Source organism: Delphinapterus leucas, chromosome 8 (assembly GCF_059928025.1).
Source record: "Delphinapterus leucas isolate spDelLeu-1000000601 "Yukka" chromosome 8, BTC_Dleu_Yukka2, whole genome shotgun sequence".
Taxonomy (NCBI): domain Eukaryota; kingdom Metazoa; phylum Chordata; class Mammalia; order Artiodactyla; family Monodontidae; genus Delphinapterus; species Delphinapterus leucas.
The window spans coordinates 21,615,197-21,759,375 of NC_143136.1; the positions used below are offsets into that span (position 1 = coordinate 21,615,197).

General features: G+C 42.8%; 1 protein-coding gene across 1 annotated transcript; it reads left to right on the forward strand.

The window, feature by feature from the left end:
- The first annotated feature begins 12,533 nt into the window (after nucleotides 1-12,533).
- On the forward strand, nucleotides 12,534-79,858 carry MREG (melanoregulin). Its single transcript, XM_022567627.3, has 5 exons — nucleotides 12,534-13,028; nucleotides 36,566-36,722; nucleotides 75,854-75,944; nucleotides 77,131-77,294; nucleotides 77,856-79,858. The coding sequence occupies exons 1-5, from the start codon at nucleotides 12,931-12,933 to the stop codon at nucleotides 77,988-77,990; spliced, it is 645 nt and encodes a 214-aa protein (XP_022423335.1). The 5' UTR covers nucleotides 12,534-12,930; the 3' UTR covers nucleotides 77,991-79,858.
- Nucleotides 79,859-144,179: the final 64,321 nt, after the last annotated feature.

A 144,179-nucleotide genomic window follows, 5' to 3' on the forward strand; every position in this document is an offset into this window, starting at 1 on the left:
TGTTCCCTCCTAAGAGCAGAAGGATTTTGTGATAATGCCTGGAGGACTTAACATATTTTACCACAGTAAAATAAAGGAAGGAAAAACATAAAGATCAGCCTATCTTATTTTGAAGTAATCTGATAAAAGAATTCCTGGCATTTCCAGAGGAAGGAAATTCTGAGCTCGTGGAACAACCACAGGCATGGATTTAGGTCTAGGGGCTGCTGGGCAGTGGATGCTATGACGTGCCACGCAGATCCTCCCTCAGGAGGAAAGGAGTTACTGGGCTGGCTACTACCAGCAGACAGCCCTCATCCGTCAGCCCCCTGCTGGACAGCCTCAGCTGAAGAGAGCTGCCCTCGCCAAGGTCATGTTCCCTTCCCAGGTGGCCCTCATCCAGAGGTTGATTATCATGGGAGTAGAAAGGCTCAGCCCTCTCTTACCAACCCAAACAGCTCAGCCATGAAGTTCCCCTAGGGCTGGCTGAAGCCCAGCCCTGCTCCCTTTTCTTCCCTTCCCTTCCACAGGTGTTGATTCCATGAGTGCTTCCCCCTAGGCCTCCTGTAAGCCACGAGTGCTTCCTAGTAGGCTTCCTGCAAGCCGTAAGTGCTCCCCTGTAGACCTCCTATACCTGTGAGTACTCCCCACTAGGCCTCCTATAACCTGTGAGTACTCCCCACTAGGCCTCCTGTAAGCCACAAATAATTCCTGCTAACCTTCTGTAAGCTCACTCCATCTCAGAATCTGCTTCCTTGGAAACCCAATGCATGATTCCAGATTTCTTTTTTTTTCTTTTTTTTCTTTTTTTTGCGGTACGCGGGCCTCTCACCGTTGTGGCCTCTCCCGTTGCGGAGCACAGGCTTCGGACGCGCAGGCTCAGCGGCCATGACTCACGGGCCCAGCCGCTCCGCGGCATGTGGGATCTTCCCGGACCGGGCACGAACCCGCATCCCCTGCATCGGCAGGCGGACTCTCAACCACTGCGCCACCAGGGAAGCCCTGATTCCAGATTTCTTGCATGGTTACATGAGGTGTTGCAATGGAGGAATGAAGGCCTGCACCTCCTCTAAACTGAGAATCTTTGCTTTTCTCCTACTGGAGACTTACTATTGTACCAGAGGTCTTCTATCCAAGTTAAATTTTTTTTTTCCTCTCAAGGTCTTTAAAGCAACCTCTCTTCTGGGTATCGGGGGTGGGGAGCAATTAAGGATTTTGCCTTTATTTTCAAGTCTTACTTTTGCCCTGGAAATCATTCTCCCATCTGGCCAAGATGTGCATGTTCAAGGGTTCTTTCATCTTGTCAAGGACATCAGTGATGCCAGGAATCATGAAGGGGATATACTCAAATTTTGGGTTAAATTGTTATACCAGTTCTTCATGTTTATAATACATTTTCTAGAGGCAGGAAACCATCAATGTTTAGTATGAACCGGGCAAGGATGGGTCTGCCTTGGACTGAGGAGTCCTGTTGATCAAAGTAGCCTGTGGACAAAATATAGGACACCTCATCTTCTTATGGGGTGTACAGGAAAGATGTAAGAGATAAGGAGGGTGGCTCCATGTAAAATCCCTACCCAAAGTGACAAAGGCCTTTCTAGATTGGAAACAGCTCAGGCAGAGCTAATGCAGGGTTTAGCAAGGGAAGGGAGAGTGGAGTTCACAGACTTAAGTAGCAAACTTTACAGTCAGATGAAAGGACCCTCTTGGCATGTACTTAAAAGAGCCAGAACTTTGGCCAAGTAGGGCATTAAGCATCTATCGCTTTGTTGAGAGTTTGACTCTTTCCCAGTCTAAGCACTGGTATGTGGTGCTATTGCACGATGGAGGGGTGGAGGACCACCTTCCTTCAGGTACAGCTCACTGCCAGTGCTCTTCTGGTACCGGCCTCCCTCCTTCCTGCTGCATCTTCTCTGTTGCCGCTTCTCCCCATTCCCTGTTCCTCACACTCATACTTGGCCTCCATCGTTATGGAGAACAATGTAGTTCTCTTTTTTCCCCTCTTCTACCCCATTTATCAGAGGGAATCTTTACACAGTCCAGATGGCCTATCAACACCTTTCACCAAACTAAGTTCTTTCCCTGGGAAATTGCACGCCCACCTTCAAATTTATGTCATCCAGCTGTTTCCAAGATAGATTTATTTAAGTCGATAAAAAGCAAAATAAAATAATAAAGTGTAAAACCAAAAACGCTTCCTTTTTTTTTTTTTTTTTTTTTTTTGCGGTACGCGGGCCTCTCACTGTTGTGGCCTCTCCCGTTGCGGAGCACAGGCTCCGGATGCACAGGCTCAGCGGCCATGGTTCATGGGCCCAGCTGCTCCGCAGCATGTGGGATCCTCCCGGACCGGGGTATGAACCCGTGTCCCCTGCATCGGCAGGCGGACTCTCAACCACTGCGCCACCAGGGAAGCCCAAAACGCTTCCATTTTAATCATTATTTAAATTACTCCTTTTAGATAAGTCAGGAAATATATGTAATAGCCTCTGCTCTTTTCCATGGTTTTCAAGCTAATAAGTCAAGTAGCAACGCTTAATAAGATCAAATGAAAGAGTTAGTAATTGTGCAGTTTGGCCCATGGTAGTCAAGAGAAGGGAGGGCTTACTGCTCAATTTAGCAGCGCCCTGACAGGTTTAGAGTTTAGCCTCGAGCCTGTTTAAACCTCCAATTTGAGTATTGCAGTGGCCCTTTAAGATCACAACTTTCCCTGTGTTGAGTGAAAGAAAGCTTTCTAACCTATGTCAAATCCTTAGTCCCATCTCTGAAGAAACTGCAGTTCATTTACAATGGGAGCCCATGAGATGGCAGCATGGAGAATTACAGGAGGGTTTATAGGGGAAGATTTACCTGGTCCTTTTACATTTGTAGAACTCGCATGGAAAATTTCCAGGGTTTTGACCTGTTTCTGCATCCCTGTGAGTGTTATGGAGAAAGAAGTAATATAAATGAATGGGAAACTAAAAACCCATCGGCATAATTCTTGTTGTCTATTAACATTCATATTGGTAGGATCTGGGTGTAAGTTGGGACAAACCTTTAGGGGCCTTTCATAGCAAATATGAATGGTGGTAATGTTTTCTCCATTATTATAGTTTTTGATGCATGTCTTTTATTTTAAAACTTTGTGTCACCTTGTGTACAGCAGACGCTTAATAAATGTTTATGAAGGTGAGTTTAATTGAATTAGGAATAAATGTGGCATGATTAATGGGTCTGGGTTTATGTTTGATTTAGTTAGGTAGAATGTAGAGAGACTTTGGAGAATGCAGAATTCTTGGGATTGTAGAGGGAGGTGATTTTCCAGAGGTGGGAAAAGGTCCGATTCCATATCACATCTGCAGATGTGAGAATTGAGGCTGTTCTGGGCATCTGAAAAGTGTTTGTTGTAGCAGGATAGTTAGCTATGACAGTAGAGTTAGATAAACGTATAGTTAGATGCGGGAATATTGTCAGAGGGAGCAGTATAATTAGCTATGGGAGTATAGTCAGGCATGGCAGGATAGTTAGCTATGGGGGTATAGTTAGTAAAGGTATGACAGGATAGTTCGTTATGGGAGTATAGCTAACTCCCATAGGAGTTAGGCATGGCAGTATTGTTAAACATGGGAAAGTCAGGAGTGAGTTAAGGAAGGGCACGTTGCAGGAACCAAAATGATGGGTGCATTGCAGCACAGATGGACATTTCAGTTTCATAATTTTCCAGTTTTTACTCTTGGTAGCACTCTGAAGATGACTACTGCTCATTTTTCATCTTTGATTCCAGAAGAGGTTGAGCACAGTGCTATGTTTATAAAGTTGACACCCAATAAGTATTTGCTAAGTTGAATAATTTTAGGTGGTCACAATTGGCTGTGTAATGTGATGGGTTAGAAGCTGACTAAAGTACATATGTTTTATTAACAACAATGATTATAGCTAGCATTTACAGGGTGCTTGCTTCCCATTTTTCATGAAACTGTATGAAGTGCTTTATGTGATTATCTCACCTAATCATGACTGCAGCCACGGTGGGGGCAGTGTGATAGGAGAGCCCCTGCTCTCAACAGCCTTGCCACCGGTTCTCAAACATGGTATGTGTATTGGTTAGCTGGGGCTGCCATAACAAATACCATACTGGTGGCTTAAACAACAGAAATATATTTTCTCATAGTTCTGGAAGCTAGAAGTCCAAGATCAAGGTGTCAGCAGGGTTGATTTTATTCTGAGGTTGGCTCATAGATGGCTGTCTTCTCCCTTTGTCTTCATATGGTCTTCAGTCTGTGTCTGTGTCCTAATCTCCTATTCTTATAAGGAGACCAATCATGTTGGATAAATGCCCTCATTTAACCTTAATTACCTCTTTATAGGCCCTGTCTTCAAGTACAGCCACATTCTGAGGTACTAGAGGTTAGGACTTCAACAAAGGAATTTTGGAGCAGGCATAATTCAGTCTATAACAGTGTGCTTCAGAATTCCCAAGCCTTGGGAGCAGGGCCAGGACTAGGGTGAGGAAAGTGAGGGGCTAGGGTGGAACTCTTAAGGACCTGCTTGCTCTCAGGGTTGCACAGGTGCAGGGTCTGACCCCAGAGTGAGCACCCCCTTGACTGCTGCACCCCAAGCACCTCATTAGCTGCACCTTGGTCCCAGCCCTGCTTGGCAGCCTGATCAAATGGCAGATTCTGGGGCCCCAACCCCAGAGCTTCCAAGTCAGATGATCTCAACTAGGGTCTAGGAGTCTGGAGTTTCAGTAAGCACCCCTAGGGATTCTAATGCAGGGGTTTAAGATCACCCTTTGAGAAACTCTGCCTGTGCCACAGCCTCATGTGAGAGTTCCTCTACAGCCAGTAAAGTAATTTCTGTTTTTCTCTTTGGTTTTGGGAGTAGAACTGCTGAACTCATCCCTTACCCATCTGCATTTTCAGGGACTGCAGTGGGATACTGAAGTCCCTCTGGCAGACAGCTCCTGTGCTCTGAGTTTCTGTGCATTGGACCTGATGGAACCGTGGATTGGCTCTTCCTTGTGCGGCCCTTTCTGTCCATTCTGTGTGGCACACACAGCCGTGCTTGGACCGGCGCGTCAGCAGCTGCCACTGCTGAGTGTAGTTGGCACATGTTGTTTTTCCTTGCCAGCATCCATTCCCTCTTTTCGTTGCTCCATCTGATTTTCCTTAGGAAACTCTCCCACTCTTAGTACAATTGGCTTACTTTTTCTGTCTCCCCCGTTCCTCTTCACTTGAGCACTGCAGGAGTGTACATGAGACTCAGTAGGTGTATTTCTCCCTTTGAAAATTCAGGCCAATTAAAGTTGGGCCCAGGCCTGCTGATCAACTGGGAAGGAGCTGTTCTCTTTCTGCTGAGATTATCAGCAGAAAAGGTGGTGAAATCCAGGGCTACCAGGGGCCTGTGAGTGTCACCAACTCAGACCCAGAGAAGAAAAGAGTGTCTTAGTCTGTTTGGGCTACTGTAACGGACATTCTATAGACTGGGTGGCTTTTAAACAACAGAAATTTATTTCTCACAGTTCTAGAGGCTGGGAAGGCCAAGATCAAGGCACCAGTAGATTCAGTGTCTGGTGAGGGCCTGCTTCCTGGTTCATACACAGCTATCTTCTCACTGTGTCCTCACTTGGCAGAAGGGGTGAGGGAGCTCTCTGGGGCCTCTTTTATAAGGGCACTAATCATATTCATGCGGGCTCCATCCTCATGACCTAATCATCTCCCAAAGGCCTCACCTTCAAATTCCATCACACTGGGGATTAGGTTTCAACATATGAATCTGGGAGAGACACAAACATTCCATCTCTAGCAGAGACCAACCCTTATTGAGTGCCTGGATCCATTTATGTTTAAAGCTAGCATCACTTCCTGAATTTTCCAGATACTTGAGCCAGTAAATTTCCTTTTATACTTAAACTAGTCTGAGTGATGTTGTCATTCACAATTAGTTGCTGATTAATACCCAGAGGATTATCACAGAGGTCACAAAGATCTAGACAAAAAAGTATTACACAGAGTTGACACACAGCAGGGTTAGATTCCCTTCATGTTGGGACTATAAGAATCCAGTTTTCAGGAACTTCCCTGGTGGTCCAGTGGTAAAGAATCTGCCTTACAATGTAGGGGATGTGGGTTCCATCCCTGGTCAGGGAACTGGGATCCCACATGCTGCGAGGGGTAACTAAGCCCACACGCCACAACTACTGAGCTCACGCGCCTCAACTAGAGAGCCCGCGTGCTGCAAACCACAGAGCCCACGCACCCTGGAACCTGCGTGCCACAACTACAGAGCCAGGTGCTCTGAAGCCTGCGTGCCACAACTAGAGAGAAGCCCACGCGCCGCAGCAAAAGATCCTGAAAGATCTTGCATGCTTCAACGAAGATCCCACGTGCCGCAACTAAGACCTGATGCAGACAAAAATAAATAAAGTAAATAAATAAATAATAAATAAATCTTAAAAAAACAAGAATCCAGTTTTCTTGAAGAACCTCTCCATATGCTTTATACCTGTTCTAGCTTACTTTATGTGTTTTTATTCTCTCCAAGGGCATCCTTTTAAAAGGTTAGACATTCCTGAGTATGAAGTTATTTAGTAAATTTTGAGGACGCAAGATGTTTGTTGCTTAAAACTAAAGAAGGAACAGGAACTGATCATTAAGCTTTTCTCAGAGTATACATTTGGGAGGAGGGAAGGAAGTGAAATTGACCAGCAAACTATACCAAATAAAAATGGTTTGAAAATTTAGAAAGTATTTTGCATTATGAGAAACCACAGAGTGATAAAACTGAAGGATTTGCAGATGGCAGACAATATCTGTTTCTCTTAGGAAGAAGCCAAGTAGAGAAATAGAAATAAAAATCTCACCTGATTAAATCAAACTGGATTGTTGTGCTTGGCTTGAGAGAGAACTCTTCTTTCATAATTCTCTCTCCCTCTCTCTCTCTCTGTCTCTCTTTTTCCCTCTCTCTCTTTCTCTCTCCCTCCCTCCCTCTCTCTCTCTTTCTCTTTCCCTCTCTCTCTCTCTCTCTCTTTTTCCCTCTCTCTCTCTCTCCCTCCCTCCCTCTCTCTCTCTTTCTCTTTTCCTCTCTCTCTCCCTCCCTCTCTCTCTCCCTCTCTCTCCCCATCCCCCCCACCCCGTCACAAGTACCCTTTTCTTGCCTTGTAATCTCCCGCAGTGGGACTGTATGGGTTTAGTTCTGAAAGCAACAGAATCTGATTCTCGTTTACTCAAGCAAAAAAAGAAAAAAAAATGTATTGATCAACAAGTTATGGAGTAACCCACAGAATGACGGGAAAACTAAATAGCTAGACAAACTAGATTTTGGAAAATACAGGAACAGGAAAGCTCCAGGTATAAAAACGCCCATTGCTGTTGGACCTCCTCTTCAAGATGCTGTCCCCAGAATAACTCATATCTCAACTCAAGCTATTTTCCATTTTTGGTTCCTTGCCTTTAAGTTGCAAATTTCAGGAAGAGTATCTGGGCTGGCGCATCTTGGTCACCTGCCCATCCCTTGTTGGGGGTCAGGGGCTGAGGGATGGGGGGAGTGCCTTCATTGTCTGCCCAACTCGTGGAATTGGAGGGGGGTGTTCCTCAAAGGAAAACAAAGAGCTGTTACCAAAAGGAGGGCTGAGGCATACTACAGAGGCAGAAATAAGAGACCAACGGGGACTCTTGGCGGGCTTTTACATTGGTGACATCCAGTCCTGTCTCTGGACCTTTCTGGAGTCCCCTAAGAGGCATGTGGGCTGTCCATCTTGGGCCCCTTGGGGAGAGTGATAATGCTGGCCTTGGCTTGGGGTGCTGGCTTGTTTCAGAAGATGTCCTTTTTCTCTCAGGAAGACAATGGTTTTTAACTCTCTACTGGATTTGGGCAGCTCATTAATAGACTCTTCAGAAATTGGCATAATGCAAACTCTGCATTCACTAGCTCTTTCTGTTTTCATACACATATTTATTCAACACATTTATTAAGTGTCTACCATGTGCCTGCACTGTTCTAAAAGTTGTGATACAGGGTACCTTTCTATTTATTAAGTCTCTGTGATAGGTCTGTACTATTTTAGATGCTGGAATATTGCAAAGAACCAAGTCCCCGTCTTCATGAATGGAACCTACATTCTGGTTCACCATTGTATCCTAGTACTGGGCTCTGTAAATACATGTTGAATGAATAATTGAATGACACCAGCTTGTGCTGTGTTGCTGCAAGCATAGCTTTTCTGTGGAATGCACTAATGATGTGGTGTTGGAACTTAAGAATTTTGATTTTCTAGTTTTTCCCGTCTTGCGTATATGCCTTTTCCTCCAACGCTCAGAAGTCATCAGTAAGTTCTCAAAGAAAGAGGACTTCAAACTGTACTACTTGTTTTCAAAGCAAACTCTAGAGTTTTCCCTGCCACGGAGAAATCTGAAACTATAGGCTGGCAGCTCTGCCTTGTAAACAAACAGCTAATGGGTCTATGAGTCACCAGTTGCCTCAGGGGACTGCCCACTCCCCTGACATCGGGTGCCCAAGGGCTCTTGGTAAATGCCAGATGTTGCTGCCAGTGGTGGGTGGTGTTGGCGTCAACTCAGGCTGTAGGAACAATCTAGCATCACTCTAAAAAAAGGAAAGCTTGCTGCTCTCTTGCTAATGAAGTCTGAAACAGGAGATGGGGGTGCCAGAATATGGTCTCAGATATCTGCAAGCTAAAGCTGCGGGGTTTGGTAGCACTGTCGTTCCTTAAGTTTCCCAAAAACAGAAATCATGAAGGTATTTAACTTCTGGGAAGATGAATACTTTGAAAACACACATAATAATCCTTAGAAAACTAATAAATAGAATACTCACATCAGTTAAAAAGAATGAGGTAGTATTATGTGTACTAATAAGGCTAGATCTCCAAGACATATTATTAAGTGGAAAAAGCCTGCAGGTAGATGAATGCGTACCTTGTATATTAAAACCAGCCTCACTACCAAAAATGACAACGTAGGGATTCTCCTGGCAGTCCAGTGGTTAAGACTCCGTGCTTCCACTGCAGGGGGCACTGGTTCAATCCCTGGTCAGGGAAATAAGATCCTGCATGCCGTGCGGCGCAGCCAGAAAAAAAATGACAACATACACAATGATGCTATGTGTACATCACGGGGCACATATGTGTATGTGTGTCCAGAAGAAGGTTTGTAGCATACTGAAAAAGGTTTGTAGCATACGTTTGTAGCATACGGTTACCCTGAGGAGGCTAGAAAGGAGACAGGACTGTGGATTGTGATCAGAGGGAACCTTAATTGTAATATTTCAGTTTTTTAGAGGAATGTTTCATTTATAAGTTTTAACACTTAACATTAATTTTAAAAGAAAATATTCATAAGTTGTTAGAGCAGGCAAACACTACATGTGATCCTTAGTAAAGCAGAGCATTAACCTCCTGAGCAAGTTTGTTATATAGACATGGTTCTATGGCTTTCCAGAAATATCCTGTCTGAAACCCACCACATGAAAGATGCCCACACATGGCAGAGGTACACACGTGAAAAGAAATACTGTCATATGTAAGCGAAGTAGTACTGGAACTGACATTTGCTCAACAGGCCTATACTATTTGGATTTAGTCAACTGTGTTGACTTCTGCTATTTCTATAGTACTTTATGGCTTTCAAATGATCTCATTCGAGTCTCACAACTTTCTAGTCGGTAGGGCTCGACTCATCATCTCCATTTCACAAATTAGAAAACTGAGGTTCAGAAAAATTAAGTGACTTGTCTAAGATCAAGGTTAGTAAAGGGGCAGAGTACCTGTATTTTCCAGGAGCTGAATGCCTTCTCTAATTTCTCCGTTCTCAACAAATCCAACTCCAATAGTTAACAGAAGCCGTCAGACCCTAGCTTTCATCTTCTTGCTGGCAGCCCCCTTGGCCCACTTTCTACTTGAACCTAGGTAGGTGAACTCAAATCCAAAATCCAATTTCAGAGCATACTACATAGTACTCCATCCTGGCACAGTTGCAAGTGATAAATGACGCGGTGCTGGGCTTGATACCACAGCCCTGTGCTGCGTGGTGACAGCTGGTACTCTGTCATGTCCTCTCAACTTTTCATCATGGGTCCATATCCTGTCTCCCCAGCTAAGTCAGAGCCCTCGGGGACCTTCTCTTATCCTTCCTTAACTCTCAGTAGCCAGCCTCTCAATGAATATGTACTTGATAAGTTCCTTCAGCCTCATAATGTAGCCAGAACAGGATAAGCTTACGTGTTGTAACACACTTTTTTTTTTTTGCGGTACACGGGCCTCTCACTGTTGCGGCCTCTCCCGTTGCGGAGCACAGGCTCCGGACGTGCAGGCTCAGCGGCCATGGCTCACGGGACCAGCCGCTCCGCGGCATGTGGGATCCTCCCGGACTGGGGCACGAACCCGCGTCCCCTGCATCGGCAGGCGGACTCTCAAACACTGCGCCACCAGGGAAGCCCTGTAACACACTTTTAAATGAACACACTGCCCGTGAGAATTGACACTTCTGAAAATAAACTCTTGCTCTTCCTCCTCAGCCCTCCAAGCCTGCCTATCCCACGTCCTTTATCACAATCAATCAGTGACAGTTCGACTTTCACAGCGTGTAAGCCCCAAACCCTGGACTCCCTCCTCTCTTTCTTTTATACTTTACTTCCAATCTGTTATAAGTCTCATTGGCTCTGTCTTCAAATTCCATTCAGAGTCCAGCCATTTCTGCCCACCTCTAACTGCTTCCTCCCTGGTCCAAATCATGGTCATCTGGGTCATTAGAATGGCCTCCATTTGCCTCTCCCTAAAACAGCCCTTGACACCCAGTTTCTTCTCAAGACAACAACCAATGGATCCTGTGGCCATCTAGGTCGACCACTTCTCTCCCTCTACTCGAAAACCTCCAAAGGTTTGCTCAGCTCACATGGAACAAAATCCAGAGTCCCTGCCATGTCCCCAAAGGCCCCACATCTGTCATCTCCTATTACTCTTCCTCCTGGCCTATTCCTCTCTAGGGCCCCTGGAATCCCTGCTCTTTCTCAGGCACCCTACTGTTTATTCTCTCTTCTCTGGGGTTTTGCACACAGCTTTCACTCTCCCTGAAATGCTCTTCCCCTTGAAATCAGGACTAGCTTGCTCATCATGTTTTTTTTTTTTTTTTTTGCGGTACGCGGGCCTCTCACTGTTGTGGCCTCTCCCGTTGCGGAGCACAGGCTCCGGACGCGCAGGCTCAGCGGCCATGGCTCACGGGCCCAGCCGCTCCGCGGCATGTGGGATCTTCCCGGACCAGGGCACAAACCCGTGTCCCCTGCATCGGCAGGCGGACTCTCAACCACTGCGCTACCAGGGAAGCCCTGCTCATCATCTTCAAGTCTTTTCTTAAGTGTCACCATATAGGTCGGTCTTCCCTGATCACCCCATTTAAAACTGCAGCCACCACCCCTCTCCCCAGCACATACGCATACACACACACACACACACATACAACTTCCTGGCACTTCTTATCCCCTTCCCTGCCTTATTTTTCTCCATAGTACATACCACTTTCTAACGCACTCAATAATGTATTGTTTCGTTTGTGGAACTTCCCTACTAGGATGTTTGCTCCAAGAAAGTATGGATTTTTGTTTCTTTTGTTCATTGCTGTATTCCCAGAGCCTAGAACATGCCTGGCACATAACAGATGTTCAGTAAATATTTGTTGAATAAATAAGATTGACAAAGATGAAAATTCCATAGTATTGGTGGGGATTTAGGGAAACATCCTTTCATATGTTGCTGGTCAGAGTGGAATTGGAATTACCTCTTTGGAGGGCAATTTGGCAAGATCCATCAAAATTTAAAAAGGCATCTTACCTATGACCCAGAAAGTCAGCTGCCAAATATTTATTCAAGGGATACACATGTCCAAACACATAGTGAAAGGATATTCACTGCAGCATTATTTTAATATCAAAAGGCTGGAATGAACTTAAATGTGCATTCATAAGGATCTGGTTAAAATAACATAAGGGCATCAACTACATAAATGCAACTACATAAATGCGTAAATGCAAAGAACGATAGAGGAAGTTATACATGTAGTGGGTCGAACAGTCTCCATGGTAAACGGAGTGAAACAAGCCAGGGACAGAAATGTGTGGAGTATGCCACTGTTGGGGTAAAAAGGGAGAGGACTATGGGTGCCTATACTTACAAGTGCGCAGAAGGGTAAGTAAATATACACACACACACGCACACATAAATAGCTCTGGAAAGTCGCAAAATACTGATGATAGAGGTTGCCTTTTTTGAGGGAATTACTCAAGGACTGGGAGACTTGAAAACGGTTTTTAAAAGTTCGTTGTGAATATAGTACTTAAAAAAACTCACTTCTGTAATGCATCAACCCTATTCTTTCGCTAACTTTTACTCTTTGTGGGACTGACATGTTAAAAATTTGCCCTAACCTCCGCTTTGAAGGCAAGGGTGGGGCTGGGAAGGAGGACCTTTTATTTCCTCGGGGAGTGAAGACAATAAAACGTATAAATAGATCCAGCCCAACCTCGTGCTCAGTGACTCGAGGGCTTGCCCCTCCTTCCCTCAGCCCCGTCCCCCACGGTGCCCTCGGATTTTGCCGTCTGGCGGCTGGAGTCCCTGCTTCCTCCTTAGAGGGCAGCAGCGAAGCGTCTCGGGAACGCATGCGCCCCAATTTGCGCCCGGGGAATTAAAGCCAGAGAAGAAAAGCCCCAACAAAACCCGCGCCCTAAACAAAACCCAAGTGGAGGAAAGCGCGCGGCCCTGCAGCCCCGGGGCCGTGAAGGCGCCTCCCGCCTTGCCCGCGTCCCCGGCCGCAGCGTGATGCGCACGGACCGGCCCGCGACGCCCCGGCCGCCACTGTCCCCGCACCTGGACGCCGGTCCGGTGGCCGCGCCGCAGCCGCGCTCGCTCGCCGCCGCCGCCGCGGCTTCCTCGGAGTCGTCCGGCGCCGGCGGGACACCTCGCTCTCCATGGGGCTGAGGGCCTGGCTGAGGACCGTGTGCTGCTGCTGCTGCCCGTGCGGGTGCCTGGAGGAGCCCGCCGTGCCCGAGAAGGAGCCCCTGGTCAGGTGGGTGCGCGCCCCGGCCGCGATCTGGAGCTCCCTGGCCGTTGCCGGGCGCCGCGGAGTGCGGATACTCGTGTGCTCGTCAGAGCTGGGGACGTGCGCTTGCTTTAAGGTCACACTGAGGCGCAGACTAAGCCCCTGGGTTCCTTACAGGAGATCCTGCTCCTTGGGTTTGTTCCTCGGGTAAAATATTTGCCTGAAAGCACAGATCCTCGGAGGCACCTGAGACCCAAGTTGGAAGCCTGTGGAAAACGGCAAGAATTCGGGTGCAGTGACCCCGCAGAGAAGTAGGGGAGAGAAGTTTGCATAGGCGTCCGATTAAATACAACTGTGACTGCCTATTTCTGTTTCAGTGAAATGGGCAACTGTGAATTTCTGTTTCACCCAGGAAAAAAGTTGGATATGTTATCATTCAATTTTATTACTGAAAGAAGACGATCGCAGTGACTGAGTGCAAGGAAATACTTTTCACATTAAAAAAAAGTACATATTTTTCTCAAGGGACAGCTTATTCACTGGGACGTTGATTCATTACAGATTAAGCTATGAAGTGTGAGGACATATAATGCACATTAGCGATGTGCTAAGTGGCTTTGTGAAGGCACCATCCAACACAGCTTTGTTCAGGGCGGTGATTGTAAGCAATTATTTTATATCCTGACTCTGATGAAATTAAGGTTTCACTAGGGCATGACTTGGAGGTAGATATGACAGAAACAAAATATTTAAAATGAAATTAGGAAATAGTAGATGAGGCAGAACTCCAGAGTTGGGTAAGCAAACGTGGAAGCCAGTGTTTGTTATGAAGTATGTAACTAATATGATAAAGCTTTCACAACTTTTTTTTGGCTGTGTTGGGTCTTCAGGGCTTTCTTTAGTTGCCACGAGGCTGCTCTTCCTTGCGTTGCGCAGGCTTCTCATTGCGGTGGCTTCTCTTCTTGCAGAGCACGGGCTCCAGGCACACGGGCTCAGTAGTTGTGGCACACAGGCTTAGTTGCTCCTCGGCATGTGGGATCTTCCTGGACCAGGGCTTGAACCCGTGTCCCCTGCATTGGCAGGTGGATTCTTAATCACTGCGCCACCAGGGAAGTCCCTCACAACTTTTTTAAAAGCATGATTTACCTTTTCTTACTCTATCGAGTCCAAACATTTTACCTTGATTTTTGAGATCTTACATAACCCCTTCCCTCCTGTCCACTATTATTTTCTGGTACATTACACACTGTACACTCCTTGATTTAATCAGACAGGCATCCTTACTGCTCTAGGAACAATCCAACCTTCTTATTCCCTCCAAGCTTGCTTCAAGTAGTGACCTTTATTCTTTCTGCCCCTTCCTAACTCTAGTTCTCAAGGTCTCCTCAAGCAGTCTTCTTTGATTTTTTTTACCCTTATTCATCTTCCTCTCCAATAACATAGGGTTTAGAACTTGCCATCTGCCCCTCACTGTTTAGTGAGCACACATGTATGTAAACATGTCCTGTTTGTATTCTATGTATAAAGTCATACACACAATACCCAATGGTTTTGTTTGCTCTTGCAGTGGTGTTCCCACTTAGATTATTAGATTGTTGCGGGCAGGGAGAAACCCAGTAATCTACCATGAGTCTTAAAAGTAGTGGGTAACAATCTGGAATTTCATGCTTGGGTTTTACAGTCAACTTATCAATATTCATAGTAACATGAAATACAGCTCTCAGCTTGGTCTCATTCTCAGAGCCTTGGACCTTTCCAATATTCTTTCCAGAATTGCTATTTAAGATGATAGTTTTGGTTGTTTTATTTTTAAAAATATTTTTATTTTTTTGCGGTACGCGGGCCTCTCACTGTTGTGGCCTCTCCCGTTGCAGAGCACAGGCTCCGGACGCGCAGGCTCAGCGGCCATGGCTCACGGGCCCAGCCGCTCCGCGGCATGTGGGATCTTCCCGGACCGGGGCACGAACCCCGGTCGTGCATCGGCAGGCGGACTCTCAACCACTGCGCCACCAGGGAAACCCAGTTTTGGTTGTATTAAAACCTCAACCCTCCCCTGCCTTGGTTTACACTGTAAGTCAGTGAATTTTGCAAGTGATTTAAGAAGACAGAGTCAGTTGGGGCAGAATAACATAGTGCTCATGGATCAGATTGCCTGGGGTTAATTTCCAACTGGGTGACCTGGCACAAGTTATGAAACTTTTTTTGTGCCTTAATTTCCTCATCTGTAAGATGGGCATGGTAATACCTCAAAGGGATGAAGTGAGAAACAAAATGAGCTAATCCATGTGAAGTGCTCAGTATAGTGCCTGACACATAGTAAACAGCCAATGAATTTTAGTTATTATTAAGTATCATTGCTATTCTTCTGAGCATGTGCATATGGGTGGACTGGTCTTTTGTGGTTTAGTGTCATTCTGGCATCATTTCAGTGTAATATTTGGGAAGAGCAGCCTATTAATGGGTGTGTGGAGCAGTGACGTGTGTGTGTGTGTGTGTGTGTGTGTGTGTGTACCGGCATGTTCTTTCCTGCCCAAGTCATTGGAAGGTCTAGTTTGAAATTTTTTTTAAGTGTGAAGTTCAGTGCTTTTTAATACATTCACAAAGCTGTGCAATCGTAACCACTATCTAACTCAGAACGTTTTCATCAGTTCAAAGAGAAGCACTATATCCATTGGCAGTCACTCGCTGCCCTCCCCCCCGCCACTCACCCCCACCCCCCAACTCCCCACAGTCAACCACTAACCTACCTTCTGTTTTTAGAGATTTGACTATTCTGTACATTTTGTACAAATGGAATCATTCATTATGTGGCCTTTTGCATCTGACTTCTTTCACTTAGCGTAAGGTTTTCAAGTTTCATCCATGTTGTAGGGTGTATCCACATTTCATTCTTTTTTTGTCATTGGGTAATATTCCATTGTATGGATATATTACATTTTATTTATCAATTGACGGACATTTGGGTGGTTTCCACTTTTTGGCTTTTATAAATAATGCTGCTACAAACAGTGGTGTACAAGTTTTTGTGTGGACGTATGTTTTCTGTTCTCTTGGGTATATACCTAGAAGTGGAATTGCTGGGTCATATAGTAAATTCTACATTTAACTTTTTTTTTTAAAAATAAATTTATTTATTTACTTTTGGCTGTGTTGGGTCATTGTTTCTGTGTGAGGGCTTTCTCTAGTTGCGGCGAGCGGGGGCCACTCTTCATCGCAGTGCGTGGGCCTCTCACTATCGCGGCCTCTCTTGTTGCGGAGCACAGGCTCCAGACGCGCAGACTCAGTAGTTGGGGCTCACGGGCCCAGTTGCTCTGCGGCATGTGGGATCTTCCCAGACCAGGGCTCGAACCCGTGTCCCCTGCATTGGCAGGCGGATTCTCAGCCACTGCACCACCAGGGAAGCCCCTACATTTAACTTTATGAGGAGCTGCCAGGCTATTTTCCATAGTGGCTGGTTTGGAATCTTGATGTGGTGAAATGATACGGTCAGATGGTCTTAACTTTATTTTTTATTAAGAACTTCATTCTTCATGCCATTTTTTTTTATTTATAAAAAGGTTTTGTACAGATATCTACTCCCCCCAGCTAAATCCTTTATTCTATGGTAAAACAGTGGTTTTCAAGTTTTATTTCATACCCCAAGGCAATAGTGCCTGGAAGGGGTGTGGTCAGAGGGAAAACGTTTGTCATTTGTGTGCCTGATCACCTGTAGTCCTTTTCCAAAATGGACCAGGGACTCTTCGTTAGTTCAAGAAAACCAGTTTTTAATCTCAGCTCATTTGCCAATCTGACATTGCCACTTGTGTTTTTGACCTTTTTCCTTTTGCTTTTTCTGGAACCTTGTATGTGAAAGAGAATGGCGGTCGCTTGTCTGGTTTGCATCTGTATATTTCGATGTCCCACTAGTTCTTTCTTTGCCCTTTCTCTGGAAGTATGCTGGGGCCTCCCTTGACTAAAAATTCATCCTGATATTGCCATTTTCTTTAGCTGCCGTCCTTTGCAGCAGGTGCAAATGTCTCTAAAGCATAGTCAGCTGTACCCCTACCTCCTTCTTCACCTCCCACTCATCCTGAGATTTCGCTCCTTCCCCTGCATGATTACATGAAAACTGTTCTTTTGAAAGTTTCAAGAGAAAGAAATCTGCTCTTGTTTTCTCGCTGTACACGAGTACCCCTGTGCTGACCATCCTGGCCTTATTTCTCATTTCCTCTTTCCCTGGCCTCTGACTTCACACTCTCTAGTCTCTGTGCCCGTGATCTGTGTAATCATTCTGGTTTCCCTTCTGGTGCCTCTGTTAATGGCATAATTGTTAGCTAGACATCTTTTTGTTTTCTCTACTGCTGAAGATTCTACTCGGGTTTTAAGGCACATTTCAGTTGCCCCCTGTATGATGAAGTCTTAGAAGGTCTCTCCAAGCAGTTATGGTGTCTCTTTTCTTTCTTTTTACCCCTCAAGTCACTTACTGCCTTCTGCCTGGTACTATTACACTTATAAGGTGGGTGCTGCAACCCCTGCCAGACTGGAGGTTCTAATCTAGATTGGGGGGGCATGAATCTTTCCTTAGCATTCGCTATTGTGTTGCACAGTCCCCCACATGGAGTAAGAACTGAATAAATACTTTTGGGTTAATAGAAATTATAATAGCCATTAATTTATTAATTTCTTCCTATGTGTAAATTTTACGAAATGTATTTAAAACAAAATGTTATGAAGATAACAGCATAAGCACCCACATACCCAGCACCACACACCTTAAGAAAACATTGGGCTTCCCTGGTGGCACAGTGGTTAAGAATCCGCCTGCCAATGCAGGGGACATGGGTTCGAGCCCCAGTCTGGGAAGATCCCACATGCCGCGGAGCAGCTGGGCCCATGAGCCATGGCTGCTGAGCCTGCGTGTCCGGAGCCTGTGCTCCGCAAGGGGAGAGGCCACAACAGTGAGAGGCCTGCACACCGCGATGAAGAGTGGCCCCTGCTCGCTGCAACTAGAGAAAGCCCTCGCACAGAAACGAAGACCCAACCCAGCCAAAAATAAATAAATAAATAAATATTTTTAGAAAAACATTAACAGTAGAGTGGAAGCCCCCCATGTATCCCTTCGTGACTGCACGCTCCCCCCACCCCGTCCCCCGCATAGGTGAGCTCTAAATTGAATCTGTGTTTGACCTTCTTAACTTTATATAAATGGTGCGTACTGTATGTAGTTTTTAAAATTTTTTTACATACAATCTGTCATTTAATTGTCGCTATGACCAAATGAGATAGGTGTTATTTATCCCCATTTTATAGGTAAGGAACTCAGGGCTTGGTATTCAGATAATTAATTCAAAGTCACAACTGATAAGTCAGAGAGCCAGAATTTGAATCCATGTCTCTGTGACTTTAGAGTCCATGCCTTGCATTGCAGAAAATTCAGAAAACTACCAGTGTCCAACATTAACTGATAATATTTATATATTAGACACTGGTGGATATCACTAGCCTTAGCTCCTGCCCATTGTGGCCCCTTTCTCCTGCCCTTCTTCCATGTCCTTCATTAGTATAATTCTTCTACATAGTTGTAGGAGCAACCTGGCCCTGAGAGCCAAGCCCAGGGGGAGTTCGGAGACCTGAGTCCTCGTCCCACCTATTAACGGGCTGTGGGATTTTGGGGAACTCTCTTAACTTCCTTGAACTTTAATTTCTTCTGTCCAATGGAGAGATCCAACTTTAAGATACAGCCTTGAAGGGCCATTCCAGGCTTGATGCAGACTCTCATCTTTCTGTGGACTTATGTCAGCTGAAATTCTATTTGACATGGAATACAGGGGCAGTGAGGCTGTCTGTAGACGTAGGAAGCAGCCTGAAGGCCCAGGACGTGTGAATCGTGACTGTTTGTCAAACTGTTTAGCTGCCGAGGTTTGCTTCACCAGCAAATAGGTGAATAGTCATTTCTAATGCCAGGAAGCTTAGAACAAGTCTGGGCCTGGAGAAATGACCCATGGCCTGACATGGGCTTGATACCATGCTTTGGCCACAAAGAAAGCCAAAGGTTTCATTCGATCTCACCTTCACCCCAGTTTTAGGACTGAGTCCTATAACGTTCATCTTGTCCATCATCTTTGTAAGGTTTGAGGTTCTGAACGCCATTCTTCCCTGCACTGACTATATTCCTAAAGTAGAGTAAATAGTGATCAAAATGACAACAAAATATCATTATGCTCTGAGGACAGGCTAATAATGCATATGGATTGTTTTGGAATGTCTAGATTATTGTTTATTTGCCTGTAAAATAGTGAATGACCTTTTGGCTCAAGGTTTCATGTTACTAATTAAAAGAAACATTGAGGTATGTGTTATTAAGTTCTAGGGCTGCTGCAACAAATCACCACAAATTTGGTAGCTTAAAAACAACAGAAGTGTATTCTTTCAGTTCTGGAAGCAAGAAACCTGAAATCAAGGGATTGGCAGGGCCATGTTCCCTCCGAAGACTCTCGGGAGAATCCTTTCTTACTGATTCTAGCTTTGGGTGGCTCCTGGTGTCCTTGGCTTGTGGCAGCACAACTCCAGTCCTTACTTCCGTCGTCCTCCATGTTTCTGTCCTCCTCTTGGTCTCAAATCTCCTTTTCTTTTCTCTTGTAAGGATACCAGCCGTTGGATTTAGAGTCTACCCTAAACCCAGGATGATCTTGTATCAAGATGCTTAACTAACTATTGATACATCTGTAAAGCCTCTATTTCCAAATAAGGTCACATTCATAGGAACTGGGGATTAGGACTGAAAGATGTCTTTTGGGGGGACACTAGTCAACCACTGCAGGGTACTTTTGGGAAAATGTTTGAGCTCAAAGCATTGGTTTTTATTTCACTTTTATAGCAGAGCTTTCTTCCATCAGTGATGAAAGCATTCTCTTGCCTTGTAAAAATCCACACCTAAGAATGAGTTGTGCCCCTTGAATTTATGTGATTCTGGAGGCACAGCTGCAGTCACCTTTAAGCAGAGAGATGCCCAAATCCTCTGTCCACTAGAAAGTCTATCACCAGATGCCATCCAATATGGACACCAGAGGCCTGGAGAAGTCTAAAATGGAAAGAAGTGCAGTGTCAATGTCACTCGCTAAAGCATCTTCCGCGAGGCTTACTTGGAACTTTTCAGGGAAGTATAATTCTTACTCTCTGACTTATTGGCTATTAATAATTGATAAGCATCACGTGTCCAGTTGTTCAAAAGCGGAAGAAGAAAGGGAAAGAATGAGCAAACCATGGTTGAGTTTTTATTCGTGGCTCTCTCTTCAGCTGCCTAAGTGAACCTAAATCTTCCAAATCTGTTTTGATCCGTGCTCTTCTCAATGCCCACCTGCAGCTTCCATTCCTAATAACAGAATTTATGCACACATTTGTGGGCAGTGAACGGAGAACAGGTGTCAGTGTTTTATTTTTCTACAGTGCCTGGAATTCCCATTAGGGGAAAAGAAAATAAAACCTCAGTTTGCTTTTGATGGTTGTTTTATGCCCATAAAGAGGGGTTGTTCAGAGGAGGAACTGATCGGGGCCTGTGAGTGTCGGCAACAGAATTGAATTTTCCTGATGATAAAGAAATGGTTCAGTCGAGACCTCCCTGGCAGTCCACTGGTTAAGACTCCGTGCTTCCACTGCAGGGGGAGCGGGTTCCATCCCTAGACCCCTGGTCTGGAAACTAAGATCCCACATGCCGTGCCGTGCAGCCAAAAAAAAAAAAAGAAATGGTTCCGCGTGAGTCATACTGCGCCAGCATGTTGAAGAGGGCGAGAGATTGAAGTTGTGATGTGCGCCTTCCCATCAAGCTCTGCTGATCCTTTTATTTTTTTAACATCTTTATTGGAGTATAATTGCTTTACATTGTTGTGTTAGTTGCTGCTGTATAACAAAGTGAATCAGCTATTCGTATACATATATCCCCATATCCCCTCCCTCTTGTGTCTCCCTCCCACCTTCCCTATCCCACCCCTCTAGGTGGTCACAAAACACCAAGCAGATCTCCTTGTGCTATGCGGCTGCTTCCCATTATCTATTTTACATTTAGTAGTGTATATAAGTCCATGCCACTCTCTCACCTCGTCCCAGCTTACCCTTCCCCCTCCCTGTGCCCTCAAGTCCATTCTCTATGTCTGCATCTTTATTCCTGTCCTGCCCCTAGGTTCTTCAGAACCTTTTTTTTTAGATTCTATATATATGTGTTAGCATACGGTATTTGTTTTTCTCTTTCTGACTTACTTCACTCTGTATGACAGACTCTAGGTCCATCCACCTCACTACAAATAACTCAATTTCGTTTCTTTTTATGGCTGAGTAATATTCCATTGTATATATGTGCCACATCACCTTTATCCATTCATCTGTCAGTGGACACTTAGGTTGCTTCCACGTCCTGGCTATTGTAAATAGTGCTGCAATGAATATTGTGGTACATGACTCTTTTTGAATTATGGTTTTCTCAGGGTATATGCCCAGTAGCGGGATTGCTGGGTCATATGGTAGTTCTATTTTTAGTTTTTTAAGGAACCTCCATACTGTTCTCCACAGTGGCTGTATCAATTTACATTCCCACCAACAGTGCAGGAGGGTTCCCTTTTTTCCACACCGTGTGTGTGTGTTTATCTCTGGGATTTCTATCCTGTTCCATTCATCTATATTTCTGTTTTTGTGCCAGTACCATACTGTCTTGATTACTGTAGCTTTGTATTATAGTCTGAAGTCAGGGAGCCTGATTCCTCAGGCTCTGTTTTTCTTTCTCAAGATTGCTTTGGCTATTTGGGGTCTTTTGTGTTTCCATACAAATTGTGAAATTTTTTGTTCTAGTTCTGTGAAAAATGCCATTAGTACTTTGATAGGGATTGCATTGAATCTGTAGATTGCTTTGTGTAGTGTAGTCATTTTCATAATGTTAATTCTTCCTGTCCAAGAACATGGTATTTCTCTCCATCTGTTTCTGTATCATCTTTAATTTCTTTCATCAGTGTCTCATAGTTGTCTGCATACAGGTCTTTTGTCTCCTTAGGTAGGTTTATTCCTAGGTATTTTATACTTTTTGTTACAAAAATGGTAAATGGGAGTGTTTGCTTAATTTCTCTTTCAGATTTTTCATCATTAGTGTATAGGAATGCAAGAGATTTCTGTGCATTAATTTTGTATCCTACTACTTTACCAGATTCATTGATTAACTCTAGTAGTTTTCTGGTAGCATCTTTAGGATTCTTTATGTATAGTATCATGTCATCTGCAAACAATGACAGTTTTACTTTTCCGATTTGGATTCCTTTTATTTCTTTTTCGTCTCTGATTGCTGTGGCTAAAACTACCAAAGCTATGTTGAATATTAGTGGTGAGAGTGGGCAACCTTTTCTGATCTTAGTGGAAATGGTTTCAGTTTTTCACCACTGAGAACGATGTTGGCTGTGGGTTTGTCATATATGGCCTTTATTATGTTGAGGTAAGCTCCCTCTATGCCTACTCTCTGGAGAGTTTTTTATCATAAATCGGTGTTGAATCTTGTCAAAAGCTTTTTCTGCATCTGTTGAGATGATCATATGGTTTTTCTCCTTCTATTTGTTAATATGGTGTATCACATTGATTGATTTGCATATACTGAAGAATCCTTGTATTCCTGGGATAAACCCCACTTGATCATGGTATATGATCCTTTTAATGTGCTGTTGGATTCTGTTTGCTAGTATTTTGTTGAGGATTTTTGCATCTTCGTTCATCAGTGATATTGGTCTGTAGTTTTCTTTTTTGTGACATCTTTGTCTGGTTTTGGTATCAGGGTGATGGTGGCCTCGTAGAATGAGTTTGGGAGTGTTCCTCCCTCTGCTATATTTTGGAAGAGTTTGAGAAGGATAGGTGTTAGCTCTTCTCTAAATGTTTGATAGAATTCGCCTGTGAAGCCATTGGTCCTGGGCTTTTGTTTGTTGGAAGATTTTTAATCACAGTTTCAATTGCAGTGCTTGTGGTTGGTCTGTTTATATTTTCTATTTCTTCCTGGTTCAGTCTTGGAAGGTTGTGCTTTTCTAAGAATTTGTCTATTTCTTCCAGGTTGTCCATTTTATTGGCATATAGTTGCTTGTAGTAATCTCTCATGATCCCTTGTATTTCTGCAGTGTCAGTTATTACTTCTCCTTTTTCATTTCTAATTCTATTGATTTGAGTCTTCTCCCTTTTTTTCTTGATGAGTCTGGCTAATGGTTTATCAATTTTGTTTATCTTCTCAAAGAACCAGCTTTTAGTTTTATTGATCTTTGCTATCATTTCCTTCATTTTTTTTCATTTATTTCTGATCTGATCTTTATGATTTCTTTCCTTCTGCTTACTTTGGGTTTTTTTTTGTTCTTCTTTCTCTAAGTGCTTTAGGTGTAAGGTTAGGTTGTTTATTTGAGAAGTTTCTTGTTTCTTGAGGTAGGATTGTATTGCTGTAAACTTCCCTCTTAGAACTGCTTTTGCTGCATCCCATAGGTTTTGGACCATCATGTTTTCATTGTCATTTGTTTCTAGGTATTTTTTGATTTCCTCTTTGATTTCTTCAGTGATCTCCTGGTTATTTAGTAGTGTATTGTTTAGCCTCCATGTGTTTGTATTTTTTACAGTTTGTTTCCTGTAATTAATATCTAGTCTCATAGCATTGTGGTCAGAAAAGATACTTGATCCGATTTCAATTTTCTTAAATTTCCTTATTTATTTTCATTTTGGTTGATCTGTCCATTGGTGAAAGTGGGGTGTTAAAGCCCCCTAATATTATTGGGTTACTATTGATTTCCCCTTTTATGGCTATTAGCATTTGCCTTATGTATTGAGGTGCTCCTATGTTGGGTACATAAATATTTACAATTGTTATATCTTCCTCTTGGATTGATCCCTTGATCATTATGTAGTGTCCTTCTTTGTCTCTTGTAATAGTCTTTATTTTAAAGTCTATTTGTCTGATATGAGATTTGCTACTTCAGCTTTCTTTTGATTTCCATTTCCATAGAATATCTTTTTCCATTCCCTCACTTTCAGTCTTTATGTGTCCCTAGGTCTGAAGTGGGTCTCTTGTAGACAGCATATATGCAGGTCTTGTTTTTGTATCCATTCAGCCAGTCTGTGTCTTTTGGTTGGAGCATTTAATCCATTTACATTTAAGGTAATTATCAATATGTATGTTTCTATTACCATTTTCTTAATTGTTTTGGGGGTTTTTTTGTAGGTATTTTCCTTTTCTTGTGTTTCCTGCCTAGAGAAGTTCCTTTAGCATTTGTTTTAAAGCTGGTTTGGTTATGCTGAATTCTCTTAGCTTTTGCTTGTCTGTAAAGGTTTTAATTTCTATGTCAAATCTGAATGAGATCCTTGCTGGGTAGAGTAATATTGGTTGTAGGTTTTTCCCTTTCATCACTTTAAATAGGTCCTGCCACTCCCTTCTGACTTGCAGAGTTTCTGCTGAAAGATCAGCTTTTAACCTTATCGGGATTCCCTTGTATGTTATTTGTCACTTTTCCTTTGCTGCTTTTAATATTTTTTCTTTGTATTTAATTTTTGATAGTTTGATTAACGTGTGTCTTGGCATGTTTCTTCTTGGATTTATCCTGTATGGGACTCTCTGCTCTTCCTGGACTTGATTGACTATTTCCTTTCCTATATTAGGGAAGTTTACAACTATAATCTCTTCAAATATTTTGTCAGAGCCTTTCTATTTCTCTTCTGCTTCTGGGACCCCTATAATTTGAATGTTGGTGCGTTTAATGTTGTCCCAGAGGTCTCTGAGACTGTCCTCAATTCTTTTCATTTCTTTTTCTTTATTCTGCTCTGCAGTAGTTATTTCCACTATTTTATCTTCCAGGTCACTTATCCGTTCTTCTGCCTCAGTTATTCTGCATTGATTCCTTCTAGAGAATTTTTAATTTCATTTATTATGTTGCTCATCATTGTTTGTTTGCTCTTTAGTTTTTCTAGGTCCTTGTTAAATATTTCTTGTATTTTCTCCATTCTATTTCCAAGATTTGGGATATCTTTACTATCATTACTCTGAATTCTTTTTCAAGTAGACTGCCCATTTCCTCTTCATTTGTTTGGTCTGGTGGGTTTTTACCTTGCTCCTTCATCTGATGTGTATTTCTCTGTCTTCTCATTTTGCTTAACTTACTGTGTTTGGGGTCTCCTTTTTACAGGCTACAGGTTCGTAGTTCATGTTGTTTTTGGTGTCTGTCCTCAGTGGGTAAGGTTGGTTTAGTGGGTTGTGTAGGCTTCCTGGTGGAGGGGACTGGTGCCTGTGTTCTGGTGGATGAGGCTGGATCTTCTCTTTGTGGTGGGCAGGACCGTGTCTGGTGGTGTGTTTTGGGGTGTCTGTAAACTTGGTATGATTTTAGGCAGCCTCTCTGCTAATGGGTGAGGTTGTGTTCCTGTCTTGCTAGTTGTTTGGCATGGGGTGTCCAGCACTGGACCTTGCTGGTCGTTGAGTGGAGCTGGGTCTTAGCATTGAGATGGAGATTTCTGGGAGAGCTCTCGCCGATTGATATTATGTTGGGCCAGTAGGTCTCTGGTCCAATGTCCTGAACTCAGCTCTCCCACTCAGAGGCTCAGTCCTTACACCCGGCCAGAGCACAAGACCCTTATTAGCTGAAATGTCAAACAGAATGTCTTTATGGAAAAGTCTCTGCTGATCCTTTATAGGTTGTCTGTAGCACTTACACCATACCAGTCATTGTCATAAGTGCTTTATATCTATTAATTAAATCCTCGCCATAACCCTATGAGGTATGGTCAGTTCTTGTGAGTCATAATAGTTACATTCTATGGTCACTGCGAATACTGAAATAAAGAATCATGGCTCCAAGGGGAAAATCCAGGGTTAGGTCCCTGAGAGCCAGTTCATCAACTGGTCAGTATATAACCTTGTTTTATGTGTGTTTCCACTTAAAGACACCTTATTAAATATATATTGTTGATTCATTAACATTGAACTGACAGCCAGTAGCTCTATAATTCATGCCTCAATGAAGCTTATCTAACACATGTTGTTTTAGCACTTCAGCTCTATGCTTGGGAGCTAAATAGCGAAATCACCAACAAAAAGCACAAAAATGCAAAAAACATGGCACTAATAGACCACAAAAAGGACACTTGTTCCCAGTACAAGAGTGGAAGCATGAGAGCTTGTGCCTCGGATACTGCAAAAGCACCATGAGTATTAATTTGGGGATCACAGATACATTTTAGTGAGTGGGCCAGTTTGCAAATATGGAATCTGGGAATAGTGAGGCTGGATTGTAATTACATCTGTAATCCCTACTTGACAGCAGAAGAAACTGAGGCCCAAGAACTTCAGTAGCTTGCTCAGGGGCACTCACGGCCGAGCTGGAATTCAAGTCCTATTCTACTTCAGTTCCATAGAAAGAGTAGAGCCCTCCTAGGGTGCAGGGAGGTGTGTATCTAGCTGCTTATGTGGTGTGTTCTAGACATGGTGTTCGAAGTCTGAGACCTGCCCTGAATTGTTATAGCTTGGGGTCCAGAGACACTGGCTTATTTTTCTGTCTTAAGGCTGTGAAGCCAGGGGCCAGTGGGAAAGAAGGGTGGTGGCTTGAAGACATTTAAGAGGTGATCAGAATCAACTCTAGGACAATAATCTTTCACATGTCTAGAATCTTTCATTTCACCATGTGGACTCACATGACCTCCAAGCTGATCAAATTGTCTTCTACCTTTGGAAGGCTTTAAAAAATGTTGACTAATGTGCTAGTGTCAGTGGGATCTCTCAGACTGGGGCCCAGATGGCCTGACTCTTTTCCCGTAATCTGCTGTTGGGGTACCTGAGCTGATGCAACTAACTCAACCAGGTCTTTCTGCACTGCCCGCAGTTCCAAGGCCCGTAGCCCTGGGCCAGGCTGTGACTCTTAGGAAGTGACTGCAGAGGCACCAAGGATTCCTGTTGCAGGAAGGTGCTCCTGGCTAGAAGAATCCACTCCAAGAGTTGTACTTTAACTTTCTTGAAAGACAGAGGAGAGAGGGGGGAGGGTCCTGCATGCTGTTCCCAGAAACTGGGCCTCAGGTCAAGAAGTAGGAGGTACACGCTTTACCAAGAAGTCAGCCGCTCAGAATTCATCTGAGGATGACTTTTTTTTTTTTTTTTCTTTTTGGTACGCGAGCCTCTCACTGTTGTGGCCTCTCCCATTGTGGAGCACAGGCTCCGGACGCGCAGGCTCAGTGGTCATGGCTCACGGGCCCATCCGCTCCGCGGCATGTGGGATCTTCCCGGACTGGGGCACGAACCCGTGTCCCCTGCATCGGCAGGCGGACTCTCAACCACTGCGCTACCAGGGAAGCCCTGAGGATGACTTTTAAAGATTTGCTTCCCAGGCAACCCCCAGCATCCTTCTTCCCTTTTTGTGAGTTGTGTTGTGTTAGTCAGTCTTGGTGACATTGGAAGTTCCTGAGAAGATATTTCTTTCTCGTACATATCCTTTGATCTAGGTTTCCTGGAACTTTTTATTCTCTAGATATCTTGAAGTGATCTTGCCACTACACCTTTGTTTAAAAAGTGAATTCTGCTTAAATGTTGGGTAAAATAGCTTGTTATGTTGGCAGTGGAAGTCCTTTTCAGTCTGGTTAATACATGTTTGTTTTATACCAATAATATGCTGTGCACTCTATTCTTTGGTGTCTTTTTTAGGAAATAATTTTGGTGAGACAGTATGTATCTAAAGAACCCCTGTACTCCCTGGAAAGGAATAAGAGTTTACTGAATTGTCTCTCACTTATTTTTTTCCTTAACTTTTAAAGTTTTGTGTTTGTATATCAGAGACTGAAAACATACAAACATATGTACAGTGTAAAGAACAACTAGCAAGTGGGTATTCCTGTAACCACCGCCCAAGGCAAGAGATAGCTATCGGCGGCCCCACGTCTCTCACCCCTGATTGTATCTAGACTTTTGTGATAGTCATCTCCTTGCTTTTCTTGATAGCTTTACCACCTATGTATGCACCTTAAAAATGTTCTTTAGTTTTGCCTGCTTTTAAACTTTACATACATAGGATCAAACTGTGTATGTTCTCGCCATCCAAGTTGGCGCATGTCGTTGGTGGTTCTCACTGCTTTATAGTATGTTTCCTTTGGTTCACCCATTCTTCTGTTGGTGGACTTTTGGGTGGTTTCCAGTTTGGGGCTATTATGCATGGTTTCGATTTTAAAGTCAGCACATAAGGGGAAATTGTTCATCCTTTAGCCATACTGGCCTTCTCCAGGGCCTTCAAACACACCAAGCACACGCTGTCTCAGAGTCCTCCCTGCCTAGAACGTTCTTTCTCCACTTACCTGTCTGGGAAACTCCCTCACTTGATTCAGGTCTCTGCTCAAAGTCATTTTATCAGAAAATTCTTCCCTGACCATCCTCTTTAAAACAGTACTCTTCGCCCTCGCTCTGTCCCTTAGTCACCGTGTATTCCTTCAGAGCCCAGATCACCACCAGACGTAAACATATGTGCTTACTGTCTGCTTCCTCTGAGATTCTTAAGCCCCACCTTCATGAATTTAAGCAGCTCAAACATGTTAAGAACTTGTCTGGAGAGTCGATTCCAGCCTCATTTCTACCATTCAGAGCCCTGTGAAGTTGGGAAATTGCAGTTCATTCATTCAGCAAATTGAGCATCTACTAAGCGCCAGGTCCTATTCTAAGTACTCCAGATACATCACTGAGCAAAAGAGATACAGATCCTGTCTTCAGGGGGCTTTTATTGTAGTGTGTGTGTGTGTGTGTGTGTGTGTGTGTGTGTGCGCGCGCGCGCGCGTGCGCGTGGCGGGGGTTGTGGCACAATAAACAGTAAACATAATAAGTAAATTAGAGGCTAAATAAGTCCAGTTGTCCCTCAGTATCTGCAGGGGATTCATCCCCCCCACCTCCCCCAACCCAGGGATACAGAACTCATGGAAGTGGAGGTAGAGCAGGGGCAGGGGAGCATGCTTGCTATTTTAAATAGGTTGGTCTGAGTAGGCCTCATCGAGGAGGGGATGTTTAAAAAGCGATTTGAAGGAGGGGAGGGAGTGAGGCATACGGACTTCTGGGGGAAAATATTACAGGTAGAAGAAGCAGCCAGTGCAGGGGCCCCGAAACGGCAGTGTGACTGGTGGGTTCAGGGAACAGCGAAGAGGCCAGAGTGGCTGGTGTGTCACGAGGGGATTATAGACCATTGTATGACCTTGGTTTATATTCTAAGTCAAATGGGAGTCACTGGAGGGTTTTGAGGAAGGGGGTGACATGATCTGATTTACATATTAAAAGGATCCCTTTGATTGTGTTAAGAACTGCGAATTGGTGGAGGCAATGGCAGAAAGAGGTAGATCAGTGAAAAAAAAATGCAGGAATTCTTTTGCAAGACACAGGTGCCTTGGCTTGGGAAGGGGTAGTGGTAGAGGTGGGTATTTGTTTCATGTATTGTTAATAGGATTTTCTGTTGGATCAGATGTTGGGGATGAGAGAACCAAGGATGACTTGAAGGATTTTGGCCTGAGCTATCGGAAGGTTGGATTTCCCATCATCTGGGTGGGGAGGCTGCTGGTGGGGAGGTTTGGAGGGAAGGTCAGGGGCTTGGTCCACCATGTTGAGCTGGAGCTGTCTACTAGCCATCTATATGGAGATGGGAAGAAGCCAGGTAAATGCAGGAGTCTGGGACTTGGGGGCGAGGTCTGAACTGGGGCTACAGGTATGGGTTTGAGAATCTTCCTCGAGAGGATGGTATTTAAAACCATGAGACTGGTGTGACATGACTGGGAGTGAATATAAACAGGGAAGAGACCAAGGGCTGAATCTAATCTTCCTGAGCCCCCAGCGTTTCCTCAGCTGGGAGACATAAAAATCATGTTTCCCCTTCCTGCTTCACAGACTTCTTGTCAGGACCATCTTCAAGGCTTTAAAGCACTTAAAGCAATGAATGAAAGGCGTGATCACACGGTGCTCTGTTTCAGCCTTGGGATGAGAAGGCATGAAGGGTGGGAACATGTCAGGGAGAGGGGCCAGAAAAGTACCCAGAGTTTTTCTTCCTGTACTTTGAGAAGGTTGATGCCCCTGGTGTTGAAGGAGGTCATGATGAGCCTTGGTAGTTAACAATGAGAAAAGCTCCAGAATCTATGGAGGAGAGGGTAAGGACCTTCGCTTCTCCTGCCCCTTCACCAGGAAGTCACCACAGAAGGAGGAAGGGAAAAGTCTGGAAGCCAGGGGCAAAGAGGCAGGCCAGTTCCTAGTAGGGACCCAGACAGGAGGCCTTAGGTAGTCAAGGGGGGTGGCACTAAACAGCCTTTTGGGGTCTGTTTTTTGAGACCTTTGTTTGCTGTTTACTGGAGATGTTCTCTCTTCACTGTCAGAGCTTCAGTCTTGGACCAGTGAGGGCTGACGCCCAGCCTGTCTGTGGGGAGAGCAGTAAAGTCACTGGAACCACCGGCCTCAGCAGCCGGCCTGTGAGTGCGTGTTTTGTGGGGCTTTCCAGAAGCTTTCATACACGGCCCTTTGCTGGTAGTGAGGACTCACGGGAAACCCTTGTGAGCAGCTGTAATGCTGAGTGGCACTTAGCATGCAGTCCCCGGGCATGGAGTCCAGTGTTTGTAAGCCTGGAGTCTCCTTTTAGCCCTAGATGGTATTGAAAGAAAAGATTCCCAAGTGATTTGGTCCAGCGCCCTAGGTGGGATTGGGGGTGGAACCTGAGACTTTGCTTATCCTACCTTTTCGGAGTAAAAGCAGCCTCTGCTTTGCTTGTGTGTAACTTCAGAGCCACTTCTCAAATGCCCGAGGTTAATAAAATATATCTCATCAGCAGATGGTGGCCGGGGGCAAAACGGCCACTCTCACTTTGCTCAGAACCTTTTAGAGGTCATCATATGGGGGAGGGAGGGAAAGTGAAGCTCCGATTCAGTGCCCTCTTCCCCCGCCTCTGTCCTCCTGGGGCTTCGGGCTCAGACCCCGGGGCCTTTGCATGGAGCTTTCTTTACACAGGTCCCACAGTCCTTCACAGTTTCAGGAGCACAGAGGTTCCCAAGCTGCTTCTTTAGTTGTTTACTTTAGGCCTTTCTTTGCTCTGGTCTCTTCTTCATCCTAAAGGTTCAAAATAGAGACACACATGTAGAGAACAAACGTATGGACACCAAGGGGGGAAAGCGGGGTGGGGGGGGCAGTGGTGGTAGTGGGATGAATTGGGAGATTGGGATTGACATATATACACCAATATGTATAAAATAGATAACTAGTAAGAACCTGCTGTATAAAAATAAATAAATAAAATTAAATTTAAAAAAAAAAGAAAAAAAACCCAACAAAGTGGATGCTGCCTTGACTGGATGGTGGAGCAGGACGAAAGGAATGGGGACCAGGGATCCCAGGAGCCAGGCTGGTCTGACAGGTCCTTCCCTCATTCACTTTCACCTTGACCGGTGTTTTGGTGAAATTATTAATGATTTATTTAGCAGTGAACCCCACCATGTCTGTGCCCCCAAAGAAACCTGACTTGTTACTCTAACGGATGAGAAGAAGGTGGTGGGAGCGAGGTCCAGGTGAGGTAGGCAGCCAAGCGGAGTTGGGGCTGCACTGCAGAGGACAGCAGCCTAGACCCCAAGCTTGAGAGCATCACCCTGGGTGAGAGTCATTGCTCACCCGGGGCAAGAGCCCTTGGTTCTCTTCCCTGTTTTATATCGTCCCCTGGGGGTGGGCGGATTAGTGACTAGGCAGAGTCTGAGGCTCACGGGACTTCAGGGGAGCACTGCCCCTAATTAGGGGGAGCTGGGGAGGCACTACCTGTCTGGAGACATCCACATAGGCCCGACACTGACCTGCCTACAGCAATTGTAAGTTAAGGATGAGAAGCTACTGTTTAACATTGGCTGGAGACACACGTGTATGGGGGTGGTGGGGGGAGTAGAGAGAAAAAGAGAAGACAGAGAGATTGATTGATTGATTGATTGGTTGGTTGTGAGAGGGTAGGAGCAACTGACCAGGGAGGCAGCTGTCTTCTCAAAGCATGCAAAGAAACTGTGGGTTATCAAGCAGATAGGGACCAAGATAGCTTATTCTTGGTCAAATGTTGTCTATGGCTGATTATTCGGGTGGGTACCGGCCAACGTCTAAACCTCCTGGTCTAGGGAAGTTTTACTGAGCTATGTCTGGGGTTTCCTTTAGCACGTTGGGATCACAGCTCAGTTTGTTCCATTTAAGTACTGGATACTTAATACTTTTAAAGCAGCTACTCTGTGCCCACCCCCGCCAGGTGATGTGAGATGTGAAAGAAATACTGGGTACAATCCCTGCCCTAGAGGAACGTATCAACTCGATGAAGAGACAAGACTCATAGAAATGAAACAAACTCAGGGAAAAATAAAATACCGGTTTGGGAACGCACTCGAGGTTTAGGACCCAGGAGGGATGTGTGCTGTAGTGTCAGCAGCCAGTGGCTGCAGCTCCTGGTGAAAGCTGTGTCCCCGGGGTCTGGATGCCTTGAGGAGAAGCCCCAGGGGAATTTGCCGAGCCCATGCGTTTGTGGGTGTATCCCTGTCACAGCACTTGGATTCAGTCTCATGGCCGTGGCTGCTTGGAGACGCCCCATCGAGGACCTCGTGCTGGGTGGGGGCTGTCCACTGGCTGCCTCGGGAGAAGTCAAACAACTCGTTAGGCTTGTCCCTGCCTGCAAAGTGGGGTAGCGTTATCCATCCTTCTGACCTCAGATGGTTGTACAACAGGAGGGATGGAGCGTGGAGGCCCTTGGGTAGAGCACCATGTGGTTTATCACTGGCCGCAAAATCTATTTAGGCAAAAAGAAGTTGGAGTTAATACTCTTCACGCTCTGACACTGCAGTACTGCCTGCTCTTGGGAATGCCTCTTTGTCCCAGTGTTCTCTCTCTCTCTGGGCTCCCCTGGTCTCTCCAGTCTGCTTTCCACCCCTGCTCCTTTCGTCACTCCCTGCTTGTTCCCAGCCGCTTCCTCTGATCCCCTGGCTTCTGCAGTGATGGAGATGCACAGGCATTTCTCCCAAGTCTCCATCTCCCGCCCTGTCCTCACTCCTAAGCCCAGATCCTGATCGCGGTCTGCGCGTCCTGCAGGCGTGCAGGTCGGCCTTGGCTTCCTCCGAGCCGTCCCAGGTAAAGGCATCGCCCTCACACGGTCAGCACTGACTCCTCTCCTTCCACCTCTGTGCCGCACGTCACCAGTCACCAGGGCGGCCACGTCTGAGAGTCTCTGATGCTGCTGGAACCCATCCTCTCACAGCTATTCCCCCCTCTCGTTCTCGAGCCCACACCCTCCTTCACTCTCACCCCAACCAGTATTTCGAAACGTTTAGAATTAAACCTGTACTTATTTATCAATAGAACTCCACCTTTCCTATGCCCCAAAGAAATCTTCCTTGTAACTCCAACAAATGAGGTTTAAACAGAGCGGCTTCCTTCTCTCTCTGCCCGGGCAGCCCTGCCCATCTCCTGTCCCACTCCTCCCCAGCAGTGGTCCTGAGGCCCCCTGACACTAGGAACTCAAAGAACATGGCAGGAAAGCCACACCTACCCTCTTGTGACAGTTGATTGTGACAGCCTCCTAAGTTATCTCTCTGTTCCTTCTCTGTCCAGGGTTGTTTCTGTAAAACCCAGACCCGACAAGGCCCAAAACCACCTTGATAACTGGTCACCATTCACAGAACAAAGGCTGAACTCCAGCAGATCCTCAGTCTGACCCCAAATCACCTTTTCTTCCCTCCCTCTGGGCCTGTGTGGTTGGGCCTGCGTGAACACTTGGAATTCCCCAGCCCTGCAGGCACCTTAGGCCTCCATACACTGCTGGTGGTGTTCCCTCTGCCAGGAACACCTTTCCCCATGCTTCTCTTCCTGAGGAAAGACTGTGTACTCCTTAGGTCTGGGTTAGATGTCGTCGCCTCCACGAAACCTTTCTCGAACTTCCTTCTCATCAAACATAATGTGTCACTCCTTCCCTGTTCCTACAATTTCCTGTTTGCACTTAAAAAGAAAAAAATACTTACCTCCTTGCATTATAGTCACACCAGCAGCAGGGACAATGTGCTCTTTATTTTCGAGTCCGCAGAGCACCCAGCCCGGCACCAGTATACACTTGTTGAATAAACAAACAACTGAATGAATGAATGAATGAGTTTGACATGCTCGTTAAAGCCCATGTGGGCACCAAGGCCTCATTCACCTCCTCTTTCACTGGCTTATCATTCTTAAGAGGAGCAGGTCTCTCTGTACTTCAGCCTTTGCGGTGCCAGGCGGCTAAGGGAAAACCCGGCAGTTCTGAGAACACGGTGGCTGAGCTGTGTCTGGTTCCCTGTAAGTCACTCTTTCTCCATAACTCTGATCACTGCCCAGTCTCAGACCCTCCACTTCTGAACCTCAGCTAGAGGGATTTAAAAAGCGCTTTTCAGCATCCATTTAGGTAGCTGGCCTCCTGCCGGCCTTGGTTCCAAGATCCCATCCCCTCTTTTCCCCAGTTTTCACAAGTGGGCCGTGGTTCGCTCTCTCAAGCCTGACTTGTACCCCATCACTCAAGCGCAGGAGCCCTTCCCTTGATGGGAGGGTTCCTGTGCTGAGCCCCAATTTCGTGACCAGGACTTTGCTTTCCATGGCAAGATCTCCTTACTGCCAACTTCTGAGTATTTCATGTTTGTTTAAACCTTAACATTTACCTTCAGTCCAGCTGTCAGTTACTCTCATCCCCCCTTCCCAGGTGCTGTCTGCTTATCTGGTGTCCACTGTCTGTCCTCATTTGCTCTTCACTCATGTCACACCTGCAGATGTGGTTGCCACCCCTTGGCCGTGGGGCATCCTAGCTCTGCCTCAGACAAGGGCATCACTCACCACACAGGTGAAAAGCCAGAGGGCTTCTACCCTCTCCTGCTCCCAGATAATGCACTTTTCTGCAGCTGCACACTGTCATTCTGATCTTGATACCGATCCTATCTCACCCGAGTTACCTCAGCTGCATCTTAATGAATCCCCCAAGTCCACTCTTCACCCCTCTGTAGCATTCTCCACACTTTAGCCAGAAAGATCTTTCAAGATGTAATACTGTTCATGTCACATCACAGTCCTGCTTAAAACCCTTTCTCATCTTACCTCGTTCTTAGGAATAAAGACCACATTTCTGAAGAATGTTAGAAAACACGGCCTACAAAGCCAGGGCTATCTGACCCCAACGGCCTCCTCAGCTTCTTTTTCACTAACTAGCCAACATCCCCCTTCTTCTCATGCATACATCCTGCTTCCTCCCACCCCAGGGCCTTTGAACATGCCATTTCCTTTGTTTGGAACTCTGTTCTTGTCTTTCAGCTTAAAGCTCAAGCACCCCTTTTCCACAATGCCTACCTGTTGCTACCCTCGCTAGCTCTCACAGCTCCCTGAACTCCTCCTTTATAGAACTTATCACAGTTTTTAATTATATAGTCACGTGATCATTCATTACTGTGTTTCCCTCTAGTGAGGTCCAAGGATAGGGACCATGTCCGTGTTGCTCACAATTTTATTGAGCCCTGTGATTAACATGGGGTCAGTGCCTCATGCTTATTATTAGATGATGGGGATAACACCTGCATGATCCTACCTGACCAGTCCCACGGAAGTTTACCAGGTCTGTGTATAAGCATGTCCCAGGGATGATGCTCTGCCACTCAGCTCCTCATAAGCCCGAGCATGGATACTGCCTCATAGAGGGTAAACCATGAGACAAATATACAACATGGGGCTCCTGAAATCCTTACGCAACATCCCATATTGTTTATTGAAAGTATTTGGATGTGCATATTTATTACTTAGTTTTCTTGTTGTAGGAAATTTGACAGATACTCCATACCATTGCACTCTACATTAACTGCATTTCCTTGAATTCAGAGCCAGTAAAAAGTTCATCTCTTCATGTTAATTGTTTTCTTCTTTTAATCATGAGAATTCTGTTCCCCATTGGATTTCTTTTTTTCTTTTTTTTTTTCTTAGCTGCTGGGGTACTCTGTGCTAAATTTCATGCTTAACATAGTAAAATTACCTCTGCCCAGGTATCCTGTTGTATCTGTCCTCTGTTGTTTTTATTATTTATTTATTTATTTTTGGCTGCTTTGGGTCTTCATTGCTGTGCGTGGGCTTTCTCTAGTTGCGGCGAGCGGGGGCTACTCTTCATTGCGGTACATGGGCTTCTCACTGCGGTGGCTTCTCTTGTTGCAGAGCATGAGCTCTAGGTGCGTAGGCTTCAGGAGTTGTGGCACGCAGGCTCTAGAGCGCAGGCTGAGTAGTTGTGGCGCACGGGCTTAGTTGCTCCTCGGCATGTGGGATCTTCCTGGACCAGGGCTCGAACCTGTGTCCCCTGCATTGGCAGGCAGATTCTTAACCACTACGCCACCAGGGAAGTCCCTCTGTTGTTTTTAAAGTGATTTCTTTGTTGTTCTATTGTGTTATACTTAATTATTAAAGACAATTCAGATTCTTTTGTTAGGAATATATATATGTTATATTATATACATTTTTATTTATATTATATATTAGCTACATATGATGTATATATCATATTTAATATATATTACAAAGCCCTTATACCCCCTCTTTTATCCCATAGCGATAATCCATATTCTTCCTTTGGAGCCACGCTGGCGAGGGATGATGAAAAGAATCTGTGGAGTGTGCCTCACGATGTGTCCCACACAGAGGCAGACGATGACAGGATCCTCTACAATTTGATCGTTGTTCGTAATCAACAGGCCAAAGATTCAGAGGTAAGCACCTTTTGAGATCTTGCTGTGCACAGGTGATAATGTCCAGTGAAAAACAGCGATAACGGAGAAGACCAGCTTAGAATAGAGAAAAGAATGAAGGATGGGATGGGTGACATGTAGGGCAGGTCTTTCAGCAGCATCTAGTTGCTAATTTTAGCTGGTCTTGGTACACCTGTTTAATACACAGATAAGACTGATTTCTAATTGTTACTTTAATGACACAAATTACAGCAGTAGGGAAACAGCAAGGCAGTGCTGTTCAGATCATGAAAATACTTTATGGTCTTAATGGCTTAACCAGTCCATCTCTAATCTTTCCAACTGTTTAGCAAGCCACCATTAAAGATTCAGACTGAAGGTTGAGAGGTACTTTGCATCATCACTACTTCTGAATTAATGGGGCCTGAATTGTTTTTTTTTTTTCTGTTTGTATCTTCTTAAATTGTGCTTATGGATCAAACAGCGTATCTGCCATATTTGAGGTGATTTTTGTGATAAGGCTTGAAACCACTCTTAATGGACTTTTAATCAAAGTCATTGATATGACAACACCAGGATACTGAAAAGGAGACAACTTCATAAATGAAGAGAAAACAGCAAAAGGGACGATATTTTATTTTCTCCTTTATTCCAAACGTACTATTATAGTACTATCATAATACAATATAATATTATGTGTATCATTTTCCAAGTAATACAACCTACGTTTTCTAACTTCTGTGTTCATCTGTTAGTTCTGAGTAGATGCCTGTATTAGATATGACTTTATGTTTTCCTTTGTATCATATAGTAATTGAGAAGAACAGAGACATTTAAAATCTCAGGCTTAGGCTATGAAGAAAAGCACCAGAGTGTGTATGTATGGGAGCAGGGTTATTGCGGGGGAATTGTTAACTGTTTTTCCCCCGAAAACATGCGTTAGCAGGAGCTGATAACTTTAGAAGAGTCGTGTGTCCCGGTCCTTTTATTCTGGTGTGACTTGGGATGCCTTTGGGGGGTTGGAGGTGGGCTGAGAGGCGGGGAATGACAGTTGCCTCTGATTCTTGAGGCCTGGGGGAAGAGTAGGCTGGAGAGTCCCGCAGTGGCTTTGATGAGCATCCTTTCTTGGGTGTGGAGTGCTAGTAGGGACAACTCCTGCTAGATATCCATCACAGCGCTTAACTCAGAGGCATAGCATATTAGTGGCCATGCACTGCGCTACCCCTGGCTTCCCCCCTGCTATCCCCTCCTCCACTGGTAACATTTAAAGGACATCATAAAGGCTGCTCAGGCCAGAAATAGCCATCCTGGCTGCCCTTCCTGAGCATATGGACAGGGATTCTTGTATGACCTTGTTTTCCCTTTAATGGGAAGCGCTAATCCTTACCCTGCTGTATTGGGCTGACCAGTTAGGGTTTCTGCTGGTGAGAATGGAACTAGTTCTTCTCTTTTCTTCCTTTTCTTTCTCCACTCTGTGCAAAGCTGTGACAGCAATAGGGAAGTGATATACATATATATAGCACACGTTTCTCTGTCTCCGCAGGGCCTCAGGCCAGATGTGAAAGGGGCTTGAAGGGTGTTTGCCCTGAGCCTGGCAGCTGTCTCTGGAGGAGCTCCTGTCTCTCTGCCCTGTTTGTCTTTACTTTTGAAAAGGCAGTAGAGGAGGCAACGTGAGCTGCAAAGCGCTCTGAATAAGCATGGCTTCCAAAGCAGCCACCGTGTCATTTCTGTGCTGCTCTTGGACCTGTGTGAAGGGCCTTCCAGAAGGCTTTTTCTTTTTCTTTTTTTTTTTTTCTTATTAGCTGAAATTCAATCCTCTATTATTCTGGTACAGAAGAAATAAATAAGCATAGAAGCAATGTCTTTTCTCCTATGTTTTCCTCAATATGTTGGAAAAAACCTCTTCTTGATTTGAATACAAGTACACCACTACTTTGTCATCTAGGCCATTTAATGTTGTGTAACATGTATATATACAGCACCTCACGTTCATATTTAATGGAGTAGTGTACAGTGAGTGAGTTCCAGATGTAGAAATGTTCTGTACGCAGTTTGACTGGTAAACTTCTCAGCGGCACGGATCATGTCTCTGTCTTACGCTTTACCTCTACTTTAAATGGCTACAGGTCCCATTTGGGGGAGCTTTTTATAACAGTGATTCTCAAACTTGAGCGTATATAAGAATTACTTTGAAAATAAGTTTCCTGGACCCCATCCCCAGAGATTTTTTTTTTGAATTTTATTTTATTTTTTTGTACAGCAGGTTCTTAGTAGCTATCTATTTTATACATATTAGTGTATATATGTCAATCCCAATCTCCCAATTCATCCCACCCCGAAGGCTTTTTCTTCTCCTTGCCTAAGAAATGAAGTCAAGTTGAACTCTAGGGGAACTCTGCAACCAGGACAGGCCGTCAGGTCAATAACATGAAGATGTGGTGATGATGATTTTACATGACATGACGTGAGATGTCTCTGTTCATGGTGCTTCCTTTTTTTTTCAGGTGTAAAAAAAAAAACCCATATACATACACAAGGTATATATAAAATATATATTTTAAGGTATGTATGTATACATACATACATAATATATATACATGGTTAAAAAATGTTTCTTATATTTTCTTCCAAAAATTTGAAATGCATATAAAAGCATATATTAATATATTAATATATCTATTCATTTTCCCACAGGTTGGATCATACATTACATATCATTCTGTACCCTGCTTTTTTTCCACTTAATAATATACTTTGGACATATTTTCACTTCAACATGTGTAGATTTACCTTAGTGGTTTTGGGGGCTCTCTTGTATTCTCTTGCATGAATTCACTATCATTTATTCAGCCAGTCCCTATTCATATTTAGGTTGATTCAGGTTTTTTGCTATTAGGAGCAGAAGCAATGCTACAGTGGGTATCCATATATACTTGTATGCCCTGCCATTATTTTTTCAGGAGTAGAATTGCTGGATCAAAGAGTATGTGTGGGGCTTCCCTGGTGGCGCAGTGGTTGGGGGTCCTTCTGCCGATGCAGGGGACGCGGGTTCGTGCCCCAGCCCGGGAGGATCCCACATGCCGCAGAGCGGCTGGGCCCGTGAGCCATGGCCGCTGAGCCTGCGCATCCGGAGCCTGTGCTCCGCAACGGGAGAGGCCACAACAGTGAGAGGACCGCGTACCGGAAAAAAAAAAAAAAAAGAGTATGTGTGTATTTAAAATGTTGGAGTTGTCACAGTGCTTCGTTCTTGGGGGAACCTAGGAAAAACACTTCAGGGTGCAAAACTCACTAGCATTGGGAGTTCATCCAGTGTTTAAGAGGAGCAGCTGCTAAGCTCCAGATAGCTGTTTGCCACGCTGAGGATGGAATTGCCAGAACTTTGGATTTTTAAGAGAAGCTAAAAATCCAAACTTACATATAAAATGTCCAGATTTTTAAATGATAGCTCACATTAAAAAAGTGTGTCAGCTAAACAAAATACGTTTATGGGCTACTGATATATAAGGAACATTTACAATAAGGACTACTACTACTTAATATTATTGTTATTTTGTTCAGTATGATTGAAAAATGAACTCACCATTGATTTAAAAGGTAGAAGGGGGAAGCTGGGGTTGTTTTAAGTTTGAACATTCATATTGCTTATTTTCTTTTTCATGCAGGGTAAAATTGGTACAAATTTTAATAAAACGGAGGATTTTAGTTTTGAGGGAAAAACAAATTCCACCTACTAAGGAACAAGAAACCCTAGATATTTTTGCATGATACAATTTAGAAGCTCAAGCAAGGCGTTAAGGAAAACTGAACATTATGTTTTTTCTTGAGTAGCAATAGCGTGAAAGACCCAGGAACGTCCATATTTGGAATTCTATGAAAAATGAAGAGTAATTTCAAAACAGTGTGTGCACCGCCTACATTCCCTTTTTGAATCTGGAGCTGGTGGAGGAAGGGCTGCAAATATAGTTAAAGCTACATTCGCTGTGTTGTCCCAAATTGGAAAAAAAATCAGAAAAGAAGACATATAGGAGAGCAAATAATGAAGCAAAGGCATGAACTTAAAATTACTTGCAGTGTCAGAAAATAAAATGATAACATTATTTAATTCTAATATAATCCACTTTTATTTACACAAGCCTTCAAAAGCTTGAAGACTGTCAGCAGAATAACTGATGCATTTACAGATCTCCAAGTAGTGAAAAAATTTTGCTCTCGTCTTTGACTTTGTAAAATACTTTATGTTTAAGAAATAGTAAACATTGGGCTTCCCTGGTGGCGCAGTGGTTGAGAGTCCGCCTGCCGATGCAGCGGATGCGGGTTCGTGCCCCTGTCTGGGAAGATCCCACATGCCGCGGAGCGGCTGGGCCCGTGAGCCATGGCCGCTGAGCCTGCGCGTCCGGAGCCTGTGCTCCGCAACGGGAGAGGCCACAACAGTGAGAGTCCTGCGTACCGAAGAAATAGTAAACAACCTCAAAATCATGTCACTACATCATTATCCTTATGTTCATTTTCATCAACGTAGTTGTACTTCATATAACACTGTGTTCTAGGGAGCTTAATAATGGTTAATGAAATATCACTGTACCTTATTTACTTATTTTGTATAAATAATTCTAATCACACTGAACGATCTTGTCCTCCAAGATAATAGTGGAAACAGTGACAAGCACTGTTCAACCACTTGACATAGATTAATTAAGTCCTCTACACAACAGCTGTGAGGTGGGTGCTGTTATTATTTCTATTTGAAGCAACTTGTCCAAGGCCACACAGTTGAAGGTATGGAGTCAGGATTTGAATCTGGGCTTTATGAATCCAGAGACAAAATATATAATGAGCACCACGATTGAAATTGTTAGAGGGGACTAGATATTGTCTGTGATCCCATGTAGCTTTCAAAATGCATGAACAGAATCTGTCCAAAGCCTATTTCTGTGACTTTTTGAAACCAATGATATGAAAGGGACTCTCACATCAGTGGAGTAAGAACTATGTTTGGTTTGGGGATCGTGATTGCAGTTCAGGAAGTGGTCCCAGTCATAATACACTTTTCCCAAATTATGCATTTACACAGTGAGTACAGCTGGTTAAGGCTGCAACCCAGGGTTTCAGTTTTTTTGTTTTTTTTTTGCAGTACACGGGCCTCTCACTGTTGTGGCCGCTCCCGTTGCGGAGCACAGGCTCCGGACGCGCAGGCTCAGCGGCCATGGCTCACGGGCCCAGCCGCTCCGCGGCATGTGGGATCTTCCCGGACCGGGGCACGAATCCGCACCCCCCGCATCGGCAGGCGGACTCCCAACCGCTGCGCCACCAGGGAAGCCCCGTCCCTTCGTCTCTTTGTTCAGTGTTCTCTGACGTGTTATTTGGTGCCCCTTCTGAAGGTTCAGTAATAGTTCTTTTAGGAGTTCGTGCATGGCTTCAAGATTTTTACTCTGTTAAAGAAGGCTTTTACATTTGATTAAGAATGTAAGTGCTGGGCTTCCCTGGTGGCACAGTGGTTAAGAATTCACCTGCCAATGCAGGGGACACGGGTTCGAGCCCTGGTCCAGGGAGATCCCACTTGCCGCGGAGCAACTAAGCCCGTGAGCCACAACTACTGAGCCAGTGCTCTAGAGCCCACGAGCCACAACTACTGAAGCCCGCGTGCCTAGAGCCCGTGCTCTGCAACAGGAGAGGCCACAGCGATGAGAAGCCTGCGCACCGCAGCGAAGAGTAGCCCCCCCGCTGGCTGCAACTAGAGAAAGCCCGCCCGCAGAAATGAAGACCCAACTCAGCCAAAAATAAAAAGTAAATAAAATTAAGAATGTAAGTGCTGAAAATCGAATTGTTTTCATAAACACTTTTAAGGACTATGCTGGTTCAAAATAGGTGATGTTTGTTTGACATAATCGGTGATAGAAATTCTAGGCTTATTTTTAAAGCTATTACGTAATCGCATGCTCGGAAATGTTTGTCATTCTGATGATGAGCGCCTGTCACTGAGCAAAGCAGTATTTATACACTGGCAGGAACCATGTGAACACCAGATGCTTGTGTGGCTCAAGCCATCCTGTGAAAACCTGAAAACCTCCCTCTGCTGAACCCCTGGGAACAGCTACATGTTATTATTTTTTAAAACTATAGAGGCAAAAACATAAAATGTCCCTGGTTTACAATTTGTTTGCTCTTCCTGTGTGTCAGGACTCCCTCCTGGCGTAGTGTTGCCAGGCATTGTAAACAGTTCCTATACAATGTTTAAGATAGCAGCCGAAGTTCCCAGGGGTTTGTTTGCAATGTCTGGATTATAGGCTTAGCCTGTCATATCCCTGGTACTAAAAGAAAGGGTAAAACAGAGTTAACTGGAATGTTTGGTTGGAGGATGTGAGGTGGTGGGAGAGAGGGTGAGTACCAGCCACATCGCTCTGCAGCGCTTGGAGGTGGGATGTTCCGGTTGGGCTCTGCACGGCTCCGCCTTAGCAAGTCTCCACTCGCTGGACGAGGCTCACTCTGGTCAGGCCATCTGACTTCTCTATAAGTGGGTGAACACTGGCCATAGTTGGCGATAGAACTGCAAGTTTTACGCCAAGCGTGAAGGAGCAAAATAACAGTGGAAAATTGAAGCAATTCTCTAGATCATTCTGGGCTTCTCAAAAGGCCTTTTTGTTTGGGGTCCAGATGATCCGGATTGTTGAATGCAACCATTCTTTATTTGACTTTGCTAGTGACTGTTTGGGTTAGAGGGGGAGAGAATAAAAACACTCATTAGGATCTGAGAGTCACGCCGTCTTACCCTCTGTGTTCTAGGTAATAATACTTATGGAGGATTATGTTGGGTTCTAAGCAGTAGCATGCTGCTTAATGCGTGTGTTCCAGGCAAGAACTGAAGCCTCACAGTACCCCTGTGAAAGAGGGAGTTTGACACATAAGATCAGAGGCTTTTGGTCATTTGTCCAGGGTGTTGGAGTGGGGGAATTGGGATCGTAGTTCAGTCTGTATGACCTGGAAGCCTGTATGATGGGAAATGCTGCCCCCGTGTCTCTATTGAGCTTAGAAAGAGTCTCAGTGGAATCTTTTTGGTCAAAGACAAAGTTACCAAATGGGTGTTAACTTCCTGCCGAGCAGCCGCTCTGGTCTGTGTATTTGTCAACCATTACTCACCCTGCACCAACTGAATCACCGAGTGGACGACTTTAGTATCTATCTAGTATCAACCTGTATTGGGCAGTGCATGTAACATCCTCCAGGTGATGCTGCTTGGGAATTTTTAACGCCTTGGGCACCATTCTGGGTCCAAAAATCTATTGGACTCCACCGGAAGACATTGTTTGTCTGTCTGTGAGGTTCTTTTCTATTCTTTGCCCACCCCCAACTTTAAAAAAAAATCTAAGTATTTTTGGATATTAACATTAAGGTAATCCACGTTTCTTACCGAGTAGGTAGCACATCAAAGCTCTGTGTAAGCCAACAGAGTTGAGACAACAAATATTAGAAAATGATGCAGGCAAGGGGAAAATCATATTCAGTAGCATGTGAGGTGCTGAAAAACATGCCTTTTGGAATTAGACAGTTGGAGGTGAGAGTCATACCTCTGCCGTGTCCTAAGATGACACTGAATAGTCATTTAAACTCGGGGAGATCATACTATTTATTGTCCAGTTTGGGACACAGTCTTAACTAAGAAGAAAGGGGGGTGCTAATATGGAGTATGCCAGACCAAAGATATAAATTGGGGCTGCCCTAGACAAGCTGGGATATATGATCACCTTTTTTAAAAATCGTGGTAAAATATAAATAACATAAAATTTGGCATTTTAACCATGTTGTGGTGTCAGCTCAGTGGCATTAAGTACATTCACATTGTCGGGCAGTCATCACCACCATCCATCTCCAGGACTTTTCATCTTCCCAAACTAAAACTCCATACCCATTAAACGGTAACTCCCTATAACCCCTTCCCCCAGTCCCTGGAAACCACCTTTCTACTTTCTGTCTGTGAATTAGACTACTTTAGGTACTGCATATTAATGGAATCACACGATATTTGTCTTTTTTTTTTTTTTTTTTTTTTGCGATATGCGGGCCTCCCACTGCTGTGGCCTCTCCCGTTGCGGAGCACAGGCTCCGGACGCGCAGGCTCAGCGGCCATGGCTCACGGGCCCAGCCACTCCGTGTCATGTGGGATCTTCCCGGACCGGGGCACGAACCCGCGTCCCCTGCATCGGCAGGCGGACTCTCAACCACTGCGCCACCAGGGAAGCCCGATATTTGTCTTTTTGTGACTGGCTCACTTCACTTAGCAAAATGTCCTCAAGGTTCATCCATGTTGTAGCATGTGTTAGAATTTCCTTCCTTTTTAAAGCTGAATAATATTCTATTGTATGTATAAACCACATTTTGTTTATTCATTCTTCTGTCACCAGGCACTTGGGTTGCTTCCAACTTTTGGCCTATGTGAGCAATGCTGCTGTGAACGTGGGTGTACAAATATTTGTTTGAGTCCCTGATTTAAATTCTTTTGGGTATATATCCAGAAGTGGCATTGCTGGATCATATGGTAATTCTATGTTTAATTTTTTGAGGAACCACCACACTGTTTCCCACAATGTCTGCACTATTTTACATTCCCAGCATCAAGGCATGAGGGTTCTAATTTATACACATCCTCACCAGCACTTGTTATTAAGATCACCTTTCTTAACCTCTAAACTGATCGATAAAACAGCTGGTGACTTCATATTGATCAGTTTTCACATCTACGTAGAGTAGAGACAGTTGAAATTGTGGGCTAGTCACCACCACTGAATATCAGCGTTAGGGATGTAAACCCGGAAGAGGCTGATATCTCGACAGAGCCTCCCTCTGAGCTGCCTGTCCATGGAAGGGAAATAGGTCAGAAGACTGGGGGAGCTCTTTGTACCTGAATTCTATTCTGTTTTTTCCAAGCATCCATATACTAAAATGTAATGGCCAAGCCCTGGTTCTTTCACTGCTTTTTAGGTTCTGTCCTCATTGGCCCTCTTCCCCTGGAGGCCCAGAAAGATAGTAGATAGTACACCTTGGGAGTACTGACAGGTCAGTGACAGAGAGGGTGTACAACACATTGGGGACCTCCAGGAAGCTGCCGTGCCTGTAGGAGAAGGGCAGGGAGCTGGCCATCTCTTTCCATTACTAGAACGTCACTGTTGCAGTAACAGGTTGCTGAACCTCTGGGTTTTCTGAGTTATTGTGCTTGTGATGGTGGATTTCCTGAAGGCAGACCACATGTTTATTGGCGCGCATATGCAGGATAATTCACTGATAAGGAATTCTATCTCTCCATTAGTTTTGTTTTTGCAACTTGCATAAACCAATAGGGCCTGAGAAGAAACAGAAACCATAAAGCTGCCTCAAGAGTTGTATTTTTTTTAAGTTATGGTTGACTAGTTGTAAATTTGAAACACAGGGATTAATACCAAGTTAAGCCTCCAGTGACCTACCTCAGTGATGGCTCTGGCTTTTTCTAGAACAAGTGAGATCATCAGAAATGCCTGCCTGTCATAGAGTCAGGGTGCCTCCTCCATGCATTGCCTGGATTTCCACAGCAGTCTTTTGATGTCGATGAGTTATTTATTAAAAAGACAGTGAGAGAGAGACCCGAAGAGGTTTCTTCTTCTTGATAGTGTCCAGAAATGGGCTTCTGATTCAGGGTTCAATGCCTTCCCTTTGGGATGGAGAAGGAAAGCTAGAAGGATCTGAGGATTTAGGGCAGATAGCTGAATGATTTTCTTTGTCCTTTATTTTAAATGTGAGCAGGAATAATCATGTGGTAAAAGAACTCTATAGAAAAAAAAAAAGGCACTTTCCAACTTATTTCCTTCTTTAGAAAACAACAGTGTGTGATTGATTTTTCAAATGTATCGGTGCTATTTTATATACAGGATTTGTTTCAACAAAAGTTCAAATTCTGCCTGATGTGTCTATTTATTGGTTAATTTTATTAAAAACAATGTGTCTAATGTTCAGTTAGGCAGGCTTGGTTTGAAATGAGTGTTTTCAGTTCTCTGTATCCCTGAGAGTCTAATATTTTTTAGTCTTGATGTTAATTTAGGGTCAACAATGTAGAAAACGCTTTTCTGTTCTTCCTACATCCCCTGCCTCTCAACTCAATAGGAGGACGAACTGATTTCTATTGCCATTAAGTTAGAATTTCTGGTTTCATCAAAGTAAGGACCCACTTTCAGTTTCACAACTATCTTAGGTCAACACAATGGGCATGTGCGTGAGGGAGCCTGGTTGGTTGTTCATGCAAAGCTCACAGGCTTGTGATACTATGGGTGTGTCACTTCTGTCCCAGATCTAGTAATCGGCTTTACAGGTCTCTGAACTTGATTTTCTCAGGGCACATAGAGCTACTTGAACTTAGGGAGTGTATTAGAGAAATAGATCCAACAGGCTGGGCTGTGTGTGTGTATCTATCTCTATAGCTCTTTATCTCTATACTTATACCTATATCTATCTCTCTCTATTTCTCTATCTTATCTATCTCTATCATTCTGCCATCCCTATCTATCTATCTATCTATCTGTCACCTGTCTATTTACATTTTTTTAAAGGAATTGGCTTACATAATTGTGGAGGCTTGGTGAATTCAGAATCTGATGGGGGAGGCCAGCAGGGTGGAGACTTAGGGAATAGTTGCAATTCAAGTCCAAAGGCAGAATTCCTTCCTGCAGAGAGGAGGCCAATCTTTGTTTTATTAGAGCCTTCGAGTGATTAGGTAGGGCCCACCCACATTATAGAGAGTAATCTGCTTTACTTGGAGTGTACTAATTTAAATATTAATCTCATCCACAAAACACCTTCACAGAAACATCCAGAATAATGACTGACCAAATATCTGGGCACTGTGGCCCAGCCAAGTTGGAACATAAAATGAACCATCATAGTGGATTTTACTAATGCTAATCAAATTTGCAAGAGACTGCCGTATAAACCCAAATGCACATAACCATTTGATGGGCCATAAACCTGACCGGTCCGTCCAGCCTCTCCCCTATAATGAAATATGTAAAGGAAACTAGTGACCACACTAGAAGGTGACTGGGAAAGAGGGATCAGAGATCAATGGCAACTGCCATCTATGGAACACTTACTGTGTACCCGATGCTGCTCCAAGTATGTTACATATACAGTGTTAACTGCTATTGGCCTCCAGATGTGATAACCTGGTGCTTTCATCTCCAGTATAAAGCTATTCCTGTGATTTGGTTAGGACACCCTTCCCCTTGATGGTGGTAGATAGAGGTTTCTGAACATCACCCCCAGGTGAACTGTAGCTTCAGGAACTGGACACAGGCAGGGATTCGGGAGGGCGGGCAGCAGAATTATGGAATCAAGGGAAATCCAGAACCGTGTAATATTAGACGAATCTGCGACTGAGACCAAGGGAGATATTTCGAATAAAGGCTCAAATTGAAGGGGCTAGGCAGTTACCCACACAGAGCCAGCAGGTTAGCAGTGGAAGAGAGGGATCTCTAGACATTTCAGTCCGAGTGAAATAATCTGTGTAGATTACTGCAGTAGAATTTAACGCATTGCCAAGGCCCGGCAAGTCCTACTATCCCATTTTCTCCCTTGGAACCTCTTGACTATTTCCCCAATCCAATAATGACATCATCTCTGTTGCCCATGGACAGCTACACCTCTCCAGTTGAAGGCACATTCATTTTCTTGATTTAGTATTTAATATATAAAGCTGGACTGAAGGCATAGAAGCTGACGAGGCTATTGAGCTTTGAGGAATCTCTGCCCAGACTGTGGCAGCATTCAATACAGTTCTGCATTTTCCTCTTGGCTGAGACCCAAGAGAGCCCAGGGGAAGTGGTGGCCTCAGAGTGGTATCCCTTGTGATCAAAATAGCTCCTTTGCTTTCGCAACAGTTGTTTTGGCCCCATTCACTGGTTTGAAATTCTTTTAAGGTTGAGCAGCCCAAATATATATATTTAAAATATTTATTTATTTGGCTGTGCCGCATGTTAGTTGCGGCATGTGGCCTCTAGTTCCCTGATCAGGGATCAAACCCGGGCTCCCTGCATTGGGAGCGCGGAGTCTTAGCCACTGGACCACCAGGGAAGTCCCTGGAGTAGCTTAAATATTGAATCTAAGTTATATCAACTCATCCGGCAGTTCCAGTGTTTGCAGTCCATCCTATGGATATTCTCACACAGTTAAACAAAGATATGCGTTCTCTGCAGTAGTGTTTTGAAAAGTAAAAATCTGGAAATAAAAATATTTGATGAAGGTACTGGTTAAAAAGTAACAGGGTAGGATTTATAGATACTGGCTTGGAAAGATAGTTATGATCTATTGCTAAGTGGGCATGTATAATATTATCCCATTTGTGTAGAAAGAGATCCCATTTGTATAAAAGCATATGTATGCTAATATACAGCAATAAGATTTCTTCATAGGAAGGATACCTATGAACTTTTTTTAGCCTTGGTGACCACTGGGGAGTAGAAGTGGATGGAGAAAGGGATACTTTCACTTTCTTTTAACTTTATGGTCTTCTGTACTGTTTGAAAGCAATTTTAGACTATATGTGTGCATTGCTTCTGTATACATATACTTCGTATAAAATAATTATTTCACTGCACACTTTGTGGTGGCTGTTTCCTTAGGTTTTCTAATCTGTCTTGTTTTAGTGTGGGTATGTTGGAGAAAGGGGAAGGGGTGGGAAGAAGGAGGGAGGGAGGAAGAGAGAGAAAAAGAGAGTTAGTTTAGGAGGACTGGAGCACACTTTGAGGAATCCTGCCAAATGGACTGAATGGCAGAATGTGCATGAAGCAGTCAGTTGGTGTTTATCTTTTGAACATTATAAGATTCATCTAGTAGATCAGGCTCTTTCTCTGAAGCCTTCCCACCAGCTGCCTGTGAATTCACATGGTAATTAACAGAGACGTATTTGTTCCATTCTTCCCCACCCTCCCCACCACTCTGCCCCGCCTCTTCTTTTGATTGGTCTTTTGCTCATCTTAGAATAACTGAAAATGGCTCTTAATTGCACAGAGCCCGCTAGAGCCCTGGATACTGGCGCGCTGGGTCTCCACGGTGTGAATGTGCTCAGCTGGAGAATCTCTGAAGGATTACGAGGAGTCCTCCATAAGTACAGCTTTTTGGTTTTGAGTGGATGCTGAGGGGGAATGGCAGCACCTGCCCGGTTCTGATGGGGGCCCAGATCTGTGGCTTTTCAGTCCTTAAATCGCCGAAGTGTTCTGGAAGGAGACCGTATTTTTCTTGATATGAAACCACCCTTCCATTTAGGTACCCAGTTCCTGGGTGCCTGCTGCCACATGGTTATTACACCGTGCTGTTTACTGCCCTGGAGGGAGATGCGCCCTTTGATGGTTTTGCAATAGGAGAGACAGGTCAGGTGGCTTATGAATACAAACTGAGTCTACCCCCTTGACATAATCGTCCTGTTTAATTAGAAAAGAGGTGAGGTAAAGTCACATCCAAGCTTGTTTACCACGTTGCTGTTGTCATTGTTATTATTAAGTAATTTGGAGCCTGGACCCAGCGATTATCATACTAAGTGAAGTCAGTCAGGCAGAGAAAGACAAGTTATCATATGATATCACTTATGTGTGGAATCTAATTTAAAAAAAGATACAAATGAACTTATTTATAAAGCAGAAGCAGACTTATGGATATCGAAAACAAACTTATGGGTACCAAAGGGGAAATGTGGGGTGCGGGGAATAAATCAGGAGCTTGGGAGGAACACACACACACTGCTATATATAAGATAGATGACTGACGGGGACCTGTGTATAGCACAGGGAACTCTACCCAATATTCTGTGATAACCTATACGCGAAAAGAATCTAAAAACGAATGAATATATGTATATGTATAACTGAATCACTTTGATGTACACCTGAAACTAACACAACATTGTAAATCAATTATACTCCAATAAAATTAAAATATTAAAAAAAGTAAAGTAAGCATAGACAAAGCTTAAAAACATAAACAACTTGGAGCCAGGTTCAGTGGACCTGAGTCACCGTTCACCTCATTCCTTCTACACGGATGCAGTTTGCACTAGGAGGCCACACACAGGTGGGCAGTGTGTGTTTGCACCCCATGTTGTCAGTCCTGGCTGTGGCTCCAAGAACCGGAAGATCCACATGCTCGTGCTGCTTCCCCAGGCCCAGATGCTGGGCAGTCACCAGGGAGGGGCAAGCAGGAGGAAGTCCTCAGAGATACTTTTTGTTTCATTGTGCAGCCGAGTGTACTTGTCTCTTGGCACTGATTTTTATTCTTACTTTTTTTGCCAGCCTTGGCGAATTTACCAGGAAGTTTTGAAACCAGGTACAAGGGGTGGAGATAAACCCCCCCTGCCATTGAGTTTGTTGTTAAACACAGGACATGCTCAGGGACGTGGGCTTTTACCCGTTGGTCCCTGTCTCTTTGCCAGCACAGAAGGACTCCGAGGAAAGCTATGAGTGGAAATGGCAACAGCTCGTAAGAAGAGAGACCTTCTGACCAAGGACTGGTCAGGGTGCCTGCTCTTCCAGCCTGGCTTTGACAGTCGGCGAAAATACTTTTAAAAATGCCCTCTGTCGTCTTGTACTGCGTAGACTGTCATCTGTCTATCTGAAGTCAGCGAGGTTTCCGTATTTTTTTTACTGGGAAATGACTGTAGGCCATGCTTTTAAGCCATCATCCATTTGCTTCTCTAGGCAGACGTCTGGAGGGAAGGGGTGATGTGTCAGGATGCGGTGGACTGTCTGGTGTAGGACTGAGCTACCCAAGGATGTACTGTCACCCGCAAGATGGGCAGAAGGCTGCAGAACCCTCTCCCTGCCTTTCTGGGGCCCCCATTGACTTCTGGAGGGCCCCCCTCCCAGGGTTCTTCTCATGTTACCCTACGGCTATGTCCCCTTTGTTGGCGGCTCATCAGCCTGCCCCAGCCCTCTCCAAGTATCCCATCACTAACACTTTCTCTCCCATCTTTCCACCCAATTCAATGTCCATTTACTCTGTGTAGGCTCAGCTTAACTGGAACTTAGAAAGAAGCAGGTGTTAGTTCAAAACCAGAGGAATTCAGTGAAGAGTATGAATGATTTAAGGAGGCACTTGGGACCCCAAACTCATCATCATTGGTGAAATCTGAGGAAGCGGAGAGGCTTTCTGAGCAGAGAGGGCAGCTCAGCTCAGTGGTTTCCTGTGGGGCTTCCAGATGTATTCATGCCTGTCGTCACTGTGATTTTCGGTCTTTCCTGAATTGGGATTGGAGCAGCCTCATCACGTGGCAAACACTGCCAGAAACTTGCCATGTGAGATTTCCTGGGATAGGGACAGGGTCCTGCGTGAGGGCCCTGAGGGTGGAGGCCAAGGCACTGGATGAGCCAGACTGCTTCTGGTCCCAAAGGATTTTGCAGGGCCCAAGGCCTGAATTGTTGAAAGGGGTGGACCTTGGCATGAGCTGGCAGTCAGCATCAAGCACAAGAAGAACACCCTTGAGTTGCACACGAATGTGGACAACTAGCCGGGGGTGCCTGGATGGCTTAGCAATCTGAGGGCGGGTAAGGGGTGGCATTTGAGAAACAATCCCCCTTCGAGCTGGCAGAGCCTCTGCTGATGTTGAAACACTGGCTGCCGTTCTTACCACTCACTCTGCCTGTTCCTCTGCCCTAGTTTGGAAAGGTCTTTTCTTCCTCTCCTGTTTTGCCTGCTCCTGACTCGTCTTCCAGCCGAGGGCAGGGCTTTGTAAAGCACCCAGTTGGGGAAACAAGCCGAACCTGCTTTTTCATCCATCCTTTTCTTCACTTTGCTTGCTCTTATTTTCACCTCTGTCTGTGCTTGTCTTTATTTTTTATTTTTATTTTTTGACATAAATCGTAGTAATTATTTTTTTAACATCTTTATCGGAGTATAATTGCTTTACAATGGTGTGTTAGTTTCTGCTTTATGACAAAGTGAATCAGTTATACATAGACATATGTTCCCGTATCTCTTCCCTCTTGCGTCTCCCTCCCTCCCACTCTCCCTATCCCACCCCTCTAGGTGGTCACAAAGCACCGAGCTAGCTAGTGCTTGTCTTTAAAGGGAACGTCTCAGCCGATGCTGGGTAAGATTTAGTCATTGAGAGGAACTCACTCAGGTCCAAATGTATCTAGGCTTTTGATTGCTGAATGTTCAAAAACACAGCATTTCATTGATGCTTCAGTCCTCACCTTCATATTTTAATCCATGACATGGTATGTATCTTTTGCCTGCTTTAAAGTGATGTTTGGGGGATAGAAAGCACCTTTGACTATATAGCAAAAGGCACGTACTGAAATGTTTCAGAGTGATGGTTTTCTATTGTGTGGACTGCAGTTGGCACTATTGCTTTTTTAACCAATCATGGCAGCTGACACTGTGCTTCTGGCAAACATCCTCTTCTTAAAAGTTCACCAGTCATATTGGATTAGGGCTCACCCTAGTGATCATTACTAATGATTTTGGTTACTTCTTTAAAGACGCTGTCTCCCAATAAGGCCCCATCCTGAGGCACCGGACATCAGCATATACACTTTGGGGGGACACAAGTCAACCCGTTAATTGTAGGCACGCCATTGATAGGATTAAAAATACTTACTTGGTTTGGTGGTCAGATGTAGACCCTGTGGGTGTAGTGTGTTGAAAGAGTCTCCCCTCAGGGAGCTTACATTCTATTGAAGGGAGACAGACAACAGCTAACTATAATGTAGGTCGTGTAGGGGCAGAAAAATTTTCCCTTCCTTCTAGGTTCTTTGGCTGGTCTAATAATTAAATTGATATAAGGCAGATTAACAGGAGAAAAACAAACTTAATTATGTATATACAGGATTCCCATAAAGATGTGAAGACATAACTGAGGCTTCTGTAACATCGAGCTAAGAAAAGGGGTAGGCGTCCAGGGGTACCAAGGGGAGGAAAGCCATTCATGGGAAGGCAGAGGAGATGTTTGAAAAACAAAAGTTTCCCTGTTATGCAGATAAGTTTCCCAGATAAAAAATGATTATGGATACAGGCCCCCTTTCCAATATAAATTTAGGCAGTTGAGGGGGAGGTAAAGAGCTTTTCCTGAATCTGCTGGGTTTTGATTGCCTTTAGCTCAAAGTAGTCCTTATGCTGAAGATACGTATTTTGGGGTAACAAAACCTGCTCCCTTTTGGCTGTGATAAGCACTTTGAAGAAAAATAAGATAATATGAAGGGACAGAAAAGGACTTTGGGCTGGGGAGCAGAGACCTGAATGAGGTGGGAAATAAGCCTTATGAAGGGCATCCCAAGCAGAGGAAACAGCAAGTGTGGAGGCTCTGAGGCAGGAATGAGCGTGGTATGTGCCAGGGACAGCAAGGAGGCCAGTGTGGCTGCCGCAGAGAGAGCAATGGAAGGAGCTGTGCTGTGGTGTGACCCTGAGCAAACTGGCAAGGACCAGACCACGAAGGCCCGGTAGGCACAGTGAGGGTTTTGGAGTTTGTTCTAAGAGGGGTGGGGAGTTCTTTTGAACTAATCAAGTAGAAAATGCTTATTTGTCCCTTTGCAATATCTGTTCTTCTGCTCTGGCCCGGTTACTTCTAATCTGGGCAGCTCACATTCCCTGGGAGTCCTGAGCAGGCCTGGCCTTACACCATGCCTCCCCCTCCCTGTTGGGAGATACATCTCCAGGGGTCTCTTGGTCTCTGCATGCATTGTGAGCAGAGGCACTGTCTGCCCTTTGTCTGGACTGTCTTTTCAAGGGTGTTTTTATAGTGAGCAGCCTTGGGATGTATAGCTAGTTCTCCCTCTGGAGCAAAGGGCAGGCAGGCCTATCCCATTTTAAAAGGTCAGGTCCCCTGAGTTTAGGGATGCACGTGCAGGCATCATTTGGCCCTCTTCCCGTTACTGTGTGGGATCTGGCATGAAGAATGCTGATCTGGGGACTTCCCTGGTGGTATAGCGGTTAAGAATCCGCCTGCCAATGCAGGGGACACGGGTTTGAGCCCTGGTCTAGGAAGATTCCACATGCCGTGGAGCAACTAAGTCCATGCATCACAACTACCAAGCCTGTGCTCTAGAGCCTAGAGCCACAACTACTGAGCCTGTGCGCCACAACTAGTGAAGCCTGCGCGCCTAGAGCCCGTGCTCCGGAACAAGAGAAGCCACTGCAATGAGAAGCCTGCGCACCACAACAAAGAGTAGCCCCTGCTTGCCACAGCTAGAGAAAGCCTGCACGCAGCAACGAAGACCCAACGCCGTCAAAATGTAAATTAAAAAAAAAAAAAAAAAAAAAGAATGCTGATCTGCTATTGCCGAGTCCTTTGTCTCTGACCCTGGAGTCTCATGTCTTTTGCCAGCACCCATGAAACTGTGACAGGAGACCAGACCGTATTAGCTTGTTAGTCAAATCTTGTATGCTTCACAATTCTTGACACCCTTAAAATAGCTTTCATGTTGGCATCATGACTGAGAGCTTGACCTGGGTCCGTGCTTTGGTGTATGTGTGTGCTTTTTAAACTTTTTTCTGTTATTTTTGGAACTCTGACCCCACCCCGAATGAAATCTACCAGAAAACTGATCAAATTAAAGCTGCCTTGGTCTAAGTAAAGGCAAGAGCCTAGATTCCCCATCTCAGGACGTCCCCCAGGCATCTTTGGAAAAGCCACCCAACATAATTTCAAAAACACTGTGTTGACCTACTAACGGCCCCTTTGAAACTCAAATTTGATATCTGGTAGCAATAATACATTAATTCTTATCAGAGACAGATCAGTTATGTCTTAGCAAAAAATTAATTTCCCAAAAAATTAATTTCCCAGTCATAAATAGGTCAGCACAAATTCGTTTTTTTGAGGAATGAGTTCCAGGTATAATACGTTTCAGTTACAGGCTATGGAGGGGGAGGTTGGGAGAGGGGGGCACTGCAGTGGTGGGCCCTGGGCGTTTGGGCAGGGCTGTAAGGGAGAACGCTATAAACCAGAGGTACTGAGAAGTTGGTAGATGTTATATCACATCACATTTGAACTACTTGGTTTCCTTGATCCTTATCCCTTCGAGTTGCCTCAGAAGCTTTGAGTGGGGTCTGGCAGAGAGAGAGGGGCACCGTTCCTTTTCACATATCTTTTATGGTGGGATTCTGTGTGAGGTATCATTTGGAAAAATGACTCTCCCACAGAAACAAGTTTGAAAGCTCATCTTCTTTACTCTGTTCCCTGGAGCTCTGGCAGTGGGTATTCAACACAAAAGCAGATACTTATTTCATAGAGTCCAAGGAGGAATGGGGCACAGCAGAAAGGATTCCTGGGGTTCAGGCCCAGCTCTACTACTGTCTCCTAACTTTCCCGCTAATGTGCTGTGTGACCTTCGGCAGGCCACACAACTTCTCTGGGCCTGTTTTCTCATCTGACAGAGGGAGATGTGGAGGACATGGTCTTAAAAGTCTCTGTACTTAAAGGCTTGTGAACTATGGAGCAGTAATGTGGTTTTTAACCCAAGAAACATTGTGCTGTAGTCCTGGGTGTCTGCATTTTAAGGATCCAGACCTCATTCACGCCCTTTGAGTGAGATGCACTCAATATGGGAATGGGGATGGGGGCATTTCTGAGAGTAAATCAGGTGGCTTTGATTCCTCCACACCACATTTTCCTCCACAGTCTAGACAAGCTGTGGCCCAGGGGCCAAATCCAGGTTTATTGGAACACAGACACGCCCCCTTGTTTATGTGTATTTTCTGGATGCTTTGGTACTACAAGTGACAAAGTTGAGTAGTTGTGACAGAGACCTTATGTCTTGTAAACCCTAAAATATTTAGTATCTGGCTTGAGGCCATGCTTTGCCTTTGGTTTGGCACACAGTAGACTTGGCTCAAATGCTTGTGTGAATTTAATTTTTCATACAACAAGGATACACAACCAACCCCCTTAAGGGGGGCATCCCATAGCCACTGCTTTATGATACTCTGGAAGAAGACATCCTCTTTGGAAACTGAGAGACTCTTCTAGCCTTTTCATTTACGGGTGCAAAACATCTTCCAATTACTGATGATTTTTTTTCTTTTGAAAAATGCCTATACAATTATGTATCATGTGAGATTAGTCAGAATTTTAAAAAATAACTGCAGTTTCTAAGCTTATTAACTGTACCATGGACTGGTGCCACAGCACTGTTTTCCCTTCACGTTCGGGGATTTTAAGTGCAGAGGACTTGTTTTAGGGCCTTTGTTTGAATTAATTAAAGCCTGCCATGTTGATAAGGATAAAGGCAGATGACTGACAGGGTAAAGGTCTTGAAAACTGGAAATGGCTGCTGAATTTAGGATTCATGAGGCAGCTTCCTAATTGGCTTGGCAAAGGGTCATCCGTGTGTCTATAATAGCCAGTAAAGACTGGGGTAATTATAACCCATGTGTTAACCAGTGAGTTTCCAGGCAATTACAGGACTGCTTCCACTTAAGCAATTATTTTGCCTTGAGGCCGCGGCATTACATCATGCTTGAGGCTTTGTCAGCGTAACCTCCAAACACTTGAGTGGGGGAGGCGGAATCTGGGGGCTCCACTGAAGATTGTAGGGGATTAAAACGTGGACAGCAAATGAGAGGCTGAAATTGTAAGGAAAATGTTTTACAAGGCTTGAATCTAAATAATAACTTCCAACTATTACAGGAACCCTATTGTCATTGACAGGTGACAGAAAGAGTAAGCATTTTGTGCCTTTTAATTTTTGGCTGTGCTGGGTCTTTGTTGCTGCTCACAGGCTTTCTTTAGTTGTGGCGAGCGGGGGCTACCCTTTGTTGTGGAGCACGGGCTCTAGGCGCGCGGGCTTCAGGAGTTGCAGCACGTGGGCTCAGTAGTTGTGGCTCGCGGGCTCTAGAGCGCAGGCTCAGTAGTTGTGGCACACAGGCTTAGTTGCTCCGTGGCATGTGGGATCTTCTCGGACCAGAGCTCAGACCTGTGTCCCCTGCAGTGGCAGGCGGATTCTTAACCACTGCGCCACCAGGGAAGTCCCTTGTGCCTCTTTTGAAAGGGTCAGTGTGACTCTGGGTTGTGTTCGCAGGGGTATAATATGCTGGAGATGTGCTTGGAGTGATTAGGGAAGTGGTTTAGTTTCCAGGTACATGTCTTAAAAAGGATAGAGATAGTTTAGAGAAGGTCTGGAGTAGACAATGAAAATATCGAAAAATTAGAAAGTAGGAATCAAGTGATGGGGGAGAGGTGGAGTGAGCAGAACACAGACTGTCAAATCGGATGCACATGGGTCACAGATTATACCCAGTATCAAGCTTTACTAATACTTTCAAAGACACAGACGACCAAGAGGCTCAGGAGAAGCAGAGAGAGGTCTGGGACCTGAGAATGTCTCCCTAGGGCCCCTGTCCCCACAGGGCCTGCGCCTCTGACTCAGAACACTAGATGAGTCTCAATCAGGTCCGCTGGGTTACCTCACACAGTGCAAAGCATTCAAATTATGAAAGAGCTCTGTTGTATACTTCTCATTATTTTGTCGAATATGTGGCATTCTCCAGGGGCCCTGCCCCAAAGATGCTGGGTGTCTTGAGTCCCAAAGTCTCCTTTGGGCAGAGACATCCTGCTAAGGGCATTCTGTAGTCAAGACTTCTTTCTAACAAATATCGTTAGTCTAGTTACCTGGAGGTTCACTTGGTAAAGAAATTAGATAGGGTCACCTGCCTTCTTTCCTTTTTTTTTTGGTGGGGGGGCTTATCTACCCCTACCAAACACACACACACACCCGCACAGAGTCAGTAAATGGACCACAGGCCAGCTGTTTGAGTCCTTCCTACTAGGGGGGTGAAGGTGAAAAGGACCGGTCGGGGTCAGGCAGAAATAAACAGCTTGACAGCTTTCGAATAAAGGAAGAACAACTATAATTTGTTTCCCTGGTGATAAAGTAGGGAGGAAGGGTAATTACAAAAAGCGTTATCGCTATAATGAGAAGCATTTTGGTTAAAAAAATAGGAAACTTTCAGATTTGGGGGGTTGTTATTTTTAAAAGCAAATGATAACTTCCTACTTTCTTTCCTTCCTTCCTCTCTCCTGTGTCTCTGCTGAATATCGAGGGCATCACACCCCCTTCCTGGTCATCGTCTTGTCCTTGCTCTGTCTCCCGGGTCCTCCTCCTCTTTGAAGCTGGCAGAGCTCCTGAATACAGAGTAAATGCCTCACAGAAGCAACAGTGTTTGCAGCTAAATATTGCGACATACACAGGAACTTGGCAGATTTATTGACAGCCTTTTCAGTTTAACAGAATTCATTGAAATCAGATGAGCTAAGGTCTGTGCATTGCCATCCAGAACACAGTAAATACTTTAAAAAATAAATTCAATTTACAGTAATAGCCATAACTAGAGTTTTCTGTTATTGAGGTAATTAGATACTCAGTCAGGTTAACAAAGGAAGCCCTTAAAAATAATCCTTCTTGGGGATTTTAAAGTTTCTATTCTGATAAAAGAAGTATATGACCATTGTGGAAAATTTGGAAAGTATAGGAGAAAAAAAACCACTATTATACTGTTTTTTTTTTTTTTGTTGTTGTTGTTCTTTTTGCGGTACGCGGGCCTCTCACTGTTGTGGCCTCTCCCATTGCGGAGCACAGGCTCCGGACGCGCAGGCTCAGCGGCCATGGCTCACGGGCCCAGCTGCTCCGCGGCATGTGGGATCTTCCCGGACCGGGGCACGAACCCGCGCCCCCTGCATCGGCAGGCGGACTCTCAACCACTGCGCCACCAGGGAAGCCCCTATTATACTGTTTCATTGAATTTTTCTTCTGCTTTTTTTTGAGATGAAATATATATACATATGTATACTATACATATATTATGTATATACACTATTATATATTATATATATTATGTGTATGTATATGTGTATATTATGTATATATATATCATTGTGAATATACACACTATTTCAAAAAAAATATATGCTGTAATAAATATATATAGTGTGCTTTAATACTAATCACTAATATATCATTTAAGTCTTTTTCATCACCTTTTTGTGTTTATAATCAATGCTTTAAAGCACGTTATTTGCATTCACTGTTTTGCACTTGAGATTATTTCCTTAGGATAGATTCTTAGAACTGGAATTCATGGATTAAAGATTTTACCCATTTTTATATATTCTGATACATACCGCCAAATAGTTTTCACTATCTTTGAGGAAAAAAAGTAACATCAATTTTGTAACTCTCAGTCTTAATACAAAAGAGCCCCTTTCACCACACCCTTCCCAGCACTGGACGTTCTCATTTTCTTTTATTTTTAATAGATAATTTGGCTGGACAACAAGAAAATATTCATTGTTTCACTGAGAATTTTTTTTTAACATCTTTATTGGAGTATAATTGCTTTACAATGGTGTGTTAGTTTCTGCTTTATAACAAAGTGAATCAGTTATACATATGTCCCCATATCTCTTCCCTCTTGCATCTCCCTCCCTCCCACCCTCCCTATCCCACCCCTCTAGGTGGTCGCAAAGCACCGAGCTGATCTCCCTGTGCTATGTGGCTGCTTCCCATTAGCTATCTACCTTACGTTTGGTAGTGTATATATGTCCATACCACTCTCTCACTTTGTCCCAGCTTACCCTTCCCCCTCCCCATATCCTCAAGTCCATTCTCTAGTAGGTCTGCATCTTTATTCCCGTCTTGCCCCTAGGTTCTATATGACTTTTTTTTTTTTTTTTAGATTCCATATATATGTGATAGTGTACGGTATTTGTTTTTCTCTTTCTGACTTCACTCTGTATGACAGTCTCTAGGTCCATCCACCTCACTACAGATAACTCAGTTTTGTTCCTTTTTATGGCTGAGTAATATTCACTGGAATTCTTGAAGTGTGGGTATTATTTCTTAACTGATCCTTTTGTGAATTATCTCTTGATGGGTTCTGTTCTTTAATATGATTTTTCTTTCTGTATTCACCCCTTGCTGTATTTGTATCAAATATTTTTTCCAGTATTTTGCTTGCCTTTTTATTATTATTTTTTCTTCGTGACTAAAAGTTTCAGGTTTTTATTTTGTCAAATTATATATTTTTCTGTTGTCTTGGAGGTCTTTTAAAAGTAATACATTTATCTTGGTGTAGCTATCAGTTCAGTGAGATTATGGGTATGAAAGCATTTTAGACAGTGAAAGACACACTACCCATAATAAGAGCAGTGACTCCTCCCCGCTCCACTGTCACCTGGAAAGAACCTGTAGTCCTTAAGGACACACGCAAGAGTGTTTTCTGGTAGGTCTGGGTAAAGAGGCATCCGGTTGCAAACTTTGCCACAGTGTGTATTGACATTTGTACAGCACTTTTCGGTTTGGACGAGCCACACTTGAGCTGCTGACTTGCCATGTGTGGCCAGCAGCTGCCGTTTTGCACAGCCCAGGGCTGGATGCTGAGAGGTGGACAGACCTTTGAGATGTCCTCCAGACTCTGCATTCAGACAGTCCATTGTTACGTCCAAACTTGCCCTCCGTACTTTGAAGAAGCAGCCTTCCTTGACGGTACACGCTTAAAATAATTGGCTGTTTCTGTCTTGCCAGAAATTCAAGTCCCCCTTTCCTCTCCATGAACAGGAATTTAATCTTATTATCCTTTGCCTTTGGTGACAGCAACTAATTGTCTCTCTTGCCTGCAGTGACCTGAGCAGCAGAACCGGGAATGGGTTCCAGTGAGTTGATTAGGAATAACGATATCACAGGAAAACATCAAGGCCCAGTTCTTCCCACTGGCGGCGTTAGCCAAATCACATCCTGAGTTTGGCCCTTCTCCCATCGCTAAAGCCGTACGTGGGCTGGAACCCCCCAAATTCAGCAAAACTGACTTGAAATCTCCTTGCTTAACAGCCCCATTCTGTGGCTTTGCTGGCACAGTTCCCCAGCCGGAGCTGCGAGCTATCCCTTGGCTTTAATCTGGTTAAAACCAGATAAGAATTAGGTCAGGGGCCTCTGGCTGCAAAACAGGCTGTTTCCAGAACTCCAGCGGAGCCGTGGAATAAAAATAAGCAGGGAGAGTCGGAAAAGCATTACTTGGTATTTACATTTGAGTTGTTCTAGGTCAAACTTCTAGCTCTGGTTCTAGGTCAAAACACAGGAGCTCACAAAAGGCAGTGGGACTGCAGTAGCAACCAGGGGAGGATGTGCCTTTCCAAGGTGCCTCAAGCAGGAACTGCAGGATGATATTTGGGGTTTGAGGCTCTGCATGGTATGTTGAGTCAAACTGCCCAAACCGCTAGACTTTAGTCAAGTTTCACTTTATTATCTTTTAAGTATTAGAGCATCTGGGGTGGGGTTCTCAGAGCCTAGTGGTCAGTGAAGCAGGCTCACCCCACTAAGGCCCAGCTTTCCCTGGGATTCAGAGAAAAGGCAAGTGAATAGCTCTGGAAGGTCAGTAAGGAGGAGACCCAGATGCAAACATATAAGCCAGAGGCTTGTTCTTCTCTCACTGGATTGGTGGGTCTGAGAAGGCTGGGAGAGAGAACCACAGCAGAGTTTGACCTTCCCAACTGAAAATGCTCCTTTCCGTGGGCCCTAGTTACCAACAGACGGGCCTTTTGTAGTGCGAGTGTTCCAGAGTACTGAGATGTCCAGGCAGAAGCAATAATGAAACTACACACCTCAGATTGGGACTCGAGCCCAGTTACATCTCAGTTGGGACTCAAACCCACAATCTTCTAACCACACTCCTTTGTATGGGACTTGAATCCACAATCTCTGGTTTAGGCGGGGACTCGAACCCACAATCTTCTAACCACACTCCTTTGTATGGGACTTGAACCCACAATCTCTGGTTTAGGCGGGGACTCGAACCCACAATCTCCCAGCTGAAACCACACACCTGGTCACAGGACTTAATGGGGCTCAGGCTCTTTATGTCTCAGCAGAGAAGGAATTCAGCAAGAGGCAGAGTGACAGGCAAGAAGTAGATTTATTGATAGAGGACGCTCGTGATAGAGGACGCTCGTGAAGGATACACGCGGGCAGACAAGAGAGCTCTGCCCCGAGAACTAAGTGGGAAAGCGGGTTTATTTAGGGAGATACACTCTCCATAGACAGAGCATGAGCCGTCTCAGAAGGCTAGAGGCCCCGGGGTGTCGGGGGGTGGTTAGTTTTTATGGGCTGGGTGATTTCACAGGCTAACAAGTGGGTGCTTTAATTCCAACTATTTTGGAGAAGGGGTGGAGATTTCCAGGAATTGGGCCACCACCCGCTCTTTGGCCTTTTATGGTCCACCTCAGAACTGTCATGGCGCCGGTGGGTGTGTCACTTAGCATATGCCGACGTATTACAATGACCATATGATGAGGCTCCAGGTCTACTGGAAGTGGAATCTTCTACCATCTTGGGCCTAGTAGGTGCTAACCAGTTTGTGTTGTCTCCTCAACAGCTATGTCATTCTTTTAAAGGTCGTGCCCTGTCCCCTAACCTCCTGTCTCAATAAGGCCAAGCCATGTTGAGAGCGGTTGGAGGGTCCTCCAAATTCTGGAGCCCCCGAGGACCAAGTTGCAGACCCCCGGGCACTGGCTTCTCCTTGGCCTCCAGTCCCTACCACTTCCTCCTGCAAGGTTCATCTGGTCTGTGATTTATCCTCTAACATGTCAAGTTTCTCTTTCTGTCATCTGATCTGTGCCATTTGGGCCGAGGTGAGAGCAGAAGGCGAATGAGTGGGGCGGCTGGGTAGGAACAGTGAGATACCATCCCACCTTCCCTGCTCATACACCATGCGTGGAGGGCGGAGAGAATGGGCTTTTCTAGTCCAGACAGAGGATGCCTCTCCGGGGTGGGTGGCCTTGACAGACACTGTCCAGACCAGCTCTGAGCTTCCTCTGCACGATCTCCTCTCTCCTCCCTTCCCCGCCGGCCCCTCGCACTGGGATCTGGTTGCTGGGCAGTGACTGGTGTGTGGCCAGGGGCAGCTGGAGAGCAGGGCGGGCCTGTCCGTCCTTTGGACCCAAGTGGCTGTGCCAGAGCTGCTTTTGGGATGAAAGTCCCTGCACGTTGTGTTCCATTTCTTTCTTTGTGTCCCAGTTTCCACGTTGGTGACAGGGAAGGACAATGGAATGGGCTAAATTTGGGCCTAATTGGTGCAGCTTGGGGTGCTGGGAGGAGCACAGGTTATGGAGTCAGACAGACTTGAGTTTAAATTTTAGGTTCCCCACTTAATAGCTGTGAGGTTGCAGCTGAGTTGTTTAGCCTCCTGGGGTCTCACTTAACACGTCTCTAGAAAGGGATCCATAAACCCATCTCGTTCGATTTTTCTAATGAAGGGAAGGACACGTGTAGAGGGCCCGGGACGGTGCCTGCCTCACAGCGCAGCCTCCGTATCTATTATTATTTAAAGAGACCTGCAACACAGAGCAGGAGAGGTGAATGGATGATTTTGTTTTATTTCATCGTTCTTGAATTTATTCTGTTTCCCAAAAATATGGGGATCAAAATATCTTGATTATATAAACCTGCCTTGTTCAGAATACACATGGATTAGAAGCCACGTGGCTTTTCCTGATAAAATTTAGTGCTGCTTTCTAGATTCAAAGCAGGCACTCAGTCACCAGCAGAAGGTGGCCTTTCTGTGAATTGTCATATTCATTCGCATTTCAGCCAACCCATTGGGACGCCGGCTGTGTACAGAGGACTGTATACAACATGGAGGAATCCAGGTTCTTGTATCCATGGAGCCCACAGTCTAGCAGTAAAAGAGACATTACAAATGCCTATATAACTATCTCGACAGTAAATAACTCCACAGCAGTTCCCGTAAAGAAGCCGAGGAATTTCAAAAGAAGCGACAGTTACTTTCAACTGGTGAGAAAGGCGAAGGCTTCTCAAGGTGGTGGCATTTGAGCTGAGCCTGGAAGAGTGAGTAAGAGACGGCAGTGAAACGCGGGCGGGAGTGAACGTGGTCAGAGGCACACAGGGTCAAGATGGAGGGGCCTGTCCAGGATTGAAATTTTCAGTAAGTGGTGGGGCACCACTGGAGTTCTCTGGGAGGGAAATGACCCAGTTTGACCTTTGGGAAGATAGCTGGTTGGGAGGAGACTGGAGGAGTTAGCTTCTGGAAGCGGAGGGACCTTTATTGGAGCCGTTCAGTCCAATGAAGGCTGCGGCAGTGGGGAGAGAAAAGACGGGAATCTTGTGACAGAGGCCGAAGCAGCAGGATGCGGTGACTGATCTGGATGTGGAAGGTGGGGTGGAAGGGGGGTGAGTAGCAGATGACCACGTCGGGAGTGTCAGAGGGCGGGCACTGGCTTGGTGGAGGCCAGTGGGGAGTCAGATTGGGCTCTGTCGAGTGGCCTGGTCAGCCTCCCATCCACATGTGGAGGTGTCCGGCAGAAGGGGTGCATTGGAGACCTGGAGCTGAGGCTTGGGGTCAGGGCAACAGAAGGAGACTTGGGAGTCACCGGCAGGGAAGTAGTGACAACAGAAGCTAGGGAGTTAGGGGAAATTATCCAGGCAGGTGGAGATGAGAAGGTCCAAGACAGAGCCTTGGGAAGGGACTGCATGAAAAGAAGAGGCAGAGGAAGAAGAGGATCCTGCAAAGGGAAGAAGAAGGGTGAGGGAGATAAGCTGGAAGAGGCGTCTTAGAGGCAACGGTCCGAATCTCAGACCTCCTGCTGGCTGACTCCAGGGAAGCACCAGACCTTTCCTCCCAAGTATGGTGGGATTAACGTCCACCCAACTAAGTGTCCTGAGGGGTACTTAGTAGACGCTCATTCCTTTTCACCTCTCCCGCAGAAACCTGGGGAGGCACAGGAAGAAGGGGAGGCCATCAGCATTCAGTGCTTTAGGAAAGGGCATCCCTGTTCAGTCACTACTGAGCTGAGAAGGTGGGGACAGTACTTTGGCACTTGCCATGGGTTGCAGATCTGAAAGGCCGATTGCCAGGGACTGGTGAGTAAGGAGCTGAGGAGGAAGTGAGAACAGCTATGGAAGCTCCCTTTGAAGCCACGTGGCAAAGAAGGGAGGGTGGAGAACGACGTGGCATTTGAGGAAGCCTCGGGGTAAAGGGAAGCGCATCCTGGCTAGTGCGTCAGTGAAACCAGCTGTCCTCTCAGGAAGAGGGAGCTAGTTTCTTGCAGAATTCTTTTTCTTGGCTTCGGCATCTGAGGTTCAAGCTTTCGGGTGTTTGTTCAAAGGTGCCAGCTGCTTAACTCTGGAAGGTGGAAGCCCGTCACGTGAGCCAGGGAAACTGCAGCTGGTCGCCTGAGCCCATCGGCCGTCGGGACCTTGGCTGGGTTTCTGAATTAGGCGTCTTGTGACCCTGTCATCTTGTAAGCCTGGGAGGAGAGGGCCGCCAGCTCTCCGGGGACTTTTCCAGGGGTCTCCTTCTGAAATGAGCGATGGGGCATCAAGGGAGGGAGCAGAGGAAACACCCAGTAGGTAGGTGAGTCTAAGAAACCCAGGGTTTTCCCCAGTCCTGAAGCCTGAAGCTTAGTTTCAGAAAAGTATGAGCAGTTTCACAGCTCCCTCTGTTGCAGACAAGCACAGCCCGGTTCCAAACATTCACCTTTTCAACTTTGTCTTCATAATCTCAGACCTTGGCAGTGAGCCGCCCACCCTGTCCGCATCTCGAAGGGAGTGGTTTTGCCTTTGTCTCACTCCTCGGAGATGACTTGGAGCCAGGTGGACGGGAAGGCCTGTGGAGGGGGGGTGGGGAAAGTGGGAGGTGGCTGAGGTCCTTCCACCCGTTCCGAGGAGGGGAAGCAGAACCGAAGTCCCCAAAGGAAGGACCGGAGCACAACGTCCCAGGGAGTCAGCCGTGGGGAAGGACATTCCTGGACCTGGCTGCAGTCTTGGCTAGAGCCTGGGAATACTTTGCTTCTAGAAAAGTTTGTTTTGCTTCAAGGATTTCAATGGTGTTTTCTTAGTTCCTCCTTCAGGTCGGTCTCTGTTCTAAGTATCTGCCCTTCGTCCTTCCCTCGCTTCCTACCTTGCGCACACACCCCCTCCCTTCCAGTTTGAAGGGGCAGTGTGGACAGTGTTGGCCCTACAACCAGACTGCCTGGGTCTGAAATCCCAGCTCCTCACTTACTGGAGTGCACACCTGAGCAAGCACTTCACCTCCCTGAGCCTCAGTTCCCTTGTTCTTCAGATGTTATAATCATATTCATCTCATGGAGTAACGTCATATTATGAGAATTAACTAAGTAAATACATATAAAGAGCTTAGAGCAGTATCTGGGAAGTAGTAAGTCCTCTGTAAATATTATCTATCTGTCTGTCTGTCTGCTGTGCTCTCTGTCTCTCTCTCTCTCTTTTGTTGTAAATTCCTTCAGATCCTTTTTGGATTTTTCCAGGTGACACAGAAAGAATATATTATGTTGAAAGAGCCTATAGAAATTATATTTCTAGAAGTTATATAGTATAAAATACAAATTATAAATTTCTAGAAGTTATGATATATAAATTATACATTTCTACCAAAGTATAGGAATTATAGCTTACAGCCCCAGTGATGGAGAGCTCATCATCTTGCAAAACCTTCATTCTGGATAGAGCGTTCCTTCCAACATTGATCGTCTTTCTGTGGCTCTACTAACACTAACAAGGCTTAGCAGACTAAGGAATAAATAAAGTTATTAGTTCTTGTTATTAGGAGCAAATAAAAATACATCCGATTCTTAGGTTGAAAAATGTCAACATAGCCAAAGGACCAGATGTAAGGATGTGTCTTCCACATGAACTGCTGCTAATAAATTTCGACCTACAGTTTTTAATGTCCTAGGCCTTATTTGTTATATGTTTCACACCTTGATTCTCACATTCCGTGTTAGTTATCTCTGCTACTTTTGTGACCTTTGACCTCATGAAGTCACTGATAAAAATGACTAGGCCCTGAAACGGAAACCGAGCCCTTTCCTGCATTATTAAAAACCTTCTTCCAGGCTGACATCAACAGTTTTGAGTACTCTTCAGTAGCTGCAAAACTACCCGAGCCTGCTTTATCCAGTTCACATTTCTCTGTGAAAAGCAAACATGAGAGAACCTGTTAGGGGCCTGTTAAAATCCACATATACCTCCCACCCTCCCATGTAGTACATGTCTTTCTCTTACTTATCTGAAATTTCCCACTACCTACAAAATGAAAGAAAGCTGTAGGCAGAATGGAAAGCAGAAAGCAAAATGGGAGAAGAAGTCAATATGATTTTTCTATCTTTTGGAGACTCTCTCTTCATTTTAAATAGAAAGTAGCATAAGACGATATGAATTAGTGAAAGTTGAAAGGGAAGAGATAACAGTTACAATGTTCAAAGAATTCATTTTACCAAAAAGCTATCACTTTCAAGTAAAAGTATTTGGTTACTCTTCATTTTGCAGTTCCCTGATTTCGATGTTTAATTTTTGCAATACAGTGTTATTATAGCCACAATTGTATGGAGTCTTCTTTTAATGTCAGTGTTGAGTTGAAGTGGGAATTCCCAAAGGGATGTATACAGTGTATGATACATGTGGGTACTTGGTACTTTTTTTTTTTTTCTGGCTGTGCCACATGGCATGCAGGATCTTAGTTCCCCAACCAGGGATCGAACGCGTGCCCCCTGCAGTGGAAGTACAGAGTCTTAACCACCGGGCTGCCAAGGAAGTCCCTACTTGGTACTTTTTGATAGTGATGTTAGAAAGAATGAATAGGAAGTAAAATGTCTTAAGGCATTTTCTACTTTTGAGGCACATTTAGGAAAATACTGTAATTTTTTTAGGAGACCATTTTCTATAAAACAAGTATATATGTTTATTGTAATTTTGTTTCTGTCTATACCAGACGGTCAAAAAGTCAAGTTAAAGAAGTATCTGGAACCTTATATTCTGGTATAGAATGATTGCGAAAATATATTATTAAGTGAAAAGTGCAGGGTATAGTTTGCTACCATTTATGAGAAAAAATGGAAGGGTACCGGAGAAATTGGTAACATTTATTACTTGTGGAGAGGACACTGGTGGCTGAGGGACAGTCTGTAGTGCATTTTGAATTGTGAATCATATGACTGTATTACCTAACTTAAATAAACAAACAATAAATGCATAAGGAAAAAGAAGCTGGGTCAGGGAAGCAACAATAAGTAGTTACTCTTTTATTTCCTTTTACTAAGGGTGTATGGGTCTTGGAATTAGATGTACTTAGATTTGAATTCTGACTTGGCTGCTACTGGCAGTTGAACGTAGGGAAAGTTACCTCACTTCATGTAAATTTTGGGAAAGACCTTCTTGGCTGGGTTTTTACGCAGATCAAATATCATAAGGACCGTTCCTTAAACTTAAGTTTGTGATGATCTGATCTGAGGGTATGAAATAAAGGAGATGAAGCAGATTTAAGCCTGGATATGAGCATCTTCCTCTGAAGATGGCTTTTCACTATCCAAGAAAGACAAAAGACATGATCATCTTAATGCTTGGGTTCCAGGTGGTGGATAGATTTTGGCTGAAAGTTATTATGAATCAAAAGTTAACTTTGAATAGATCGTTATATCCAGCCAAAAGTGTTCAACATGTCTTTGCAATTAAGGAAATTGAGTGGTTAAGCAAATGATAATTAGACCCTTCTCCGGATTTTTGTAAGAAATTAGCCAATGAGGTATAAGCCATCTCCTTTCCCCTGTAATAGCAACAGTCTTGTGAGAGTTGAGAAGCTCTGCTCTGGTGGACAGAATTCAGGGGAGGCACCATAAAGCAATCCCTGGATGCAGAAAAGGACTGCTGTTATATCTGTGTCATTGCCTAAGTCACTCCTGGGACGGAAAGGTTGAACCCTAGGTAGAGCCATTAATACTGCATTCTCTGTAAGCCATATCCATTCCCAGCTAAACAGCTCGATATGCTGAACATTTTTCCCCAGGGGTTAGAGGTGGGAAAATATGAGATTCATATTTTGTGCTATATTTATAATTACCTTTTTGTGTATGTACTCAATGAGTGGGCTTTATAACGTGAATCTTTCAGATGTAAGGACCAGAAAGAGAACTCCAGTTGTCTAAACCAGAATGGCATTAGCTTAGGTAACAGAGTTCCAGAAACAGGACTGACTTCAGATGAAGTTTGATCCTGAGGCCCAGGATGGCCTTAGGCTCTACCTCTATGTGATACTTTCGTCTTTGTCCACTTCTGAATGTTGATTTTTCTTTAAGCTGGCTCTTCTCAGTGTAGTAAAGGTGATGGGACCATTTCTCGGTTTTGTACCCTCACACCCCATCCTCCAGGGGAAGAGAGAACACCACTCCCAATCATCCCAGAAGCCCCATGGATTTTGTTGCATCTCCTTGGCTTGAATTGGGTACTGTGCCCATACCTGAGCCAATGGGATATGCTGATTGGCTTAAGTTATTGGATTTCAAGCCTGGCACCCCTTCAAAGGATTCTGGTTTCATTGCTCTGGGAGGTGGATCCCATGCATTGGTATTTTAAAATATTTCCTGTTGGTTCTAATATGTTGCAGGGTTGAGTTGATTAGCTTAAGCCAATCAGTGTCCAGTCTTAGAGCTGAGAATATAACTGCTCTCTAAAGGAAAATTGGGGTAAACTTGACAGACTGATGAGAGAAGGGGAAAATATATCTTGGAGAAGCACACGTCAAATGTCTGCTCATGGCAGACAGATCAGTTGCCCCAGTGTCTGTATCACATCTTTCCTTTTTGCTACTAGAACCCAGATTTTGTTTGGGGCCACAGTGTGCCAGCCCCAGGGGATAGATCATGATTTGTCCAAATACTAATGAGAATCTGTGTCCCCACTTGTCCTGTCTCCCTTGCAATGAGAGAGAGAGAGAGAGAGAGAGAGAGGGAAGAGCTAAATAGCTCTCTTTGTCCATAGCAGAGAGCACAAAGAAATTTTAAAGTCAATGCATATGAGATTGGAAGTGTCAACCTAATATTTGGAGGAGTTATGGAAGTAGCTACCAGAGAAGAAGAAAAAAAGAAAGGAGAAGGAGGAAGAAGAAGAGAGAGGGAGGGGAGGAGGAAGAAAAAAAGGTTCAGAAGTAGCTACTTCTGAGGAATAAGGCAAAAAAAGAGAGTGAGAAAGTAAACTTTTAGTTTTCATTTTGTACCCTCTGTTCTCTTTGAATTTTTATTTCTATGTGATTATTTTATTTTATTTTATTTTATTTTATTTATTTTTGCGGTACGCGGGCCTCTCACTGTTGTGGCCTCTCCCGTTGCGGAGCACAGGCTCCGGACGCGCAGGCTCAGCGGCCATGGCTCACGGGCCCAGCCGCTCCGCGGCATGTGGGATCTTCCCGGACCGGGTCACGAACCCGTATCCCCTGCATCGGCAGGCGGACTCTCAACCACTGCGCCACCAGGGAAGCCCTATATTATTTTTATAATTAAAAATAAATTAATCTCTTTTGAAGTTGTTCCTAAGAGTATAAGATGATTTTAAAATATATGTCACCTATTGTTACACATCATTGCTAGGAAAACTAAGTACTGTCTATATGACTCCATGGGAGAGACAACTGGAAGCCTGTGCCTGGGTCTCTCCTGGACTCCACTCTATGTGCCTTTTGGCTTTACTGAATTTAATCTGTATGCTTTCACTGTAATAAACCATAAATATGAATATAACAAAATATATATATATATGTCACCTATTGTTAGCGTACATTTCTTTAAATGTATAAATCACCTTTTTAACAAGAAGTAAGAGTACTTTTTGATTGTGCTATGTTTCCACAACCTCACACTAACACAGTGTAGGTATGAATAAAATGTTTTAATTTTATGCGTGAGAAAATGATCCCAACTCAAGGTCAAGGCAAGCTCATGGGATGGAAAGCTGCAGGAGACCGAGCTCCTGATGGTGGCAGGAGGCTGAGCTTTGTTCTCCTTTCATGTTTGGCCTCATCCTTCTTATCTAGCAACCCTGATCTGATTTGGCCAACAACTAGGGAGGAGAAAAACCTCAAAAATTAAGCTAAGCGTCTTCAGTTACTTGTTTTCAATCACATTTTTTCAGTTTGACTTGGTTCTCAGGTACCTTATGAAATTAAATCTGCATGATTTCTTTTATTACACCTCTGCTAATGCAGTCATTGTTAAAAGTTTCGGGCCACAGCATCACAAAGACCACAATGTATTACTTCAGAAATAATGAGCAAACAAAGATTTTTTTAAAATAAGAGTTTAACTCTTGATGTCTAATAGATTTGAGCATCAAGTCACTTGTGAAGAATATTTAACTTGTTATTTTCAAATTGTTTGTCTAAAGAAAATTGGTACAATTTTTAAAATGTAGAAGGACATCATAAGACTTGCTTTTCTCTAATACCAGGGAATAAATGAGTTTCTTTAGTTGTGGGTAAGATTTTGTTCATCACCGTTTCTCATTTGCTACATTTAGATTCTGTCCTTTGGGATCGTATGTTAAAGAGGAGTTCAAATTCCCCTCTTATTTCTTTTTTCAAAAGCCAGTACTTAGTTAAAACTCTGCCCAAGCTTCTTCTGGTTTTAGAGCTTTAAATTTTGCACAGAACTTTCAAATACTTTCATATATGATTATCCATGACTATTCTGTCAAAAGAAGACAGTTATAATATGGATTTATGAAATGCAGCGTTTCATTCTGTTAATGCTAACAGGTACTTATCACGTGCATCGTGTGTGGATCCATCCTTAGCGGATTTTAAAATGTTACATCGTTGCTTCACCATCTAACAGTTTATCAGAGGAACAGACACTGAAACGGAATGGATTTGTATAACATTCCGTGTTAGTGTTTAGGAATAGCAAAATAACTGATAGATGGACAGCAAGAAAAGAAAGATTTAAAAAAAAGTCTGAAGCCTGGATTACCCAGTGATGAATGGGTCTCCGAAAAATAGAGATTTGGCTACACTTCCTTCAGGACAGAAGTTCTGAGGCATCAGCCTAAGGAGCTAAAAGAAAAATTAGCAGAGACCTTTAATCGCAAGTTAATGAAGCCACCTAGTGGTTTGTTACATCATTTAAGGTTGTGTGAATATGTAAAGCATCTCATCTGTGGATTGACTGTGTGGGTCTCTAATCAAGTGTGAGTCGAAGCCTGGTCACTTTTCATTTAGTCCAGCCAGGAGGGTCAATTTCATTGAGAATAAGCACAGTGCTGCTCTGTGTAATCTTTTATTTATAGTCTTTTTTTTTTTTTTTTCTGCGGTACGCGGGCCTCTCTCACTGTTGTGGCCTCTCCCGTTGCGGAGCACAGGCTGCGGACGCGCAGGCTCAGCGGCCATGGCTCACGGGCCCAGCCGCTCCGCGGCATGCGGGATCTTCCCGGACAGGGGCACGAACCGGCGTCCCCTGCATCGGCAGGTGGACTTCCAACCACTGCGCCACCAGGGAAGCCCTATAGTCTTTTTTTTTAATCAAAAAGGACTTAAGGTAACGTACATGAAAATACAATGAGGGCACAAACTAGAAGTAGATGAGAAAAGAGAAAAAACATAAAGATATAAAAAGTAGTAAAAATTTTGATAATTCAAAAATGCTTTCAAAATCCTATATGTTTTCCATGAAAGGACTCGACATTTTCAGATAAGCGTGGAAACTGATCAGTTATAAAATTCACAATGTTCAGAACAGGGAAGCATTTTTTAGGAAAAGTGAAATCCTACCTAATGTCAAGAGCAGAGAAAATTTTCTTCTGGAGGTCCTCACAAATGAGGTACTGCCTAATGTCATGTATAGTGTCCTCAATCCTCATAATAGAAATCATCCTGAGTCTTGGAAGACTGTTTCTTAACTGTGCCTACACTGCTTTGGAGGAGAATGTGCACCAAACTCCATTTTCAGGGCTTGCATTAAAGCATTTGGTCCTCACGATAAGCCTGAGAGGTAGGTAGTATTACTATCTCCATATTACAGATGAGGCCACTGACGCACAGTGAGGTTATGAACTTGCCCGAAGTTAGGCTGTTAATAAATAATGGAGCTGGGATTCAAACCTGGGAAGTCTGGCTCTAACACCCATGCTCTTTTCCAAAATGCTGTATATACTGAACGACCCATCCAATGAAAATGGCAATACTGTATTGAATACTTACACAGTCCGTGGGGCATTAGGTAGGAGTGCTCTAACATGGTGCTGAAGATGAGGTCAGGATTGCATATTTCTGAGATGACGCAGTCAGCGTTGCCTTCCAGTGTCACAGGCTTCATCCCTGACCCCAGCCACTGCACGCTTATGCAAACACATGTGTATACACACCTTTGGTCAGAAACAGAGGACCAGGAGAGAGTACTCAGATTCACCACTTCCTGATTTCTAGAAAATTGCTGAAATCCATGACCTTTTTATAAAAAATTCATTTTATTGAGGTATAGTTGATTTACAATGTTGTGTTAATTTCTGCTGTACAGCAAAGTGATTCATTTATACATATATATACATTCTTTTTCATATTCTTTACCATTTTGGTTTATCACAGGGTATTGAATATAGTTCCCTGTGCTCTACAGTAGGACCTTGTTGTTTATCCATTCTATATGTAATAGTTTGCATTTGCTAATCCCAAACTCCCAATCCTTCCCTCCTCCTTCTCCCCTCCCCCTTGGTAATCACAAGTCTGTTCTCTGTCTGTGAGTCTGTTTCTGTTTCATAGGTAGGTTCATTTGTGTCATATTTTAGATTCCACATATAAGTGATATCATATGGTATTTGTCTTTCTGACTTATTTCACTAGTGTGATAATCTCTAGGTTCATCCATGTTGCTGCAAATGGCATTATTTCATTCTTTTTATGGCTGAGGAGTATTCCATTGTATATATGTACCACATCCTCTTTATCCAGTCATCTGCTGATGGACGTTTATGTTGTTTCCACGTCTTGGCTATTGTGTATAGTGCTGCTATGAACATAGGGGTGCATATATCTTTTTGAATTATAGTCTTGTGAAATCCATGACTTTTTGATGCCTTTGTATCTTCAGATCCAAGATCTAAAATGCAATCATAACAAAACGCGCTTTATTTTGCTAGCTTTTCTTTCTCAAAGTGGTATCTATAAATGTTTGGGAATGGCAGCTAAATTGATTTCTCTTAACCAGTCATGACAGTTGATTAGGGATGAGCGAGGCAAGCCTTGAAAGGAACTTGGTAGGGAAATAATGGCATCATTGAAACATTTCCGGTTAGTGGAGTCAGAATATCGTATAACTTGAGTCTTAAATTGAGCATTTAGAATGATGTTCTTTTAAGCTGTGCATTAGGATACTTGTGTGGTTAATGCTCTTGCCAAGAGGAAAAGGTATACTCTATAAAATGACCCTTCTCGATAGAGAAGTCTCCTTGAAAACAAATTTCCATGGCATTTAAAACAAATGCCTAGCTCAGTAAAGATTCTAATGCTCCTGAAAGGTTCAAGTTCTGTTTGGGGACCTACTACTCATAAGATTGAAGTTTTCAGAATGATAATCTTTTAATAGTTCTGCTGAATGCTTGCAAGATTCATCCTATAATGGGAACATAAATGAATGAGAGCAATGCTGAGATACGGTGAAAGAAACTGGCTGGAAGTCAAGAAACTTGGGATCTACTTCAGGTCTGCTTTATTCTGATAATAAAGAAAGACACAAATTCTTTGTGTGTCATTTTTCTTTTTTTTTTTTTAAAGATTTTTTTTTTTTTGATGTGGACCATTTTTAAACCACCGGACCGCCAGGGAAATCTCTGTGTGTCATTCTTCTCATGAACTTTGGAGTGAGATCTGAATTCAAACACCAATTCTGATACCCGTTAGCTGGATGATACTGGATTAACCAGTTAACCTTTCCTGGCTTCAGTTTCATTATCTATAAAATGGCTTCAGTAATACATAGATTTTATTAGGTGCTCACCGTGTGCAGGTATTTTATATATAAAGGTTTTTTTTATACCTTTTATCTTTATAACTATCTTAAATGGAATGTTCACTCTTGTTATCCCTACCTTACAGGTGTTATCACTGAAGTTGAAAGAATAGGTGACGTGAAGAGTTTAATTAGGATAATTTATGTAATGTGTCATATCACCTGGTATACAACAGATTCTCCAGACATGGAGCTGATGTATTCCTGTTGACGTCATCTTCCCATCTCCTTCTGTTCTTTTGGGATTTGTTTTGAAGATTAGTGAAGAGGAGAACCACAGGCTTAAACAGCTTAACTTTGGGAATTAGGGATTTAGGCCAAAATGTAAAAATAAAACTGAATTCTTATTTTCCTACAGGAGTGGCAAAAACTCAACTACGATATCTACACCCTGCGACAGATTCGAAGGGAAGTGAGAAATAGATGGAAACGCATTTTAGAAGATTTAGGTGAGTCTGAAAGTGATTATGAAATGGTAAAAATATCCAGTTGTGAGCATTCCTCTTCACTTTCTCCAGCATGGTTTTTATGGCAGGAATGTCAGTAACTGACTGATTAAGGCTACTGTGTACTAATTATTTTCCCAATCCCGTCGTCAGATAAACATCTGATGTTTCTGTTATCAACAGACCCTGTCTTGAGGACATATTTTGCCATGTGTTACTCCATCTGTCCTCAGTATCAAGTAGCACAGGGCAGTGGAATCATATGGGCACCACCATTGACTTTTTGGGCATTGTACATTGATTGCATTATGTGGGAGTGATTGGCCAGTTAATCATAGCTTTATAAGGTAAGGCAGATTGGGAGAAATATTATTTGTAAGAGAGACAGCAAAATACCTGTGGTATTAGAGTAGATATTGGGTATTGATTTTTCTTAAATCTGCCAGGGTTGTGATACAATAAACATGGTCCTCACATTACAAAGTAAGCTTGTTTTCATGTTTTAGAATAATGAATTTATCAATTTTGAAGTCCTCAGTCGTTCTGCTTTGAAAGAGAACATGACACCTTGGCATCATAACCTTTCAAAAGTGGGGTACCAAGTTGCTAGCCGCTGTTGCTTTAGTTGGGATATGATGGGGTGGGGTGGAACTCTCCCTCTTTACTCACCCAGTATTGTTCTGACTTCATAGTCTCCTCTTTATGATGTAAGTTATCCCAGGAAGGGTAAATCTATGAGTCTTTTAGACCTTTGCAGTAAGTAATTTAACCAGTCAGCCATATTGCCCCGGGGAAGGGAATCTGGGCTTGGAGAAGTAGGGCCTGAAGGTGACCATTGTGCAGGTATCAGGGGAAGTAGGAATTCAGGAAACAGGGGAGGAGGTGAAGAGTGGGGAGTGGGAGAAGGGTTTCCAAACCAAGAAAAGGGGCAGCAGGCAGTCAGTGGATGAGTATCCGAGGCTTAACTCGGAGGAAAAAGTTAACAAAGAAAATCTGGTAAGAAGAAATCGCAAGGGAATTTTAATTAAGGACCCCACCAACCCCACTGTGGTGGGAAGCAGCACAGGCAGTGGTGCCTTGGGCTTCTGTTTTCTCATATTTCTCATCCACTGTTGGGTCCCTTAATCTCCTGCAGGACCATCATTTCCTTATGACTAATTAACGTGAGGGTTCAATCTCTTTACCTTAGGTTTTCAAAAGGAAGTAGACTCTTTGTTGTCAGTGACAAAACTCAGCACCATCAGTGATTCTAGAAACACAAGGGAAGCTCGGGAGATATTGTTGAGACTGGCTGAAGAGACCAATATTTTCCCAACCAGTTGGGAGCTTTCGGAGAGATACCTCTTTGTTGTGGTAAGTGGATGTCTTTCTCCACCTGCTCTGATTTTGCTCTAAAGTTTTGCTTCTCTATTAGTCCATATTCTCAGCATTCTCACACCACCAGCTCCACCATGGTATGAGGTATGGCAGACGATTCTGGCATCTTGCATTGGTACCCAGTGGCCAGCACATCATAATCACTTGGAGGGCTTTAAAAATTCAGGTTTCTGGATTGCACTTAGACCGGCTGAGACTTGCATTGTGGCTCAAGAATCTATCTGTATTTTTCAGCCAATTTAGCTGTGCAGTCAGCTTTTTGAATCATTTCTAGGTCAAAGAGATGTGAGAAATATTGTGTGTATAACCTAAGATTGAAAAATGATTTGAAAGGACGTTAAGAGCAGTGGAATGTTTCTTGGATAATGTAAGTAAGGGCTAAGGAGTGTCTCTCAATTTGTTGGGAAAAATTTAATAAATGTTTTACTCACTCATCATTATTTCTAGGATGGATAGTGTAGTTTTTAGATTGGTTTTCCCACGAACACGGCTTGGTTCCCATCTTGACAACAATTGTATTTTTAATTTTTTTGGCAGGACCGTCTCATTGCACTCGATGCTGCGGAAGAATTCTTTAAAGTTGCCAGTCAGACGTACCCCAAGAAGCCTGGGGTCCCATGCCAGGCAGATGGCCAGAAAGGACTGCACTACCTTCCCTTTCCAAGTCCCTAAGGGAGAGGCTACGAGGCAGAATGGGATTTCTCTTACTGGAACTCAACAGCCTACCAAAGTTGGACAGATGCGTGTAAAAGAAAATGGGCAAGAAGAGGCTAGCTAAGAGAAAAAGGATTCTGAGTCCTACAAAAGTCTAAGCGTTTGGATGTCTGCTCATCACGAGGACTTGACTATATGAAAGTTGAGGCTGTGTTGAAACGCCCTGGTGATCTTGCATCAGAGAGTTGGTCAGTGGGCTATTTCATCATGGGTGATTAGATTCCAAGAACCCATTGCCCCCATTTTGGTTTTGGCTGTACAATAAGCTCTAGCCACTAATCCTGTTGGGAGAATAGGATGTTCTAGTTAATAAAATAAGATTAATAGAGCTATCATTGAGCCCAAATATGGATTACCAATTTTTAAATAATTGTTATATAATATAGGCTAACACCAAAATAATACCAGGCGTGACAAGACCTTTCTTTGATTTGGAAGCACCTACAGAACCTTGGAGGTGTTGGAGGCATCATTTTGAGATTATTCAGAAGTTTAGATGTACCAAATAAGAGGACTATCTAGGAGTGCCGCTCAGAAGTGAATCCTAAATAGAATGCTCCCAAGCAGAACTTGCGGCAGCTACATGTGAAAAGCTGTGTCTTCAGCTGTGGTACAAGCATCTGGAATTCTCAACGTTATTGATATCTGGTTACCTCATTTTTACGTATTGTCCAGCTCTAGTCCACAAGCCCTTGATATTTTATCTGGGATAGCATCTATTTGACCTTTACTGTCTTCTCTTCTCTTTAACCTGTTTCCAGCTTGTTGATTGAGAGTTGCACCTGCCCAGGGACCTCTCATGCAGCGTGGCCTCAGCTCCAGGACCCAGAGTGGGCACGGAGAGCCTGTGGTCACAGTGCACTGGGGTCAGTGCTCACCCTGCCAGCCTGGGGCTTAGCCCCGCGAGGCACCAGCAGCAGCAGTAGCAACTCTTCAGGCAGTGTTGCATTGAAGAAGGTCATTGCTGGACTTTCTTCCATCCTGAAGATGATTTTCAAAGTGGAGCAATTCTGTCAATACAGTTTGCGTCTATCCACAGATTGAGCAGCCCAGTTTCAAAAGTTAATTGCCGGGCTTCCCTGGTGGCGCAGTGGTTGAGAGTCCGCCTGCCGATGCAGGGGACACGGATTCGTGCCCCGGTCCGGGAAGATCCCACATACCGCGGAGCGGCTGGGCCTGTGAGCCATGGCCGCTGAGCCTGCGCGTCCGGAGCCTGTGCTCCGCAACGGGAGAGGCCACAGCAGTGAGAGGCCCGCGTACCACACACACACACACACAAAACGGTAATTGCCACCTAAGCAAGGAGCTTGCCATGAAATCAGGGTTCATTTTATTGAAAAGACTTTGAGAGCTTGTCGTATTTGTCAGTAGACTGCTGAGAACAATGGCAATATTTTTACTTTTACAGGTTTTACTTTTCTGACTTCAAGTTAAAAAGTAACTTGTATTTAGTCTGTGCGGGGGATTGTGACCTCACAATTTCCCTACCCTGATTAGCTCTTTTGGTAGTGAACACAATGTTTAAAATATTTGTTAGAGGAGATACATGTTCTCCATTTATGAATGCTTTGCAGACCGATTTAACTCACATGTTTCAGGAATATTCTTCCTAGTTTAATAAGTAAACTAAAAGTTTTATTTTTTAAAATAAAAAAGACATTTTCTATTTTGTTTTATTTAGTACTTAGTACCTCTCTCATGTTGTTTAAAATTAGCCTGCAGATATGTTCCCTCACATCTATAGGCTCTTGCAAGATAAACATACAAACAGTGAGACAAACAAAAACAAACAATAAACCAAAACAAATAAAAAACTTTGAAAATCATATTGTTTTCATCCTTGTCCTTGGAATTTGTATTTTGTCTTTCTGCCTTTTTTTGGTGTCAAAATAGATGAGATTGTTTGCATCTATGGAGAATACATTATAACCATAGTCTTTATTTTTGGTAATGAATAAGTAAGGATAAAATTGTCTCTATGATTATAAAAACTCATGGAATTATCCAGGAAATTTGCCTTGCAAAGGATTAAAAGGTTTCTGTGTTTACTTTTCAGCTGAATGTGTGTCATATTTCTGAGAATTAAGAAGGAACAGATATTCTTTCCATAATTCCTTTAAATTAAAGGGTAAAGAGGCTGAGAGATAGATGGGCTGAAGGACCTCCCATCATTCTAAAGCTAGTCAAGGGGCAGATCTGTGCTCAAATCCATTGAAGAGTACATGAGAGAGGCTTGAGGGTGACTGACATGACCACTTCAGGTCACAAGGTGCTCAGCACAACTGAGATCCAAAGGTTCATGTGTGTCTGCAGGGCAGTTTCAGGTGGTAGATGGATGGAAAATTTTATATTAATAGTTACTTATTTTAGTGTGCACCAGGGGGAAAACCCTGTAATTAGCAGACAGAACACCTGATTTCCTATTCCATGAATGTTATTGCAACAAATAATAAAGTATTTATGTTTTCTTAAAGGAGGCCCCAGTAAGGCACAGTGGACACACTGGCCAAAGTGATAAAGAATGCTTTGGTGAGGAGTCACCAGCATCACTGAAAACTCAGTAGTATCCCTGTAGGCCAGAGGGTGTTCCAGAAGTGGGCTCACTGGTAGCAATGGGGATGGCAGAATAGGGGCCCAGTGGCAATGCTTCACTGTCAGGAGACAAGTGGACACAATTATCATAAGAAATGACCAGATCTGAGGGTTACCTGCAGAGAGATTTGGAGATGGCTGATGGATCGTGGCATCCCTAGGGGCAAAATAGATAGGTAGCCAATAAGAGTATTGCTCAAGCCGTATCATCGAAAGATCTCAAGGATGGAGGATCAGGAGATAGGTAGGACACAGCCACAGCCACATAATAAGTAGTTATGATCTCTTGCCAAGTTTCCAGACCTTGGCTATTTTCTAGACCCAGAAACTACTGACTAAAGGAAAGACTAGGTCCCCAAGAAGGAAGACTTTGAAACACCACTGCAAATGTATATGGCACTGCTTCCCCTAGTCCTGCCTCTAAAGGACCTATGGTCATTTGCTGAGATAACTGTACACTGGGGAAAGGAGTATACACAAACACTCTGAGGACATGGGACACAAGATCCAAGTTGACATTGATACCCAAGGACAAGAGTATCATTACAGTGTGCCATTTAGAAGGAGGGTACATGGAATTCAAATAATAAATGGAGTCCTACCCCAGTTCTAACTCACAGTAGGTCCATTGAGTTCATGGATCTACCCAGTGGTCACCTTCCCAGTTCCAGAAAAAATTATTGGGCTGAGCATACTTGGGACTCGGCAGAACCAACATTCATTTTTTGGCCTGTGGGTTAAAAACCATCTTAATGAGAAAACTAAGTGAAAGGCTCTGAAACTGCTTCACCCCCTGGCCAAGACAGTAAACCAAAATCAATATTGCACTCCAGAAGGATGACAGAGATTAGTACCCTTAAAGACCTAAAGGATGCAGGAGTGTTGGTCCTGATTATAATTCCATTTAATTCACCACTCTGGCCCTAAAACTAGATGGACACTGGAGAATGGAAGTGAATTATTGAAAATTCAACCAAGCAGTAGCCCTAATTGCAGCTGCTGAGCTAGAGATGGGATCTTTGTGAGAATAAAGTAACAAGCCTCAGCTACAATGTGACTGTTAATGTGGCAAATGCGTTCTTTCCATACCCATCAGAAAGTCGGTCAGAAAGTGTTTGCATTCACTTGAGATGGACAACAGTATACATTTACGGTATTGCTCCAGAGCTATCTAAACTCTCCTGCCGTCTGTTATAGCCCCAAAGGATCTGGACCATGTGGACTCTGCAGGATATCACATCGGTTACTGCTATATCGGTAACCTTAGATCCGATGAGTACCAAGTGGCAAATGCATTGGACACCTTAAGGAAAGACATGCACTTCAAAGGATGAGAGAAATTCTACAGAGTCTCAGGGGCCTGTCATTTCGGTGAAGTTTTCAGGGGTCCATTGGTCTGTGGCATGCTGAAACATCCCCTCAAAGGAAAGGTTGAGTTATTTCATCTTACACCTCCCACCTCTGCGGAGCCAGCAGAATGCTTGGTAGGCTTCTTTATGTTGTCACCTAGAAATACTGCTCCATCCTATTTAACTGGGTGACATGGAAAGCTGCCAGCTCTGAATGAGGTCCAGGGCAAGAAAGGGCTCCAAAGCAGGTCCAGGCTATGGCCAAGTGGCTTGACACTTGTATCATAGGACCCTGCAGACTCCTTAGTATTAAAAGTCAGTGATAAGAAAAGCTGCTATGTGAAATTTATGGAAAACTCAGTAGGAGAATGACAACACAGACTCCTCGGGTTCTGGAGGAAGGCCATGCCATTTGCAAGGGATAATTACACATTACTTGAAAAACTGCTTATCACGAGTTGGGTTTTTGTCAGACTCACAAAGGCAAGAGTGCAAAGTCTAGCAACAATCTACTTTTTCCCTGTTATTTTTAATATAAACTCTTAATTTTAGAATAGTCTTAGATTTACAGAAAAGTTCCAAAGGTTGTACAGAGCATTCCCATATGCCTTATATCAAGTTTCTATTATTAACATCAAACCGTAGAATGGTACATTTGTCACATCTAATGAACCACTATTGATGCATTATTATTAACTAAAGTCCATAGTTTATTCCAATACCTTAGTTTTTACCTAATGTCTTTTTCTGTTGCAGGATCCTGTCCGGGTCACTGTATTGGATATAGTCATCATGTTCTCTTAGGCTCCTCTTGGCTGTGACAGTTTCTCAGACTTTCCTTGCTTTTGATGACCTTGAAGTTTCGAGGAGTACTGTTAGGGAATCTAGAAGAGAGATGATAAGTATTACTGTGGCCTTGAGACCAGCTGTAGCAGTGGGGCTGTAAGTTGTTCAGTTAGCCTTTCTTCAGGGAAAGAAATGCCCCAGACTCCCAGAGGATCCTCTCCCAGGATGTGCCATAAAAAGCAAGTGGGGGCTTCCCTGGTGGCGCAGTGGTTGGGAGTCCACCTGCCGGTGCAGGGGACACGGGTTCGTGCCCCAGTCCGGGAAGATCCCACATGCCGCGGAGCGGCTGGGCCCGTGAGCCGTGGCCGCTGAGCCTGCGTGTCCGGAGCTTGTGCTCCGCAACGGGAGAGGCCACAGCGGTGAGAGGCCCGCGTACCGCCAAAAAAAAAGCAAGTGGATCCAATCAACACAGGGAAGCACTGTAGCGGATAATGTGGAGTACTGCTCGGGTCTGCCCGCTTTGGGACTGAACTATTCATTCCTCAGCTTCTGGCAGTGTTGGTGTCTGAGATCTCAGCCGGGTCTCTCTGTAGGAATTGACCTCAACCAGTGAGAGCTGCCTTGTCCAAGGCCACTCCCCTGTTAGGGGCATCCTGCCTCTACTGACTAGTTAGTTGTTGCAGGGCTAGAAAGAGTTATCCTAGCTCTAGAGCTCCCCATTAGATTGACTGAGGCCTTTATTGTGACACCTCAGTACAATTGTCCCAACCCTGCCTTTTCTCTCTCCTCCGTAGGTATTTGCTTATAAACTTCTTGCACGCCAATCTCCATTTCAGAGTCTTTTCTTCAGGAAACCCCATCGTGACAGTATCTTGAGTCAACAATGAAATACACAAGTCTGCAATTGTAGCTAACACATTCATAGTGATTCTCCATTAGTGCTGGAGCATTTATGTATTGAAATATGTATTATTTCATTATGAGTCATTATATTAAATACGTATTTATCTTTGGTATTTGGGCGTTATTTTAAAAAATGTTAATTAGGTAGTTGTTGTTATTTGTAAATTCGTTTAACATAAGTGGTTAAATCATTTTTAAAGATCATCATGAAATTAACTTTCCTTTAGCTGAGAAATTAAAGTCAGTAACTTCTGGAAGAGGACCGCATTGACAACAGCAGAATCTAGTTTATGTGATTACTCGCCGATGATCAAAGAGGGATCGTGGCACAAAGATGGCTTGTTTTCTGTTGGATTAATGCATTTATCCATTCTCTCAGGTCACTTTCTATTACTAACATCACAAGAAGTCTGTTTGAATTTGAGTAAGTTGCATTGAAAGGAATATACTCATAATTTCCAAATCACTACTGTTTACAATGTTTCAAAGAGTTATTATTAGCTTCCAGAGTATTATTCTATATTTTGCTTTGACAGACTACAAATGGACATATGGCATTTCAATTTTCATCTCTCTTAGCTTATGGGTTTAGAAACCTGGGCTGTGGAGAACTGAGTCAGGGAACCAAGTCTTAACTGATTCTCATCCTTTAATCATTTAGTAACTAAATGGGATATATCTGATTTTGCTACTCATCTATATTCTAAGTATTTAGTGAGATTAAATTTAGAAAGAACAGTATTTTGTATACATGTATATATTACATATTATAAAATGAACAAAAGTAAAATTATGAGATTTATAAGAGCTAAATAAAGCACAGACCAATCAATCAGTACTCTTTCAAAAACCAACAGCTGTAGTGTTTTTTTTTTTGCGATACGCAGGCCTCTCACTGTTGTGGCCTCTCCCGTTGCGGAGCACAGGCTCCGGACGCGCAGGCTCAGCGGCCATGGCTCACGGGCCCAGCTGCTCCGCGGCATGTGGGATCTTCCCGGACCGGGGCACGAACCCGTGCCCCTGCATCGGCAGGCGGACTCTCAACCACTGCGCCACCAGGGAAGCCCCAACAGCTGCAGTTTTTAGGTAGCAATTTACTTTAAAAATTCTTCCGCATTAGTAGTGTGAAATGTGTAAGTAAAGTTGATCAAATATCCTAGAGACGTGTATTTAGCATTTGAAGTATCCTAATCAGGAACCTACTTTCCAAGATGGTTGTTTAATCATTTCAATCATCTTTATCAAAATTTATACCAGAAAATTCATTAAGTTGTGTAAAGTGTGTTAGGAATGATTTTTCATTTATGAAATGAGTAGTAGGGTAAGTGGTTAGCTAGTGGTTAGCTAGAAAGACTGGCCTCCATCATCTTTGCAGGATGAAGGTGTTAAGAATCTCTTTTTTTTTTTTAACATCTTTATTGGTGTATAATTGCTTTACAGTGGTGTGTTAGTTTCTGCTTTATAACAAAGTGAATCAGTTATACATATACATATGTTCCCATATCTCTTCCCTCTTGCGCCTCCATCCCTCCCACCCTCCCTATCCCACCCCTCCAGGCGGTCACAAAGCACCGAGCTGATCTCCCTGTGCTATGCGGCTGCTTCCCACTAGCTATCTACCTTACGTTTGGTAGTGTATATATGTCCATGCCTCTCTCTCGCTTTGTCACAGCTCACCCTTCCCCCTCCCCATATCCTCAAGTCCGTTCTCCAGTAAGTCTGTGTCTTTATTCCTGTCTTACCCCTAGGTTCTTCATGACATTTTTTTCCCCTTAAATTCCATATATATGTGTTAGCATCCGGTATTTGTCTTTCTCTTTCTGACTTACTTCACTCTGTATGACAGACTCTAGGTCTATCCACCTCATTACAAATAGCTCAATTTCGTTTCCAGACGTGCTGAAGGGCTAGAGCACCTTTGTCTGCCTACTTCAAAGGCCTGACACCAAGCTGTCTGATTTGGTTATCAGAACACTGTTGTGTCTGCCTAAGAATGAAACTTTGACTCAAGTTTCTTTCAAAAATTTATTTCAATATTGTGGGTCCTGAGAAAAGAAAGAAGGGGAGTTCTTTGGGATTACAGGAAGCAGATGCATAATTCCTGGTTAATGAGTGTTGTATGTTTAGAAGAATTTGGGCTAAGATTTGCTTTCACTTGGTTGCAAGATTATGGGAGATGAGACCTATCGCCTTCACCTTCTTCTTGTAATTGCTGGAGATCACTGATATTTACTAGAAGCCTGGGCATCTGCTGAAAGGTCACAGTGACTTAGGTCAACTACTATCCTCTTTTAGAAATATAAAAGTAATGCATAAAATTTTAAAATAGTAAAAAACCAACCATATACTAGAATTCTATTATAATCATTTATAACATTTTGGGAGGGTTCACTTTTTATGTGCATCTTTGCAATTTGTATGTACAATTTTCTATCCTGATTATTAAATTTAGGTGAGGGTTCATGAGCTCAAATGCCTCCAAGGGTAACTGGGTAGGGACTGTGGACCAAAGAGAGTTGTGTTCCTTACTCTAAAGGGAACAGTTACAGCCTCTCACCTTCTGAGATGGCCCACACTCTGTGGAGTGTGTTTCTCTCTAAATAAATCCACTTCTTACCTTAAAAAAAAAAAAAAAAAGGGAACAATTATTACTTAGCTCCAAATGATTGTTGTCATGCAAAAGGGCTCAGTTCTGCCAGTTATTCTGATTTTTTGGCAAGAGCCAAACAAACATGATTTTTATGTAAATTTTATCCATTTAAAAATACTGGTTACTAAATTTAAAAATATTGTGTTAGCCAAAGATATATATACATATATGAAAGGACAGTTTACCACATTTCACAGATCATAAACATTTTCTGTTACTAAGTACCCTCTGAAAGCATCATTTTTACAAAGCTGCATATTAAATTGAGTAGATGTAACAAATTTTACAATCTTTCATCTATTTTTGGACATTTAGGGGTTGTTTCCAATTTTTCTCTGCAATGAACATCTTCATGCACATTGCTTTGTCCTGTGTTCTTAGTGGAATTACAGAATCAAAACATGAATATCTAAATCATACTTTATGTACATCATGAAATATTTCCAAAAGGTTTGTACCAATTTATGCTCTTTCTAGCAACGATGTATGAGAATATAGTTTCACCATATGTTTATCATCATTCAGGGGTATACCGGGAAAAAATTGGCGAAGAAAGAAAAATGGTACCTCCTTGTTGACTTAATTTGCATGTCTGTTTATTAGTTAGGGTGAACATTATTCCGTATGCTTGTTTACCACTTTTATTTCTTTTGTGACTGGTCTATTTGTTTCCTTTGTCCTTTGTCTATGGGGACAACTCCTACTCTGAAACTGTAACAATATCAATCTATAAAGCAACCAGGTATAAATAAACATCAACACCTGCTTCATGTTTAAAACATCTGTTTTATGGGGCTTTTCTTTTCTCTACTTGTCAGCTTTCATTCCGGGGGCTTTCACTGTCTCACATGGCAGCATCCACGATAGTGGCAAAATGAATGGAAGGGCATCTTTAAATAGGCTTTGATACTGGCTGTGTCTCTTTAATTCATTGTGTGGGATATAATTCTCAAGGATTAAGACTGCTGAAGTTTTACACTTATGTTTTGTGATTGGTTTCTGAATTATTAGTTATGAATTATTTTGAGTTTATAAATACAATCTTAATGTTGTGTTATTAGGTGTAAGACTAACTCCTGGCTTTGAGATTCCATACTCAAAATTCCAGAGCTCAGAGGGGTCTTACAAGTCATCCATTCCAAACTGCTCATTTTGCTAATGTGAAATTGAGTCCAGATTACTTCTCCAAAGCCACACAGCTAGCAAGTAACTGCACCACCGTCTACCACCTGGGCCTCTGATCTCTGGTTTAATTTTCTTTCCGTGACACCATGCTGCCTTCCTCTCCTGCTGTGTGTATTGCTACATTTTGCACTATAATTTGATCCTGATATATCTGAATTCAACTAATGAATGACTGCACTTCTGTATACTCACATCAGAAATCCATTACAGAAAATATTTTGCTCTTTCAAGCCTGATGAAAAGTTTTCAGAGAGCCATGGAAAACCTTTATAAATATTGGTTTTGTTACTCATTTACTCCAAGAGATTATGGTGGTAACAGTGGGAGCCAAGAAGTAAGAAAAATTATTTCTTTTCCTTTTTTTTTTATTGGAATAAAATTGCTTTACAAAAGAAGACATACAGAAGGCCAAAGGCACATGAAAAGATGCTCAACATCACCAATTATTAGAGAAATGCAAATCAAAACTACAATGAAGTATCACCTCACACTGGTCAGAATGGCCATCATCAAAAAATCTACAATCAATAAATGTTGGAGACGGTGTGGAAAAAAAGGAACCCTCTTGCACTGTTGGTCGGAATGTAAATTGATAAAGCCACTGTGGAAAACAGTATGGAGGTTCCTTCAAAAACTAAACATAGAACTACCATATGACCCAGCAATCCCACTACTGGGCATATACCCTGAGAAAACCATAATTCAAAAAGAGTCATGTACCACAATATTCATTGCAGCTCTATTTACAATAGCCAGGACATGGAAACAACCTAAATGTCCAGTGATAGATGAATGGATAAAGATGTGGTACATATATACAATGGAATATTACTCAGCCATAAAAAGGAACGAAATTGGGTCATTTGTAAAAAAGTAAGACAAATTAAGTCACCAAATGTTTTCCTTTATTAATGATAGAAGCACAAAAATGCAGTCCAGATATTTTATTAGAGGTAACTCTATTAGCATCATTATTGCAGAGGTTCAGATTCAATTTGGGGGCAAAACACTGAACTAGTGATTTCCATCCAAAGGCATTTGGTGTTAATAAAATACACACAACAAAGGAATTACCTGCTTTGTTCTAGAAGCTGAACATTTACTCTTGGATATCCTGAATACCCCTGTCTGTTGAAGAGTCTGCATCTTTCCTTATGGCAGCCAAGAAGGTGGCCTAAAGGGTCTTGCCTTTCAAATGTAGCAGAGATCTTAGATTAGGCCTATACTAGTAGTTTTCACACTTGAGGGTATGAAGGTACCTGAGTTCCACTCATGATAGTATGATTCTGTAGGATTAGCATGGAGGCTGGGAATATTCATTTTAATAGACTTAATTTTAGAATTGTTTCCGATTTATAGAAAAATTGTAAAGATAGTGCAGAACGTTTCCATATACCTCACTTCCAGTTTCCTATTTTATTAACGTTGGACATGAGTATGGTACATTTGTCACATCTAGTGAATCAATACTGATACATTATTATCAACTAAAGTCCATACTTTATTCACACTTCCTTTATTTTTACCTAATGCTCCAGCTGTGAGTCATAGAGAACCCCACACATAAGGTCTTATTTGTCTTACTCAACAAGAAGTCTGGGGCTTCTCTGGTGGCGCAGTGGTTGAGAGTCCGCCTGCCGATGCAGGGGACACGGGTTCGTGCCCCGGTCCGGGAAGATCCCACATGCCGCGGAGCAGCTGGGTCCGTGAGCTGTGGCCGCTGAGCCTGCGCATCCGGAGCCTGTGCTCCACAACGGGAGAGGCCACAGCAGTGAGAGGCCCGTGTACTGCAAAAAAAAAAAAGTAGAATCCTGTGAGTTAGCAAGAAGGGGAGTACGGCTATTAAGTGGGCGATCAGCAGTATCTGTTTCAGGAAAGCTGCCACCAAAAATGTGTTGATATTCTGCAAATAGTTCATGCCCTTTCTTCATCCTTCCTTTCTATTCTTTCATAGCAAAGTGATCTTCTAAAAATGCAAATAGGTTCATGTCCTCTCCTGCTTAAAGCAATATCCTTTGGAAAAAGTTCAAAATCCTAAACATGTTTGCCTCTGCAACTTCACTCTGCAAGCCGGCTCCAGTGGCCTCCTTCTAGTAGTGCAAACCGTAAAGCATTTTGCTCGCTCTTCCCACTTCTCAGCCTGCGCGCGTGGTGTTCTTTATTTCGAACATTCTCCAGCTCCCTGCACTCCATCTCCCTCTTAGCTTGTCTGCTCCTACCTTCCATTCATTCTTCAGATCTTCATGTTTCAGTTCAATACAACTTCATCAACGAAGCCTTCCCCAAGCCCACAGATTAGCTTAGACCCACTGTAAAATACATCATATTAGAGCAGCATGCACTTTTCTTCCATAGGTTTTGTTGGGGTTTTTTAAAGATTTTTTTGATGTGGACCATTTTTAAAGTCTTTATTGAATTTGTTACAATATTGCTTCTGTTTTATGTTTTTGGTTTTTTGACCATGAGGCATGTGAGATCTTAGCTCCACCACCAGGGATCGAATCAGCACCCCCTGCATTGGAAGGCAAAGTCTTAACCACTGGACCGCCAGGGAAGTCCCTCTTCCATGGTTCTTAACAGAGCCATCATCTTGAAGTTGGCTATGTGATTATTAGATTAATGGTTGCCTACTCCATAAACTGCTAACTCCATGAAGATGGTAGGCACCACATCTACCTTTGCTCATTGATCTATTCCCTGTGCCTGGTAGAGTGGCTGGTGTATGGAAGATATTAAGTAATATTGGTTGAGAGAATGAATGAAGGAAGGCTGTATCCTGAGGGAGGAGAGTCAAGAGGCAGACTTTGTTTCAAGGACAAAGGACCAATGATGGAGGGGAGGCATTCTGAGCTTCGCTCTGTTTGCCACTGACATTTCCCTTCTTCTTTCCCACTCTGGGATCATACTTGAATTTTAAAGTGAGGAGATTCAAAAAGAAGAGGAAAAGACTAAACAAGCTATCTTCTGTGTCCCCCGTGAGACACTGGGAGATGCTTTCAGTGTTGGCACCGGTGGCATTGACGGCTCATAAGAACGAGCTCTCTATGCAAGGTTGGTGCCTTCTACAGCAATGGCCATAGTCTTAGCCTGTTGGTTGTGGCTTCTGCAGAGGCGGAGGGGGGTGGGGAGAGCTGCAATTTCACCACAAAGATTGGTGACACCATAGGTGGCCAAGGGGACAAGCACATCTTAAGGGTTAAAAGCACAGACTTTAATATTCAGACCTCAGCTCTGTCACTAACAAGGTACATGACCTTGGACAAGTTACTGAACTGCTTTAATCCTCAATTTTCTCTACAGAAAATGGGTAAAATGCTTGTTATGAAGTTTCAGTGAGCTCATGCAGGGAAAGTGATCAACACAGGCAGCATCTACTAAGATCCCACTTGTGGTGGCTCCAGCTGTGGATGGGGAACCGGAAGATTCTGGAAGGCATTTAAAGGTGATGGTGGAATTCCACAGTGCGTTGAAATGAAGGTAGAGAAATTTTGTTTTGTGACTGCTCTTGTAACTTTATAGTAACCTCTAAGCTGACAAGGCCTGAGGAGTATAGTTTCACACATTACGGCAAACCTGAAAGTGATCAAATTTAAATTTTGTCTTTCTTTTCACTGCACAAGTCTCTAGAAGGGCCAGCAAGTCTTCACAAGATTGCAGCAGCAGCAGGGAAGTTGCCAACTCTCCTAAGATTTTTGTTGATCCTGGGCAGGAAGCAGACTAGGAATTTTGAGGAGGCTGTTGCAGAGTAGATGAGAGCACGCACTCTGGAGTTGGATTCTTGGGCTCTAAACTGAGTCCAGTTGTGTAAAGCTGGGGAAGTGATGCAAATTTTGGTTTCCTCACCTGTTAAATAGGAGAAGTAAAACTATCTAATTCATAGGGATTTTTGCAAGAATTGTACGATTAATTCATACAAGGCAGTGATTCTCAATGGGGAGAGGGGAAATTTTGTCCCCCAGGGAATATCTGGCTATGTCTGGAGACATATTTTGTTGTCCTAATTAGAGAATGTGCATTTGACATCTAATGGATAAGATGCCAGGGATGTTGCTAAACATCCTGCAATGCACAGGACAGCCTGCACAGCAAAGAACTGTCCAAAATGGCAATTGTGCTGAGGTTGAGAAATCCTAAGATAAGGTATCGAGAAGAAATCCTGTCTTGTAGAAATTACTCAGTGTCAATGCTCATTAATAAACTTTGAGTAGAAATGACAATGCATTTGTCACATAGAGCTTACCAAGTGCTCATGCTTGTTTTGACCAAGTGAAAAGGGCCAAGAGGAACTTTTCTAATTTTATTTTCTGATGAACCCATACACATGACATTTCAGTGGTAAGATATGGCTGTAGTTTCTTGTTTAGAAGATGTTTTTAATTTCATTATCAAGAAAAATAAATGACTCCCAACCATAAAAATGCTGATCTTTTGATTTGGGTGGTTTGGAAGATGCTCCAGTGTACCTTCTTAGTGAATGAAGAAGTGAATGAATTGATAATTATAGAGAAACTATGTACTCCAAGGTACAAAGTTTTAGGAATATGTCGCAGACAGGCCTGGAGCATGGGTCTGTTAGGGGGATGTTACTCCTGGGAAATTGACCTTGGGACGCTGACCATTGGCTCTCCTTCCAGTAAACTTTCAGAATTTTTCTTGTGTTGTCACTAATTACTGGCTCCTGTGAGAAAACAGGCAGATAGCCCTGGTGGGGTGTTTGGGGAGGCGGAACAGAAGGGTATGAAAATGTCCCAGAAGGTTGGCAAAGGAGAATTTCTCGATGGATCTGATGGCATCCTCATCCAAAGATGTAGTGCCATCAGCAAAAGCATGAGGATGAGGGCCGGGCACCTTCATGGATATAGAAAGAAAGGGAAGCTTATCTTTCCAACTGATAAAAAAGCTGCCCAGCCTCCTTCATAGTTTTCTGTGTTAAGTAAATTCCATCTTTACCTGTATTAAAGTACATTGTAGCCTTTGTGTAGGTCTGCAGGTAACTTTCTGTCAATTGTCACCTAGGGAAAATAGATCCAAGTTTAAAGGGCTTGTGTTGGGAGGATCTAGGGATCCACAGAAAAGCCCCAGAAGCTGGGGTCGGGGTAGGCATGGAGTAAGGGGATGTGGAGGGAGTGGCAGAGAGAAGGGTAGGGTTCAGGAAGCCTGAAAACTGGGGGATCCTGTTCTTCTACCTAGCCTTGCTTTAAATGGAGCAGCTATATCTTACCTAGTTTTATTTAAATTTATCTATGCTTTGTAAATTGTCATTCCAAACAATATTTCACTTTTTCCCCTAAAGGTTTCCACTGCTGGTAAAAAAAAAAAAATGTTGAAAATCACTGGCCTCATCACAAGGAAAAGAAATATTTTTTTTCTATTTCTTTAACGTCGTACCTGTATGAGATGATAGATGTTTACTAAGCCTATCCTGGTAATCATTTCATGATGTATGTACATCAAATCATTATGCTGTACACCTTAAACTTATATGGTGCTGGATGTCAATTATATCTCAATAAACCTGGAAAAACAAAGAAAACCACTGGCATGTTTAGATAAAAAAATAGCCCCTTATTTATAGAATGAAATAGGTTAAATCGTTCCCCCAGAATTTGCTATTCATTGAGGAGTTCAGGATGTCAAGATAAAGTTAATGCAAAACCAGGATTATTTCCCAAAGTTGACAAGATCTGTTCAATTTACTCCAAGAGAAGGCTGTTAAACAATCACCCTGGGCTCTCACCTCTGGGACTCTCAGACTTACCATCCGGTCTTTGAACGTGGGATAGAGGGGAGGCTGAGGCAGAAGGGATGGACCAATTCCTGAGCTTGAGGTGTGCTCCAAGGCTTTGAGATGTTGGGTGTCTCTGGAATTAGGACGACCTGCGTCCTTTCCCTGTGAACATTTGTAGAAACAGCACTGTAAATGCTCAGGTCTCAATGATCTCAGTTTGTTAAAAGTAACAGATTTGCATCTTAAATGAACGCATGGATTCTCCTATCTCTGTCCAGAGGCTTTGCAGAAAGAATATGGTTGAACGCTAGATGCCACTGTTGACTCACTCTGCTGTCTGTCAGCATCAAGATTTCCCCTGGCCTCTGTGAGGAGAGGCAATTAAATAAAAAATAAGAAAAAAAAAATGTCTTTTTCTAGAGAACATTTGACAATTGGCAGAAAATGGAAAGATGAAGAGGTATGAATGTCAACTAACTCACACGGGGTTTGTAAATAAGATCATTTTTGTATCTAACAGTTTCTGCTGGAAAAGAGACTCCATTTTCCCTCAAACCTATTTGTTTCTTATTCTAGTTCTGTGACATCCCAGATTGTTTCCAACTTTGGCATTTATTTGAATATCATAATCAGATATATGCCTAATGGTTGCCTTTATTACTCAGTAGGTCAGGCTGTGGGTGGCATTATGGACTTTTTTCTCTTCCTAGACTTTATTTTTTAGAGCAGTTTTAGGTTCACCAGCAAAATAGAGCAGAGTGTAGAGAGAGTTCCCGTACACTCCCTCCCCCCCACCACACACACCCTCCCCCATTATCAGTAGCTCCCACCAGAGTGGTACCTTTGTTACCACTGATGAACCTACACTGACATGTCATTATCACCCAAAGTCCATAGTTTACATGAGGGTTCACTCTCGGTGTTGTACAGTTTATGAATTTGGACAAATTTACAATGACACAGATCCACCATTGTAGTACCATACAGAGTACTTTCGCTGCCCTAAAAATCCTCTGTGCTATTCATCCCTCTCTCCTCCCTAAGGACTGGTGACCACTGATCTTTTTTTTTTTTTTTTTAATTTTTTCTCTCTTTCTTTCTTTTTGGCTGCATTGGGTCTTTGTGGCTGCACGCGGGCTTTCTCTAGTTGTGGCAAGTGGGAGCCACTCTTCGTTGAGGTGTGTTGGCTTCTCATTGTGGTGGTTTATTTTGTTGCAGAGCATGGGCTCTAGGTGTGTGGGCTTCAGTAGTTGTGGCACACGGGCTCAGGAGTTGTGGCTCTTGGGCTCTAGAGCACAGGCTCAGTAATTGTGGCGCCCCGGCTTAGTTTTTCCACGGCATGTGGGATCTTCCCGGACCAGGGCTCGAACCCATGTTCCCTGCAATGGCAGGTGGATTCTTAACCACTGTGCCACCAGGGAAGCCCCTTTTGTTTTTTGTAAGCATGTTCATGTGCTGAATTTACTGAGGCCCATCGGTCAATGGGAGGCTTCATGGATGGTGGGGGCTGAAGGCTGATGGAAGGATTAAGTTTTCTAGGCCTTTTTTATTTCTTTTTTGCCACCCTTCAAGGCATGCAGGATCTTAATTCCCCAACCAGGGATCGAACTTGTGCCGCCTGCAGTGGAAGCGAGGACTCTTAACTACTGAACCACCGGGGAAGTCCCGCCACTGATCTTTTTACTGCCTCCATGGTTTTGTCTCCATTACTTGTTTTTCACTTAAAAAACCCAAAACTCTTCACTTTAAAAAAAGTTTTACCACAAAAGTAGAAAGACTAGTAAACCACACCCCGTGAACTATCTCATCACTTTAACAACTACCAAACTTTACCTAATTATCGCCTTAACCTTCCTCTTAGGCAGGTTTTACTATCTCCATTTTATAGATAGTGAAATTGAGGATCAGAGAGGCTAGGGAACTGCCCAGATTGATGCGGCTAATTGATGGTACAGTCTGGTTCAAACCCAATTCTATTTCCAAAAAGTATTTGTATGACAGTACTCTTCAACTTGATTTCTGCTTGCATGTCTGAATAGCTAATTCTCTTCTGAAGACCAGCCCTGTATATACATTTTCAAAAGCTTTTTACTGTTAAATTTAGTTAAAGATAGATTTATAATAGCTGTGTGTATTGTAAATGTGTATATATTTTTAAGCATTTTATTCTATAAAAAAATTCAAAACAACCAGGATATACTTGCGATCCCTGGGAAGCTATAAACTGGCACACAATTGGAGGCACACAATCCAATGTCAAGGATAGTACAAGGTCCTCTCCAGCTAGCATTTCCGACCTGAAAATACCCCTGTAAGTATTTCCCTAGAGATCTCACTACATTCACAGAACCCAAATATTTTTAAATGAAAGCTGTGCTAATTCTTATTGTCTCCTATCTTCAAAACTACCTATCACTCCTTACTTGTATTAAAGTCCCTGATCCCTCCTGTAGCAACGCAAGGCAACCCCACACGCCAACCATGGCAAGTTGGTTTCCCTTCACATAGTGTATAGTCTGGGATGCCATTTAACAAAACTTGCCAGGTCCTTTTAGCTTCCTTTCATTATTATTATAATTTTAGCAAACTGAGCACTAAAGGTACATGGGCCAGTTAAGACCAGTTTCAAACTCTCTATGATCTGTTGACGGGTAGTAAAGAGGGTTCTCTCTCAAAAGACAGATCACTAAATTTATTTGGAAACATAGAAAATTGCAAACAACAATGGAGAGCTCTTGCTCTACATTAGTCCTCAGAATTCCCTCATTCTTCAGAACAAGTATGACTCAGACTCGGAGACAGCTCTCCCTCTGTACTTTCATAGCAACGTGCTCACAGTGTTTATCATATTGCATTGAAATACTTGTTTACAAAACTATTGCTCCCAGAAGGGAATTCCTCTAGGACGACACCAAATCCTGGTCATCTTTTCACTTCTGTGACTCGATTTTTTTTCACAGTGCCTGGCTTACAAAGGTTTTCTCCAACCTTGACTTCATGTCAGAATGTTTCTGGAGTTACAAATGTACAGATCTCTAAAGCTCCCTGTAGACCTCCTGAGTCAGAATCTTGAGGCAGTATTGTTCCGCATGGTTAGGCACGATGGAGGGATAAAAAACAGGTACTTGGGCAGTTGTAGATCTAAATCTTCCAGGATATCTGCCCGACTACTTCCTTTCCTCCATCGTTCATTCCTTGCCTCTCATTTAATTGAAGTATGGACAACCTTCCTCATTGCTATCCTCAAACAACTGAGGCTACAATACTCTATTCTTTTTGTTTCAACAGTAAGAATTTTGGAAGAATATACATGAATTGTTAGCCTCTGTGGGTCATAACTTGGGAAAAGTGACTCAATGACTCTGAGATAGTCAATATTAGAAAACCATCCAACCTTTGGATGGAGAACCACACCCATAAGAAAAGTGCTTCTTTGATTCATATTACCTTCACACCAGACAGAACAAATTTATAAGCATCTCTTTAGAATTATGTGAGGGAAATCCCCAAATGTTGAATTCAAACTAGAATAACAAGCGGGGAAATTAATTGTGTCATACCCAACATTACGAATTTCAGTTCTACAAAATGTTATTGATAATCTCTTTGCTTTGCGTGCTATTGTTATTGTTTTCGTTCAGTAAAATATAAAAAATCATTGTCAGGTTTTTCACAGCTTCACTGGCATCCTATAATCCTACTGTTCCCATTAATTTTTTTTTCTGGAGATGTTTTCAGGAATATAGCACAGTCTCCTTTGCTAGATCCCTTCCTAACTAGTCTCAAAATGTTGGGATTTCTGTGGGCTTTCATTCACTCTTTCATTACAAACAAATGTTCAATTAATTGTAAGTATATTATAAAGAAAACATTAAACCTAGTCTCTAAGATGGAAGACAAGAGTAGACAAATAAACAAGGTAACTACAAATTACAATAAGGACTGTAAAAATGAACAGGGATGAGATAGAGCGGAACTAGACCCCTCTACATAAGGCAGTCAGGGATGTCTTCTCTCAGAGAGGACATTTGAGATCTAAGGATGAGTGATAGCGAGTCATGCAAAGATTTGAAGGACGACTAGTTCCGTCAGAGGGAACAGCAAGTGCAGAGTCTCTTTAAGCTGTTGTTAGGAGTAAATAAGATAATGCTGAGCACCGTCCTGGCACAAAGTAACTACTCATAACTGATTTTATTATTATGATGCAGTCACCTCTCAGTGGGCCACCGGTAATATAATATGAATATTCCCCCTGTTTGGTCTGGCTATTACCAAGTCTGCTTAATATCACTTCGTGCATCAATAATACAGGGAGAGTAATATATATCTCATAGGTTATTACAAAGACGAAATGAGATAAGAATGGTAAAGGACTTGGCATAAAATATATGATCAATAAATGACAGCTATGACCATTTCTTTGTTCTAGTTGTGGGAATATAGCAGTGAGTGGAATCAAGTGCCTTTGTGGAATCTACCTCATCACTATCATTACTATTACTGCAAATCTGGTCTGGGTTGCTGTGTACAAAGGTGAAAGGAGAGCTAGGCGTGTCTCAGGTGATGGACTATATTTCTACTTTACCTGGAAAAGTGGGTTCACGGCTCTTGATCTTTTCTCCTCCATAGGAGCAGATAAAAAACAAAAAACCTCTAAAGACTTCAAGCTGTTACGATCAGAGCCTGTGGACTCTCCCTCGGCCTTTCCTGCAGTCCTTGTGAGGGTCCCTCCCAAGTCCCGCCGCTCCAAGCTCCCAGACCACGCAGTTGAATTCCGCTGTTTGTACGGTTTTAAGTCAGACTGCCTGCAAACCTGGAAATTATTATCGATGGTCTCGACTGTTTACTAATGTGGCAGCAACTGTGATTTGTGCTTTAATATCGTTTTCAAAGCCCATTTACTCTACAAGTGCAGCTCTAAAGTGCTCAGGCAGATTCCCGAGTAACAGATGCTAATGGACGCCTGTGCTGGACGCGTCATCAGTAGGTGGCAGCAGAGACGCATTGTGCAGGTCCCTACGAAGGGAACCGGACCTCTTCGGCAGGGTTCCTCAGACTGGTCCAGTATCAAAAACTGAATTTGTTGTTGCTCTTATGGTTTTTTTTTTTTTATTAAACGTAAGAATTGCAGATAATCTCACAAACAGGACATTTTAAAGGATCTATTTGGAAAAGTGAACAAGATTATTTGTGGACAGGATCTTCCATCCCCTCCACAGCTGCTCAGTAATTTGCTGCTAATGGACCTAAGGGAGTAGATTAAAGGCGATTAATAAGAAGCAAAGTGATGGTTCTTATCTCACTGAGGTTTTTAATAGGGCATTTTAAGCATATTCAAAGGTTTGTTAGAAATGGAGAACATTATATGTTATATGACTCACAAGAAGAAGATAGATGTGAAAGCTGATTTTGATTACAGGTAGTGAGATGCTTGCCCTGGATTGTTTTTGTCCTCTCTCCAAGGGTTATTGGAGCAGAGCCCTACTGCCCTTGCAGGAAAGAACACCCTCTCTAGTCCCTACAGCTTCTTTTCCTTGAGAAAATGTCTATTTATGTCACACAATTCACTGCTTGCCCCTTGGTGCCTTGTATGGATTTCCTGGACAGTTTGATGGGAAAGAGGGGAATCTGCAGGCATTTTGAAATCCATGACGTGGGTATATTTTCAAGCTTCAGCTCTGCCATATGCCAAACAGGGGTTTTAAAAAAAACAGAACAATAACGTGCACTGCTATGTTGAAGTGGAATGTTGGGGGTGAAAAGGGGGTGCTGTGGAGAACATATGGTTCTGCTGCAGTAAAGGACTGACTCTCCTAGGTGACGTGCATCTGCACCAGGACTAGCTGCATAGTTTGTAGATTCAGGGTAAAATGAAAATGCAGGGACTCGTTCAAAATTATTAATAATTTCAAGATGGCAACAGCAGAGGATTCTATCAAGTGCGGGGACTCTTGTGAGCATGAGGGTCTGAGAATCTGCACGTGTTGCACATGCGTGACGCCAGGCGTGTGTGTGTGTGCGCGCGCACACACAGAGGGAGAGAGAGGGAGAAGCTTTTTAAAAATTCTGTTTTCACTGCTTAGTCTCTTTAAGGCAGAGTTTCTCAACCTCAGCACTACTGACACACGGATGAGATCATTCCTGCTTGCGGGGGGGCAGCCATGTGCATTAAAGTGTGTTTAGCTGCATCCTCTCTGTTGTCTACCCTCTAGAAGCCAGTAGCACCTCCCACCCCCAGTTTTGACAATCAAAAATATCTTGAGACATTGCCAAATGTTTCCTTGTGGGGCAAAATCACCCCAGTTGAGAATTACTGCTTTAAGATAAGGTTTTACAACTCAACCAAAGAGAGTTATCTCTCTTTGGCTTATCTAGCTTTTTTCTTGTTTTTCCTTTCTTCTTATCCAAGCATGAAGGAAAATATGAACTGTGCTTTTTGGCCTGTTCCTGGTGGGTGCAGAATACCAAACTTTCACGCCAGGCTAATCCAACGTGGAGACCCCTGCAGAGCTGAAGACACGCCCTGGTTCTGCAGACGCGTAATTTGTCCGGGTTGCCTCGGGTGAATATACATTTCACGGAGTCTGTTCTCTGAGCCCTGAAAATGTATCCTTTAATCTTCAACTCAGAAAACCCCTTGACTCTGGGAGGAGACACCAAAGGCCTTCTCAGTGACAGGCAGGGAGAGGGCTGTTTGGGTTGCTAATTTGTTTTCAGTCCTTAGTCTGTTTTCCTTTCATGCGGATGTTCGTCTTTAGACCTTGGGTATGAATAATTCCGCATAGCCTGAGGGGAGAAGCGGGAGGCTGGCTGGTAGAGTTGTTTGTACTGTAATGAAACAGAAAGTTCAAAAGCCTAGTGAAGCCTGAGTGACTGGAAAGGAAGAGAGGTCTAGAATGTACTTTAAAAATGACTCATAAAGCATGACAAACTCTGGAAGCTTCTTGGAGGTCGGAGGAATAAATTGCCCACTCACTTTAGAAAGGCATCCCCAGCCAGAACTGCCCCCCCAAATGTGAAGTCTCAGGGCAGTGCCCCAATCATTCACGTGCTCTGCAAGATAGCTTTCTTAATCCTGTATTTCATGAATTGTCATCTTGAAAGGCAAACTAAGCAGTGGCATTTTCTGGGTTTTTTTTAAAAATTAATTAATTAGTGTCGTCTTAGTTGCGGCTTGCGGGATCTTTGTTGAGGCATGCGGGATCTTGTGTTGCAGCATGCAGGCTTCCCTCTAGTTGTGGTGTGCAGGTTTTTCTCTCTCTAGTTGTGGTGCGTGGGCTCCAGGGCACATGGGCACTGTAGTTTGTGGCACATGGGCTCTCTCGTTGAGGTGTGTGAGCTCAGTAGTTGTGGCACGTGGACTTAGCTGCCCTGCGGCACGTGGGATCTTAGATCCCTGACCAGGGATCAAACCCATGTCCCCTGCATTTGTAGGTGGATTCTTAACCACTGGACCACCAAGGAAGTCCCAGCAGTGGCATTTTCTGGATTGTGAGTAGTAACTTGATAGTTAGCCATCTGAAGTACCTGATCTCTGTGTTCAGATAGGTTCTGGTCTGAGATGGTTGGGTTTATTCAAATTTATGCCAAAGAAATCAAGGACCTTAGGCTTAAAAGAATCTAAAAAGAATAAATATATGTATATGTATAACTGAATCACTTTGCTGTATACCTGAAACTAGCACAACATTGTAAATCAAGTATACTTCAATATAAAATAAAAATTAAAAAAAAAAATACAGGGCTTCCCTGGTGGCGCAGTGGTTGAGAGTCCGCCTGCCGATGCAGGGGACATGGGTTTGTGCCCCGGTCCGGGAAGATCCCACCTGCCGCGGAGCGGCTGGGCCCGTGAGCCATGGCCGCTGAGCCTGGGCGTCCGGAGCCTGTGCTCCGCAACGGGAGAGGCCACAACAGTGAGAGGCCCGCGTACCGCAAAAGAAAAAAGAAAAAAAACCCAAGGACCTTAGGCTTGAGTGCTGCACTCAGCCTTTAGTTGTGTGAATTTGCTACAGGCTGGTCATTTCTTCATGACAGACACCCTGAAAGTGTACAGGTTTATTAAATGCCACACTGCTGTCTTATTTTATGACTCTTCATTCACGTGGAGGTGATTCTCTCAAAACTGTGAGCCCTTTGAAGTCTGTGAATGTCCAGCAAATAGAATGATGCCTGCCGTGGAGCGAATGCGCAATTACTGTTTCACAGGACTGGTTGAGAGCCATGAAAGAAACAGGATGAAAGAGCAGAGTGGATGCACAGACACCATCTTCATTAGTGGAAAGATAAATTAGCAACATCTCTTTATTTTCCTCATTTTTATTGCGGTATAATTGATTTACAATGTTGTGTTAGTTTCAGGTGTACAGCAAGGAGATTCAGCTAAATATATATATTCTTTTTCAGATTCTTTGCCCTTATAAGTTATTACAGCAACATGCCTTTTTAACAGGAAAAGAAACGTAATACAGAGTGGCAGAACACAGTTTTAGGCCCTTCCTTTCCACCCTCTTTCTTAGAGGTAATTTTTGAAAATTGAAGTTAGTGTAACACACTGAAGTTTAGGTCTCATTAACACTAGCAATAGAAAAGTTAATTGTTTCTGTAGCTGTTATATGCTGAGGAAACTGAAGAATCAGAACATTCTTCTCTCCTCCCTTTAGATGGAACTGGCTGGCTGGGAGCCCATTGTGGGCTGTAAATGACTAAAAATAATGAGGAGACTTTAGGGGTAAGTGTGGCAGAGAACAAGGATAGAGACCGGAGAAGGAGAGGCTCGTTGATGCCCACCTGAGAGGACTCTGTGGGTTCCTCAGTGAGGAAAGTGACGAGCAGTTTTGTACTGTCTTCTGGATTACTTGTGTTAATGATAATTTTCAAAATAGAATATCACCATGAATCTCAGACACAAACTGAACATGGGTTAGTGATGCTATTTAAATAATGAATGAGGGCACCAGTAGGATGTTATAACTGGTTCAAAGGAGAATTCAAAAACCGGGCAATAATGCAGCAATGAATTTACAAGTAGATGCAAAACCGGCTCATTCCACAGTAGGAGAGAATAATCAATTGTATTTTCAGGGAATAAAATTCGTTTGCATGTCTATGGACAAGAATCATTTGCATTACCATCAGTTATCCACAACTTACAGAGTTATAAAAATAGCTCAGTCAGTGAAAGGCACAGAGGCCTAGTGAAGTCAGACAACCTGGAAGTGTACACTTCCACAATGCCAAGTTTTCCATTGAAGGCAACCTGTAGTGGTTTGGGACCATTTCAAAGCCTTTTACAATTTTTTTCTCCACTCATATATGTTTGATTATCTAATAATAACATTTTGTTTTGGGAAACAGACTGTACTTTGAGGAAAAGAAGCTGATCAGTAACTTCCTCTTCAAGCTACTGCAAAAAGCCAGGATGAAACGTCTGTGGGTAGCCTTTAGGATAAGCGGGAAAGGGTGTTTAACCACAGGGTGTGAGTGGACATACCTCCTCAGAAAAGAGTTACAGCTAAGCTTTAGACCAGGTATTTTTTTGTTTGTTTGTTTTGTTTTTAATAATTTTATTTATTTATTTATTTATTTATGGCTGTGTTGGGGCTTTGTTGCTGTGCACAGGCTTTTCTCTAGTTGCGGCGAGCAGGGGATTACCCTTTTTGTGATGCACAGGCATCTCATCGCAGTGGCTTCAGAATGTTGTGGAGCAGGGCTCTAGGCGTGCAGGCTTCAGTAGTTGTGGCTCGCGGGCTCCAGAGTGCAGGCTCAGTAGTTGTGGCGCATGGGCTTAGTTCCTCCGCAGCATGTGGGGTCTTCCAGGGCTAGGGCTCGAACCCGTGTCCCCTGCAATGGCAGGTGGATTCTTAACCACTGCGCCACCAAGGAAGTCCTAGACCAAATGTTATTAACTTAAGTGTCATCTTTTTTAACCTCTGCCTTACCTTGAGCTGCATCCTGTGGATACATGAAAGCCTTGAAAGCTTATGACTTGCAGCTCCCTCAAGACCAGAAAAGCATGGCATCACCCTTCCACAGTCCTTGGAGTGCTCATGTGGGGCTGGCTCTTTGCTGGGTCTTAGGGCAAGAAGTGTCATTAGAACAGTCCTTAATGTGATTTGGAGGGTGGGAAGGACTTGGACACGTTTAGGGGGGTGAGGAGGACCGTCTTTGTGAAAGGAGCACTCTGAGAGTAGTGCATTGAAAACCCTACAGAGTAATGGTTTTCTGAGGCCACATGTTCTTTACTTTCACCAGAGCATTCTCACAAAGATAGAAAAAAAAAAAATACAACGTCTGAAAAGTCAGTTCTGACTAGTTTTTGTTGGTCTCATAGCTCAGACCAGACGAGGCCATTGGAGGTTGAGTGGTAAAAATAGGAAAGAAATTCGTGCTTTTTAAAGATGGAGACATAGATATTGGTGGGGGAAGCAATGTGCCCGAAACGGGCTGGTATTTCTGAGTCATGGAATCATGAATCCTATGAGTAGTCATACACAAGATCAACCTCTAGTCTTGGGGTTGAAAAGTGACCCTTGAGAATTTACCTGTTTATGAAGAATTTAGCACAAGCCATTGCTTTGAATCATAAAGCTCTGTCTGCTTACTCATTTTTCTCCTCTTCCTTCAACAGGCAGACATTGGTGGAGAGCTTTTTATTCTCTCTTGCACTTGAATTTTTGAAAATCCATTATGAATAGCAGTAGTTCACTTAACTCGAGGTCTTAGCACCATGGAACTTGAACACATCAGTCTGAAGAAAAGGGAGGAAGAAGAAACAAACCTTCTTTTAAAAACCATTAAAACTCTTTTGGCACAAAGTGTGGCTAAATTAAATCTGTGCATTAGAGATTGTTTAAAAGCCAGATGTAATTTGTGGTTATAACTAGTTTTTATAATTTTAGTTGAGTTTTGATGGCACATAACAAGACTGAGGAGGGCAAATGAGTCTGTCCTCTCCCATTGCAGAGCACAGGCTCCGGACGCGCAGGCTCAGCGGCCATGGCTCACGGGTCCAGCTGCTCCGCGGCATGTGGGATCCTCCCGGACCGGGGCACGAACCCGGGTCCCCTGCATCGGCAGGCGGACTCTCAACCACTGCGCCACCAGGGAAGCCCAGTCTCCTTTTCTTGATCGACGTCAAAAGCTCAAGTTGAGAAGGAAGAGTGGGCTGTTAAAAGCGTCTTAACATTTTAAGATTGCTTGGCACCCAGAGAAAGTGTGAGTTATAGCTTCTGAGAACCATGCGTATGGATTTACCACACCTACAAGAAACTTGTAAAGAAAGACTAGTTGTAAAGAAAGACTGCGACAGAGACACAGAAAAGGTTCTCAATCACTCAGTGGTCACTCACTCACAGGCTACCTGGCAATGGCCAGGTCCTCACCTGCCACTTGTTCTCACGTCCACTTCTGCTTGTAAGAGAAGAAGGGCTGAAGTGTTCCCCGGTGGGGTGGAAACATCAATTTTGGCTTGAACTGATAAAACTTTAAGGCTGGAATATCCCTGGATGGCTGTTCCAGAAGAACCAAAGTATCAATCCACTGCTGTATTCTTATTATTAAAGATGTATTTCCACTCAACAACAGTGGCTACTGTAAAATCACCTTTCCAATAATAGCTGTTAAGAGGACCTCAGAACTGCCTGAGGTCCCAGGATGTCTGCTGATGGCTGTCTTCTGGTGCCTCCTAGATGGCTCAGGGCATTGGTTCCTAACATTTTTGGCACAAGGGACCAGTTTCATGGAAGACAATTTTTCCACAGACCGGGCGGCAGGGGGAGGGACGGTTTAGGCGGTAATGTGAGCGATGGGGAGCCATGGGGAGCGGCAGATGAAGCTTCGCTCGCTTGCCCACCACTCACCTCCAGCTGTGCAGCCCGGTTCCTAACAGGCCATGGACGGGTTGGGGGCTGGGGACCCCTGGCTCAGGCGATCCTTTCTCCAGAATTTCCCCTTCTCTCCTGGGGTGTGAGGTTGACTGCTGAGAAGATGTCAGATTAGGGGGACTCCTGAGGGAAGATAGCCGTTATTCTGAGCCAGAAATGGAAGGTCTGGACTTGTCCTGGTGCCATAAACTAGCAACTGAGTGTTGGGAATAGAGAGCTTGAGGGGATAGCTGAAATGATGGAGTAATATTGACTTAAGCGTTATTGACCTTAAGATGCCTCCTTCTACCTGCTATATAAAGACAGACTGGACTGTGGCTGGTGAGAGAGACCCAGAACCTGGAAGACGGAAACGTATTTCACGGAGCAATGAGATTATCCCTAGAAACATCTCCTGCGTATAGCTGATGACCATTGTATGACCAAGGAGAACCGAATATGCACTAATGAGACTCTGGCTCTTTGTCTGGATTAAGTAATTTGTGCCTTCTTTATAGCAACACTTCATTTAAAAGTTCTGAAGACAGTGAAACTCAAAACCAGTGGGAGGCAACAGAAAATTCTCTTTCATCCTAGATTGTGGCTGATACACCTCAGTTCAGAGTCGGCCCACACATGCCTTTCAAATCTTACAGCAACTCTTCACACTTAACTGAAAATGTTTAAATTACATTTTTTAAAAATTATTTTTTATTTAGTTTGGCTGCACCAGGTCTTAGTTGTGGCACGTGGCATCTTCGTTGTGGCACGTGAGATCTTTTTTAGTTGCAGCCTTAGGACTCTAAGTTGCGGCATGCATGCGGGACGTAATTCCCTGACCAGGGATCGAACCCAGGCCCCCTGCATTGGGAGCGCGTAGTCTTACCCACTGGACCACCAGGGAAGTCCACTAAATTGCATTTTAAAATGTTTAAATTACATTCTTAACGCTTAATTGGGAAAAAAGATGTTTAAATTAACCCAAGCTTTAAAAATTTTCTTTTTGTTTAAAAATTAAAAAAAAAAAGCTTAATGCTTGCTTTAATGCTTGCACAAACAAAAATTTTAAGTCAGCACATAAAAATCTAGAGGGAAAGAAAGTTTTCTTCCCACCCCAGGTCTACAGTCCCCTCCCCAAAACAAGCGCTAAGAGAATATTGTGGTACAAGCAGCCAGAGACAGTCTTTTCAAGTCCAAATGTGTGTCTGTTTATAGGTCTATAGTCTTTTCAAATGCAAGGCTGTGTGTGTGCGTGTGTGTGTGTGTCCTACCTTCACAAACATTAGCACTTTATACACGTTGTTCTGCATATTCCTTTTTTTGCATATCGTATCTTGGAGATCATTTCATATGATATTAAGCTGCCTCATTTTTTAAATGCTACAATGTTACAACACACCTTTCTTTGTGCAGAGATATGAGTAAACCTGTGGAATTAGTTCTAAAAGAGTAGAATTGCTGGGTCAAAGAGTATATGCATTTTTAATTTTGATATATATTAATACATTTTCCTCCCAAAATGTGTTACCAATTTACACTCACACCAGCAATGCAGCAGAGTGCTTCACCGCCCCCCATTCGTGGTAACACAATTAACTCAAGTTTTTTGTTTGTTTGTTTTTAAATTAATTAATTAATTAATTAATTTTTGGGTGTGTTGGGTCTTCGTTTCTGTGCGAGGGCTTTCTCTAGTTGCGGCAAGTGGGGGCCACTCTTCATCGTGGTGTGCGGGCCTCTCACTATCGCGGCCTCGCTTGTTGCGGAGCACAGGCTCCAGACGCGCAGGCTCAGTAGTTGTGGCTCACGGGCCTAGTTGCTCTGCGGCATGTGGGATCTTCCCAGACCAGGGCTCGAACCCGTGTTCCCCGCATTGGTAGACAGATTCTCAACCACTGCGCCACCAGGGAAGCCCTAACTCAAGTTTTTAACAGAGCTAGCAATTTCTTCTTTCCATCCCTCCTCCATCTATGGAAAATGGGACTTCCGTGTAATCTTAGCTAGCTTGCAAAAAATTGTTGTTTCCTAAATAACATCACTTTTCTTACTCTTGTTCTCCGAAGTTATGGAAGCTTTGGTATTTGAAGAACAAGTGCAGTTGATTTTGTTTTGTAGAAGTGGTTTGAATTCTATTTGATTCTAATTTGATTGCATTCATGTCCTGAGGCCCACTACTGGAAACAAGAGGATATAGTCCTTTCTTCTAGGTAGCTTGAATTGTTTAACAATTAAAAGGAAAAAAATAAAAGACCCAGAAAAATATTTAGTAAGTTGCTTTAAATACTTTGTGGATAAGGATCTGAGTATATCTCCTCTTGGCATACGAATCAGCATATGCTTGTTTGGCTGAGGTCTGGATGGAATCAGAACATAGTAAAAATAAAGGAAAAGACCAACAGTGAAATGAAGCTGTCTTTTTGGTGGGCAATTTCAAGGGAGTGAACAGCAGATGGGAATTGAGCAGTGGGAAGAGTGTGGCTGGCTTTTCAGGAATCTGGCTGTGATAGGAAAGGAGACAGAGGGAGGAGCTCAGGGAGGCTGGACTTCTAAGCGTGGATAGAACGGAGAGAGGACACTTCCTGCAGAGAGGAAAGTAAGTCAACTCATGATGCTGGCTGAGATAGCTCAGAGCAGAGGGGAGAGGAGCTGAAGTTCTCTATTTAACAGAGAGCATGCGAGACTTGGAGAAGACCCGGTTGTAAGCCCTGGGTCGACCGCTACAAGTTCTGTTACCCCCACTGCCTGAGTTTTGCTGCTTGTGAAATGGGGGCATTCTGCTTATCATAAAGCTTTGGGGATCAAATGAAGGAGTGGGTGGGAAGGTGTTTGACACAGTGCCTGAAGCAGCAACTCTAGTAAAGAAAGGTGGATAGGGCTTCCCTGGTGGCGCAGTGGTTGAGAATCTGCCTACCAATGCGGGGAACACGGGTTCGAGCCCTGGTCTGGGAAGATCCCACATGCTGCAGAGCAACTAGGCCCGTGAGCCACAACTACTGAGCCTGCGTGTCTGGAGCCTGCGCTCCGCAACAAGAGATGCCGCGATAGTGAGAGGCCCGCGTACTGCGATGAAGAGTGGCCCCCGCTTGCCACAGCTAGAGATAGCCCTCGCACAGAAACTAAGACCCAACAAGCAAAAATAAATAAATTAATTAATAAACTCCTACCCCCAACATCTTAAAAAAAAAACTGGTGCTTCTCTTCCAGCTACAATTGAAAAAAAAAAAAAAGAAAAAAGAAAGGTGGATAGAATCTAAAGGCTGAAGGTTTGAGGGACAGGATGCTCTCTGGGCCCATAGCCTGGGAACATAAAATACAGTAGTGAAAAGGGTGCTTAGGGGTGGGGTGATAAAGTGAGTGATACTGGGAGATGTGGGAAGGACAGGTCACATTTTTTTGTTTTAGGTATTTTTTACTGAAGTATAGTTGATTTACAATGTTGTGTTCATTTCTGCTGTACAGCAAAGTGACTCAGTTATACACATATATACATTCTTTTCTTGGTATTCTTTTCCATTAAGGTTTATCCCAGGAGATTGGATATAGTTCCCTGTGCTATAGAGTAGGACCTTGTGGTTTATCCATTCTATATGTAATAGTTTGCATCTACTAACCCCAAACTCCCAGTCCATCACTCTCCCACCTCCCCTCCTCCTTGGTAACCACAAATCTGTTCTCTATGTCTGTGAGTCTGTTTCTGTTTCGTAGATAGGTTCATTTGTGTCATATTTTAGATTCCACATATAAGTGATTTCATATGGTATTTGTCTTTCTCTTTCTGATTTACTTCACTTAGTATGATAATTTCTAGTTACATCCATGTTGCTGCAAATGGCTATAGTATTTCATTGTATACATGTAAGGACAGGTCACATTTTGAAGCCAATATTAAAAATACATTTTTAATATATTCCTGCAATAAAGGGGCGATTGAAGAGAAAATCCCAAGCAATTAAATGAATACAGTTATTTACAGTCAACCTGGACCATTAAAAAAAAAAAGTGATCTGTTCTAGTGGCAATGGAGGTGGCTGAGGACAATTCCCGGCGGGATCTGACTGTAAGCAGGGAACTGCGTCAGACAGAGGGCGCCCTGTGTGCAAACCCCTTTCAGGAGAGAATGTAAGCTTGTGCTCTTGGTTCATTTTCCATTTGTACCACCATCCTTTGAGGTGTTATCAAACCGTGAAGTTCCCCATGTTATTAAGTACAAAAGCTGTGAAGGGCAGTGCCTGGGATATCAGTGTATTGGTGTAGCTGCAACATGTTTTGAATCATTTCTTTAATAAGCTCTGGCCTTCAAAAGACGATCCAGATTGTTTCAATAAAAGAGTTGCTTTCTTTCCATGTTAGGAGGCTCTGATTTGGCTGACGGAGGCACAGGGACAAGCCAGGCAGGATTTAGGAGACGTTTCCTCTGTGTGTATCTTGCCTCTCCTTTCATGGTGATCAGTTATCAGGTGAAGTTCTCTCACACTGAGATGTGTTCCCCACAGTGAAAATGGACACAGGACTCAAAAGAAGTCCTTTGATACCTAAGGGTTGTTGGAATCAGGTAGGAGATCCCCCCAAAGGGCATCTGTGATATTGGGGTTTTACCGATTCATCACAGATAACGGTCCCTACCAGGATATCAAAATACTCCATGAGTGTTGCCTTCCTTATTCTCAATTCATATGGATAATGAAGTGGAGCAAAAAGGAACAGTGATCAGACCCTTGTCCACATTCACAGGCTCTGTCTAAAAAACACATTCCTCCCAGGGTGAGGACCCAAGGAATTTTTAAGTTGCGGGAGCTCCCAAAGAAGGAAAAATAAAAGTTCCCTCATTGAGATTTATACTCATATCCGTCTCTCCAGATGGCCACAGCTTCAACCTGGCTGAAAATGTGAGAATGCAACCTTCTTCGGCCCTGCCTGCTACCTTCAAAAAAAATGTCATGGCCGTTGATTGAGGGTAATGACGCCCAGCTGCAGTGTTTCCCTCCCCCTCCAGCTCTTGTGGGGGAAATGGGGCTATAAAACCAGACCCCTCTTGAGGCAATGAGGGGAGAATATGTCTGGGCCCTCGCCTGACACCTGGACCTCACCGTGGTGCAAAGTGACACTCATCAGCTCAGGTGGCCACGAAAAGCAGTTGTTTAGCACGGTGAGGTGTGAAGCGTGAGGGAAAATGGCTTTATGGGCCTTTGGCTGAGATGCTCACATTTGAATGTTATACACAGGAAGTTATCAGGTAGTGGAATAATATAAACAGAACTTACTTCATGAAGTAATTTATTTTGGACTGACAGTAGAAGCAACAACCTCTACAACACAAAGGAACATAAGGATCTACTTTTTATTTGAAAGATTTTCCAACCAGCGAGGGCTGCTTGTAGTGAAAAAGTAGGGGCACCATTTCCTTAATTTTAAATATTTCTTCATCATCAGAGGGGATGATGTTGACTTGTGGCCATAATGTTTCCCAAAGCACTTGCAATGGTATGATTTCTTTAGTGTCTACAACCACTGGTGAGAGAGGTAGGGATTCTTGTCTGTAGTCACCATGTGTGGAAACCGGGGCTTACACTGGTCAGAAAATTTGCTCAAGGCTGCACAGCAACTAAGTAGTGAAGAAGGAATTGAAGTTAAGTCTTCTCTGAGTCCAGCGTTCTTTTCCACTCAACTGATGCTTCTCCAAGTGCGGTGTATAACACTGGGTGGTCCATGAGATGATTTTAGGCAGTGTATGAATCAAAATGAAAACTTTTTAATAGTTTTAAAAATAGATATAGCCAAATAGCATAGAGGTTAACTTAGTTTAACTCAGGTGAAACTCAAGTTCTAGAGCCCTCCTACCGGGTGAACAATCCCAGTTCTACTAATTACTGTGTGATTCCCTCCTCATCAATCTAAGCCTCAATTTCCTCATCTGTAAAATGGGAATAATAGCAACCCTTACCTCATAGGGTTGTTGTGAGGATTCAATGGGCTGATATTTATAAAGCACTTAGAGTGGGAGCTGAGGTACTGTAAGAACTCTCTAAGTGTTTGTTAAGGAAATAATACAAATAGCACATTAGACTTGTGATTGCATGACTCTTTTGAGTTTGGAGAGGGTGAGTAGGAATTCATGTTTGAAATAATGTTGAAATAAAATAGGTAACTAACAGAACAGGTAGCAATCTGTATCCGGGGCTTCTGTACCCACAGATTCAACCAACTTCAGATCAAAAGTATCCGGGAAAAAAATTCCAGAAAGTTCCCAAAAGCAAAACTTGAATTTGCTATGCACTTGCAACTATTTACATAGCATTTAGGCTGTACTTACAACTATTTAAATAACATTTATAATGTATTAGGTATTATAAGTAATCCAGAGATGATTTAAAGTATAGAGGAGGATGTGTGTAGGTTATATGCAAATACTATGCCATTCTATATAAGAGACTTGAGCATCCATGGATTTTGGTACCTGCCTGGGGGTCCCGGAGCCAATCCCCCGGGGATACCGAAGGACAACTGTACAAAGAAAATGATTGGCACTCGTGAAGCACTCATCTATACCAGGAAGGACAGTGGCACAAAGAAATTTGAGCTCAGTGGGTGGGCTGCACTGGTAGGCTTCACCTGGTTGACTTTTTTCTGAAGGGAAAGATGGCAGTGGAGTCTCAGCTTGTATCAAGACACGTGCTAGTTTTCTGTATCCTTTTCTCCTCTCGCCTTTTCTAAATAAGTCATCTTCTCAGGCAATGTTCCTTAGACCCAGAGAGCAGGCATGAAAACTTGCTTTAATAAGAAGTACAGTTACTGTCCCCCAACCAGACCCAGGACAGGAAAGCCGCGTTGGTTTCTCGCTCTACTTGTTTGAGTTGGAGTGTCAGGAGCAGGGAGATGGAAGCCAGACCTGACACAGGATGTTGGAGGTAAGGGACTTGGGGAAACTGGGACCAGGGGAGGAATTATCAATTCAAAACCCAGACACCATGACCATGAAAAGGAGACAGGAGGAGAAGTGCCTTCAAGTGAGTCATCCTGCGTCTGCACCAGTTACCTCAGTGAAATGGAAGGACACAGATCTGCTGACGCCTTCATTCCTGTGCACTGAATGGCAGGAGAAAGAAACGAACATGGCGTTTGTGGTGCGTCTCCTTTATGGACAGATTTACTGTAACTGACTTCTCCCGGGACTGAGGTCTGTGCGTGGCCGAGGGTCACCCAGGGGAAGCATCCTGGTCTTGTTTGCCTGAGTTTTCACTTCCTGCTTCCTAATGAGCTGCCCCAACAACTCAGCATCCCTGAGCAGCTCTCTCCTGAGACCTGTGCTGTCTGACGGCATTCTGCCTTCGAGTCACTAGTAGACACAGTGACCTGAAATCTCAGAGGGAGGGAAGCCCAGTCACACACTTCTTCCTTTTTCATCCTTGACGACAAAAGCACCTTAGGCTCTGGTCACCCCGGGCCAGAAGGACATTGGATGTTTCAGGCTCTCATGGGGTCATTTTAGAAATCTGGCACTTAGGAGAGGGTGTGAGAGCCAGGTCGTGTTAGACCACCTGGGTCAGACAGGCTCCTTCTTGTCTGGGGTAACCAGACTTGATCACTCACAGTAGAAAGGCACTCTGGTTAACTGAAGCAAAAGTTCAACTTACTGAAAGGATTACTGATGGCTAAGAGAAGAAAAATAAAATAAAAAACTGGAATCGTGTTTTGGAAAGGAGGGAAACCCAGGCAGCTCTTGAAATCTACATTACTGTAGCACTTATGGAGGGCTTACGATATGCTCCAGCCCTTGTTCTAAGCCCTGGACAGGTGATAATTCATCTGACCCTCACAACAATGCTATGAGGTGGGTACCATTATTATCCTGTGGGTGAAAGGGTTCACAAAACTCAATTCTCCTGCAGCATATGGAAATCTGACCTTAGGTTAACTGCTTAACTGCTACTCTGGAGACAAGATATAATGATTTTTGTCAACCCTAATGCCAGGCAACATTCATTATGGTAAAAATGACCCCTGATTGGTAACTGGCTCCGACACAGGGAGATCTACGCATACCGTTTTGGGTTTCTGTGTCTCTTGCAACTGGCATGTTTTTACGTAGAGACTTGCAAGCTATGCCTAAGGAATTGTTATAGGAACTACTAGCTCCCGGAGGGGAGGTCGTAATTTTTTTAATCCAGAGCTGTCCCTGTTTGGTGTGGATCCTGGCTCCTTGTACTTGAAATGTACTGTGTAGACTATTGCAAGGGCTCTTGGGCTGAAGAGGAACATCTGATATGCTTCTGAAGAAACTGATGCTAAGTGCAGAGCCTATTGCTGTCTTGTGGGTCTGAATCTTTATCTGAACCTAAGAAGACCAGTATGGGCGTTGCGTATTGTTTTTATACAGAAAAGGAAACTGAGGCAGTGAGGAGTTAAGTAACTCTAATCCAAAGACACATGGATAATAAATGGTAGATCCCTGTTTGGTCCAGGGCACATGGTGCCACCCTGCCTCTTAAACGATTGGCCGGTCTCTGCAAGACATAGCCTTCTGGAGGAATTTGCTCCAATTATTTCAATTCTTGGGTCATTCAATGTAAGAGGCAAATCCCTGGAGGGGAGAGGCTTGCACAGCCTCATCAGACCATCAGCTCATCTCTTTGTCACGGGTGCCTTGATATCCCATCCCCAAGGAAAATCGGAAGAAAGGGAATGGATGCCGATTGGATAGAAACAATGAATGTCCATAGATCCTGGAGTCAGATAGGGCTTCAAGGACAGCTACATAAAGGGCATTAACTTCGTAAGATATTTTCCATTGTTCCATTGTTGTTACTGTTGAACACTTGTGTCACTCAAGGGAACCTCTATTTGGTGGTTTTCACAACATCCCCTGCCAGATCTTATAAAGCATTCAATGATTCATTCATTTATTCATTCACTCATTTATTCTCATTATTTTTTCTCATTTACTCATAATTCATTTACTTACTCACTCACTGAACACATTTAGAGGGCCCTGGGAGTGAAAGGATTCAGCAGTGGGGTTTTGTGATGCTAGGCAGAGAAAGGATCCCTGGGTAAACTGTTCAGTAACTAAAGTTCATCAGAGTCAGGGGACACGAGGTCTAGCTATGAGGAGCAAATAGAGACACGTGGGAGACGACTAGGTCTGGTGGAGGGGAGAGGCTCTGGAGAGCCAGAGCTTATTGTGTTCTGGGCACAGTCTGGGCTGGGTCAGGGCAAGGCCCTGGAGCCCACCAGGAGGTGAGAGGTGCAGCAGGTGGGAACAGAGACAGAGCAGGGATAACAGGATGGGGGTGGTGTTTGGAACCAGGTGAGGAAGCTGGCAGGTGGGGTTGTTAGAGAAGAGAGAAGAGTTAGTGAGTTAGCTGAAGCACTTGTTGAGGACGTGTCTTCGCTCCAAAAGTACACCTGGTGCAGCCACTGTGTGAAACAAGATGGGGGTTTCTCAAAAAGCTACAAAAAGAACTACCATATGACCCAGCAATTCCACTCTTGGGTGTATACCTGAAGGAAACAAAAACATTAATTAAAAAAGATACATGTACCCCAATGTTCATAGCAGCGTGATTTACGTTTACCAAGACATGGAAGCAACCTAAGTGTCCATCAACAGATGAATGGATAAAGAAGATGTGGTATATATACACAATGAAATATTACTCAGCCATAAAAAAGAGTGAAATATTGCCATTTGCAGCAACATGGATGGACTTGGAGGGCATTATGCTAAGTGAAATTAGTCAGACAAAGACAAATACTGTATGATACCACTTATATATGGAGTCTAAAAAAATACAACAAACTAGTGAATATAACAAAAAAGAAGCAGACTCACAGATAGAGAGAGAATGTACTTGTGGTTACCAGTGGCGGGGGAGAGGGGGAGTAGAAGGGCCAAACTACTGAGTGTAAAATAGGCTCAAGGAAGTATTGGACAACATGAGGAATATAGATAATAGTTTATAATAACTGTAAATAGAAAGTAGCCTTTAAAATCGTATAAAAAATTTAAAAACTAAAACAAAAAGTACGCCGTGTCTGGTGGGTCAGGGCCTGTTACTCTGGGGGCTGGGGCTCAGGCCCGTCTCTGGACCTGTCCTTTCCCACTGCTTCATTTCCTCCTCCACCTTGCTGTGTGTTCTCTCTGGGCCTTGCCTCTTGGTCACCTTGTGCTTTGGAATCTTCTTCTTCATGCCTCATAGAACGCCTCAAGGTATGGCTGCTTGCCTGACCGGCTAATTTGAGAATTGAGTTCAAAGAATGAGGTTGGTGTCAGTGACTGAAGGGTTTACCTGTTTTAGGGGATATATTTATATGTAACCAGTCTTTGGGAAGTCAGTGTGAGAACTTTAGACTTGAGACATTTCTGCTGGTTGATGGAGAGAAATATTTTCAAGCAGAGGACCTTTGGCCAGACCACAAGCCCCACCAAAAATCTGGCTAAGGAAGACCTTTCATAAATAAAAACTGGCCCCAAATTATGCATATTGCTTTGTGAAGTAATAAACTTGTTGCTGAACGTATAGAGGCAGGATGATTACCAGTTAGAGTTTTCACAGAGGCTCCATTTAGAATGGACTGGATCAGTGGCATCCTTTTAAAAATGAAGTTTTCTGCAGGATCTCGAAACAATAAAGAAAAAAACAACCCACTCTATTAGAATTCATAGTCTGTCTCCATTTTCCCTGCCTTGTAAGGAAGAAGGATTCATACTCCCTGCACTAACGTCTGGGCTTTCCGGTATGGGGCAAGGGCGGAAAACCCCCAAACCCCAGCCAGTGGAGCCAGAGCGACTAAGCTGAGATACAGAATGGAGAAGACAAGGGAGGGGGAGGGCGGGTGAACCATGCAGGCTTCATGTCATGGAAAGTTTTCGGCCTGGCTTTGGGAGTAGGAAGGAGAGTAAGATTTCAGGAAGCAGCTGCCCTCTGTGTAGAGGATACTGAGAATAGCAGAGATGGGGAGTGATGGATTTTAAAGATATCTTGGCGCTCATTAGGAATGCATTTTACCCCTTTGGCTTTTTCTTTAGAGGCTGAGTAGAGATTTGTATTGCTTTGGATTATATAGTTTTGATGGACAGCTGTTTCTCTGAACATGACTCCATGCTGAGGGTGGACCACAAGGCTGTCTGGCATTCACAGGGCAGAAGTCAGATAGAAAACAGGTAAATACGGAACCACTCGAAGAAGGCAGAACGGGCAGCTCAGATACCCCCTTGGCCTCACCCTTGTCCCCTGAGATGCCGGCCTTGACTCCTGAGACTCTGTGAAGCCCAGTTTTAAATCACCTTTTGAATCTACCCCGTAGTCACTTCCAACTCTGGAAGTCATTGTGCAACGCCAGTCTCACCTCCTTCTCAGCCACAGACACCACGGGGAAATGCAGACTCTTTCCGGTTACACGTCTGAGTTGTCACATTTTGGAAAAGGTGCCCTCAGCACGGAGCCTCTGGGCCACAGGGTGTGGCTTTTTGAATGGGGGCCACTGTGGTTCTGTGGAGCCCAGGTAGCACAGCCCAGCTCCCTGCCTGGTCTTGGGGCAGACGTCTAGCTCCACACCACAGGCAGCCTCTGGAGGAGGCTGCTTCTATTACCCACATTTTCCTCTTGCCTCCAGACGCTACTTCTCATAAATATCTTTGCTATATCCCGTTGGAACAAGGCTTGAGGGTTTAAACCAATTTGTTCAGCAGAACTCTGGGTGTCCCGCAAACAAAGGATCATTTGAGATAGACTGGGAGTAGCCCTAGTCCCGGGCAGGCTGACTTGCAGAGGACACAGCAGGCTGCCTTCTGGGGTAGAACTGTTTGAAAATTGAATATGAATGTGGCTCGTAGAGGCTAAAGACACACAGGAGAATACCAGGTGTGGAGCCCCATCTGAGAGGTGAGACTCTGGTTTCTGGGATGACATGGCTCTGGGGTCCCCAAGCGGATGAGGTATGTGTTTTCCAGGCTTCCCACCGGAGCAGGCTGGAGCTGTCTCTCCCTGAGAATTTACATACGTCACGGCACGTCTGTCTACTTTCATCCTCCAATATAGAACTCCTAAAACAAGAGACTCATGATAGATTATTTTTAATTACAGAAGCAATACAAACTTGGCCCATTTATCCTCATCCTCACAACCTCCACCCTAATACATGCTTGTTTTGACACATTTATAAAATTCAGAAGAGCATGAGTTTAAAAGCAGCCCCTCCGCTTCTCCTATGAGCTCTTGTCTCAGAGGTGACTGTTGTTAACGATTGAGTGTATGCCCTTCTGGAATTTTTCCAGGAGAGACTGCCTTCCATCTCAGAAGGCGGGAGGGTCCTAAGTGCTGAGGCTACTGTGTTAGATTTTAGGAGACAAGTAGGGTTTGAGTGAGTGGGGATGACTAAAGCCTGGTGAGATGCAGGGGCCAAACCCAGTCCCTTGCTCTGAGCCAATGATTTTTCCAGCAACCCTGCTTTTGTCTCATGGGCTCCATTTGCTCATGTATATTGTTTTTAATGCAGTTTTAATGGCCCAGACCATGTTGGATTTATCTACTTTATGGCAGGTGGTGATGGACTCATGAGCTGCGTCCAGGCCTGCTGCAGGGCCCTTGGTGAACAGATGGCAACTCCCTAGGGCTTTCCGATCAAGAGCTACTTGGAGTTTCTGAACACCTTGAAGGTTTTCTTAATGAACCAAGGATGGAAAGGTGGAGGGGGGCACATAGGGTGTAAGTCCAGTGGGGCAGCATTTCTTTATTCCTGTAGGAACTTCCAGGAGTCTTAGGGAGGAGGTATCAATACCTTTTAGCTCTCCTGTTTGCTGCCACCCAGGCCAAGCTTTAGGACTGACTGTCAGGTTGGGTCTTGTCAGTTAAAGGTCTTTGTTCTAGAAATTCTGTGGGGATGAGGATCTCTGTATTAATAAACATGGATGCCTGTGCAGTGTCCAGCACAGTGTGGGTCCCCCCTGCCCCTTCACCTCTCCAGTTAACAGCTGTGCTTTTAAAATATACTGATTAGCCATCAATAACTCACAAACATTATTATTGTTACTATAAGAATTTAAATTATATCATTACAATTGACCCTTGAACAATGTGGTGGTTGGGGCACTGTCCCTCCACGCAGCCAAAAATCCGTGTGTAATTTAGAGTCACCCCTCTATATCCAAGGCTCCACACCCATGGATTCATCCAACCATGGATGGTGTAGTACTATAGCATTCACTATGGAAGAAAATCTGTGTATATATAGACCCACAAAGTACAAACCTGTGTTATTTTAGGGTCAACTGTAATTCAATCTGCTTATTGTAATTATATTATGTCTATTATATTAGTAGTATTAATAGCAACTATTTATTGAGCACCTACTATGTGTCAGGCACACTTGCTTGCCATACATTGATGAACAAAATAAATATTCCTGCCCTCATGAAGCTTACAACCCATGGAAGAAGAAAGACGTAAACAATAGACAATATAAGCACATAGATTTTACTGTATCTTGAATGTTGATAAATGTTATGGCAGAAAGAAAAAAAAAATTGGGAGCGTGGGCAAGGGGTGAGGAACAGGTGTGGTTCTCAATAGGATTGCTCTGGGCAGACCCCATGAGAAGATGAGATTTGAACCAAGTCTTGAAAGAGGTGTGGGAATTAGGGGAATTCCCAGGGGGGTAAGAAAGTGTCACCATTGTCCCTGGGTAACAACTTATGTTCTCAGTGTTTCCCTTTCCCAGTGCCAGGCCCAATGTGTTTATGTCATTCTTAATGATTTTAGGAAGCCAAAAGTAGTTCTTCATCAGGCGGAGGTGGGAGGGCTCCAGGGAAGATGGCAAGTTTTGGCTTTTCCTGAAGGAAGAAATGACCGAGGGTCAACAACGACAGTCATGCCTGGCTACGTAGCACCTCAGGGAGACTAAGTACCATGTATGACCAGGGCGTGAGACTCGAGCAACTTGGCACTGAGTTCCGGAGGTGTGAGCATAGTGACTTACCGTTGTGATTGGGGATCATCTCTCTCCCACTGCCACCCCAGAAATTCCCGCCTGAAATTCCATTGTGAGGAATACAGATGGTCTCTGACTTAGGATGGTTTGACTTTTTCTATTTTATGGCGTTGTGAAAGCACAACTCATTCAGTAGAGACCATACTTCAAATTTTGAATTTTGATCTTTTCCAGGGTTAGCCATATGTGGTACCATCTCACGATGCTGGGCAGGGCAGCTGTCACAGCCCTCAGTCAGCCATGTGATCAGCAGGGTAAACAAGCAATACACTTAAACCATTCTGTACCTGTGCAGCCATACTGTTTTCCACTTTAAGTACTGTACAGTATTCAATAAATTACATGAGATATTCAACACTCTATTATAAAATAGGCTTTGTGTTAGATGATTCTGTCCAACTGTAGGTTTATGTAATTGTTCTGAGCACGTTTAAGCTAGGCTAGGCTATGATGTATGGTAGGCTAGGTGTATTGAAAGCACTTTCAATTTACAATTTTTTCAATTTATGATGGGTTTATCGTAAGTCGCGGCAGATCTGTACATTCCTTTGGCTTCCTCTTTTAAATCACACACAGCACTATGAAAAGTAACACAGTAAACTAAACCAAAATCATGTTAGTGATTTATCAGTTTTCTCCCTCTGCTAGGACAGATTCAGGATACAGGGCTTTGAGAAAAGGGAGAAGGAGGGATGGCAAAGGATATGGAAAGGGGAGGTCTGGGCACTGCGGCGAACTGAGCAGACCTCTCTGAGCCCACCTTGCTCGGTTATATCCACTTTCCAATGGAGAAGAAGAGGAAAGTCACATCACCAACACAGACTGGTTCCTGATAAATAGAAACGCAGTTGACCTTTGAAGAGCAAGGGTTTGAATTGTGTGGGTTCACTTATACATGGACTTTTCTCAATGAATATGTACCGTAGTACTACACAGTCCATGGCTTGTTTGAATCCACTGATGCGGAACCAGGGATGCGGAGGAACCAAGTGTAGGGAGGGCTGACTATAAGTTCAGATTTTTGACTCTGAATTTTTGGGGTGCAAAAGAGTAGCACCCCAACCCCTGTGTTATTTAAGGGTCAATTGTACAAGACGGTTTTTGAAAAGTCAAGAAAAACTGCCCATTGAGAACTGATGAGGAAAGAGTGCCTTCTTTTAAATCCCTAGACCAAGGAAGGAAGTATACTCTCTTCTTCTAGTCACTTGCTGATTTAAAAGCTGGATCCCTACAAGTTTCCACAAGTAGAGATCTTGACCCAGAATCTGCCATAGGATTCTGCGTTCTAAGGATAAATGATTTTGGGGGACAGATTATGCCGTATTGACTGTCCTCCCCATGGGATGGACAGAGCAAACATAACATTCAGTGCGCCCCTCTGCCAGCTCAACAATTCTCTCTATTGTCCTTTTCAAAAACCCCTTCTGGATGGAGGACCCCGCCCGTCTGTCATAGTCATGTAAGTACTACGTTTGATTTATTTGAATGGCAAGAGCCCAGTGCCTACCAGCACAGAGTCTGCATGCAGTAGATGCTTGGCATTAATTACATGACTGAATGCTATCGGATGAATGAGTAATTGTAACCATTTATGCTCAATTGGTATTCAGCAGATTTCAAAAGGCTTTTCCATATAGTGCTTCACTTACTCCTCACAACATCCTGGTAGATATTTTCATTGTTCTCAATTTAAACATAGAGAACGTGCTCAGAAAGTTGAGGTGACCCATCTAAAGCCATACAGCTGAGGAGTGGCTCTTGAGTCCTGCTCTAGATTCTTGCTAGCCCTCACTGATCTGGGTGAGGGTTTGAATCTCTCCATAGCAGGCAACGAGAATGCACCCTTGAAGGGCTTCCCTGGTGGCGCAGTGGTTGAGAGTCCGCCTGCCGATGCGGGGGACACGGGTTGGTGCCCCGGTCTGGGAATATCCCACATGCCACGGAGCATCTAGGCCCGTGAGCCATGGCCCCTGAGCCCGCGCGTCCGGAGCCTGTGCTCCGCAACAGGAGAGACCACAGTAGTGAGAGGCCCGCGTACCACAAAAAAAAGAAAAAAAAAGAATGCACCCTTGAATATTTAAATATTGGTTTGAATATACTCTATACCATATTTAATCAATAAAAATGATGCGTCAGAATGTCCTTCTATGAACACGAACTCTTAACCTGGATGACTCAAGGAGTAGAACGACAAGATACCTATCTAGAAGACAGGGAGTTGGGAGAGTCTCTGACCCTGAATAACTCCCAAACCTAACTCCCATCCTCCCACCAAATTTTATAGATCTGAGATATGTGATTAAAAATGATTTTACACATACTGTACATAAAGGAAAAATGGTAAGCCTTTGCTTCTGCTGTTGTGCATTTTGCTACCTGTAACAACAGTTACTGTTCAAGCCTGGTCTAATATAATGGTTCTCAAATTTTAATGGTCATGAAAAGTCACTCAGGGGGCTTATTAAAAGTGCAGGTTCCTTAGTCATGCTTGCCATTCTGATTTAGACGGTCTGTATTTAACATTACCTCAAAGTGGTTCTGATGCAGGTGACCCAGTAGACATATCTGCAGGGACATTGGTTTGAAGTCACTCAGAAAACTGTTCTCCTTGCATGACTTGAGGCTTTCAAAATACCAACTAGGAGCTCCAAAAGTCAACACCTTGTGGATTCTCACCTGAAGTCTGTCTTCAGGACATTTTGAGGGTTTACTTGAGTTACTTTACCTTGGCTGTGGCCAAGGTTTCTCACCACCAACTTACTATGGTGAGTGGATTTTGTATTTGGTTTTAACTCTGGGGCCAGGGCCAGGGTTGGATCTCCTCTTAAAGTTCCTTCTACTTTTTATAATCATCAAAAGCACTACCTGTGTCTGAAGGTCATTGACCTAAATGTCCCACCACTGACTCAAAAAGGTGCGAGGAGTCCTTACCGATGGCCCAAATTCTGCACCTGCTTCTCTTCTTTCCTTGTTAAATATTTGCTGTCTGTCTGAATTGGGAAAGGATATTTCACACCAAAAGCAAATGGGGATGGTTTTGGCTGGTGCCTCTTTGTACTTCTATGTGATTTCATTTTCTTGAGAATTGCACAGTGGGTAGAAGTGTTGTCTATGCCTCTTCCTAAAGGGCTATTCATAAAAGTGCCCCTCAGGTCAGTCACCTTGTTTTGTCTATTCTGTGGCTTTATGGAGGCTCTGTTTGCTCACCTGTAGCAGATGTTCTTGGATCCCAGATGTTTTTAAGAATCTTTCTGTGTGGGCCTATGTAGTGTTATATAGCAGCAATCACCCTGTTAAAGGCATGTGACTTTGTAAGAAGTTTTGATGGCTGATTGTTTGGAAAGTGTTTGTGGTTCTTAATTAAGCATTTCGTTAATAGCTGCCAAGGCCTTTTGGTCAATAAATCGACTCTATTGAGTTAAATTGTTTTTCTTAACTAATTCAATATGGTTTTACGTCTGTGTATGGTGATAAGTGAATTTTGTTAAATTGAGACGCACACATGAGGCACTTAGTAAAGAATTTTTAGTAGATGATAACAGTAAAAACATACCCAGAAACTTATCTCAATAAAAGTATGTTTATATTTTTAAAGAAACTTGGGAAAGGCAAAATCTAGGAGACGTAGGAGTGTAGGGATCTTAATCTTTAAAAAAGCATTTGAAGAAAAATTCCTAACAAATACAAAAGTAAACAATTAATATGTTAACCGCCTATGTATCTATCACTAAACTTCAACAAGTGTCAGTTTATGATCAATCTTATTTTTCTATAGCTCCTCCTATTATTCCTACCCCTGATTATTTTGAAGCAAATCCTAGGCATATCAATAATATAATTTCATATGTAAATATTTTAGAATGTATTTCTAAAAGAAAAGGACTACACTATTAAAACATAATCACAATACACAAAATAATACACAACAATAACAGAATAGACATTCCTTAATAACATCTGACTTTCAGTCAGTATCTGTTTCCTTAATTGTCCTAGGAATGCATTCTCTTCTCTTTCTTTCCTTTTTTTTTTTTTTTTGGTATGAATCAAGATCTAAAAGAGTTCATACAGTGAGATTAGTTAAATATCTTTTACGTCTCTTTTAATCAATAGATACCCTCTTCCATTTCTTTTTATTTGTCTTGTGATTTTGTTGTTATTATTTTTGTTGAAGAAATTGTGGTTTGCCCTAGAGTTTCCACAGTTTGGATTTTGCTGATTCCACTCCCATGATTATGTTAGATAAAAATAAAATTATGTGTTCACATAGATATTTCCAATTGAAACTTAGTACTAAGGGTTTTTAACTTAATCTCTTCTTATATTTGTGTCTTCTTTCTCCCACTCTCCAAAATCCCAGCTCTTAACAGTAGCAACATAATTACTCATTTGTTTATCCTGTACTACACAAAAGACAATCTCAGAATAACAATACCGACACTATTACAAACACCATGATTACTGAAACTATTTTGTGGTGATTTTGTTTTGAATTATTTTTGTCTCTAAGTAGGTACCATTAAATTCAGTGGTATGCTGGTAAATATTCACTAGTCATATTCTGAAAACAAAGGAACAACAACAAAACCAGAATAAGCAAAAGCCTGATTAGTAACATTTGCTGATTTCCATGGTGCAAATATATCCACTGTGTCTGCTTTGATGCCACTGAATGCAGATCTGGGGAGAGGTGCACACAGCTTGTGAGAACCAGTGCTGGCTGGCTTCCACTCACCCTCGGGGGATTCCTCTGCTTTGAAGTCACTCAGAAAGGCTCCTCACTGTATGGTTGTGCCACCAAATGGACACAGTTAGGCTCATTTGTCCCATTTCATGTTAAGGTTTTAGGAATTACATTTTAAATTTAAATTTTGTTTTATTATCATGCAAAATTTTATGGTTTTAAAGTCAAATCTACAAACATTCAAATAACTCTAACTTCCATTCCTCTCACCTTCACCCTATGTCTTCCCTCCTCTATAGATAACCAATTATTTTAAAGTATTATTATACATGTTTATATATATAAATATATATTCACCTTCTTAATATATATTTAAATATAATACATATATACATATATGTATATATGCATATTATATATAATGTTATACATATGTGTGTATATTTATATACACACACACACACACACATATTCCCCTTCTTAGATACTATTATCTAAGCACACTTTTCTACACCTTGCTGTTTTTCACTTCACAAAATATCCTGGATGTCATTTCATAGCAGTGTATAGAGATAAACCTTGTTCCTTTTCCAACTAAATAGGACATCTTTTCTGAATGGACCATGGTTTATTTAACCAGTTTCCTATTGATGAATAGTTGAGTTCCTTTCAATAATTTTAAAAAATTTAATTTCTTTTGATGTGGACTAGATAGTGCATTGAATAATTTAAAATTTGGATGGTACAAAAGAGTATGCAGTGAAAATAATCTTTTCACTTCTTTCCCCCAGTTGACTATTTCCCATTTCTAGAGGCATCCTGGTGTTTCATTATGTGTTTAGCTTATAGATATTCCAAATTGTGCTTGCAAGATGAGGACTGTTATTATCAATTTTATTTAGTAAGGGGGATAAATAAGAAGGAGAGAGCTCAAATATTTCAATCAATTTCAGTCAATGACATGTCATTGGATATGGGACTAAGCATTAGGTTTCCAATTGCAGTTGGCTTTTCTATTATGCTCATTTGCATTCCTCTTTCCAACTTCCACATCGAAATAGCAGAGTTACACATTTATTAAATTACCTTTCTCTGGATTGGAATAAGGAGTAATGAACTGAGAGGAGTAACCACTCCCATCATTATCAAATGTTGAATTGTCTCTAATTATTATGTTCTAATATGGACAGAGATGATGGCATGCTGAGAATTAGCCATTTTCTAAACTAAATGAAATTGATTCAGACACATCTTTGAAAATATACAAAAGACAACACAGTTTGCTTTACCAGAGGCAGTGTAACAAGAGCGTAGCACTAAAAAGAAAAAATCCAGTCATATCACAATTAGCAAGTGCCAATATTACACAGTACACATAGTGGTGAGAGTCCATGGGCATCTTGTAGGGAGAAAAATTAAAGTTCCAGAGTTTCTTCAATGCCCCAAATGGTCCATGCCTCTCAGTACTCTGGCCCCAGTGTGCTCTCCTCTCACACTGAATCAGGGCTGACTGCGTGCGACCAATAGAATATGGTGGGAGTGACAGTGTGTGACTTCCGAGGCTGGATCATAAAAGGCACTGCAACTTCTGTTTTGTTCTCTTAGATTCCTTGCCTTGGGGGAAGCCAGCCATCAGCCTGGGAGTACAGTCAAGTAGTTCTGTGGAAAGATCCAGAAGAGGAGGAAATGACCAATAGCCAACATCCATTTGCCAGCCATGCGAGTGAGCCACCGTGGAAGTGCATCCTCCAGCCCCCGTCGGATGACTGAACATGATGCAGTCCTGGCTGTATTTGACTGCAACCCCATGAGAGACCTGAGCCAGAACTGCCCAGCTGCGCCCCTCCTGAATCCCAGAACCACAAAGAGATCAGCAATACTGCTGCTGTTTTATGTCACTAAGTTTTGGGAGGTAGTTTGTTACTCAGCACTAGATAATTAATATACTATCTGAGTCATAAGTTAGTGGAAAACAATAGTTTTCACAGTATCTTTGCAAAATAGTCATTTTCTAAAATAATACTTACTGTTCTTCTCTGATTAAAAAAATTGAAACGTACAATAAAATTGTAAGAAAAGATACAAATCACCTTCAACCTACTATGAAACAGAATATATTATCCCAATTATACAGTTTAAAAACGCAAGATGCAGAGAGGGAAGAAACTTCCCCAAGTTATACAGCTATTAAGTGGAACGAGCAGTATTTGAACACAAGACCTGTTTAACTCAACTGTATATTTCTCTATATTCTGTAATCTTAAAAAAAGGGAAGAATCTAAAAAAGAATGAATGCATGTATATGTTTAACTGAATCACTTTGCTGTACACCTGAAACTAACACAACACTGTAAATCAACTATACTCCAATAAAATCAAAATTTTAAAAAGTTAAAAAAGGAAATAAATACTAGGACCTTTTAAATGAAAACTCTCTGAATAGCAAAAATATCACTAAAACTTGGTTTCTGCTCATTTATTCATCTACACATTGAACACCTCGAGCACCTGTTATGTATAAGGGTCAGTGCAGGGGAAACAGAGGTGAACCAGAGTGACATACCTGGTTCCTGCTCTCATGGAGATTACAGTATAATGGGAGACATTGTCATTAAAAAGGTAAACACACAATGAATATGGTAGATTCAAATTGCTGTGAATGCTAAGAATTATGTACGTGCCTTGAGAAAGAATACCATAATTTAAAATAATTTAGCTTGATGGGTCAGGAAAAACTGTACATTTTACTTGAGACCTGTAAGAGGTAGGAATTAGCCTGATGAAGACCCAGGTACCAGAGCATTTCAGGCAAAGGGAACAGCATGTGCTAAAACCTTGAGGTGGGAAATTGATTGGTATATTGATGGAATCAAAGATAATGCCTCTGGAGAGTAATTCATGCAGTGGAGAAAGGTGTGGGGTGAAGCTGGAGAAGGGGCTGGGGCCAGATCACATGTGTGACTTAGCCTAGGATATGTTACAAGGTGTGGGTTTCATTTTAGGAGCAAAGGGAAAGCTCAGAGGGACTTGTAATTTCTGATTTGCATTTAAAGATCATTCTAGCTGCTATGTTGGAGAAAGATAGAGAAGGTAAGAGTAGAGATGGGGGTACTAGCAGGGAGACTCTTGCAGCTCTGCAGTTGGTATGATGACATGGTGTAGTGAAATAGGGTGATTCAAGTGGTTTGCGATTACGAGAGAGATTATTTGAGGATTGGAGACCTGGTAATGGATTGAATGCGAAGATGAAGGAATGTTTGCAGAAATGAGCAGCAGGGTGCTCAAAGTGACATTTATGAAAGTGGGAAAGGCTAGAGGAAGAACAGATTTGGCTGGGGTATTAAGAATTCAGTTTTGTATATTATGATTTTTAATTTCACAGTGCTTGGGCAAGATAAAAGAATGTGGCCATTCCTTGGGAAATAACTTGTCTTATATCCATTGCTAGCTTTGACAGCAACCAGCTGCTTACAGATACCATTTATCAACCATTATCTAGGTAACTTCCCATGCTTTTCTTCTGCTAATGAGTTTATGTTTGAGGATCTCAAACTGCAGATAAGGAAAGCTGTAGCTGGACAACCCTGTAGGATTAAATGAGCCGTGCTAACCATATTGGAGCAGTCACCTGAAGGTCTCCTTTGAAGAAAATACCCCTACACTTTTCCTTTTTGGTCACTGCCAAGGGAGCAGGGGATTTTGTTCTTAAAGGTCATGTGTTTGAGATAAAATCTTTACTGTTGACTCCTCTTTGGCACGCTGTCTCTGGATGTTTCCTGAGTAAAACACTCAGTTAACTGGTGAAACAGAGAACGATTTCATTACAGTGCGTGCGCGTTTAAGGTAGATGTACCACTTATTTATTTAGCTATTTTAATATTGCTTGTTCTAAAGAGATATAGTTATGGAGTTTTCCCCTTTCAGAATTTGAGAGGGTAATTCAACTTTTATGTATCTACTAGATGTTCTTGGGGCAGTACGATATACATATAATTCCCAAATCACATCTTGGGTAAAAATAGGGCTTAGCTATTGAAATATAGAAAAGAAAAATATGAGATAATGTAATATTAAAAAAATTGAAAAACCCTCAAAGCAAAAACATCTCATGTAATTCTTTGGTTATTTAACTGCTCTAAAAATGGCTCTCAGAGAGGTAGTGTTTTCTGAACAACAGAAAGAACTGTTTTTTTTTTTTCCTTGAGAATTTCTCTTCCTTAACTTGGTCTCCTTGCCAGTGGGATTTCTCTCAAATCACATGTATTTTCTCGGAGTACAGTCAGCCTCTGTGAAGACATAAGCTCACTGGTTGCAGGCATTAAGGTACGGAGGAGAGAGGCCTGGCCTGATTACGTGGCGTCTCCCTGGGAGGCAACTTCCTACCTGAGTTCACCACCTGGAGCCCATTTCTTTTTAGAGAAGTAAAACTCTATCGGCGATCCTTGCCTGGCTGAGTTTGTGTGAGGATAAATGGGCTGGACGTGAGTTCAGAAACCATCGAGGACTACACCAAGCTAAGATATTGTTCTAGTTCCTTCTGCTTGGAGGAAGTTTTCAGCAGCCTCTCTTCTCACCCCTGCGGTCTCTGCCTTGGCAAAGACCACTTTCCTCTCTGCCCTGGATGGCTGAACAGACTCCAGCCTCAGCCTCCTCCACAAAGTTCCCATTGCAATCTTTCCCAAACGCACATCTCAAGAGGCTAGACGCTACTTAAACCTCGTGGTGCCTCCCCGAGTTTTACAGAAAAGCCCACCTTTTATGAAATGACTTTCAGGGCTCCCCCAGCCGTTCTGCCATCACTGCTCCAGCTATGCTGACCCACCTTCCATTCTCCAAACTCACCCGTGGTTGCGTTCCTCTGGGCCTTTGCAGAAGCTGCTTTCTCTTCCTGGAATCCCCTTGCCCTAGTCGGCCTGATGAGCTACTCTTACTTACCTTTCTTGCCTTAGTTAAGTCTTACCATCTCTTCCCTGAGTCCCCAAACCCCTGTTTTCCTCACCTCATATATTTATTCTATTGCTTGTTTGCTGGGGCCATATCCCAATTATAGCCCCTAAACTGTTTTGTAGTTCCACATTTTGTGGAACCCAGGTGTTCCAGGCTTCAGCACTCTGAGGAAAGCTCAGTGCCCCATCCAAAGGGCTCTTCTCTCTTCTCTGTTCATAGGCTTCTCTTCTCCAAGAATTTCTGGGAGTTCCAGGGTTGCGGGGGGGCGGTCATAGCCAGGTCCTTGAATCCTTGCTCCCTTTTGCTATGTGGCCTGTGAGGCAGCCGGTGATTGACTGACTCCCTCTCCCTCTGAAGCTTCAGTTCGAACCACCCTGGATGTTGGCCGCCATCACGTCCGTGGGGAGGAGGGATGTGGGAGGCCTCATGTGAGCTGTGCTGCTCTCCCTGCCCCTGCCAGCTGAGGTACAGATTCCTGCCTGGTTTCCCTCGGCGACTTTTTGAGTCGGAAGAATGTTCATCCAGGGCTAGAAGCCTCCAAGAGTGACAGAGGGGATGACGACTATACTGTCAGTTCCCGCTACACTCTGTTCTCTCCTCAGACACACCAGTGCTGTGGATTTGGGCTGGGGAATTGTCCATTGTCCAGTGGAAAGCTGTATTGATGGTCCCCACAAGCAGGGTGATGGGAAATGGTTAATATGCATACAGGGATCCTGGCTTGTCTTATATTACCGGGAGCAGGGGATGTGTGTGGAGACAGTTAAGTGTCATTTTTACATTTATACTTGTTTTTAAATCCCAGGGACTGTGAGAGCAGGCATCCTACAATTTCCCGAAGTCACAGTCTAGACTAGAGATAAGATGCTCTGGTCTCTCTGGCCAGTGTTCTTCCCTTTCATCCCCCCCCCCCCACCTCATCAGGCGAGGGACCCTTTTTACAGTTCTGAGGTCTCTGGGGACATTATTCTGCCTGATGGAAAAGAATTCCTTAGATGAAAGAAAAAAAGAAAAAGAGAGAGAGATGAATATTTCAGATGAAGAATTAGGGATGTGTCTGAAAATTCTGACATAGATGGGGAAGAAGTCCCAATATGTTTTTGTGGTTATACAACCCAAAATTATGTTCACTACATGAATGATGTGACTTGACTGGGAAAAGGCAACCTGAGAGTATTTTAAGATTCCTTGGTTATGTAATGATATATCCAGAAGGCACCATATCTAGCAGAGCGATAGATTAAAAATTATAATGGGTGTTCTTAAGCATATAATTAACATACTGAACAGCGACAGTTCAGACCCTAATTAAGTACACAGTCTGCTAACAGAGGGCATTCTGATTTTTATAGTGACATAGGAGCCTTACTCCCCAGTGAAGGAACATTTTATCTAATCATGTAGCGTTTCTCTTCCATACCTCTTGGAGCAAGAAATCAAAGCTGCCCTTTTTCCTCTTAGATCTGAGTAGGAGAGTAAGCACAGGGAGTGTAGTAGGGAATTTTGTTGCTCTGTCAGAAAGGTAAATTGAATATTTAACATCACAATTTCCTTCTGTATCTGAGATAGTTGCATATGTGACTCTTTGGAGCATTATGGGTAACCTTTAAAATACTTAGTGCTTTTTCTTATATCACTGAAATAAGAAATCAACCTTTCTTCCCTCCCTCCCTCCCTCCCTCCCTCCCTCTCTCTCTCCCTTCCTTCCTTTCTTTCTTTCTCTTTCTCTCTCTCTCTTTCTTTCTTTCTCTCTCTCTTTCTCTTTCTTTCGTCTTTCTTTCTTTCTTTCTTTCCTTCCTTCCTTCCTTTCTTCCTTCCTTCCTTTCTTTCTCTCTCTCTTTCTTTCTTCTTTCTTTCTTTCTTTCCTTCCTTCCTTCTCTCTCTCTCTCCTTTCTTTCTTTCTTCCTTCCTTCCTTCCTTTCTTTCTTTCCCAGCTCTATTTAGAAGTACATTTGCCTTATAGCCAAGGGTAATCTCATCACTGAGCAATGCTTCTATTTATATGTCTGTCTCTCAGAGTCTGTCTGTATCTTAAAGAAATCCCCAATGCAGGAGGCAAGGTATAAAATTGAACACCATCATGTAGTATCCCAAGGGGACTTGTTTAGTGTTTTCTTATCCAGTTACCCATGGCTACAGGGAAAGATTTTTCAAAATTCAATACAAATTGTGTTAGCTTGGTTTTCTTCTTGACACCCTTAAGTCTTCTTTGATCACAGTAGATTTTAGAGGAAAGGGAAAAACATTCCTTTAGATCTCTCAATGTCAAGGGGCACCCAGATGGTTACTCCACTGCCCTTGCACCGAACTGTTAATTGTATAGAAGGACAAAGATATCTCAGAGTAAGCCTTTTGAGATCTCAATAAAAGCTGTTTGCTCTGCTCAGTGTCAGAAGGGCCTTGGGCACTAGCCAAAGGGAATTAATTATTGAAGGACTCTATTAGGAGATAGTTATCTCTGAGAGACAATTCCATTTGTCATATCACTGATCAAGCATCAAGTAATCAACAGGTATTTAATTACTGAGAAGCTATTATGTTTTGTGTACTTTAATTAATTAATTAATTTTTGGCTGTGCTGGGTCTTCGTTTCTGTGCGAGGGCTTTCTCTAGTTGCGGCAAGCGGGGGCCACTCTTCATCATGGTGCGCAGGCCTCTCACTATCGCGGCCTCTCTTGTTGCGGAGCACAGGCTCCAGACGCGCAGGCTCAGGGTGTACTTTAAACTATTATGAAAGAAGTGGATAAAATACTATCAAATAGCATTGCACACTACAGAGAAATTGTTCGTGAAAGGAAGAGTCAATCCACGTAGCAAACTTCACATGGCATCTTATTATAACAAAGTGCCTCAGCCACGCCCGCCTTCAGCAGCCACCATCCTGATTGGTGAGCAGCCATCAGCAAGGCAACAGTGTTGGCCAAACGCTTGGCCTTCTTTGGGTTCATAAACTATAGTCACTCCACAGGAGCCAGAGACTCCAGAATTTGAAGGAAAGGGTAGAAAACAGCATCCTCATGGTTCATTATGTGCAAGAATTCCTCAGATCTCACTGAAGACAGTATAATGCAGTTAATATAAAAGACTGGGTGCTCTAATTCATTTTGACTTCCCTGAAGTAATTTTATAATGGAAAGGGTCCGTCTCCATACAGTTTAGAAAGAGAAGGTCTAAAAAGTGAGGCATGTTTGTGTCTGTCCTCCTGAGAGAAGAGCTCATGGTTTTCAGCATACTGAGAAAGGTAGCCATTCAGTGAAGTAGACATAGTCAGCACCACCCCCTCCTAGTCTGAGGGAAATCTGTCATGGAGCCATCCAATTCCCTTTGCTGTGATTCTATGTCCAGCACATGACCTTGGGAATGCACACTTTTTTTCCCCCAGGGGTAGGAGGATCACGCTGGGTGAGTCAGGATCTGCCAAAATTAGGGACCCTTCCCCTGCCTGCCCTAGAACATACAGGCATATCATGAAGATATTCCAGGTTAGATTCCAGACCACCACAATAAATTGAGTATTGCAAATAAAACAATTCATGCAAATTTTTTGGTTTCCCAGTGCATAGGTTTACACTATACTGTAGAATATTTAGTGTGCAATAGCATTATGTCTAAAAAAATATATGTACCTTAATTAAAAAATACTTTATTGCTAAAAGAAATGATAACCATCTGAGCCGTCAGTGAGTCATAATCTTGTTGGTGGAGAGTCTTGCCTTGATGTTGATGGCTGCTCACCAATCAGGATGGTGGTTGCTAAAGGTGGGAGTGGCTGTAGCATTTTGTTAAAATAAGATACCATGTGAAGTTTGCTGTGTGGATTGACTCTTCCTTTCATGAACAATTTCTCTGTAGCGTGCAATGCTGTTTGACAGTATTTTATCCACTTCTTTCAAAGAACTTCTTTAAAAATTGGAGTCAGTCCTCTCAAACCCTGCTGCTGTTTTATCAACTAAGTTTATGTAATATTCTAAATCACTTGTTATCATTTCAACAATCGTTACAGCATCTTCACCAGGAGTAGATTCCATCTCAAGAAACCACTTTCTTTGATCATCCATAAGAAGCAATTCCTCATTCATTAAAGTTTTTTCATGTGATTGCAGCAATTCAGTCACATCTTCAGGCTCCACTTCTAATTCTAGTTCTCTTGCTATTTCCACTACATCTGCAGTTACTTCCTCCACTGAAGTCTTTTTTTTTTAAAGTGAAGTATAATTGACTTACAATATTATATTAGTGTCAGGTGTACAACATAGTGATTCGATATTTTTATACCTTACAAAACTAGACCACCATAAGTCTAGTTACCACTGTCACCAAAATTATTACAATATTATTGACTATATTCCCTATGCTGTGCATTACATCCCTGTGACTTATTTATTTTATAACTGGAAGTTTGTACCTCTTAATCTCCCTCACCTATTTCACTCATCCCCATGCTCCCATTTCCTCTGGCAACCACAGTTTATTTTCTGTATCTAGGCTCTGTTTCTGTTTTGTTATGTTTGTTCATTTGCTTTTTTAGATTCCACATAAGTGAAATCATATGGTATTTGTCTTTCTCTGTTTGATGTATGTCACTTAGTTTAATGCCTTCTAGGTCCATCCGTGTTGTTGCAAACAGCAAGATTTAATTATTTTCATGGCTGAGTAATATTCCATTGTATAAATTGATATATGTATGCCATATCTTTATCCATTCATCTATCAATGGATACTTAGGTTGCTTCCATATCTTGTCTATTGTAAATAATGCTGCAATAAACATAGGGATGCATATATCTTTTCAAATTAGTGGAGGGTTTTTGTTTGGGAAAAGATGCAGAAGTGGAATTGCTGGATTATATGGTAGTAGTGTTTTTAATTTTTTGAAGAACCTCCATACTGTTTTCTGTAGTGGCTATATCAATCTACATTCTTACCAACAGTGCACAAGTGTTTCCTTTTCTCTACATCCTTGGCAACACTTGTTATTTGTTGTCCTTTTGATAATAGCCATTCTGACAGATGTGAGGTGATATCTTATTGTGGCTTTGATTTGCATTTCCTTGATGATTAGTGGTGTTGAGCATATTTTCATGTGTTTATTAGTCATCTGTTATGTCGTCTTTGGAAAAATGTCTATTCAGGTTCTCTGCCCATTTTTAAATCAGGTTGTTGTTCTTTTTGTTTTTTTAATGTCAACTTGTATGGGTTTTTTGTATATTTTGAATATTAACCACTTATCACTCCACTGAAATCTTGAACCCATCAAAGTCATCCCTGAGGGTTGGACTCAACTTCCAAACTCCTATTAATATTGATATTTTGACCACCTCCATGAATCATGAATATTATTAAGGGCATTTAGAATGGTGAATCCTTTCCGGAAGGTTTCAATTTAGTTTGCTCAGATCCATTAGAGGAATCACTATCAATGGTAGCTATAGCTTTATGAAATATATTTCTTAAATAATAAGACTTGAAAGTTGAAATTACTCCTTGATTCATGGGCTGCAAAATGGATGTTGTGTCAGCAGGCAAGGAAACAACATTAATCTCATACATCTCCATAAGAGCTCTTGGGTGACCAGGTGCATTGTCCATGAGCAGTAATATTTTGAAAGGAGTTTTTTTTTTTTTTTTTTTATGAGCAGTAGATTTTATCAGTGGACTTAAAATATTCAATAAACCATGCTCTAAACAGATGTTCTGTCATCCAGGCTTTGTGTTCCATTTACAGAGCACAGGCATAGTAGATTTGGCATAATTCTTAAGGGCCCTAGGATTTTTGGAATGGTAAATGAGCATTGGCTTCAACTTAAAGTCACTAGCTGCATTAGTCCCTAACAAGAGAGTCAGCCTGTCCTTTGCAGCTTTGAAGCCAGGCTTTGACTTCTCCTCTCTAGCTATGAAAATCTTAGATCACATCTTCTTCCAGTAGAAGGCTATTTCACTACACTGAAAATCTGTTGTTTTGTGTAGCCACCTTCATTAATTATCTTAGCTAGATCTTCTGGATAACTTGCTGCAGCTTCTATGTCAGCACTTGCTGCTTCACCTTATACTTTTATGTTACGGAGACGGCTTCTTTCCTTAAACCTCATGAACCAACCTCTGCTAGCATCAAACCTTTCTTCTACAGGTTCCTCACCTCTCTCAAGCTTCATAGAATTGAAGAGAGTTAGGACCTTCCTCTGGATTAAGCTTTGGCTTAAGGGAATGTTGTGGCTGGTTTTATCTTCTATCCAAACCACTTAAACTTTCTCCATATCAGCAATAGGGCTGTTTTTCTTTCTTATCATTTGTGTGTTCACTGGAGTAACACTTTTAATATTCTTCAAGAACTTTTTGCTCGCATTCACAACTTGGCTGGATTCTTCTGGTCATTATTAGTTCTACTGAGTCTTATCACAGCTAAAACTAAAATGTAAAAATAGTGTGTTAGGGAGAATTTTGCTAAGTTATTTCACAAGTATACAGTAACGCGTCTATAGAAAATTATAGGTATTACAGACATTTCCAAAATGGGAAATGTATACTTGTATTAGTTATCTATTGCTACATAACAAATTACCCTAACTCTTAATGACATACAACAACATACATTTATTACCTCACAATTTATTTAGGTTAGGAATCTGGGCATAGCTTAGCTGGGTCCTTTGCTTCATGGACTTTCACAAAGATGCAGTCAAAGGGTTTTCCAGTGCCAAAGTCTCACCTGAAGGTTCAAGTGGGGAAGGACCTACTTCCAAGTTCACTTATGTGGTTGTGGGCAGATTCAGTTCTCCAGGGCTGTTGGGCTTGAAATGCCTCAGTTCCTAGCTGGCTGATGGCCAGAGGCCACCCTCAATCCCTTGTAATGTGGGCAAGAACACTCTACTCCTTGCGACATGGCAGTAGCTTCATCAAAGCCAGCAAAAGAGAGTCTATTGATTAGAAGTAAATTGCTCAGGGGTAGGAGATTACTTGGGAAATACTAAGAAGGGGGAACCATTAGAGTCATTAAGAGGCAAAGTATATTCAAAGATATTATGAAAAATTCCATTTCATAGCACAGCTACTTTGGGAACTGCAATTGCATAGGCATGTTTAGTGGAGAAGTCTGTCTTAAATCAAATACAATTTCCTTAATTAATGCACTGCTTTATTCCTCAAACATTCTGTAAACTTCCTAATCTAATCTTTGGAATCTTTGAAGCTATTATCAAATGCTTTCAAACTTTTGCCAAATATTTTCCTCTCTTTTATACTCCCACATGAAATTTCTCTTCTAGGTCATTAAAGAAAAAACCCTACAGAAAGACCACTGTGAGCGTGTGTACTTTGACTTGTGGGCAAGGGATGTTGTTTATGAAGGTAAAGAAAGCAGTTTCTGAAATCTTATGAACAAGATCCAGCCTTCAGTTAAGCTAAACAGATTGTATTTCATCTGCAATTCTCAGCATGGTGTATCTGTTAATGGCTGAAGAAAAGAGTTCTTTATTTTGAAAACATACAGAGATAGAAAAACTCATATGGAAAAGAAAAGAGGTGAAAAAAAAAGATGGCGTGAGTCGAGTTGAGACAGTTTCTTTGTGGAAATTTATAAAAATGTGTCACAAAGCTCACTTTAAATTTCCTAATTGCCAGCTGTGGACCTAAACGTGGGATGGGTCTTAATTTCCATTTCATGAGATTTTTCTCTACAGCTGTCCTGATTGCCTGGTTGCAATATGAGTGCATTTTTTTGAAAAAGTTGAATTCTCTGATTTTTTTTCTCTTTTGCTCTTGAATTCTTAATAAAATCAGAGCTCTCTCCTTTCTATCTATCTGTAGCAAAAGAATAAGCAAATGGAAAGTGAGGGGAAGGAGAGAATTTACAAACAGATTAAGTGGTGATATTTGAAGTTTCACAAATGCCTCTCCTACTACACAATGTCTGATAGTCCCTGTATCACAAGGAAATTGCCTTTGGAGAATTGTTGTATCATTTTTTATTTTCTGATTTAAATCACAGCCAGCGAGTAGAAGAAACCTAGTGATAACACAATTGGGAACGCTCTGGGTAGTTAAGAACCAGAAAGAAGACATGTTCCTGGAAGATTGGTTCAGTGCTAGAAGAGAGAGGAGACCCAAAGGGGAAGCAAGCGTGCCAAGATAAACCTTAATTGTCATGTGTCAAGTCTGTCTACAATTGATCCTGGTAGAAGCTGGTTAATTTTTCAAAATGATTATGCTCTTGGAGATATGCTTTGTCTTCTGAACCTCACTGGCTAAAAAATTAATTTAAAGGGCATTCATTAATTTGGTCTAAATATAGAAATAATAAAAAATTTTGAAGTATAGAAAGTTTGAATGCACATGAAGCTGAGTGTCTGATGAAGACGAGACTTTAAATTGTCTTTTATTGAGATATAACTGCCCTTAGGAGAGTCCTCACGTTTCGGTTGGGGCAGATAGTGGGACTCCTAGCTCACACCTGATTCCGCTTTGTCATAGGAATGAGTGTAAAGCGAATACTTACCTAGAGTTCTTAAAAAAGATTTGGAGTCACTGTGTCTCTGAATGCAGATTGTGCAACTGGAGATATTAAGAGTTCAGCTCAGTAGTATGAACTGGATGTATTTTGAGATGGACAGTTATGTGCTTGAAAGAGTTAAAGAAAAAAATTGTTTCCCTATATATGGATTTTGATAAACTTTTAGTAATTATCACTTGATGCTATCCAGCAGATTTTGAGAAACATACTTCTGGTTACTGTGATTTTGTCTACTGAAAGAAAAAAATAATTCCGCTGCCAATTATCCTGGGGCATGAAACGAGTGTACCTCAGATTGGGGTAGAGGAGGATCTCTACCTGTGGGTTGAGGCTAAAGATTTTATGGGGCTGTGAATGGGAGAGGTGGTGAGGGATAAGCTGGCCTTGTCTCATGGCAGACAATTAAGAGTAAGATAGAGAACTTAGGAATAGAGTCAAGTTGCAAGTGACCACTTTTTGTAGCAGTAAATGTCACTCTCCAAACTCTACATTTATTATTCCTCAATCACTCATAAAGTGCTTTGTAAAACCACATTCTGGTCCCAGCTCTTCTTTGGATTGGAAAGGGAAGGAACTGGATCTGGGCTTTGAGTGAAAAGGTGAAAGGCAGAGAAACTAACCCAGAGGAGCCATTAATGTGAGGGATCAAATGACTTGAGAGATTGGGAGTATGATGTCCTCTTCCTCGCCTCTGACAACACTGGGTAGTATCGAGCTTCCTAAGTTTTGCTCATTGGAACAAAATAACACTTCACTATTATTTTGACATGCATTTCTTTAGTTATCAATGAAGTTGAACATCTGAATATCTTTTCAAATAAGTTATTGACTATTTGTATTTATATTTTTGGTAAACTTTTTATATCTATCTCCATTTTTCTATTGCATCGCTCATCTCCTTTTTAAAATTTATCTGCATTTTTTTTCTTTTTTCTATGAGTTCTTTTTAAACAAAAGAAATTAGCCTTTTATTGGGTGTAAGATAGACTCAAGGATGTATTGTACCACATGGGGAATATAGCCAATATTTTGTAATAACTGTAAATGAAATTAACCTTTAAAAATTGTATAAAAATTTTTTAAAATTAAAAAAAGACACCTTAGGAGAGTTTTCTATTAAAAAAAAAAGAAATTAGTCTTTGTGCTTCAAATGTGGTGTACATATGCTTTCCAATATTTGTTGTTGGTCTTTCAACTTTGTTTAATATGTATTTTTCTATTAAAAAACTTTACATTTTAATATAGTCATTTTTATAACTCTTTTCTTTATATGGCTTTTAGGTTTTCCATCCTGTGCTTTGAGGCCTTCCTCAAACGTGTTTCAGCATCATTAAAAAAAAATCCTTCTTTTCCTTACTAAATTGAAATGCACTTTTATTAAAATTCCCATATACATTTAGGTCTGTTTCTCAACTCTTTTCTTCCATTGTTCCAGTATCAAAGAGCTTTAATTATTGTAGCTTTATTATATGTTTTAATATCTTGTGAGGCAGATGCCTTCTTTTCCTTTTGGGAATTTTCCTGACTAATCTCACATTTTTATTTTTACAGGTGAACTTTACTAATACATCTGACAGTCTTGTCCCCACAAAATCCTATTGGTAATGAATTTATAAATTAGTTTAGGTGAAATTGACATCTCTACAGCAGGGAATCTTTTAGTTTTTATTTTTGTTTTACTGAATGTTTTATTTTCATTACATGTTTATAACAAGTGCAATTGGCATAAACAGGTTTGGGAACAAAGCTTAAGAGCCTTTGGTAAACATGTACCACAATTTTGGGAGGCTGAAGAAACAGAGAGCAACCCACTAGCATGCCCTGGTTTACAATGCCAAGTCTGCTTTACAATGGGGGGAGAGGGTATTGGTTAATCTGATGATTTTTTTATGTGGAGGTTGGGTAAAGGAGTCTTTTTTTTTTTTTAATTTAGCTTTTATTTTATATTGGAGTATAGTTGATTTACAATCTTGTGCTAGTTTCAGGTGTACAGCAAAATGATTTAGTTATACATATACATATATCCATTATTTTTCAGATTCTTTTCCCATATAGGTTATTACAAAATATTTAGTAGAGTTCCCTGTGCTATACAGTAAGTCTAAAGGAGTCTTTTTATTTAAGGGCACAATGGGTCTTTCTGAAGTTTTACTCATCACCTTGGCTTTGTTTTTCAGCATCTTCTTCCCGGTGTAGTTCCAGGTTGGAGTTCACCAAAAGAGAAACTTGTGTGAGGTTTTCAAGGCAGATGGGAAGCAGCAGCCCTTAGCTCTAATGTCATTGTGGGCAGAGGTGATGAGAGGCAGGTGCAGAGGGGCAAGTGGGTTCCAGTGGATTCTTACTCTTCTCCACTCCATGTCCTGCTTTTCTTCCTGACTCTGACCCTACTGACCAAGAGCAAACCAGTCCCATGAACTGATATTTCGCTGTGAACTCACGGAGGTGGTACCTATGCAGAGGTGGTAGTCTTCCCAGGCTAATATGCTCATCTCTCTTTGCATATCACCTTTGGCAGCTGCATGTGCCTTGCTTCCTGATTCCCCTGCAAGCTCTGACTTTTCCATCTGGGCTAGTGTTCAGGAGAGCTGGTGACTTTTCTCTGATTTTAAGGTTTCCCATTGGACCTTTTCTTCCCCAGCTCCTTCCACAGGTGAATGAGGTCTGATTCTGTAATCAATTCCATATTTCTTAGCACTCATAGTGATTCTGTTTCCCTTGTGGAGCCCTAATGGATACACTGCCCACTTACATAGCTCTTCTTTTATTTCTTACTACAGTATCAATGTTTTCTTCACATAGATTTTACGTACTTCTTTTAGTAATTATTCTTAGATGTTTTCTCTTTTTGCTTGCTTATTGTGAATGGAATTTTCCTTCCATAATATTTTCTCATTGGATCCTATCTCAAGGCCTTTGTACTTGCTGTCCTTCTGCTTAGTACCCTCATCCACCAGATATATCCATCACTCCCTTAAGCTCTTTACATATTATCATCTTTTCAATAAGACCTTCCCTGGCCACCTTGTATAAAATTGCAGTCTCTCATACACCATATACCCTCCTTCCTTGCTTTATTTTTATCCTTAACACTAAACACCATTTAGCATACCATACGTTTTACTTATTGATGAAATAAAATTCATATTTTAAGACAAAACAAGGAAACCTTTATACATTTTTTTTTTCTCCACCTGTTTGGCCTTCTCCCTTGCCCTAGTGTGCATTGTGCGTCTGCATTATGCATTAACCAGACCTCCCCAATGGCAGAAATACCTGCTCAACCTTAAAGATCAAGTTTTCTTCTCCTGGTATCAGCCATGTAACTCCTTAGAAGATAATGTTTCTTTCTTAATCTTGTAGGTGGTCACGATGACCCACCACCCGCCTTGTATGTGTAGACACCTTTGGTGAACTTTACATACAATGCCTATATATCCCTTCCCTTAAAGATAGCAATTAGTGCAGAAAGACTGGGTCAGACAACCTGGGGAGATACTGGGTCACACCTAATGAAAGTTCTAAGTATTTACATATGACCTTATTAATGTTACTAGCTATATTACTTGTATTCTGCCTATTTTACAAGATTATTATTTCTTGTATTACCAAATGTGCAACTGAGCCTCTGATAACAATAATGACTAGGCGACTTGAAATGATTGACCAACTATATCCTTCTGTAAGGTCAATGATTATAATAGTGTAACTCTAGATATGGGAATAAGCAACAAGAGGGAACCATTTCCTGGACCATGGCTGACTAGTAAGACTAGTCTCTGGTCCAGAGATTTTGGCTACTGTTAACAGGGCCTAGTCCAGTAATAGAGCATTGAGTGCACTATCAATGAAACCCTTGCCTGACCTGGGAATGAGTATTCCTAGTGCCGTGGTACAAACTTGTCATGAAGTGCCACACAAAAGCTGGTTGAAATTAAGACAGAAAGGGGAGGAATTGTAAAATAAAGAATGTTGCTTACCATCCAATTCTACAAGAATCAAATCAGCCCTGTAGTTGCTAAGGGTGAAGATCAGGGTGAGCCATCTTGTTCTGTGGGAAAACTAGCAGAACTGTCCTCAGATAGTGATGTATTTTCAGGAGAAAATTTTATGAACTGAGTTTCTTGCATGCTCCCATACTTAGAAAAACACTAAAACCATTCAAGATATCTGTTCCTTGGGAATAGCAGTAACCTTCTACCAAGATGCACTTGACTGCATGTACCCCTTCACCAAAATCACATATGTACTGGCCTCCTCCCATTACCTCTTTGGAACGGTCCTCAGAGCTTTCTGAAAGACTGTTTCCTGGATTATAATCCTCAGGTTGGCTTGAATAAAATGCTCCATTTTGTTCTCAGATTTATAGAGTAATTTTTTCATCAACATTATATAGTGTCTGTCTTTCCTCACAGAATATAAGCTCCATGATGACAAGAATTTTTCATCTGGTTTGTTTACTTCAGTATCTCCAGTGCCTAGAATATTGTACGGCAAATAATAGGTGCTTACAAAATATTTTCAGAATGAATGAATATATAATAATTTTGACTATTCCTTTCTACTACTTATACCTCATTTATTTTTATTGTCTAATTGCCTTGATTAGTTCATCTATAATGATGTTAAATAATGTTGGTGATAATGAACATCATTCCCCCCCCACAAAAAAAAATGTCATGAAGAACCTAGGGGTAAGACAGGAATAAAGACACAGACCTACTGGAGAATGGACTTGAGGATATGGGGAGGGGGAAGGGTGAGCTGTGACAAAGCCAGAGAGAGGCATGGACATATATGCACTACCAAACGTAAGGTAGATAGCTAGTGGGAAGCAGCCGCATAGCACGGGGAGATCAGCTTGGTGCTTTGTGACCGCCTGGAGGGGTGGGATAGGGAGGGTGGGAGGGAGGGAGACGCAAGAGGGAAGAGATATGGGAACATATGTATATGTATAACTGATTCACTTTGTTATAAAGCAGAAACTAACACACCATTGTAAAGCAATTATACACCAATAAAGATGTTAAAAAAAATCTTTTAGATCAAGGTCACTAATCCTAGATTTTTTTTTTTTTTTTGGCCACTTCAGGGCATGCAGGATCTTATTTCCTGACCAGAGATCAAACCTGTGCCCCCTGCAGTGGAAGCACTGAGTCCCAACCACTTGACCACCAGGGAAGTCCCAGGTCATTTTCTATTTGCACATACCTTCTTTAAAAGTAATTACTTAGAGTTACTTACAAGGGTTATTAATGACATAAATAAGGGTTAATAACACAAAAGTATTATTGTTAAATCAGCTTTTTGGATCCCAGAATTTATTTTTCCATGTAAGCAATGGTATAAATAACAACCAGGTTTCCTAGCTAGTTCATATGCCATGCTTCAAGTGTGTTATTTTTCTTCAAAGTAAGGTCTCAAGGTCCATTTCCCTCATGACATTTCACATAGACAGAAATGAAAGTTCCATTCACTTAATAGTCATTGTCCTAATCATTTCTTGGCGTCAACACACCACACTGTATAATGGTGATTTGTGTTCAAGACTCTCTTTTTCCTCCCACAGATTTAGCCTGAGTCCACAAACTCAAATGAGGATAAAAGGACAAGCAGATCATGTAAATGTTTGAAAGTTGGCCAGTGGGTCACATAATAGGCAATGGTGGGGACTGGTGGGTAGGTAATGTGAGATCTCAAAAGGGGCACAGATAGCAGCTGCTTGGGAAAATGAACCTCATATTGCCAGATCTTCTGATTTTCAAGATGGATGTGGAAATCCTGACCTCTATGGGAAATCTCCCATTTTTTAAAGGTGAATGCATTGTTCAGTCCTGGCAGGGCATACATGGCACATTCGAATTAGCTCATTGACAAATAAAGGAATTGTTTAAAAGATGTGAACAGGGTTTCCTTCACCCATCAAGGTATGGTGAAGCACTTTGGAGATAGCAAGAGCAGGGAGCATTACTGCTTCTTGATCGAAAGGGCTCAACTGTGGCTGTAGGGGACGGCTGAGAAGGCTGTCTGACAGGAGCATGGTCTCGGATGGAAAGAAGTAGCCAATCCATGGTAGGGAAGGAGCCAAATACATAAACACCACCGTCTCCTTCTCTCGTGCTCTGATCTTCTGCATAGTCCTCTATTGGCTGAAACCAAGAGAAACCCCAAGGGCAGAGGGGTCCACTGATTCAGTCCCCAAAAGCCAGCCGCCTGGGTGCAAAGCAGGGTGGAACAGAGCGGGAGTGGCTCTCAAAGGCCAAATGAAAAATATTCAGCATAGATAGCTCTTAATTCAGATTAAATAAAATGCAAACAAATACTAAGGAGGAAAACGAAACATGCTGCAAGGTGTCAGTGTGGGGCTATTAGTTTAAGCACTTTAAAGACATTGGTATGTCTTTATATTTCATTTTATCATTTTATCATTTTATCCTAGTAGTGTGTGTATACAAGATGCTTGATAACTGGGTGAATGAAAGTCATTTGAAAACCTAATTTCATATGGCTAGAAAATGCATTTTACGTTCTCCCAATAAGATAGAACAGTTTCTCTTCCAGATATTTCTTTTTCCAAAAGAATAAATATAACATTATCATCAGGGAGTTTATGGTCTAAATTTCTCAAATGTTGTATTCTAACTTATTGTATTGTTATCTATTGATACACAACAAATAACACCCAAATTTAGTGGCTTAAAACGACATTTATTATCTCACAGTTTCTGAGGGTCAGGAATCCAGGAATGGCTTAGCTCGGCGGTTCTGGCTCAGGGTCTGGATTGCATGACCTGAAGCCTGGACTGGTGCTGGGAGATGCATTTTCAAGAAGTCTCACTCACACAGCTGCTGGCTGAAAGTCTCAGCTCTTTGCCATATGGCTTCTCCATGGAGTTTCCTTAATGTCTTCAAGATCTGGAAGCTGGCTTCTCCCAGAGTAAGTATTCCAAGGGAGACAGAGAATGAGATGCAACCA

Excerpts from the sequence above, each read along its gene's own strand:
- MREG (XM_022567627.3), top strand. The coding sequence starts at position 12,931 with ATGGGGCTGAGGGCCTGGCTGAGGACCGTGTGCTGCTGCTGCTGCCCG. Across the intron at positions 75,945-77,130 it reads ACGCATTTTAGAAGATTTAG|GTTTTCAAAAGGAAGTAGAC; the intron begins GTGAGTCTGAAA and ends TCTTTACCTTAG. Across the intron at positions 77,295-77,855 it reads AGAGATACCTCTTTGTTGTG|GACCGTCTCATTGCACTCGA; the intron begins GTAAGTGGATGT and ends TTTTTTTGGCAG.